This window comes from Chelmon rostratus, chromosome 14 (genome assembly GCF_017976325.1).
Source record: "Chelmon rostratus isolate fCheRos1 chromosome 14, fCheRos1.pri, whole genome shotgun sequence".
Classification (NCBI taxonomy): Eukaryota; Metazoa; Chordata; class Actinopteri; order Chaetodontiformes; family Chaetodontidae; genus Chelmon; species Chelmon rostratus.
This window is the reverse complement of record NC_055671.1, coordinates 12,014,220-12,150,366: the sequence shown is the minus strand read 5'-3', so window position 1 is coordinate 12,150,366 and position 136,147 is coordinate 12,014,220. Positions and strand designations below refer to the sequence as shown.

Below are 136,147 nucleotides of genomic sequence, written 5' to 3'. Positions count from 1 at the left end.
CAACAAAGGAGGGAAGAGAACACGTCGAAAATCACTCTGGCACTCTCTCAACGTCCCTCCCCTCATCCATCCTCTCATCCACGGCCTGCACACCCCCCTCTCTGTATACCCTCTGCCCTCCCCTGTCTCCCTTTTTTTTGCCTCTCTATCAAATGTTCACTTCTTTTGTCTCGTCCACTCTTCCTTGTTCCATCGCACTCTATCTTTCTGCGTGACACGCTCTGCCCTCGTCCGTTCTCTCCGGCCGCCATTATCGAAACCACCCATCTCCTCATCTTTCCCTCAATTCCCCTCGCTCATAGTCAGGAAGAAAATCACAACCTACACGCACACACAGTGACACTGTGCGTGCAAATACTCTTACCCCTCCCAAAACCTTCTTCCATGCACACGCTCATCCTCCCACCACCACCACCGCCACCACCTTCTACTCTCTCCATACCCCAACCCCCCCACCCTAATCCTAATCACACCACCACCACCGTCATCAGCTCTTATCTCACTCCACCAAATCTGCTGTGACTCAAAACAATTTCCTCTCATTTGCGATTTTACTGCCCGCCCCCACCTCCTACACCTCCATCAACCCACCTACCCCCTCCGATAAACCCTCTCCATCTCCTCAATACCCCATCGCTACCCATCAGGCGCAAACCCCACCCAAACGCACATGCACACGAACACAAACACGTATACAAATGCACTCACGTACACACACTCTGACCGGTCGCCATTAAGAATGACGGCTCATCGTGTGTAAGCGGTGACTTGCCACTGTCATCCAGTGGAGCCCGAGAAGAACTGCAGTGTGACGTCACGGCGGACGCCGGCCCCGCTGGTTGGTGGAACATATTTACGTGTGTGTGTGATTCTGTGCGTGTGGTTGGGATGGGGGAGCCGGAGGAATACAATTTGGTGAGTGGGTGGACCCGATGGGCCTTGCTGCTTCACTGAACCAGGAAAATGAATGAGAGCCTACACTAGGTGTCACCCCCTTCCTCTACCGTTGGTCTCCGCTAATTTCCCTTTCTTTTTTCTGTTCTTCTCTTCAGCTGTCGACCCCCAAGGCAAAGAAAACAGTTGAAATTGCAAAAATGAGCTGTGTTTGACAATATGTTCGACGGCATGTTGCAGGGTTGCTTGGCTCTGTTTAGTGATTGAATCAGCTGAGGGAGAAACAAATGTTTATAACGTTTGACTAAATGATTAGAAATCCATTAAAAGTTCAGTGATGTGCCAGAAATTTTGAGCGGTTGAATTTTAGCAAGAGCAAAACAGCACCACCCGATGGGAGGTCCTCATAGCAGCAACCAGAGAGAGGAACACCTCAAAGAGAGGTGTTACTATGGGAGGAAGAATATGAAAGACACCATGAGGTGACAGGATACAGGTGTGCGTATGTGTGACAGACTCAGTGATGTGTCTGTGTGCGAAACATCACGTCGGTTCTTCCTGTATCGCTGCAGTCACGAAACCAGCAAAAGAGTTTCTTAGATTTCACCAGATTTTTTTTATTTTTTTTAATATGTATTTTGTACTGGTGTGAACTGATGTGGCTTTTAGTGGTCATTTAAGTAAAGTCTAAAACCAAGACAATTCGGAAACAGCTGTTTTTCAGACACATCATAATGCTGAGTTCATAATGAGATACAAAAATCAAAGCTATTACATTTAAAGTAGCATTCACATGATTGCATTAACATATTAAATCAACTGTTTCAACTCAACTCAATATGTTATTCAATATCTGTATAGAAGTAGGTGTCTATGGAAGACCATTTGTGTGTTGTGATCATCAAGTCTTAGGATTTTTGTCTATTGAAGGTACAGAAATTATTCCCAGCCCTCTTGCCTGTTGGAGCTGTGCTGTACAGTTGTGTTTTCTGAAAAATCCCGTTTCAGTATCGAAGATTTAGCTCCAAAAAATGGTGCAGAGAAGTAAATGGACAGTCCACAATAGCCGAATCGCCCCCCGCTGCTCCCAGTGTTGAGTCAAGCTGTGGATCCTGGCCGAAAAGCATCAAGCTCTGGGTACCTGTGCACTACAAGAATGACATTGTTAAGCTCCTAAAACTGGCAGGACTGTGTGTAGATGCAACAGCTGACAAGAGTCTAAAACAACTCTTTGAGAGCAGCGAGAGTGAATCAAAGCAGTACATTGGCAGGCCGGGCAGCTAAACCATGAGCTGAAACTTGCTGTAAAGCTCCATCAAGCTGATTCAGGTACATCATTGATACATTCATTTGATACATTATTAATACCAAAACACCAATTATAGCCGCTTTGAAGCTGCTCCAATCAATATTTTTATAATATCAAATGGTCAGATAACTATGTGTGATGTAAATGTGGTCGCTCATTATCATAAACATAAAGAGTTTCTGCAGTTCCATTCAGTGTTTTAGCGTCTTTCAGCTTTTTTCCTTTGTTCATAGAACACTTCCAAGACTCGGCAGTACACATTGTATAAGCAAATTCACAGACACATTCACAGTATGACGAAACTAAAATAGCTGCATATGCAGGAAATGCTGGATATGCAGACAAAAAAGAGAAAGAAATCCACAGGTACCATAGCAGGCTAAGCTCTATGACCAGTGACAGTATCATTTTAATCCCTCATTACACTAGTGGGAGATTCTTGCAAGAGACTGTCATAACTCAAAGCTCAATGATGCACAAAATGAACTTTTCCTACTTTGTTCTGTCCAATAAAATTGTCTGCCACCTCCCGTCAGTGCTCTGTCAGGTGTGTGGTTATACAGCGTGAGCCCTGTACAGTGTGTTCAATTATATGCATTTGCATTCACACTTTGACCAAATGCATCTAATTACTTTGGAACTGTGGTGAAACAGTGCAGACCTGTGACGCTCCAGAGCAACCAGCGTCACTCTGGCAGCGTAAGTTTCCTGGAGGAGTGCACCACTTGTTGGTGGGTCAAGGGTGGAGAGATCTGACTAGCAATGTCCCAGCATAATGTGAATGCACACTCTCACAGACAGAGAGCAAGGTGGGCAGACATTGCCTCGGTTATTGATTATTACACAGGTAATTGGTTATTGATTACTCCCAGCCCTCTTGTCTGTGTCTGAAAGGAATTGTACTGTACGAACATCACTCAGTTTGGGATTGAGTTCTGCTCTCTGCCAAATCTCATTTCAGTATGGAAGATTTAGCTCCAAAAAACGCTTGTAGAGGAATAAATGGACAGTCCAAAACAGACGAATCGCCTCCTGCTGCTCACGGTGTTGAGTCATGCTGCGGATCCTGCCTGAAAAGCATCAAGCTCTGGATACCTGTGCACTACAAGAATGAAACAGTTCAGTTTTTAAAACTGGCAGGACCTGTGGTAAGATTGTGTTTGGATGAACAGCTGACAAAAGTCTAATGGCATGTTGTAAACGTTACTAATTCTGCAACAATATTCAGAATGACAGAGTATATATTTGTAAAACCAGTCATAAATTAGTAGTTGTTGTAATTGTAGTCATATGAACTTATTATTCTGCCTACCTGCCCAAGAACTACAGGTAGAAAATAGCAGTTTACTAAACCTCAGTACACTACATCTGTCCTTCTTTTGTGTAAGGTTAATGTTTTTGTGCATTGTCATTCAAATGAGAATACAGCAAAGTTAATAAAAATGAGTATTTGTGAGCTTTTCATCTCAAGATACTTTAATTGCTACTACTGTGGTAAAGCAGTAATTCTATTCAATTCATTGAAATTCAGTCCTTCATTAGTCGGTTAATAAAAGAATTTACGCGCTCTCACTGACCAAAATAAATGCATTAAAGGCGTTATACTAGTTCAAGTATCAGGCTAATACCGAGTGATGTGCTGGGTGTCAGTCCTAGTAAAGTGGGTACTCAGTTAGCACGTGAGGATGTTGTAGAGGAAATTCCAAGTTATAAACATAAATCTAAACTATAAATAAGCTTCAATTATGTCTAAATTAAAAGTAGCTCCTTAACCCCTTGAAATCTGTGAAGTATTCAAATTCATAGACTTGCATTATCATATCAAATGTTAGATCAAAGATAATATTACAATATTTTCAATATACCATAGAAATAAGGTGCAATTGCAAGTGTCTCCTTAACAGAAAATTTTGTAGGAGGAAAAATAGTTTAGCTATTCGGAGAACCCAACATGCTTCCACTTTTCACTGACTCCTATTCATTGCACAAACCCAGAACTTGATAGACGAGGGCATTTAGTTTCCCTTTGTGCAAACCTTTTGATGCCAAAGGCTGTCAAAAACCTACACCAATCACTGGAACTATTTTCTGTAGAAGAAAAGAGAGGTAGTTAAGATGTTTAGAAATACAAAGGAGCTGCAGCAAAACCAAAGTGTAACACATGTCAGCTGCCAGAGCAAATAAGAACTTTCAGTTACCTTCAGGCCTTTTAAAACAATGTCTTTTTTATGTATAATAATTCAATCAGCGGCTGTATGCATGCCTGTGGAGTTAAATATTTCATTCACGATTGGAGAAGTTCATTTACGCTTTTATATATAAAAGGAGGCCTTTTGTTTTTCAGTTCATTTCACAGCTGATGAGCTTCCTGATCGGCTTCGTCAGCATGGTGTTCTGCGGTCACCTGGGGAAGACGGAGCTGGCAGGGGTGGCGTTGGCGATAGCGGTGCGTTTTGTTTTTGTTTTTATTGACATTCTGCTCTCAAGGGTCACCGCTCATCCTCTGTCACGGCGCTGCTGTTGAATGTCACTATTTCTTTTATTCAGACATATACTTTATCTGTTCAAGCGTGTTTGTCCCTTCTTTCTGGACTCATTGTATTTCATTTCGATATAGGTAATAAATGTCACAGGAATTTCCATTGGCTATGGTTTGTCATCAGCATGTGATACTCTCATATCTCAGGTATTCGGTTCATCTTATTCATTCATATTACTGTATATTTTTTTATATTACATTTATATAACCAGTCACGGCTGTGTTCATAGAGGTTAGATTAGATCAGATCTGTTTTTCTGTGTCAGTTTTGCCCTTTGCCTTGCACACAAGCAAGTATTATTTTATTTTCCCGTTTTTCTGATCCCTTCCTTGCAGACTTATGGGAGTGGTAACCTAAAGTATGTAGGAGTGATTCTGCAAAGGGGAGTTCTGATTCTGCTCTTAGCCTGTTTCCCCTGCTGGGCCATTCTCATTAACACTCAACCCATTCTTCTGGCTGTCAGGCAGAGCCCAGAGGTGGCCAGGTGAATCATTTCCACTTCAAACGTGACGTCGTATGACATTGAATGCTACATATACACTTATCACTCGTGAAATCTACTCATTCAGTCAGATTTTTGCATATAATTACAATTTTCCCTTTTTTGTGTCTGCCATAAAGACTCTCCCAGCTGTATGTGAAGATCTTTATGCCCGCTCTGCCAGTGAGTTCAGCTTCCTCCACAGTTTTACAAAATGTTACTTGTATCTCCATCCATATAGGCTGTATTGAATGGTTGTTGTGCTGCACTATTGATCTAATTAACCCCATTCATCGACTCATGTTGGATTCTGCAGGCTGCCTTCATGTACCAGCTGCAGGGGAGATATCTTCAGAATCAGGTGCATTTAATAACCGCAAGACTGCTGGTGTGAAACAAAATAATGACTGAAAGTTTGTCTGTAATGAGATCATTTTGTGGGCGTGTGAGAGAGAAGCATGTACTGTGAGAAAGTAACAAACAGCAGGAGCATTGATGGGTTGAAATGGCGAGGATTTTTTATTTTAAAACAGCTTGTTCTGGCTCACAGGGCATCATGTGGCCTCAGGTGATATCTGGAGCCATGGGGAATGTTTTAAATGCAATAATCAACTACATCTTACTCAGCCTTCTGGACCTGGGGGTCGCGTGAGTACACCCACTTTGCCCATAACAGTGTATTCTTCAGTTTCATCTTTAATATTGTAAACTAATCAACAGTCAGGATTTATTTTCTAAGAGTGGCTGGAAATGACTTTATGCTTTGTCTTTTTGTGTTGCTTTTTAATCCTCTTGACACCAATAAAGTGGATCTGCAGCTGCCAATGCCATCTCCCAGTATTCCTTGGCTGTGTTCTTGTTTATGTACATCTGCTACAGGGGACTGCACAAACCTACATGGGATGGTAAGTCTAGGGTATTAAGCCTCTGTATGAATAGCTTGTCTTTTGACCATTTGACTTCCGATGATTTCTTGGAAGATTTCTGAAAAGGACTTTGTACTTTGGTGCTAATAATCAGGAAAATATAAACTTACAAAAAGACTCTAAATTAATCTGTGTTTTGCTTATAATTAGCACCAAAATATATTGTTCTTTTAAGATAACATGCTAAAGTAAGATGGTAAACATATTAAAGACTGCTACACATCAGCTGGAGTGTTAGCATTCTGATATTAGCCTTTAGCTCAGAGCACCACCGTCATTCGCAGAGCTGCTAGCATCTGTCGACTCTTGTTTAATCTCTCATGTAATGTTAACATCACATTTAACATTACCGGGCATTAGTACATTTCACTGAATCCATACCTGTTATCTCCTACTTTAGGCTGGTCAGGAGACTGCCTGCAGGAGTGGGGTCCTTTCATCAAACTGGCCATACCCAGCATGCTGATGCATTGTCTGGAGTGGTGGCTGTATGAGATCGGGGGGTTCCTGGCAGGCATCATCAGCGAGGTCGAGCTGGGAGCTAACTCTATAGTTTACGAACTGGCTGTCATTGCCTACGTGGTAATTTCCTTACATTGCTCGTTAATTAGTCAGGATGTAGATGAAGGAATAGAACACATGCACTCTAATGTAATATTTGTGTGAGTTTCTGAATAATTAGAGATGACAGGACCCAAGATGCTTGGTTTATTACTATCAGTCTATGAAGCAGTTGTTTTCAGTCACCTCCTCCTGTCCCACAGTTTCCAATGGGTTTCTCTGTCGCTGCCAGTGTGCGGGTTGGAAATGCTCTTGGTGCTGGGGACACAGAGCAAGCCAAGCTGTCCAGCAAGGTCTCTCTTGTCTTTGCAGGTATCTCCACCACAGCGGAAGCAATGTGCTGCCGTGTCTAGCTACATTGCAGGGGAGAACTCTGATCTACAGACCAAACATTTAAATATTCTGTTCTCTCTGTCACTCTTTAATTTAAATCACATGCTAAGCCACGTTTTGCCTTTATATATTGACTACCAATGTCTAACAATGTGCCATGTGTCTTATGTCCAATCTAGCTGGTTTCTCATGTGTCATTGGGGCCTGTCTTGGTGTGACGAAGGATGTGATTGGTTACATTTTCACCACGGAAACGTGAGTACAGATTTTGACACAAAACCTGCCTTCATTGGTTTGTGTTTTCTTACCTCGGGAACAGTAGCTAACAAACAGACCATCGTACAGAAAGCTCATATAAAGTCAGGGTAATTCATCATGTATTAACCTCAGAGGCCACTGACCCTTGACAGCAAAGTAAGCTTGGAGTTTTGCAAGGTCACAGAGACATGATAGATGCATTTATCTGTCACCTTCATATCTGCATTTCCTTTCAGTGAAATTGTTGAAAGGGTGGCTGATGTCATGGAGATGTACAGTTTCATCCATATTGCTGATGCCTTTGCGGTGAGACCCTTTACCATTCCAGCCACTTCATCTCTCCTGCTGAGCAAAATAAACGGACTTGTTGCACAGATTTTAAATTTCTCTTTGTTTTACCTCCACAGGCAGTGACAGCAGGTATTGTGAGGGGGGCAGGGAAGCAAATGATTGGTGCCGTGTGTAACTTGGTGGGTTTCTACTTCATTGGGTTCCCCATTGGATTGTCTTTGATGTTCCCTGTCAAAATGGGCATTTTCGGTGAGGACAGATGAAATATTTATATAGCATGTGGCAATCTAATCATATTTCAAACTAATACATGGGCCTATTTAATCTCTTTTGCAGGGCTGTGGTTAGGATTTTTAATTTGCATTACGACACAGTCCATATTTTTTTCACTTTTCCTGTACAAACTAAACTGGAGGAAAGCCACTGAAGAGGTGAGCACCTGTACTGGTGATATCCTGTGCCACAGAAGGAATTTACCACTGCTATTGTACATAAAAACTATGATCAACATCCGTGCAAATCCCACAATGCAGGTAGCATGTGATTTAGCTTTTGTTTTAAAAATCTCTGAACAGGCGCTGGTGAGAGCAGGAGTCAGCCTCGATGAAAGGAACAAGATCCTTGGGATAGAAAACAAAGGTAAAAGGGTTATTATTTTACAGCAATATAATGCATGGACTTCGTCCACCATCGCACAACTAACATTAACCCTGTGTCAAAACCATCCCTCACAGCCCCAGACTCCGATGAGAAACAGGTCCACGTAGAGACCATTCAATCCAGCTCTTTGAGTCCAGTGGAGGGTAAGCTTGAAGTGCTCGACGCAGGTCAGCAGGCTTCGGTTGCCATACCTCTGTCAGTCAAGCAACTGGTGGTGCGACGTGGCCTCACTGTGCTTCTCATGTTCGTCATCCTCGCTGCTGGAGTCCTCATCAATGAGCTGCTCACCAGACTGCTCAAATTAGACAAGTGACCATTATTAGGCCACATGTACAGCACAAAGCCCTCTAAGTTGGCCTTCGAGAGTAAAGATGCATCGTCATATACGGCTGTAAAGCATGTCATGTAGAGAAGAGAAAATATATTAACATGCAATCAACAGACAGCTAAAGTTAGCAGAAAATCTACCACACACAATTCTGTCTGCACACACAATTTTGGGTGTTAACAGTTAAAGTGACTAAGATGACTGAAAAGGCTATTTGTTGTGCACGGATGATGGGAAAATAGCTGCATTAGAATAAGTGTTAATTATTTAACAAATAAAGATATTCTTCAATTGTAAGAAGTGGAATTTTTTGCACAGTTTTGAAAGCTTAATTGTTGGACATGAAAGTGTAAAGATCTACACTGAGTATTAATCTAATTCACCCTCTTTATTATTGCATGTTTAAAGGGTCGTTTTTAAAGCTACAATCTTCAAGGAGGCATTATTATTATTATAGGATTCTGTGTCATTTTTTTTAGTCACTTTTTGGAAAAATCTGGTAAAACTGAGTGAATGAGGCATCTGATGAAAAGAATAACTGAAAAAATATTGTACAGGCATGTCTATAGAAACACGAGAGATGAAATATCTGTTCTCATTATGAAACACATTTAGAAATAGCCTGATTAAATGCTATATTTAGGCTGCAGCACATCTGTGGATGTGTGCTTTCAGCATCAAAGACAGAAAAGATGCTCTTTTTCTGTGGTTTATTTTTCTGTCCTTTGATCTGTGTTGCCAAATTTGATGATAATGAAAGGTCTGTATGCTCACACTGCAACATGCTGGCTGGATGAAGACATGTCAAACTGAGCAAATCAACCACCTGTTCACACTGTGCAGGAGCAGATAACTAGCCAGCTCAGTTTTCACAGCTATAGCCTGCTCATAAATGGAGAATGCACCCTGGTTAACAGCAAGCAATTGATCACCTATGATTTTCTGAAATATGTACATGCATGGTGTTTCGCTACAGACGCAATGGCTCAGTTTGGAAAATACCCTCATTCGCCTATTTTAGTTAGATGAGAAAGTCGATACCACTCGTGCCTGTTAAATATAAGGCTTTAACCTGGAACCAGTTAGCATGTCTTACGACAAACACTGGAACAGAGGGAAACCGCAAGCCTGGATCTGTCCAAAGGTCACAAAATCCACCTACCAGCAGCTCAAGAGATCACTAATTAACAAGTTTTGTTTCATTTATTTAACCCATCCTGGTAGACAGGTTTTAGAAATGTTAGATCTGAGTGTGGTATCAAGCTAGTCATTTTAATTCCACACCATGACGCAAATGAGCATATTTGTCCAAATGTGGGACTATGTCTGTTCCCTTTAATGCTTGTATGAAAATAATAATACTGTGTAGGGCTGCTTGATATGAGAGCATATCACTGGTGGTGTTAAGAAGGCAATGGACAGCAGCACAAATAATACAAATTAGGAAGATATGGCAGATCAAGTCTTCACCTTTTTGCAAGTAGACACTTCGATTAAAATGATATATTCAAAACACATTTAATCTCGTTTAGCCTCAAATTACATAATCTTTTGGCGATTACTAATGTAATGATTATTAGTCTAATCACATTTGAATTCAGACCACAGGCTCTCCTAAAGGGGCCTTTTTCTTCCAAGGTACAAACTAACCACTGCATATTCTTATAATTCAGAAAGTGATAACTTCAAAAGAGCCTTCACCTTTGAAGTATCCATGAAGGTCTCCACACTGGCCAGTGTCCCCAAAAGCCACTGCACTCTCCGAACTGACATCAGCACTGGCTCGCAACAGATTGATGTCTGCAACAGTCGCTTAAAATCTTGCATATTAATTTAGCATTATTCAACATGTAAATCAGGCTTGATTCATACATGGTTACATCGGCGTCGGAACTTCGGTCTTGCTCATCAGCGGAGACATTGCAACAGGCTCCTCACAGAGACTGTAATCTTGGCCCGATCACCTCCAGAGACTGCAATCAGTAACATGCTGTGGCGTCATTAACAAGTGACTGTGTAAAGATCTGCTGTCAGTATCGTTAGACTAGAACTTGTGACACAGTAGCTTCAGGAATCTCACATTAACTTCTTGGCTCTATCACCATGCAGTGCCATGACGTACCTGCAATTCAGTGAAATAATGGCTTCCGGTAATAATATTGCATATTACTTTAATGAACCACAGTCCAAAACTAATGGCTACTGCAAGTACAGAAATGCTAACATGTGAGGGCCCTGCTGCCTGAGGGATTATAATGTGTAATGCACTGCTCTCATCAGTGCAGTTATCAGCATATTGAAGCCTGTGCAACATTCGTCTTAATCCATCATCCAGAAATAATGCTTTAAGTGGGTCTTAATCTTCGGTGGCAACTTTGTGTGAAATACCCACCACATATCACTACTCTTGGTATGAACTGTAAATGTAACATAACAGAAATCAATCATTGCCTCTTCTCCCGGATGATTGCCTTTGACCAATCGCTGAAGTTCAAAGTATGACATAATTTATTGTAGACTGGCAGTAACGTTGCTGTTTACTATCAAGTGCAATACTGAATGACAGAAGTCGTGTGTGTCCATAAAAAACAGTGGCTGAATCATTGTTTCATCATGAATCAGCTATTAAATGAAGCAAGTTTATAACTAAACGTTAGCTTGAGTCCGAGAAGCAGCAACAGTAACATCATGAGTAACCTTAACCTTTCCTAACTTATTGTACCACACAATGTTCAACAAATCCAAATACCATTTCTCAAAGTGTCTACACTTAACATCGAAGAAATACAAGGCTTAGTTTATAGCATGAAGACTGCAAAATAGAATGAACTCTTTTGGCTCTAAATTTAAACAAAACAATGGTCGCTTCTGTAGTCCCCTCACCATGTGTTTCTCAGAATCTCAGAATATGATGGTATTTAAAGGTGCTTCTTATGTTTGTGCAGTTTTATTTGTTATTTTCCACTGATGAAGTGAAAAGCTTATTTGATAAGACAACATGCAAGCAGGACCAACCAGTATGTTGGCTGCCAGATGCTGCGACATCAACAGCACGGCCTACGATCAAAATCGCTGGTTTAATTTTTTCAGTTAGGAGTCCTTCCCTTGAACTGCATATTTCCAAGAAGAACTTAAAAAACAGAGTTCAGACTACAGATCACTGTTATATATCTTAACTTTGGGGGACCACCATGCATGAGCTGTAATTAGTTCCATTGTCATGCACTTTAAAAGTTGTTTTTATTCATTAGGGTGCTATCATATTATAATATTGGCCATAGATATACAGTAAAAAATAACTCCTGAAGAATACCAGAGCAGAGTGACAGTGATACATGAAGCCGGTGCAGTAATGTATAGCCTGCATACATGTAAATTTTACATCAGATATTTACAGTCAATCTTAAAGTTAAAACACGAGAAAATTTAAGGTCAGCAAGGAAGAAAACATACGTCACAGTGCAATATGGAAATCATGACCAGAATAGGTGCAAAAATCAAAAGCTATCTGTGGAAGAACATCTGTTCTTCGATACCCATGTGGTCTCCATGTGAGGGATTTATAGTGTGTCTTGTAGTCTAATCTTTGGAACAAGACCTTCGGTCATCCTGCCACTCTCATTTGAAGTTGCCTCCAGCTTTTTGTGGATTTGCTCAGCAGTGCAGCACTGAGACGCCTTTTTCTCTACAAATGACAGAGCTTGTAGCCCATTTCAGGATGTGGTTTTACAAAGTGACAACCCAAGTCTATGAGTAGACTATGAAACTTCAGACAGGAATTCTTTGCTCTCTACAAAGGAGCTCTAGATTCTCAGCTGTGCTCAGTCATGAGATGTCTACATTCAGAGGTCAGACATAGCTCAGAGGTTTGTGGTCAGGTCCAGAAGAGCCAGTGGTGTAGGAGTGGAACCATTTGTCAAGTTCAGGGTTAAGTTGGCCCAACTCTGGGCAGTGGGTTCTGGTATCGGGAACCCAATGTGAAAAGCGACACCGATTGCCAAAGTGAGAACTGAAAGCAAGGCGCTGAGGCCCCGACGCAAAGTGAGCTGAGTGACAGAAAGCAGGGCTTGAGGTTTGGTGTTTGAAGTGTTTTTGCTCTGCTCAGCATCCCCCTCCATCCCTCCTGCATTTGTGTTGTTGCCCTGGGCCTCATGGTGCACTTTCAGCTCCTGGTCCTGGGTGTTGACCGGACGGTAGCCATCTGCTTTAGGGGCCTCTTCACCGCCCGCCTGCGCCTTCAGAGTGCAAAGATGCTGCTGTTAATCAATATGTGAGTAACTCAAATAATGAGCACGAACAAAGACGTGAGCGCACCCTGCTTAACTACACACCACACACTGTATGCTATATATATGCTTACTGTATTAGTGCAGTCAGAGGTGTCAAACGCCATCGCTTCAGTCAGCACTGTACTAGCACGACGCTTTGGTATCGCCGCCATTTTCTTTCCAGCCCTCAGTTGAGCCTGAAAACACATTAGAGTGAGGTGCATGAGATGTAACAGGTATGTTATTATTCACGTGGAAAACATACACCTAGCCTCCGCTTTTCTTTGGAAGAGTTCAACTAATATTTTTGTTAATGAGCTGAGAGAGATAACAAAAACAACGATGCCAAAACTCAGCGTGAGGACCCGCAGTTTTCCCTTTCTCCTATTGTGTCTTTGTGTTTCCCTCTGTCTCCTGTCTGTCTCTCCTCTGTCTGTCATGTACGTCATTGTGTAACTGCAGGATGTGGCTGACAGGTTTGGTCCGGCATCCCCCTCTCCTGGGCACACCTGCTCACAATCAAACAATCAAGACTCACCTGCAACCACGGTATATAAGCACCGGTGCTTCCAGCCAGTATATGTCAATCATCACCATGTCCATGTGTTAACGACTGAGACCTCTGAGTATTTTTAATTGTTTTTCCTGTCTGCTTCCCTGCCTTCCTGATTCTTGACCGTCGCCTGCTTCAGTTCATGCCCTTTCTGTCTGCACCTTGTGAGTTCACTGGATTTATAAATACTCTTCTGTCCCATTCATTCTCAGTCATCGCTCCAGTTTTTCTGTGACTCATCTGAATTCGTCTGTTGCACATTCTTTGAAGCATTTATTAAAACCATTGACTTTTTGTCCAAATCGTGCCTCCCTTGTCTTAGTTTTAGCATTTGGGTCCGTCTGTGTTGAGACTGCCTCTTGATGGAGCTCCATTACAAAACGTTCAAATACTGTGTATGGCTTAAAGAACAAGAACAAGCTTACCCTACCTTAAGTGTGACTTTCTTCCAGTTGAGTTTGAAGATTAGAATAAGAAAGAAGACTGTCTGAAGGGAAGTGCATGTTAAGAGACCCAGCCAGAAGCCTAACAAGAGGGACACAAAAACACGCGTTAACTGCTTAACTACGAAATATGTACTATGCATTCACTTCATACAGTACATGTCACTTCATACTATATAACTATATAAGATGTAGATGTACATCAGCACACTAGTGTGTTCACATTGGCAATGAAAACATGCTGATGTTTAGCAGGTAATATTCATGTCCATCATATTAACTTAGTGTGTTAACATGCTGACATGTTGACCATCGACATTGCCTAGAGAGAGATATTACCCACTCAGGTACACTGAACTGCAAACAATTTGCACATCTATATGTTAAATCAGAGCCACCCTGATATCATTATTACAATCTGAACTACTTTGAAAGGCCTTTATTCAACACCCAATGGATTAAATCCACCATGAAAACAGTCAGGTCAAACTCAAACAAGGTCAGTGTGTGTGTGTGTGGCAGCATGCATGCACATTTATCACTTCACGCACACTTTGAGTGGACGGCAAAGATCCACTCTGGCAGGGGGTAAATGGCAGGCTGCAGGGAAGGAAATTAAGGAATGTCGGGTGCAGCTGGGCCGAGTGGGTTTGTGGGTTTAACAAATTAACCTGGATTTAAATATAGACACACTACCTTATTTCTGACATCTGCTGCCATTCTTCAAAGGTGCTGTTGTATACATATTGGGCTTTAGAAGATGCACACGATGGTGATTGTAGACTAAAATGTTTTTCATAAGAGTTCATTAAAATCACATTGATTTAAAAAGGATCCAACAATACAAGAATTGTCTGTATTTCAAACAACAGGGTTTTTTTTGTTTGTTTGTTTTTTTTATATTTTCAGACCGGTACCAAGGTTGTAACACTGATGTAAGCTAACGGGAATAACATACAGTTTTTTCTTAATGTTTGTAGAAAGATACAGAGGTAGATTGGGCTGAGAGCATTACCTAATATTCTGAGCTTGGCAGCAAACATCAGAGATATTCCCACTGGCAGAGCGATGCAGTAGTAAGACACCAGGTTGGATAAGGCAGCAACTTTCTGCATCCCAGATCCTACAAGAATCCCTGTGCAGACACACTAAAGCACACGCACACAGGTTGAAACAAAAACAAAAGGGAAAAAAAAAGACACTGATTCTACAAAACAAGAAAACAGCTCAGCATACTAGTCAACACAAGATTTATGCACATGTAAAGCAAAGCAGAACATTTGTTCTGTTTTGTAATAACATACCAGAAGTGCATCGAAGAATTGAATAAATGTGTAGACTGTGAGGTTCTTTGAGACGATCGCCACAATATTGCTGCAGACAGAGAAATATCATCAAAAATAGAGTTGCCTTTACGTGGTACAGGAGTGAATGTGTGGTGGTCCGAAACTCACTCATCAGAGGTAAATATGTAGCCAGCGTAGGACTTGCAGCTAGCGATGGTAATACCCTGCACCACAGAAAGCAGTCCTATGGCAAAGATATTATGTAAGGGATAATACCTGACAAGTTACATGTTCCATGATGAACCTATAGGGGCACTCGGCCAAGGTAATAGTCAACTCTTCTATGATATACAAGTTCCTTTCTACAACTTTGTTTGAGAAAAAAAGCTTTGACACAATTGTAGTGATGTTAGAATTGTTCCGGTTCTCCATTGAAACCACTGTCCCAGAGTACTGCAGAACGACTGCTCTCTGTATGAAAGTTGCTAATCGCTAGTACCTGTGATTGTGGATCGTGATTTGGAATGTGGCGTCATCATACTTCTACAACTGGTACACTAATACCATCTACTGGATTTTAAGATGTATGGTATTGTCTCGCAATGGGCATTTGACCTCGTGATTCGGATCCACTTCAAAATTTCTTTGTTTCTAACATTGCCCACACTCCACCCTTCCACCAACTTTCATGAAAATCAGACCAGTTTTTCCACAATCCTGCTGACAAACTAGCACATCTTCCAACCTAAACAACTGAATAGGTGTTTACAAGTGCATACAGTTTTGTCTTCATTCAGTACCTGAAAGAGCCAAGGCCACTTTGCAAGTGACTATGGCCCTGGTGGTGTTCCCAGCCCCCAGAGCATTCCCAACACGCACACATGTCGCTGCATGGATGCCTAGAGGAAACTGCAAGTACTCCACATTACTCTTTGGTGTTCGTTACAATCGGTTACACAGCTGACTTAAAGGTCCAGGATGGAGGCTCTATTGACAGCGATGTAATATAATATTCATAGTTATGCATTCATTAATGTATAATGACCTGAAAATAAGAATAGTTTTGATTTCATAACCTTAGAATGAGCTCTTTATATCTACAGAGAGAGTGGGTCCATTTTTCATGGCCACTGTAGGGGAAGGTAAGGCTGTTGCAATCTGCAACCCCACTGCTAGATGCCACTAAATCCTACACACTGGACCTTTAGAGGAAGAGTTTGGGAAATATGCTTGTTCAATTTCTTTCTAAGAGTGTGATGAAAAGATCTATATCACTATCATGTATGTGTGAGAAATAGAGCACTGGCACCAGGAGGCAGCTAGCTTAGCTTAGCAGAAGGACGCAGGGGAAACAGCCTGGGACCCTCCAAAGTTCAAAAGTAAACCTAGCAGCACCTCTAATGTTGATTAGTTACATCATTTGTTAGGTAATGCTCTCAGCTTTTTGGCATGTTTATGTAACAGTTTATCTGTCCACCAAGCTCTTGTGTGCAGAGTTTCTCCAGCCATAGACACGGTGATGAAAGGTGATGCTGTGCACAGTAATGCTATGCTTAATTAACTGTACCCTGGATCTAGGTCCTGAATTAACATGCTGACATGAGAGTGATATCAATCTCCTCAGCTAAAATGAATAAGCACATTCACTTTAGATGACTAAAATGCTGAATTATTGTTAAATAATATCATTACATAAATGTTAATTTGAACACATTGGTTGATCCATACCATGTACGTTATGGCTCCTATTTCCACCATCACATGCTGGGCAGCAAGATCCAACTCGCCAAGTACACCTGATATGATAGAGGTCAGATTCAGACATATACAAAGACTTTCACACCATGCCTGAAAACTACACCAAGGAACTTTGCACAAATGACCAATCACAGTCAGCAAACTGCACACAGCATGCTGCTGATCCACTGATCTCACAGGTCGAATGTGTGAGAGAAGGAACAAAAATTTGTCCATTGACTTGCACTGGTAATACTCAACAAATGCTCGGAGGAAATAAGTATGTTTTGTATTTCGATTATAAATTAAATGTATGTTTAAATAGCAACTCTGTGTGTGTATGTGTGTGTGGCAAACAACACTGACCAGCAAGAAAACCTCCAATCTCCCAGAGCCACCACTCAAAGCAGGTCATGAGAGTACTGGGAATAGCCAGCTTCATGAAGGCGCCCCACTCCTGCAGACAGTCAGTGGACCAGCCTGCAGGAAGTTTCACACGTGAGGGTTAGGTTAGGGTTATACTCAGTGTGGCCTGTAGGGGACGACAGCTCTCAAACATGCTGATTTGGTCATTTGGTATTTGACATTCACTTTTTTGTTTTTTGTGGACAGCTCACCTCCCCATGTCCTCTGATGGAGCTTCTTCCATCTGATGTATCCATACAACAGCAGGCAGATGGCAATCTGAGAGAAGCTGTTTGCAATTGCTGATCCACTGCAGACACATGACAGAACATCTTTTTATATTGCAGGGATGTCTAGCGACATTCTATAGTGCCTCCATCCGTCTCCTACAAAGATGGGGCAGGACTACACACTGAGGGGTCACTGTGGTTTGAGTACGCTTGATGTCCAAGGGTTTGATAATAAGGAGCAAGCAGGAGTCCATGCTTGATATGGGAGGGGAAGGACAGACCTGACCCGACTACAGAGGCCTGATTGGTTAAGTCGACTGCCTGTTGAACCAAGTGTTTATCCAGCTGGACCAGGATCAACTGCTCTTTCTTCTTTCTTTGCCCTACACTCCCTCTCTCTCTAAATAAAGTACAAAAATAATAAACATCCGTGTACTGCTGACTCTGTTTTAACAAAAAACATGTTATTCTTCTTAGATACATTAAAATGCATAATACGTTTTCTGATCTCCTGACATCTTCTTTCCAAACTCCTGGGAGTGTATCAGTTTCTCTGCTTTAAATACCAGAGAATTAACTAGTAGTGGACATGACACTGCATCAAGCAACACAAAGTCCAAAGTAGAGAGGAAAGGAGAGACAGACACACTTACATGACACCCAGCTGGAGGCTGATGATTAAGACATAGTTCACTATCAGGTTGAGAACGTTCGCTGCTGCAGCCGTGTACAGCTGAGGCAGAATGATCGCCTGACAGACAAAAGCAAAAAACACAATCTCTTTTTTGTTTACCACCAGAGTGCCTCTATGTCCTAAGTATGTTTTTGGGGAACCAAACACTAAAATTCAGTGCAGTAGTTTCCTCTTACACACTTACCTGGTTTTGTAGATATGCAACTTGCAGCTGGTGCAGGAACATGGCCTGTAGCAGGGAGAGGCAAAGTGAATTTTTTTTAACTTAAAAAACTCAAACTGGATTATCTCAGCGAAAATTAAGGTGGTAGTTGGAGTAAGCACAACATTATGGACAGAGATGAACTGCTCCTGGTCTTCCTGTCGAATCATCCTAGTTTGATTGGTAATTATCCAGACTGTAGGCATTCATTGTTTTCTAGATGTGTCCACTTGTCTAGAAACACCTGCTACTCTTTTTATGTCCAGTACCTAAACATGCTTTCCTTATTTACTTTTATGCACTAGAAAGGCTAACATTTAATTTCATGGCATGGATAGCACTGCTGGAAAAAATAATTAAAGCAAACACGTCAACAAAGAATTTGATTTTGTTGTTTTAAATGCATTTCCCGTTGGCTACCTCACATCCTTCAAGCATCATCATAAAGTTTTTGAATTTGGGTCATTATGAGAGCTTAAGCAAAACTTAATCATCTTAATTCACAGTGATCAGGTTAGCCTGTGGAGTGCAAATAAACACACTGCATAGCTTGATGACGAGGCCACAGAGTACTATCTTTGCATTTAGCTGTCCATCACTGGAACACACATCCAATCATTTGATAAGCTAAAAGACTCAATCAGCTCATCATCAGAGTTGATTGAGTCAGTTGTTTTTCACAGCAAACTTGTCTCCTTGCCTCATTGCTTCCTATCCTTGGGCAGAGCCTGTAGTATTTCCTAGTGTGTTCATTCTGTAAATTTTGCACAGTGCAACATATATGGACATTTTAGTTCCCTGGGAGACTGCACTGTATTTTTTCAGACAGGGGAGCATTTAAGATCAGCACTCACTGGAACAGCTGGCAGAAAGGCCATCACGTAGAGGTGAGCAATTCTGAAGGAGAGGCAAAGAGAGTAATAATCACTTAATAGAGCAAACACAGACAATAATTCACTTCCTGCTCAGATATGCCCCTATATATATATGTATATGCAGTATCAAAATTCTGTCTGTTCACATTAAATTTCTGCTTTGTTACTTTAGTTCCTCAAAATAAAATGGCAGAAATCTAACAATATTCTATTTATACCTGGAATCATATATCCAGACAGTGAGTGTGTATCTCTATACACACTCACTGAGAATAACACAATAGATTATACAGATATCAGTAATGCTGCTGATAACCATGTCAATAAAGATAAGGAATTAGGTCAGGTTGAACAACCTAATAATAGTTTCAATGGAGCATCAGCATTTTGTACACACAGATACACAAATGCAGAACACACGCACACAGAAAGGGAACGTATTAATGTATCCACTTCATAAACTGTGAATTTACCTCGCCACCTCGTCCTCTTGGTGCAAGAGCTGCAGTAAGTTGTAAGAGTTGATGAGAAGACCCCAACAGGGCAGACAAAACAGCAGCAAGATCAATGAACTCCTTTGGACAATTACACCCACACGTTTCATGTTCTTACCGCCGAACGTCTGCAAAACATAAATAAGACCAAAGGGAACTGAATCTGATGACACAGTTTCTTAATTAAAACCTCTCTGTATACAATAATAACAATGAGGCACAGATAATGTGGGTTGTTCACCTGAGAAATGAGCGTATCACAAGCCAGAGTAAGGCCGTAGCCTGTTGCAGTGGTGGTCACATTAATGGTCTGAGAGGTGGAGAATCCAATAGAAGAAAAGAACAGAAAACAGAAAAGAACAAAAACTCCATGTTATACTTAAGTTTTAAAATGTTCCCGTTCAAATGTCTTTTAGTCATTGTCCCTTTTTGTTTATGAACGGTAAGTAGGAGCTACATTAATGTGATCTCTGGACATGCAGTTTTCCTACACCTCAGCTGTTAATATGAATGTGGTTCCATAGTTCCTGGAAACTATTTGGTATAAAAGGACTTTAAACAACTGATTCCAAGAGCAGCCAAGCAGACACTGTGTGGTCACACATATCAAAGCTGTAGGCCAGGTGCAGCAAGGGTGGAAAAGCCTATGGTCGCATGATAGGCAGTCTTCATGGAGCAGAGATGAGCCTGATGTGTCTCAAGCAGAGTCTACAGATACCATATCCTGACTCAAAGTGCATGATGTGTGGCTATCTAGTGCCAGAGGAGGTATTCAGATCCTTTACATAAGTAAGCCTACTACTTACTCAAGTACTAATATCACACTGTAAAAATACTCAGGTACAAGTAAAAGCCTTGCAATGAAAATGTCACTTAGGATTATGTATTTTAAATTAGTCATGTATTGATGTAGGCATAGAATGTTACTGTAGAAATTGGTTGAGGTGGACCTAATTTTTAACTATTTTGTATAGGACTGCAAGTAATTATTTTTATTATGAATAAATCTTGGTTCATTTGGTTGGTAATATCTTCTGAAAATCCTGAGAAATGCTGTCACAATTACCCAGAACCCAACGTGACACCATGTTTTGTCCAAATAAAACTCCAAACCTCAAAATGATTACTGAGAAATTTAGATAATTAAATTAATCCAAAGGAAAACCAGCCACAGTGTAAAGCTGAGACCAAGGCATCTTTGGTTCAGGGAAATGACAAAACAACAACAACAACTTATTCACTCCAGTTTCACTGTGTCCTACTTCAGGACACCTCACACTCATCCTGGATCTCAACCCAAACAATGCATGGAGGGTGTCCAGATCTTTATTCAGGTCTGCTCAGTCAGAACTAGAGGGTAAAGCCATTTCTTCGGAAGCGTACAGTAAAGCTCTGCCAAGTCCTCGATATTAATGTAATGTGAAAGGGTTGGTACACCCAGTCCCAGAATCAACACCCCAGTCTGCACCTTGTTGCAAAATTTAATCAATTTCAGCTCATTGTTTGGGTTTGCAGGCCCTTCTAGTTCAGTGCCAACTGTTCTCACAAGACCTCACATGTCCACGTTGCTTCGTTTGCAGGATGTGTAAGTCGCTTGCTGTCTGTTGACAAGTTAGTCAAGATGAGATAGTATGGGTTATGCATTGACAGCAAGTTTTACCACCTCCTCTCCACTACTGGGTGATGAAGCAACGCAACAGGTGGCTGCCATGAGATACTGGGAGAAATACAAATAGGTGAGAAATGAAAGGAAAAACACATTGTAGATGCTTTCAAACAGATGCATTGCTTGAGACGCTTAACATCCTATCATGCTCGGTGACATGTACATACGGGAATGCTGAGCATGCCCAGTTCATCTCAGTTTTGGATCAAGAAGCCGAGAAGAAGCAGCTTTACCCAATGATGAGACATTTCAATCCTCATGGGGATTGTCTCTTCCACGATGACAGTATCTGTCACTCAATGGCGTATTGAGTATGAACAAGACCTCTGAATTGCCACCCGCACCTGTTCAGCAATTCAAATCTCATAGGTCTAGTGTTGTGGTCACTGATGACTGTTTTTGCCTGTTAGAGAAACTGTTGACCAAATTCAGTAGTTAGGAGCATGGGGCATCGTGTTCCTATCCAATCAGCCATGACAGCTGCAGCCAAATCCACAAAACATCAAGTCACAGGATAAAAACCGGGACCTCCTCTCCAGTCTTCTTCAGACTGTTGTTCTCACTAGCCTGGTAACATGTCTCAGCCACATAGCTCTGTCTGTGCTTTGTTCTTGCTCTAGTTCTTAGCCTAGCCTGTTTCCGAGTTACTAAGTGTGTTCTCCTTGTGTCTCAGGATCATCTCCTTGTGTATCAACCTACTAAGTCTGTCCAGCTCCAGTCCACCACCTGAAAACCTGCAGATGCACATCACCTGCCAGCCTCCCTCCTGGACCTGCACGTATCGTCTCCCAGTGATCAGTACACCCTTTTGTGACAATAAATCCCTTTATTTAAATTATCAGTATCTGTGTCCTGCCATTTCCTCGGCCCTTACCACAGCGCAAGAGCTCTTTTTATGTTTGTGACCTGGTGGGTGCTGGTGTGCTATAATATCAGAGTATGGTGAGTTCCTTTTTAAAGCTGCACAAAATGGGCATCAGGCTCAACATCACTCACCAGTCACTGACGACTTGCACTGTGTAATACAGATACCAACACATTAAGCTGGACCACCATCTCAACTAATTATAGTGGATGTCCACACGCACACATGTATTATACAGTTGCTATTGATTGATATTGAAATTGTAAGTAGCGGTGAAAATTACAGTCATAGTAATAACAGTAGCAGCAGCAGTAGAAGTAGTTCAGTATGCTAGACAGAGTAATGCTCATAGGTGTAGTGCTTTAGTTGCAGCAGGTAAAATCAACTAATATGTGAAGGAGTAAAGACAGTACCGCTGAGGCCAGCGCGTATCCAGCCAGTTCTGCATTGCCTATGTGACCACAGAATATGGTGGTAACGAACGGCAGGAGGAAGTTCAGAAGCCGAGACAGCAGCTGTAGAGACAAAGAGAAAGAGTTGACTAATTTTCAAGCTGCCCATCAATGATCCTTTGAAACTGATGCAGCAAATTATCGCTATGAGCTGGGTTCAGACAGCTTATCTGTACTCAGCAAAGTAGTTACAAGGTGGAGAGCAGTGTTGTGAAATCACCAAGCACACGCGGGTTTGCACCAGCATGTAGAATAGGCACCCTTTTATTTCAGCTTGTGCACGCTGTATATGTTTTTCAGAACTGCTAACTGAGTGCACATTCAACAGTAACCATGAAACAAAAGAGTACAGTAACCAAATGTATTGTAGTTGTGGCACTTTATGAATAGCATACCAATCCCCCCCTCACCCGTCTCTCCCCAACACTTCAACTTTCCCCTACTCACCAACGGGCCTGTTAGCTTTAAGACTTGGTAGAGCTCCTCTCTGTAGGCCAGTGGTAGGCAACGTCTTATGCACGCACATCGAAACAGTTTGGAGCTGACCGCGACCGCCTCCTCATCTCCCTCGACACCTGCCGTCTTGGCAACAGACACCCCAGCAACGGGCCCTGCACCCGCCGACGGCCGTGCAGGTTCCGGGGAACCCAGCCTCTCCATTCAAACACAGAAAAAGAAGATAGAAGGGAGAGAGGAGGGAGAAAAGCTAAGGGAAAAGAGAGGGAGGGAGTGGGGAAAGAGAGAGCAAGGGTAAGAGGGGCAGCCTCGGTTCAGGAATACCAACACATGCACTTCTTCAAAGTTATTGATTAAATAATGTGGTTCGGAGGAGGAGCAGATGAGAGTATGAATAAAAGAGAGAGGAAAAGAAATCAGGGGGAGTGGAAAAGAACAAAAGACTTCTTGAGGACACAAGGGTCAACACAGGGCTGGTGAATGTTTCTTGATGGGGAGGTAGGGAATACGCAGTGTTTGCACTGTATATATTGAGTGAGTGGGTGCTTTGTGATTCTGTTTCATTACCATATTTTGGTGTGTGTGTGTATGTGTGGTCTTGCAGGGCTCAGTAGTAATCTGATGAGGAATGCCTGTTTGCAAAGTGAACACAAAGAGCTCTGATGGCATAAACTCTTAATTACTTCCAGGGCAGCCATGCTGTTTGTGTTTATGCACGTGCACATGCATTAGCCGCTGATCTTATCTGCCTCTGAGTGAACTTCGACCGCTGACTTTATCCTGTGGGTTGTCCTCCTGTTATCGTCACGTAACAAAACACAGTCACGTGCACACAAACCCGCAAGCTTCTGATTCTTTCCTGGCAGAGCTCTGGAACTTTTATTTAATCACCAGCACCTTCAGGTATCTTCAGCTGATTTAATCACTGATATTGTCTTATTCACTTTATCTTCTCATTAAAAGACACAGTGTCAGGAAGTGCACAGATGATATCACTTGTAGTAACAGCATGTTCAACAACAAATTCACCTGGATGTAATTTCTGTGGCCATAACCGGATCTCAAGCTTTACTGTACGAGAGTTCACAAGCACCGCTATCAGTTTATACATTCCAGCAGAAGAGGCTGCAGGTGTAAAGAAAGAAGAGATCCCTGTATGTGTCTGTCTTGTATATCGGGTACTAGCTAGTCAATTGTGCAATTCATATTACGAGAACATTTGTTTACATTGCAGTTGCTGCAGACCTTTGCTCTTTGATCTGAGTGTATGCTTTAGGATTTTTGTACTTATTATAAAAAGTCTGAAGAATTATGTATTAAAATTCACTTAATTCAATGCCAACACATGAGCAGAGAAGTTGGAATTGTTTATTGTACAGACTGCATGTTACAGACTGCTTGACTAAACAAAATGAGATCTTCACAGTGTATTCAAATCCATTTTATCAACTGCAAATGCAATAGTGGAGAAGTAAAAGTCATGAATGATACTAGTGGATCTATTTGATCAGAAATCACATCTCCACCTTTAACAAACACATAATAGTCCAATATTATGGTTAGTAATGCTATTAAGATGGGGGGAAACTGTCATCAATCAGAAAAGACATCATACAACTTGAAATGAAAATGAGTTACAGCTGTTTAAGTGCACAAACAACACATACACCAGATAACGCATAGCTTCTAATCTAAGAAAGAATGTAGAAATATATTTCACAGGCCTCCTTCGTGTTTGAAACTCATTTGTAGGTTTGAAACTCATTTGTAGGCTTCATCTTTCAGCTGGTCAATGCCTCACTCTGGTGGGTGGTGTGACAGTAACAGCATCAGACTGGACCATTGCCCACACCACACCAAGACTTTGACTTATCATCACTTTTTTTGCTGTTGAAACGGTGTGATTTATTTGGATTAGTTGTTGTCCTCGAATGCATCACCACACTACACTAATACCGTCTCACAAATGCAGTGAGCAGCAACTACAGATGAAGGCTGTCTGAAACTATTTAACCTATAAAAAGTTTAGGTATAATAAAACCTTAATTTTATGCCTTTTAGGCAACCAACAACTGTCACAGACTTAACATAAAACCTAAAATTTCATTTAGCACTCTATGTATGAAAAATCTGAACTGCACAGGAAAAAACATACCATCCAACAAAACTGTGTTGTTTCTTCATCAGCTTTCTCATCCATTTGAACCAACAAACTTAGTTCAATTAATCAATCTAATTCCTTCAATTGTGTGATATAAAGATATCGTTGTCTTAACCACATGAAATCATGTGAATTCCGCGAGAGGCTACAGAGACTCGTAAATTGGGCTCGTTAGCTTTGTGCAGTTGTTTAGCTGGTGATGTTTTTTTTTCCATTCTCATTTAAGTTTTAGTTAAGGCCCCTTTTAGGCTTATGTGATGTAACACGTCAGTTACTAAGATGCTTGATCAGCTAAATTCATTTTTCAGTCCTAGGAAACAGGAAGAAATTGGGTAGGCTAGATTAGCTTCAGCTAAGGATAGCTCACATGCTAGCTTTAACTATAACCGATATCTTTATAATAAAACTGTATCAAATGACAATATGAAAACGACATGACACTGTATTGCCCATAAGCCTAATTCCTGGTTGCTAGTGCTGGCTATAGTAAATACAAGTCTGGCCTGCAAACCACATGTATGAGATTTACTTTTTCAAGATCTTTGGTGCGTACTTTAACTTCACCGTTGACTAGCTTACTACAGCTAGCTCAACTAGCTAACTTACTGTGTGCTGCAGTGCTGTTTCTATGGTGAAAAAAATCAAGACGCTAACTTATCAGCACAATGATGCAGGTTATTGTTATTAATATTTGCATTCTTCACAAACAATCACTGAACAGGATATTTTTGCTAAATTGTTTTGGGAACTAGTTAATAAAAGTGAATTCAAACATATTTTCCACCCTATGTAATATACAACATAAATTTTATTGATAAACAAATTTTAATAATTAACTTGTTTACCAAATTTCTCCAGCTAGGGACTGATGAAGTTGATCCTATCTTGTTACACAATAATAAGATAAGTAATAAGTCATGGAAAACTGAGCTCTGTAATACTGAAACTGGCCAAATGAGTCTCCTCTGTGTTTTGGGTGAGGAGAAATTGTATCAGCACACACAGACAACTTCTGTTATGATATCAAATTCTAAACACATCGTGGTTTCTGTGTGCAGCTGGAGATGTAAATAGCGCCTGGCCTGTGTCAGTGAGTAAGACGATGTCATGTAGTTGTGTCAAACGCTGGCAGAAAAACTGTTCCTATGCAACGATGGCTGTTCCATGCTGCAAAGGGTGCTGTTGCCAGGGACTAAATGCAGCAGGATACAGTACGCCGCAACAATTGAGAACAGTGACAGATGCATTGACTCAGAAAATGACTAGAAAGCAAAAACTGTGCTCACTTCAGCAAATTTAATCAAAATAGTTGCTATGCCAACTACTATGCATACCAACGTTAGTTGCAACACTGGACATTTATCTTCAAAGTAGGTTATGCGTATAGAATGGCGATGCTGTTCTCTAGTTCTGGCCAAGTGCAAGATTATTTTGTGTTCAACTGCTGTTAATTCTGTGTTTTATCTGCTGATGGGTAATGTCAATCTGTAGTTAATAACCAAGAGATCGGTGTCAGACCCAATATTAAAGTGAAGTAAGAGTTTTACAACCAGGGATTTTCTTTCTTTAATGATCAAAATACGCAATTTTTCATAAAAAACGAGACAATGATTTGCACAAATAATATGCACAATAGTAAATTAGTAGGAACAGTGTAATATTTCATCCCCCAGGTTTAACTCATCTTAGTTTACTATGCTATATACCTTCAATTAAAGGGTGGTGCAGAAAGCAAATCTTTTGCTTTGGCAGCGATTTACAACTTCTGCCCTGTGTATATTTCCAGTAGCAAGTTGACGAGGTTCTGCACCCAGGTTATGATCCTAGATGGTCCTAGATATAATTTTTGGATCACAGCCTTTTATAATATTTCATGTCTGTAAAACTCCCTTTGCCCCTTGGTGAAAACAAGTGCAGGACTGAGCCTTTGCCACAAAAAGAGGAGGATGTGAAAGAAATTCCCCTTACCTTATTTGTTAATAGATATTAAAGAGGTCCACACTTGCTTTCAGGGTAATCCCAGAACAAATCCATTCCGATAGAACGTGCATAATGCAGTCTCAGCATCTTTCTGCTACAAAGCTTGTATTTTTATATTATTGTTCTTATGATACTATGTAAAACACACTTGGCAAAGGCTGGGACAATGAGTTAATGATGGACTGGTGCTGGAACGCCATCCAGTGCCAATTGCAAACTAGATAGTTAGAGTTAAAAGAGAGTGAATATTTGACTGACATATACCAGGTGGCCATAAACACGACTCCAAATGAATGGTCACGTAACTGCAAGATGTGTGAATAAGTAACTGTTTACTAGGTGATGACATGTCAATGCTGTTTGCAAGAAGATCTTTTTGTAAAGGCCTACAATGCAATAAAAAAATGTAAAAATCTGAAATGTAAGTGAATGTATGTAAGTAAAAGTATAAAGTAGCATGAAATGCAAGAATTTTGAGGAGTACTTCAAAATTGTACTGTTCTTGAGTAAATGTGTTCAGGTAAGTTCCACCACTGGTAACAGTAAACAGTGTGTCAGAATAGAGATGGACATGGCTCACTGTTGTTATAGTAAAAGTACACTGGATATTTCTACTGGATATCAGCTTATGACAAAGATGCATACTATTTCATTTTGAATTTTATTTCTGCTTACTGTCAATGGTATGACATTAACAGGAAGAAAGGGAAGTGCGCTCAAGGAAATAGTCCTCCAAACCTCACTGCCACATCCATGACTTTTTTCCAGGAACATCAAAATGCCTTGAACACATTTCTCTTCTCACATAAGGACATTAGGAGATATTATATACAAAGAAAATAGGCGACAATTTATTTATTTATTTATATATATTTTTTTATTACTTTTGTGATTGTTGGCTTCCACAGCGACTTGCTTCACCAACAAATGTATAGGCCTATGTTGTCAAATACATTAGCAAATAGCATTATATATGCGTTATAGACTTAAAAGACCTTTAACTATTAAAAGGAAAAATGAAAAGAACCTATAAAATCGGTATTTTATTCCTCGCATCCACACCCAAGACGTTTTAGTGCCATTGTAATGACTATTGCCAATAAAAAGTTTCCTTGTGTTTGCACATTACGAGTATGCAACAATAAAAAAGAAAAAATGAGAGGTGGGAGGACTGAAAGGGTGTTGATAGGAACAGGCAAGTAGAATGATGGGAAACCGATTTAGAAACAGTGAGGGGAGTTACAAAAGTGTCCTCATCAGCATGTGAAGCATATAAGAACTCCTGAACTACAGTCCTCCACATTCTCATATTCGCACAGCGAACATCGCACAGAAAACACAGACAAAGAAATAACCAGGTAAGTACCGACACGTTTAACGACTGTATGAGCAATCATACATTTGATTAAATGTATTTTTTAGTGGATTTCATGAGTATAGTTTTTTATGGATGTTAGCTGGTTTATATTCCGGATATTCTATGTACATTTACTGAATGAGTAGAACTGTACCACATAATATTTAAAAGTATGTAAATTATTAGAAGTCTCTTCTGAGATTACATGTTTTACAAAAAATGTCTTTCACACAACATTTTCTTGATTTTGAACTTTTTTGATTGTATCCATTATCATCAACAAAATTTGCAAGCATTCTGCAACCTCATGCACTGATTTAGCTGCTTGTTCATCGTGGCTAACACACACACACAGAGCGCGTATTCTTCATACAGCAAAGGAATTATAGCCTGTAGGTTGTTTGTGTCTTTGATCTCTAAGCCTGTTAAATTTGATTGTTTCAGGCCAATGAGGGCACAGGAGACACTTTGATGGCCTAAAAGAGAGGAGAGAAATTGGACATTTTTACTGAGGGGAAAAACACGTCATTTCATTAACGTGTTAAGTGTTATTGTTTGTGTCACAGATGATTGGTCGCCGAATACGGTTGAGGAAAACAACTAAGAATATTAGGCAAGGCCAGCTTGTTTGTATAGCACCTTTTCAACAAGGCAATTCAAAGGTCTTTATACGAAACACAAGGCAATATAAAAATGCGTATAAATGGGATTTAATTAAAGTAAACAAATTTCAGAGTGTGTTGCTGCAACTTTTCGGTTGAAAAGTGCTGAAGTTTTGGTGACATTAGATTCAATGAGAATTTAAGATAAACAATGTATGAACGCTCTATCCGGTGATCTTTCTGTTACCTTCAGGTTGAGCCCGAGAAGAGTAAAATGAAGTTGATGCTCAGTCCTCTTTTCCATTTGCTTCTGTACTGTGCAACTCAGGCATTAGGTAAGTGTGTCACCAGGAATTTAAGTGACTCTTCTACTACTACTCAGCTACCTCTTTCAGTTACTTTATTCCAATAATAGAGTTTTGTCTCACCACTTTTGTGCAATCTAAGCTTGCACTGCTTCACTCAGCCATCCCTTAAAGTTTCAACTCCCTGCCCCCCTTTCCTTTCCTTAGGAGTCAACATCCTGTTAGGCGCAGACATCAGCATCGATGGTGTTATAGAGACAGAGCTGGAAAAGACCGTGTCTCTGGTTTGTAAGTCTCACAGCAGCTACGACCCTCAGGCTGATGAAGAGTTGGTCTGGTTGAGGAATGGTGCCGTCGTCAGTCTGAAGGAGGAAAATAAGTTGGGTCACAGCAGCGTGTGTGTCACACCCGTCATCGATGAAGACAATGGTGCCACTTTCACCTGCCACCTGAGGAAAAACGCCACCATTAGCGCCTCAGTCACCCTGAATGTCACATGTGAGAAATTCAAATGTTGTAAATATCGGAATAATGTTAATGATAATGGTAGCTAATAACCAATTTATAGTTTTTAGATTTACTGATTTTTTATCCGCACTGGGGATGGTAATGTCGGTTGGTCTGTCGGTACATCACTTTGGTCCCAATTGAAATATCTCAAAGCTTTTTAATTCACTGCCATGAAGTTTAAAACAAACATTCATGGTCCCCAGAGGCTGAATCCTCCTGACTTTGGTGATCCTGTGACCATTCCTCTGGTGCCTCCATCAGATTTAGTTTTTGAGTGAAATATCTTGATAATTGCTAGACGGATTGTCAGAAATTCTGTAAAAACATTCATGTTCAACTCAGGATTGCTTTAAATCACTTTGCTGAGCGCTAGCTAGCGACACCATGGGGTCAAGATTTCACTTTGTCCAATACTGGTCTACGAACAAATATCTGCAAAACTAATTCCATCAGCCTCGGCTTCACTTTGTGTTTCATCCTAGCATGCTTGCTAAAATGCTTTACGAAGATGATGAAGGAGGTAAACCTTACCTATTAGAGATCAGCATGTTTGTGAGGCTGTGCTTGGGTGCAGCAGTGCTTTGAGCTAAATGCTAACGTCAGGTAATGTGCTGTTTAACGGTTCTATTTACCCTGTTTTCCATCTCAGCATGGAGAAAAAGTGATCAGAATACATCATCTGTACAAAACTTCTTAATAATCCATCAGATAGCTGTTGAGATTTTCAGTCTGGACCAAAGTGATGGACCAACCAACAGGCAGACATTGTCAACCACAGACATGCCGTTAACGTGACAAGAAATGTTGACTTGATCAGCATACAATTGAGAGTTTAAAGCTAACTGTATTTTAAGTAATCTTTAAATTAAATCTATGCAGCTATTAGACAAAAATTGTTTGTTTCAATTTTGTGTCAACAAACTCAGCAGCCTCAATAAGTCCTGTGTGATGTCCCCCTTCAGATCCTCCACAGCTCTCTGGGTCAGAGGAGGTTTCAGTAGAAGAAGAGGCAGAGCTACTCCTGCAGTGTGATATCAGAGCCAATCCACCAGTCTCATCTGTGTCATGGAGACTAAATGGAAAAGAAGTGGATCTATTAGCAGCAGGCATCAAGGTGACCACTGACGGCTTTGCAACCAAGCTATCTGCAAACCGTGCGACTAAAAGCTTGCATGAAGGCACATATCAGTGTTCAGTGAACTCTCCCAAGTACGGAGAACACACCAAGCTCTTCCATGTCACATTAACAGGTCAGTTCAAACATTTTTCTGAAGCCACATCTCAGTGTTGAAAGTAAAATGATGAATCAGTCAGTAATATGATGTGAGAAACTCTTCTTTCTCCACATCTGCAGCAAAGACCATAAAGTTCCCACTGTATCCCATGATAACGGGGATTGTGGTGTTGTGCCTTACTGGGATTCTCGCCATTGCTTCACGGTGGAAGAAAATCATAAAGGTAACACACAAAACACATGTTCAGACAGCACGAGGGCTGACCCTGACTCACTGCAAACTGAACCTCCTAATGTATTATTTCTCTTTTGACAGTGTTGCAAGTAGGTTGTGTGCCAAATAACCGTCCCTCTCTACTTCACCAACGGAGAGAAGCCACGAAGACATCACCATGCTGTTTAGTGTGCCCGAGACGGCCATTACCAATTAACGTAGCCTAGTTTTTAATTTAATTCTATTTGATATTTTCTGAAATGGTTTAACGTTCTGGAAAATTTGAGTTCAAAGACCAATACACTCTCACATCATGAAGCTACAGTACAGCCAGCAGCTGGTTAGCTTAGCTTAGCACAAAGCCTAAGCCTGGCTCTGTACTATACAGACATATAAGCATATTTCCCAAATTGTCCTTTAAAATCTGACAAAATGTAGCATCCTATCCACTTTATTAGCAGTTGATTCTGGCAGGAGGATTTGTGAAGTTTACACAATGACCTTGAGATCATCCTGAAACTTGTTACTTTATAATGTGATGTACTCTGACCCTGTGATGCAAATGTTGGTTTTAAGACTCCACTCCCTTTTTCCTTGTTCCTCAGGAATATGTTTCCAATAAACATGCTTTTGTTTTCTCCCCACCGTGGTCTACAGTTTCCACTTTTGCACTGAACTTTAACTCCTGACTCAACAATACAATAAAGCCTTGTTAAAATCATGTTATACATTTACCCTTAATGAGACGAAAGCGCTAGAATGTGAAGGTCAAGGTCTAGATCTGTGTGTCCTTACCAATAAAAAACACTTAACAGGATCACATAAAACAGTGCAGTACCAAATGACGATGGTAGCACGTTTGACAACAATGTGAGATTGTGGCAGCAAAGTGGTTATCAAATATACAGCATGAAGACAAGCTTACTGTCTGGGTGAAGGCTTTTATTTTGAAAGAAGCTGCTTGGTTATGCTTGCAGTTCTGAATATTTTGTCAAGAATTTACTTATTTGGTCCCTTTTTGTGTCAGGCCATGCAGTCAACTGTACAACTGTGTCCAAAAGTTAGTAAATATTCATTATTTAAGGTCGAATTGCTCCATTTTGGGAAATTTTCAAAGATCAGTATCTACTACAAAACAGTGCTGCAGTGCTTTTTAAACAGTGCTGAAAAGACATGAGAACCACTCTCAACAACAAAGTATCATATGTGCTGATTACATGCCAAAAGGAGAATGTAAGTGTTATACAAAAGCTCTGGTTTGTGTGTAATTAGGGTCACACTATTAGCAAAAAGAAGACAAATCAATATTTAGCAGCCCATTGTGTCTCATTGAAATTGTTTTTTGCAAGAGAAGAGAACAACTACATTAAAAGCGAAAGGAAAGTGGGAACACAGTTTGTTCCTAGTTAATGCCTTTGTTAAATCACCACAGAGTAAAACAAGACAAAGCTATTTGGAATGGTGCTTAAAATAGTTCACATTCAGGGTTGTAGTGCCACCTGCTGGTCACTTTACCTTAAACCCCTTCCAATTCATGATAACATTTTAGCATACATGTCTGAATAAAGACACACAATGAAATATTAGCATTATGTATCTGTATTCCTTAACTATGTAAATGCAGTGGGCCAAATATTAGAAACAACTCTCAATATACAAGCTAATTGAACCTATCTCACAGCGAGTCAATAAAAACATTACAAAGATAAGCTTTATTACTAGACTGTTGTATTGGATTGCATTAGATTGCTGAATGAACTGTAAGGAGAGATATTTCAGAAAGGTCAAGACATTGTGATGATGATAAGATAACAATGTGCAGAGGTTTTTATCTGTTTTATTATAGAAATGTATGCAATGAATCTGCAAACAAAGAGGAATCTCATTTATACTAACTGTCCAAAGAGTAGAGATCAGAGAGGAAGTTGACATGACAGCACAATTAAGCATTTACATTGTTAAGAGTCTGACACCATAATGTTAAGATCAACTACAATTAATTTTAATTAATTTTACTTACAGTATTGAGACAAAGTTGTACAAAGACAAGAAGGCTAAACAAGAGAAGAAGAAACAGGGATACATAGAAACTAAGACAGGCCAAACCCTTGGAAATGACCATAGTCTTTTTTCCTTTCTTTTCTTTTCTTTTTGAGGATCTAAAGCTTGACTTCAAAATAAGAAGATTAAAAAATTTAAAAAAACATGGCTTTGGTAATATTTTTTTCTAATGGATATACATTTTCTGTAATTTAATCTTTCACACAGCCTGTTCAATCTCTGTTCTGTCCAAACAAATTGTCACACAAAGAACTATACAATCAGAAAATAAATTAATATTCATGAATGAATGAATTCAGAAGTGTTATATATATATATATATATTTTGATGAATGTGTTTAAAATATACCTCTGGTTTAATTAGGGTCAAGTACCAAACTAATTTCCGATCTTTTAAACCTTTTTTTTCACCTTTCGAGCACATTTCAACGTCTCATGATGACCAGCACGCACAGACGTAACGTTCTACGTCACGGAGGGGGCTTTGCGTGCGGGGCGTGGTGATGTGTGTCTGCGTGCAGTCTGCGGTCCACCGCCAAATTCAAACAGTGAAAGAAAGAAAACACAGCAACAAGCAGCTGAGACAGTGAAGACAGACCATTCTCACAGCTGGTATTTTAAGGTAAGCTGGCGGAGCGATAGACGGTTCTATAGATGGTGTTCATTTTTCTTTTTCAATGTATTTAATGTAGACTTCAGTTCGCTTAAACTGGTGTTCTAACGTTAGCTAACGTTTTTACTGCAGATAAGCTAACGGTGCCTTCGCGAGCAGCCCTCTTTTTGTTGTTTGTGAACGATAATCACAGGCCTTTTGAGGACGTTTTATTGTTAGGAGTGTGAAACTGTGACTTCATTATCGATCCCATTTGACGCGTAAGTGATAAATCACTTCTATTTGCCGAGTTTTTTGGACGGAGACATAACGTTACTTAAGTTAGTTTGAAGTTAAACAGGGCAGAGCAGCCTGCAAAGCAAGAAATGCAGCTCAAACAATGGCCACGGAACTTTGACTAACACGATTAACTGCTGCCTGATTGAACGGGCTGTTACGGTTCATATTCACCCTCATTACCCGTCCTTTGTTCATACACATCTCTCACATTCTTTGTCAGTAACAGATTATTGTGAAGTAATGCTTAAAATTCCTATGATACCCCAGGATTGTGAAGAATAAGATTTGTTTGTCTTTGTCTTACTATCTGGAAACTCCTCCCTCATTAACTTCTACATGTCCTAATGTGACATTATTACCATGTGTTTTATTTTGAAAGTTAGCATGAGCAATCGTTTAATTTGCTATTCTAATAATATAATCGATTCATACAATGTCAGAAAATATTTAAAAAGGTTCCATCATAATTTCTATGAGCCAAGTGTGTTTTCAAGGAGCTTGTTTTGTCAAACCAACAGTCCAGTACTCAGAGGCATTCAATTTGCAATCATGAAAAAGGACAGAAAAGTAGCGAATTCTGACAAATGTGAAGCTGAAAACAGAGGTTTTTGCTCAACAAATCACTTAAATTATTATTTTATTATCAAAATTGTTGCTGACTGGTTATCTGCTGCAACAAAGTTTGGCTGAAACCAGGAGTCATTGTCCAGCACTATTTTTATCTTCCTCAGACCTTGAAATGCCTTTGCAAAAGTAATATTAAAGATGTTTTATTATAATACATACTCTCATGTTCTGTCATCCTCTCTTGCAGGAAAGCTCAGTCGGCATGGCGTCTTCAGTGATGGATGGAGTTGGTAAAGCTGTGGTGGGAGTCTGGCGGGCACACACAGCCCTGGATGAGTCAGATGGGGCAGAGAGCTCCCCAGAAGCCCCAGACCGTTTCCGCAAGATGCGCTCCTCGTCTTCACTCAACTCTCTGCGAATGTCTTTGCGCAAGCGGCTCCCGCTGCGCTCTATCCAGACCAACTCCCTCCCAGAGAATCCGACTTGGGAAACCACGAAGGAGCAACCAAAACCCAACGCAGTCCGGAAACTTACTCGAAGTGCTCGCAACTCCATCACTGGAGTCTATCAGGTAGATGGATTGGTGTGGTTTTACTTTGGCAGGATCTGGGTGCCAAGTGATTTTGTTTGTTAAAAGGCGTTATGATCAAGTTGATTTCTTCTCATTTTTGATGCCATATAGATCAACATCAACAATACTTTTCGCTATCAGTCCAAATCCTACATGTATACCCCTTGTTAATTCAATTTATGATATAAACATGATATCAAGCCATTTTTGTGCCCTCATCATCATCATCTCCCTCTTCTCCTGTGTCCTTGTCTCCTTTACCCAGAGACTACAGAGGACAAGAGAGTTTTCACATGAGGAATGTTTGGTAGAGACCCCAGGTCGAACATGTGATGGAGAAGAAGCTGGTGCATCAACTTCTCGCACCCCAGGGCGCACACCTGGCCGAGCTGCCACGCCCAGACGCACACCCAGATCAGCAGTCACACCTGGGCGCACCCCAGGCTCAAGGGGACGAAGGACTCCTGAGGCTGGCGTGCGAGGGGTGAAGACAGGAGGCGGCAGGAGACAGTTGGTCCGCATGGCTGCATTACGAAGTCCCTTTGCCTCCCCCAACACACAGAACCAGAGACTGTGAGTCTTCTATTATACAGAGCTTCATAACCACAGCTGTGTTTATTGTGATGCAGCTGATACATCTGTGGCCTTGCTGTGGTCCTGATGTTTGTTACTGTCATTTCTGTGGTTTTCTCTGCTCTAAGTGTTTGTTTCTTTGCTGTAACAGAAAGTTTGACCGAGATTTGGAATCCGTGTCCAGTGGACTCAGGAGGCTGAAACATCTGTCCAGGGCCTTTGATGATATAATTGGCAGGGATGACAGGTAACGCATCTTCATCATGAGTTACATGTGGTTCTATCTCTATTCTTTAATTTTAATATTAGTCAGAGGTGTTGTTTGCAATTTGAGTTTTTTTGATTTTTTTTTTTTAGGTTGTATATGCATGAATGAAATGAATGTGTGCTATACTTGAATAAGAGTGTTGTGTGCATTTGGGGAAGCTATCAGTCCTTCTCCTTTGATTCATACTCTATTCGGCATAGAGGAGACCACAGTGGCGCGTTCTCAGCCTCTTCACCCTCCCACCCAAAGAATCCCAATCTGCAGCCCAGCTTGAGGGGCCCTAGACTTCGTTCCCCTCCCCCCTCAGACATTCTTCCTGGGTTGGTTTGAAACTGGGTCTGTGTTTCTGGTATTCGGATGAGGAGGGAACGAGGGGGGGAGACTATGGGTTTGGGAAGTGAAGCCAGATGAAATGACAAAAATGTGCTTGAGAGCGCTTGGAGTGTATTTGCATCACTTCCTGTGTTGACATTCAAAATGTTGAATCGTGGTCTGGCCCAGCCCATAAGGAGACACACTGTGAAAAGCAGATAGGCACACCGACAGTGACCTTGTGCATTACACGCAGCCAGCTGCTTTCCTCACCGTATGAAAAGCTCGTCCTTTGGGAATTTTAAGCATGTTTGTTTTCTTCCTACAACAGGCGGTTCAACTATTCCCTTATTGTCGAGTAAGAAAGAAGGTAAATCCAAATATCAAAACATTATGCTCCTAAAGCCAGATGAGTTGTGGAATGCTCTGAGTATAACTCATTTTGTGACATGAAAGCGCATGGCAGAGCTAACCTGGAGTCTGTATTTCGATGCATGGATTGTTGTGCATATGAAATTGTGAGAGTCACTGACCAGCTGCAGTGAAAACATTCTCTTTTATGGCTGATGAATAACTCACTTGTCCAAGCAAGCCACCCTTTTTCTCTATCAGACTCACACTTCCTTCCTCCTTCAACGCCCTTTGCCTTACATATTGATGCAGCCTTTGTCGCCTTATCAGTTCTGAAATACTTTCTTCTGTTTAGCAGGATATCTGCTGGTTGCAGAAATGTCTTAGAAATATGAAATTATGGTACCAAAATTTAATTCAGTTCATACATGGAATGTCATACTTATACACGTTGGACTGTTTTAGAAGTCTTAAAAGTCTTTTTTCTTGTTGAGAAACATTGTCGCCTTGTCATAATCAGAATGCAGCACCTTGACATTCATAGTAACAACCAAAAAAGGGAGCGTAAACATTTAATCAGCAACATTTTTTTGGATTCACCTATAAGGGGAGAGAAGCAAATTAATGTTTAGTTTGGTCCTATTTTCTATTCCTCATTGTCATGAATGCGGTCCTATGATGCCTACAGAAACTTTCATCACTCACTCTCCGTCTGTTCAGGCTGCCTGCAGTAATTTATGTTCTGTCTCTGCAGAACCAGTAGGAGGGAACACTCCGGAGGAGCAGTGATGAGAAGGTTGGACCCCAGCGGTAAACTCAGCCGCTCAAACCTCTCGCGTCGAGCCACGCACCTCTCAAACACACTGGGAGGTTGGGCACACACAGCAGTGACTGCTGTTCGCAAACCCAACTGACCAACATGCATGTGTGTATGTAAAACACAGGACCTTTTGTAGCCATGTTTCACATTTATCATTATTGACGGATTACTGTTACATTTACATGTACTGTTGTCAATATACTGGGAGACTGTTACATGGCAGCTTGTCTTATTTTTTACCTATACTGTGTGTAATTAGCGACGTTCACGTATTTCATGTGTGTTTACACATCTCAGGTTAGCTAGTTGTGGGTAAAATATCCTCATTGTAGCTACCAAAGAGATTTCTGTATTGTGGTATATGTACCTGTCATAGCTGCTGCAACCAAATGTCTTTAGTTGCATATTCAAAATACTAATATTGTAGTTTGTATTCTCACTCTCTGCATAGAAAGTCATAGCTAGTTTCTGAAATTTACCTTAAAAGAAATGCTGCACATGACCAAAATTGTATCTGATGAAACACTAACACTAAATTCACTGACGGAGAGGAGATGCATTTTCCTCTATTTTACAAGTATGCAATAGTATTAACTAACATTTGTTATGTTTTTTTTAAAACGTCATTTGATCTAGCCAAATTATAAAATGTTTTTTCTATGAAAGGGGACTTTTTATATTCAGCTCAGGCAGGATTTGATTGGGATTTTTTTTCTTTGGGAATTTTTTCTTTCTGAAGCAGTCAGCACTTTTAATGGGCTGTGGATGATTCATGCACCAACACTGGATGCATAAATCATTTCATGATGTGATGGGGGGGAAGAAGTAAAGACTCATTACCTGATGACAACGATAATGATGTTGTAAAGCCATATCCAGCAGATTATTAGCGTGGTGACTGTCAAACAAAAAGCCTCCAATGAAGCAAAACACTCATCTCCTCTGTCTTTCCAGTGTATTGGTACCCACTTAGCTGCAGTAATGACAGAAAGGGAGACAATGTGCCTAAATGTGAAAAAAAATATCTCACTATAAAAGCTGTAAGTTTCAACAACCCAAGTGTCTTGTCTTTTTTATGATTAATATCATTGCAACATATGGTTATTGTAATTTGAGCTGTTTGTATCATGAAGTGATAACTTCCTGTTAACATGATTGCTAATGTCAGTCTTGCTTTTGTAAAATGTCTACATTGGCTCAAATTAAATGATGTGGAGGGTATTGTTCTGGTCAGTTATTGTGAGTGTGTCCATATTTCACAGAATTGTACAAATGCGAGTGAAATATGGATTTAGACAATGCATGAAATAATTTGACAGATTATATAGGCTTTCTAATTTATCTGGTTATTACCGTTTTTATAATAACCTGTCTTAGGTTTCTTGCATATGGTTTAGCTACTAAATTAAAATGCTTCTATCTTAAGACCTCAAGACTCAATAATTGCAGAGTCAATCTAACACTGACAGGGTCTGTTCTGCATAATGATTTCTGTTGCTTTTGATCTTTTTATTGCTATATTTTGAAGCTTTTTCTTTCTTCTAGTTTCTTTTAAACTTCCAATTTCAGCTGTAGCTTTAGTACATTTTAAATGCAGCGCTTTTAAGATTATTTTAACATAGTAGTTTTAGTTCTTTGACAAGTGAATAAAGGATCTGTACGTGAGTTGTACAAATGTGACATTTAAAATTACCTTTTTGTTGATACAGTAGCCATATGACCAATTAAGGCAGCATTTCACTAAGTCATGAGCCATGGTAATAGCAGGTGAAACGAGAACCGCTCAGTTTGTCCTTTCTTGTTACCCGTGTTCAGCCCCACGCCTCGCTCATATCGCTCCTCCCCTGTCTCTCCGGCTTTGTACCCAGAGCTGAACCCACGCCGCGGCTACTTTCTCCAAGTTACCGGGGCTGTTAACCATCGGAAAATGGCTCTCCATGTTCCCAAAGCTCCGGGCTTTGCCCAAATGTTGAAGGATGGCGCCAAGGTGAGGTTAAATCCGAGTGTTGGGGTAGTTTCATGACTTAGACTGTATGGTTGTCAAGTAGCGTGCTAGCTAGCATTAGCCTCTGAATTAGCACATTCATCCACAGTCATGTGGGAGAGTTCTAGAAGGCAGCCAGGCCGCTCGGAGCTGCTGGACCTGCGGATGTTATGATGGATAAAATGCTGCTTTCTGCGTCTTTTCACAGCCACTCTTGCACTTACATTTGCTGTGTGTATCTGCAGTGTGTTATCTGCAGTCATAATTGACAGCTATCACGCTGAGCTAGCGTTTAGCGTTAGCTAGCAGTCAGCTGAGGGTGTGATTGTCACCTCGGTTCAGTCTGGGTATTCAAGGATGCTCATGCTTCCTGTTTTAGATAAGCTATACTACACTCATCTTACATCTGTTGGTGATGAATTGCCGCTACCGATGCAAAGCTTTTATCTAGTTTATTGTCCACACATGTTGAGTTCAGCTCATATTCCATGGATATTGCTGATAAATCCATTAACATTCTACGACAGGATTTACTTTCCATTGGTTACAAGGCAGAATTTCACGAACTACTTGTCTGACAAGTATTATGATGAAATTGCTGAAAATTTGTTATTAAAATATGTTGTTCTCTGCTGCAGCACTATTCAGGGCTTGAGGAGGCAGTCTTTCGTAACATCAGAGCCTGCAAGGAGCTTTCTCAGACTACACGCACCGCCTATGGGCCAAATGGTAAGCACTCTCCTCTAACAGCAAGTTGTATTTGTTTGGTCTTTGACCCGTTGAAAGCTGTATTGGCAAGACAACAAACTCAGTGACTGCTAAACTACAACACTGTTGCCTTTCAGGTATGAACAAAATGGTCATCAACAACTTGGAGAAGCTGTTTGTCACCAATGATGCTGCAACAATTCTCAGAGAGCTTGAGGTGAGGAAATCTAGCTTTCTTGTGCTACATACTGCCTGTAGGAATGATTAATAGATGAGGGAAATTAACTGTGATCGTGAATGTCTTTTTGTTGTATAGGTGCAGCATCCAGCTGCCAAAATGATTGTGATGGCATCCCACATGCAAGAGCAGGAGGTTGGAGACGGTACAAATTTTGTCCTGGTGTTTGCTGGAGCTCTGCTGGAGCTGGCTGAAGAGCTGCTCAGGATGGGCCTGTCTGTGTCAGAGGTAAACAGACGTGGTCACTGATCGTGGTCACATTTTTTCGTTGGTACTCTCAGTAATGTCAAGCATTACACTACCAGAAAACACAAATGTCCCTTTATAGATATCTTCCACACATTGGCATTAGTCTGCAAAAACATGATTTTTTGCATCCTGAAGAAATGAATCACTGCATTTGCCCAATGTCCTCTTTCTTCCTTGCCACAGGTAATTGAAGGCTATGAGATAGCATGTAAAAAGGCTATGGAGATCCTGCCAGACTGCGTATGTTCCTCAGCCAAAAACCTCCATGATGTTAAAGAGGCAGCGTCTCTCATTCGTACAGCAGTCATCAGTAAACAGTATGGCAATGAAGACTTCCTCGCCAACCTCATTGCACAGGCCTGTGGTGAGTCAGCAGTCCAGACTAAAGCTGTCAGCTGTCAAAGATAATTAACTTAATGGTTGTAGTCATTTTGTGTTTCTCTGACTTTCTTCTCCTGCAGTGTCCATCTTCCCAGAGTCCGGCAATTTCAATGTTGATAACGTCAGAGTGTGCAAGATTTTGGTAAGCAGCATTATCCTTTGAATGTGTGTTGCCTCTGTGTGTGTGTTGTTTGCCTTGAAGGTAATGTTTTTTGGTGTTTTCAGGGTTGTGGCGTGACAGCGTCCTCAATGCTACATGGCATGGTGTTTAAGAAGGAGGCAGAGGGAGACATCACATCAGTTAAAGATGCCAAGATCGTGGTCTACTCCTGCCCTTTTGACTGCATGATGACAGAGACCAAGGTAAATAATACTTCAGTCTCACTTTGATGCTCTGGAGAAATCTGAGCAGCAGATCTGTTGCTGTAACATGCTCGGGTCTACTGTTGAGTTTGGGTCAGTTTCACATATGGTTTCCCCCAAACACTTTTGGTATAGTACCGTTGACACCCATTCCTAAACCCTAGTTCCATTTTTCCTTTTCCAGTACGCAGTGGGGGAAATAACAGATGAGGCTTTTCTTGGTCTTGAGAAGCTGCAGCATTTATTTACTGACACACTGTACCTTTTCCCCTGCTCCGCTCGCATTCATTGTCACTTTTCTCCCACTCGCTCTCTCTCTCGTTACCCACACACATTACGCACTGGTTTCCTGGTTTTTCTCCTCAGTATGTAGTTGTTTATTACAACAAAGAGACAAGCTTTGTTTGAGAAAAGTCTGCAGGCGGACTGCGGAAGACTGCTGAAAATAACAGGAAAGTTGAATGAAACTTCAGATGTCTATCATCATATGACTCCTCACCCAAAAAAAGAACAAAACAAACAGAATCCTCAGTTTGAATAAAGTGATTCATCAGTTTAATTAAGTTAGTCTTTTTTTATTGAATCTACTTTTTTAGTGAATATAACTGTTTCATCAACATAAATACATTAAGGCATTCAATAGTCTAATTTGTATCTGCAGCTGTGCATAAATACCGATTTTAAACAGAATGAACAGACACAAAAAAAGCTGACTGAATTTCAGGGTCCTGGTATTGTTCGTATTGGCTCACTGTCATGACTAACTGGGACATTTGAATAACACAGACATCATTAATGTCATCCTATTATGTCAAGTCAAAATGTCTACTTGGAAAAAGACCCATTGTCAGGTGTTTATAAAGTTGTGATGTTAGTACACGCTGCGCTTTGAAGGTACTGATCTTGGTGCTAACAATAGTCTTATCTGTCTTGAAGGGCACAGTGCTGATAAATAATGCACAGGAGCTCATGGACTTCAGCAAGGGAGAGGAGGATATGATGGAGGCTCAGGTGAAGGCCATCAAGGAGACTGGTGCCAATGTGGTCGTAACTGGAGGGAAAGTGGCTGACATGGCGCTGCACTATGCCAACAAATACAAGCTCATGGTGGTCAGGTAAGATCGGGATGACCTCTGATAATCCAGATACGTGTTGATTATAAAGCGATTGGAGCTAGTAGGACAGGAGAGGTGAAATCACACCGCTGTGATGTTTTGAGTCTTGTCTTTCCTGGTCATGAACTGTCACTCTTGGGCTATTATCAGATATTGTTGTCATATTCATTGTTGTGGCCACACATCCTTTGTGACATCAATATGTAGTTTTATGATTACTAAAAATTAAAATGTGCATAAATGTTGACATTACTATTAATGTAGTGGTATTACAAAGTCTTCATGATAGTATGATGACAGTGTACTTCCTAACCCCAAATCCTCCTTTTCTCCATCAGGCTTAACTCCAAGTGGGACCTGAGGAGGTTGTGCAAGACTGTGGGAGCTGTAGCACTGCCCAGGATGGTGAGTGCCATCATGTTTGGTTCACGTCAGGTATCTGAACCATAATAAAACAGACCTTTGTATCATGTATGATTCTGCTTTCTTAGACCGCTCCAACTCCAGAGGAGATGGGTCACTGTGACAACGTCTACCTGACAGAGGTCGGGGGAACTCAGGTGGTGGTCTTCAAACATGGTAAATCACTCTTTGCTCCAGTCTTATGAGTCTTCATTTTAAAATCTGATCTTAGCTCCACATGAGTTTTAGGCTTAACGTATCTTGTGGTTGGTTTCAACAGAGAGAGAAGAAGGTGCCATCTCAACGGTGGTGATCAGAGGCTCCACTGACAACCTGATGGATGACATCGAGAGGGCTGTGGATGACGGCGTCAACACCTTCAAGGTTCTGGTCAGGGTAAGTCAACACAGTGTCGCACTAATTGAAACTTTGGTAAGAAAGATAAAAAAAATTATGGTGGGTTTTTATATCCATGTGTTGAAAAGGTGAAGTTGATCATTTCATTCACATGTTTTATGCCAGGGAGTCTTAGTTTAAGATGAACCCTTTATTTATTTATTTATTTATTTTCCATTTACTGTTTGCACAACACAGCTACAATTTTTGTGTTGTTCACTGTCTCTAGGACAAACGACTGGTACCTGGAGCAGGAGCCACTGAGATTGAACTGGCCAAGCAGCTCACCTCGTATGGAGAGGTATGCAGATTTTAGAACATTAACTGAAGTGCACCAGGTTGAGACTAATGTCTCTCCTCCTTGTTGTGCCCCTTTTGTCTTTATTGCATCACTGGCTGATTAATCGTTGAAACATGACCTCCCCCCCCCCTCCTCTCTCTCTCTCTCTGTAGTCCTGCCCGGGTCTGGAGCAGTATGCCATTAAAAAGTTCGCCGAAGCCTTTGAGGCTTTGCCACGTGCGCTGGCTGAGAACTCTGGTGTGAAGGGGAGCGAGCTCATGTCTAAGCTGTACTCTGCACATCATGAGGGAAACAAAAACATGGGCTTCGACATTGAGGTGTGTACATGTACTCGAGTATACCTGTATGACATGATTATGATTTATTTTTAAGAGAAACCGAGAGAAAAGAGCAAACACCCTTTTATTCTGCAACTGAGGCATTTCAAATATAATGATGTTAAAAGTCCCTAATGACGTCTAACATGTACAATAAATTAATGCTACTTCTCAGTTTTCCTGAATGAAGGGCATGTATCTTTGGATGTGTTGAGCTACACGTTGTCTTAGTTTGGTCCTGATGACTGATTGCATGGATGTGAATGTTGTCTTTAGGCAGAGGGACCCGCCGTGAAGGACATGCTTGAAGCTGGCATTGTGGAGCCTTACCTGGTCAAACACTGGGGCATCAAAATGGCCACCAACGCTGCCATCACAGTACTGAGGGTTGACCAGGTGTGTACACAACCGCACAAATACTTACGACACAGAGATCGTCAAAAGCAGCCACAAAGAAGGAAATATTTTATGTGCAATTGCCAACTCATGCACATCTAATGTTCTTAAGGAAAGCATTAATTTATCCTCTATAAATGTTATAAAAAGACCACATTAACCATGTCTCAGTCTCTTAATACTTTCTAAACAGCTTGCCTCTGATGTTTTTTAGCAAACATGGCACAATCAGAAGCTATAATGAACATGTTTTCAGCCCCATATTATATTTAGTGTATTATTGAGTATTACGGCAGCATGCGGGCAATCTGCCAATGATTGTTGGCATTTTGCTTTGCTTTTTTGCTTTTGTTACATTTAATAATTGTATGCAGCATCACCAGGATTTTAATTGACCTCGAGGGTTTAATATTAACCGTCAAAGCTGCAGAACATGTCACGCCCTGTCTTTTTTATCTGTGGTGTGCAGCAGATACAGGTGTTGTGTCTCTACATTCAGGAGTCTTATTTGTTTCTTAAGGAAGGATCCAGCTTTCACATTTTCCTCCCTAATGTTCTTGTGAGTTTCAGCAGTTGAAGTGTTATTGAGAGGGCCTACGTGAACAAATAGTCGCCAGGTAGTTAACGTTAGCGTGTGTATATATATGTGCGATGCAGATCATCATGGCTAAGGCTGCAGGGGGACCCAAGGCTCCCAAGCAGAGAGGCCACTGGGACAAGGACGGTTGGGACGAAGAGCCTGAACATTTTGATACTCACCATTAGAGGGCGCTCGCACATGCCTTCTGTCAGTAGGTCCTGGAATGAGCGTGTGTTTTTGACTCACTCAAGTGTACTCACTCGCTCACGGGACACTGAAGTTGTGTGAAATGTTTGCTCTTTTTCTGCCTGTCACTACTAACACTGGGTGTGATACAAAACTCACTGCAGAGAAATGCTGAGTAGCTGCAGCAGATTGAGCCACTTTGCTAGGGTTTTTAATAATCTCAGGTGTGTCACTGACAGCTGACTAAACCACACAAAACAGATATGGTACAGTTTGATAGCATGCTGCATGCACTCATGAACTCTTTTTTTTGCAGTGGACGTCCTCAGGCAAGTGCACAATTTAAAAATGTTGCATGTACCATGATTTAATAAAAAGTGAACAAGTGAGATGAGCTGTGTGGCTTTAAAGTCTGAGGTGGCTTTGTTGTCTGCAGGACATTTTCCATGTAAGATGTGCTACGTTCACGATGAAGCCATTCTACTTGAACAGAAACAGTACAGGAGTCTCTAAAATCCTCAATTACAAGTATAGTCAGATTATATTATTGAGATTATTTACACCACAAGGAAAAAGCCTCAGCATTGAAACATATCCTTTGTAGCACATTTTCTCTTACAGCGTCCATATCCCCTTATGAACCTGAATTTTCGATAATCATAAACGTTTCTCCCTTGTATCTGTAGGGTTTTTAATCACCTCCTTTTCCTTTTAAATTATCATCCAATGTCTTTATTTGAGCACAAGAGGTTTAGCAAAAAAATTGCGGCCACAATTTGGTTATTTCTATGCATTTTGCTATGGAAAACATTTCAGATGAAATGTCTTAAAAAGGACAAAAAAGTCCTTAATGTCACACTCACTAAGCTGACATATTTTTCAAGCCAATTCATATTAATTTGAGTTTTGTTTTTCCATTTCAACAATGTCGAACAGGTATGTTTTCATGTTAAAGTTAATAAACTCAGCCCGGCCTCAGAGCACAGCTGCGAGGATCCCAGTGCTCTTGATTTTCAGTCAGAAATTGACTGCAGTCTTTTCTCCTTTCAGATCATCATGGCCAAACCAGCAGGTGGACCCAAAGCTCCCCAGGGCAAGAAGGACTTCGACGAGGATGACTGAATCTGATGCTGTCCAGCTGATGCTCCTTAAACCCTGAACGCTCCCAAATGGATCCACAAAACCGTTTTCTACTTGTGTATTTAAAGCTCAACAGTTTGGTTTATTTTGCGTAAATGGCCCCACATTGGTTAACAAAATGTGAAAGTTAAATGTATGGATGGCACTGTTTGCTTTTTATGTTCTTAGTCCCAAATAAAAGGCACTTGTGCTGTCACGTCATGGTTTGGATTCTGTTTCACTTTATTGTGTTTGATCATAGATTTAGGTTTTTCATCTTGATTTGAGTTTTCTAGTCGATCAATCAAGACAAAATAAGTAAAGTTAGCATTGGTGTCCGTATAGTCCAGATCTCCACATTTTCCATGTCACTTGACTTGGTCCTGTTAAATTGCAGCCTCCCCTGCAGCTAATTTCTGAGCACCATGCTGCTCTCCCTGCTTATCCTACAAACATGCATGAATGTACCTTTGATGCTGCCTTATGGGCTGGCTCTTGACATCTTGATGTTGAGGCAGCAGAAATTATGCATGCACTGATTTATTTTTAGAACGATTGAACGGATTGGTCTGCTTAAGATGTGTCACTCGGCGAGTCAGCATGCATTCTCATGCATGCGCGCATTTGTTCGCTCTCTGCAAAGGAAAAACCACGCCATGCGGTCAGCCATGCAAATGATGCAAACGATAATAGAAATTGTCACTGATTTGTAGAAGTGATGTCTGCGGCTGCAATTGCAAAGAGCAGCAGGGGGAGCTGAACTCCACCGGGTTGCAGCCTCATTGGATGACAGAGCTGTGGGCGGATTTGCGCTGACGTTGCCCATACTCGGGATTAACTTGTTTTCATGTCGCCATATCTATCACATTTTGCACCGGATAGCCCGATCAGCCGCACATTTTTGATACAAAGTGTTGGTTAGCGCTCTCTCAAACCTTTAGTGAGTCTCGTGTGTCGCGCATGAAGCTGTGGATAGGTAACCGCGGGGTGCCTGGATGAGGACCAGGTGTCGCACTGAGGTTACAGTGCTGATGTCCTGTCACACCGATGGGGGCCGACGGCAGTAAAAACAGGAAGGTGAGTTGAATGAATGACCGCAGGTGTGATGCACGTGAGGGGAGGTGGGGGCTGTTTCCATGGCGATGATTTGGCTCCCAAAATCACCAAGCTGTAACAACGACGCTGCCGGTCATGGATGGCAGCTTTTTGACGTCTTCTTTAGCAGAACTAAAGTGTGATCGAATTGCGTAGTAAATTATATATTAGTGGTTAAGTAATATTACACTTGATGTTGTGCGCAAATATTTTCTGTTGTCTTCAAAAGTGTCTGTGATTTTGACACTTTTACTCTGAAGGCGAAACAGCCTGGCTTCCGGTATTGATTTCTGAACTCTATTGGCGATCGGAAACCTTATAACACACAGTGTCCTGAAGAAATCCTAACATTGCTCAGTGTCTGGCGGATGCCGCATTGATGGCAGTCAGTTCTGCTGAGAGACCATAGCGGCGTCCCTTTAATTTGGCTCGGATGATAATGACATCCTGCATGGTTGATTGCACGCATCTTGCACCACAGAGCATCTGATCTGCTGTGCAGCCCAGGGGGAGAGGGGGGGAGAAGGGCTCCGTGACCGACTCACTGCAGATTGGATGGACATGTCATGTATTTTCTTTGCTCTTGTTCAATCACAAATGAGAGCAAGAATGATTAAGTGAAACTAACCTGTTGGCCACCGAGCCCCACTGATGCGTTTTAGACAGTTGCACAAAGTCACTAGGATGTTTTATAGCAAGACTAAGTGTGCTGAGGACTACAGGTCCACACGGCCCTGACTTCTCTAACCTCTTATTATTTTGCAAATGTGATTAACAATCATTCTGTGAGAAATCCTGTGCAGATATGTATATAAAGTTTCCTCTATGTTAGCTCTTGCAGCCACACACTACTACAAGCAAAATCTAGGATGAAATATCTTACATCAAGCCGATATATGCTTGTTTTTTTATCTGAAAGGATGCATCTTCTTACCAGGCAGTTCTTTATGTGAGGTCGTTTCACTTGTTTCAAGCTTCTTTTTTTTTTGTTTGTCTTTAAATATCTTCATATTAAGATATTCTAACTCATAGCTGGTTCAGAGTGACTTCATACTTCAAACTAGAATTTCCAGAATTATAAAGCCGTTTGATCAACACTGACCATTACAAAACAAATCTCAGTTGTTGTTGTTTTTTTTATCCAGACGAATGTACTTATTTTTAGACTTGGTGAGTGAAATTTTCCTGTTTTGTTGCATCAGATCATTTTGCATATTTTAAGTAATATTTCCCCCAATTTTCTTGTTTTTTTCTTGTTTTTGAGAGCTGACTTTTTGCAATGTAGAGAACTCTGAGAAGCAGAGGAAAATTACGAGTAATTCAGAAAGTTTATATTATACAGAGTTGCTTAAGTGGAGCGTCAGACTGTAATCTGACAGCAGAGGACCTGTGTCTGTTTGACACCTCTGTGTCTGTATATGAAGCAATGCTTAGGCAACCTTCCCTGGTTAAATAGTGAATATGTTTAAAAGCCTTCCTTTGTCCTGCTTGGCTCATACCAGCACTGTTTGCCCTTGAGTTGCTTTTAGCAGTGCACGTCTGTCTTGTTAAGTGTTGATACTTCCTCTCGCATAAATCAGCCCCAGTGTGCAGTGAACTGTCCCTGGATTAAAACTGTCTGTCAAATTAAAACCAGTAGTTGCCTAAAACATGCAGAAATGCTGGTGATGCACCATAAGAAGGTATTAACTCCACAGGGCCATAAAAACCTGTGCCATAACTGCTTCTTGGTGCATCCTTCTCCCCTGTCTCCCCTACAGAGGCCGGCTGAAGGGCAGGAGGATGAGGACTTCTCATCTGGATGGCGTGGTTTCCTCTCCAGCATGGGTCTATCTATCCCAGCAGGCCTCTGTCGCCTGGCCCCGCCCGCCCTGCGTCTGGGCCAGCATCGAATGCTCCAAGGCAAGGCCCCCGACATCCCGGAGCATGTCCTGAGGTTGGCGGGAGTCGGCCCAGACAAGCTGAGAGCGGAGTGGAGCCTGCCGGGCTTCATCGCCATGTTCCTGCCTGAATTCCCCCACAAAACTGTGCCTGGGCACGAACACTTTCAGGTGGACCTCACATCCAACATAGACACCAATAATGGTCAAGGCTTGAATGGATTGGATAATGCATTACTTGTACTATTCTGACCTTTACACCTGGCCGTTCTGATGTTTTCTTCTCTTTATCTTTGTGTCTGTATCTGTCTGTTCTTCCCTCCACCAGGTTTTGAGTTACATCGCCAAAGGTTCATTTGGACCCATCCTGAAAGTGAAGGACAAGACCAAACAGAAAACATATGCTGTCAAAGTCAGTCTTCTGCCTGAATCTCACATTTCAAATGTGTTTATTTACTTGATCAAAGTCACGAAGGAACAGTCAGTTCATTAATCCATGAAAATTATATATGCAAATATGTTAAAAGGGGAAAGACAGACAGTCTGAGATAAGTTGCTTTAAAGTAAAATAAATACAGAAAGATTAATGCCTTGAAATTGACTAAAAATTACTTTTTGATGGTCAAAATTGTGAAGTCAGGACTTGTCATTTTAACTGTAGTCTTTGAAGCTTTTACCATACACACCAATGAGATGATTATTGGAAACTGTAATCATATAATACATATTTTTGTGCAGTCAAAATACTTAGTCCTGTGTGAGATGTGCTGCCTTATTTCATCTCAGCGTTTTTGTCGTCCAACAGGTCATACCTAAATCAGAGATTCTAAGACTCGGGGTCTTGGAGCAGTCAAAAGAAGAAGTTATAGTCCAGGTGAGTATTGAGAACAGGCCTTGAAAACTGTTCTGAGTTTGTAGATTTTTAAAAAACAGGGTTAGGGTTAGGGATGTGCTGTTATGCAGTGCTGATTATTAATTGTGTCAACAGCATCGGTATTTTTATTAGCTCTCCTAAACATGCCAATTTCAAGTCTTTGGATTTCATCAACAAGACCTGAAGTAACTGATGTTGTGAGTGAATTTATGTCTCAGAAAAACTAGTTGGGCCTAGTGATGAAATAGTATGAACCTCACTTTGATCAGTGGCCAAAACTGAGAGTTTTCAGGTTGATCTTGGACCTTGATCTTGTCCGCAGCGTCAGGTTCGCCATCCGTTTGTCCATGACCTCCAGGACTGCTGGCAGACTCAGCGCCACCTCTACATTAGTGAGTCAGCCAGAGACCAGTGACCCATTCCAACCCAGATGCACTATCCAAAACCCACCTATTCTCACCTCAACACCCGTAGCCTCGTCCAGAATCTACCCACAATCCCCTACCTGACACCTAAAACATGAAAAGACATGAGAGTCCAATTAAGTCTTTTTATTCTGCTTGTTTTGCCAAGAGCCTCAAACTTCAACCCCTGCAACCCAGCAACCCCAGTCGACCATTGCCTCTGCATCCTGTATCCGCTTTGCCCCCTTTCCCTCTCCTCCAGAGCAGTTACCCTTGTTTCCAAATCAGCCACTGACTCAGAAAGTGTGACCCAGTTTGTTTGCTTCCCTGCCCCCTTGTGAAAAGCCAGCGCGTTAGCCCGGGGACCAGATGTTGAACACTGCTGCGGCTCAGCAAGAACACACATGCCACAGTCAGAAGAGACGCCCCTGCTGGCTTAAACAGTGAATCATCTCTGAATCATTAAGCCATAAATGCAGATATGGGGCTTATTTGGAGCAAATCAGGACTATATAAAGCCATCCTCCTGTATAGCAGAGGGTGGCTCCTTGAGGCCTTTATCTGCAGAACATTATTGTGGACTTCTTATCAATCTGTACCTCTGTTGCATTGCAGCTCAGTCAGTGCCTCTTGATGCCTATAGCAGCAATCAAAAAATGACCATCACCAAGTAGTGAGCCATTATTCCACACACACCTTTTTACCCCTGCACCCCAACCCACTTTTTTTATTTCAAACTTGTGTGCCTCGCAGCCTAAAAACAGGTGACTGTAAATCGCCTTTGGTTTGTGGGAAGAGTTTTACACTGTCCTCACTTCCAGACTGCACTCCTCTTTCCTAATTTCTTTCACCAGTGTGTGCTCCACATCCCCTAACCCTCACGGCCCCTCACGCCTCTCATTACATGATGGGGCCATATTTTAATGCTCTTTCTACCCCTGCAGTGTGCGACTACTGCAGCACAGGAGACCTGTACACCTACTGGCAGATGATCGGTCAGTTCACAGAGGACACTGTACGAGTGTTTGCAGCGGAGTTGGGATGTGCGCTCGGTGCGTATGCTATATGACACTTAACAGAAATGGTTCAACCTTCTTATTTATTATACAGCGTTCTCCTCAAATATCTCCGTTAGATCAAAGATGTCTGTGGGAAAGTTTCTCTCCCTGACAGTACTTAACTGACAGTAATTATAAAAATAGTTCTAATTAAAATGAGCTCTCAAAGGATCTCCTACAGCGACAAAGAAGTGCCATGGTTTTTGTTTTTTTTTTCATTTGCAAGTGATGATTTGAAACATTTCAGTTCTCTGGTTGAGGTTTGTATTTTTGTTCTTTGCTGGTTTTTCACAGGCTTTCTGCACGACTTTGGGATCATCCACCGAGATGTGAAGGTAAGAGAAGGAGGTAATTCACACGTTTGGGACCAAAATGACAGAGCATGTATTCAAAACATGTAAAACAAATATATTTAGAGACAACATCAGTCCTTACTGCCACGTTTGACCCATCCAACATGAGATTACAAGACGCCACAGATCCAGGAATATAGATATAAAACCAAATGCAAAACATCATGACATCATAACAGAATGTATGAACATCTGCATAATTTCACAATTGTACAGTGTACACCAAATGGCAGAAGAAAGAAAAGAAATGCGACAAGCCTAAAGTTTATCCTGATCAAGGGCATTTTACCTAATCTCAGGTTTTCTCCAAGGAACTGCCCTACTTACCTGTTTCACATGTGAACAGCCAACTCTGCAAACACGTTTTACACAATCTATTTCTGTTTTTATCCTACTAAACAATAAATTGTGTGGTTCCCAGTAAAAAAGTTTTGTAGATTAAATCCTGTAGAATTTAGAGTATTTTTCTACCAGTTCAGTTTCTTTATCTGTCAACACACACATTGTTAATTACTTTTTGTGTTTAACCCATTAAATTAAAAACATTATTTTGTACATTTATGTTTACATTGAAATATATCAATGCAGTTTGATTCATTGAGAATAAAGACATCCAAGGCTAAGGAAAATCTGCAATGGGATTAATTTTCTTTACATGATTAAATCAGTACATTAATGAAAATGGATGGGTGTCTAATACAGTCTTTTTGGCTGTGTTTATGTAGATGGAGAATATCCTGCTGACAGACAACGGTGAGTAAAAACTTGTCCCCAGCAGAGAGCAGCATAGCTCTCGTACAGTATGCAGGAGGCAATGAAACTTACAGAGAATAGTGTGACCCTGCACGCCTGTCAATGCACAGTAATGCAAAGAACACTGTTGGCACTGAAAGAATACAGCCTTTGCATCCAATTTTATTTGCTAATAACATCAAACTACGATGAGAATATAAAAATATTTCACACCAGTTGTAACTGCATCATTAAGAAGAATCAGTATTTAGAGACTCATGTCACATGCACATAATGACATGGAGAAAATGGTGTGTTCCAGGACACCTCCGCTTAGCTGACTTTGGTTTGTCCCGTCGCCTGGAGAGAGGAGGAAGAGCTTTTACCATTTGTGGAACCATTCAATACATGGGTGAGAAAAATGCCATCACATTGTTCCACATCCACCTCTGTTATTAATCCTGCCAGATCACTGCTCCTCAGAAGACGTACATTGTGTGCATTATTTTGATCTGTTATACTAGGAAGTGAATCAGAATGTACACATGTATAGTGCATCCTGTGCTGTGAGCATGCTCTGTCTGCTCTGCAGCCCCAGAGGTGCTGAGTGGCGGACCCTACAACCATGCAGCCGATTGGTGGTCGCTGGGAATTCTGCTTTTCTCATTGGTTACTGGGAAGGTGAGGTGTTGTTGCCAGTAGCCTCAGTGTGTCTTGCATGCTAAGCAGATCTTACTCACAGTTCTTCCTTCAGTGACGTAGCTGAGCTTGAATTTTGCAGTTAAAGAAGATTGTGTGAAATGCTTTTAGATGCTATGCTTAGATTTTATGTTTTGCCATGTAAATGTCTAAAGTATTGCCTTCTCACAGTTGAAACACTGAATTATTTCTCTTCATGTGCCTCAAACTCAGTTCCCCATGCCTCCAGAATCAGACCACTGCAGTATGCTGAGGAAAGTGAGGAGTTTCCCTTATGAAATGCCCCTCAGCTTCAGCCCCCCACTGGCCTTGCTAATAACTGAGGTAATTACTCAAAGTGTAGTCATACATTCAAATCTACACTGCATGCATCAGTATCCAGTAACTGCTCCATTCGGCTCATTTGATGCCACAACCATCACACGTGTCTCTGTCCAGCTTTTGTGCAAGACCCCCTCCCGCCGACTGAGGACCCTTGAGCGTTTCAAACGGCAAACCTTCTTCCACGGAACAACCTTTGACCTCGCCCTGTTGCAGCGCCAGCCGGTGGAGGTAATGTCTGGATGGAGACAGTTTGGTTGTTCAAGCACGAGTCAGATTGTTGGACGAAATGTTCGACACGCAGGCTAAGTGATTTTTTTCTCGTCACTGTCCAGGTGATCCTGGAGCTCAGAGAGAGACCCGACCGAGCCGCCAAAGCTCGGCGAGGCCTCACTTTGTCCCTTCAGCCTCTCAAGGGATTCGACTACGACTCGTTCCTCAGCCCTCCCGCCACACCGGACACACAGCTGGATGCCTGCACGCAGACTCACACAGCTGCCCCGCTGCCTGGCCCCGTACTCGCACTGCAGCCTACTCAGGAAAAAGGCCCACGCAGAGAAGTGTTCGTGTGACAGACTTTGAGTTGACAGTATGGTAACTAACACAATGAGGCAAAGGCCTACATGTATGGATTTCTGCACACTTGTTCACTCTTACACACAGGTGTGGTGCGCCTTGTAAAATGTCTTATTTAGTAAAAGCCAAAACAGCTGATTCCGATTTAATTGGATCAATAGTTTAGAATTAAATGATTCATTTGAATAAAGAACACCACTTCCCCACTTGTATTGGCACATTTCATGGGGTTTTTGTGATGTACTGGACACTTTTTTTGTTACTTGTTTGCCTTTCTCCAATGAGCACCTTTTCAAGCCAACTGTATTTGCTCAAAAGTTGTGCAAGAAAGATTGCACTATTGTCCATTACTTTCAATTCCCCACTATCTGGTCATGGTTGCCCCCTGTTCATGCATAATGTTCAACTGCTATCAAATTCACCCCACATGGAAAGGTCATGCTGGTTGAAGACAAAGCACTGAATTTCTTTCTTTCTTTTTACAATCAGTTATATTTAGTTCAGTTGAAATCAAACCAAGCCCCTTGGTTTGAAATGAGTGTATTTCTGAGCTTCTGCCTTCATTCTCATGTATGATTATGAAACCGTTTTGGCAGAAGTGGACGAAACTAACTCCTTGCCTCATTTTCTGAGTTGTTCTACTGCAATTTTTACTATAAAACCTGCTCTGTTCCTTAATTAATGCTGTGATATAACCTTCCCCAAACTTGACCTCTGCTTACTACATTGTGTAGCGGCAGAAACGTCTCTCCTCCTGCTCTCTTCCTGTACTATAGAATAGTCATTCATGCAAGCGTCACCACATCAGATTAAGACGTGTACAGGTCGACATTTGCTTTAGTTTGAATCATTTATAACCTGTGACTCAGGAGAGCACTTGCTGTTTTTTTTTCAGGTCAGCCTTGATTTTGACTCTGAGATGGCAGCCAGGTATACAGCTCTGAACTGGGGCTGTAAGGGTTGAATGAACAACAGCATTTTTTACCTCCAGTTAACATTTTGATAGATACTGGGCTTTTTCTATTGTCCAAGGCTGCCGTAACCCTATCAAGTAAACGCACCCTCATGCACTTACCTGTTCATCAGATTATATTATGATTTTTGTAAAGTATGCCCTGGTGTGTACCCAGAATGCCTCACACGTGTCACCCTGAGCTTGCTTTGTTTGTCACAAAAAATACTTATTTATAAATTCCTCTTTATAAAGTTTATATGAATATTTTGGATGCTACTTGATGTTGTATGTTATGTTACAATGTATTTTTGTAATTGCCATGTAGCACAGATGGAATATTAAACTCTTACTATACAACGACCTGCTGATTTGGATGTTTTATCTGTGTGAGATGTGAAATGAAGTACTAAAATATTTTTCAACCTATCAGCTATGTCACATTGTTTCTGCAGAAAAATGGTATTTTTATGTTTGATTGTGAAACTACATTTTATTTTTAGTGAAGGATCTTAAGAACTTGAGATGCAAAAAAAGAAAACCAGGGGGACAAAGATGATGCCATCTGTTCAATGTTTGCTGGTGCCCCTTACCACCACCAAAAATAAAAAGAAGACATAAAGAAAAATGGTAAAAAGAAAGTGCATCCTAAGAGTACAAATTCCGTTTCATTCAGTGTTTTTCACACTTGTCTCTCTGTCATTGAAGGATGTATGTTGTTTTCTCCACACATAGCTGGTTAAGTGTTCAGGGAAATGTTTGTGGAAGGGGCAATTTTCTGAAGCCTGCGGTAACACATTCTTTTTGAACTAGCTGCCATTTACATCAACACAAGGTATATATCACAACACAACCCTTTAGGCATATCTCCACAATACAGAGAGACAACAACACTAAAACCCAGTATTCTTGAGATTTGATGGTCCACGTAGTCCCAAAAGGGCTGAACATAATGGCAATATCAAAACATGTGGTTGACCAGTACTGAACTCTATTCCCTCCGGCAAGAGTACTGGGTCTTTTCATTTGAGTTTCTGCTCAAGAGTTATAAAAACTATTTTTTCCAACAATAATCTTGGTAGAGATACAGGCAGCGGTTCGCAGCCACACCTCTCCAGGGATTTCCATCTCTTTTCCCCAACCTGATCTAATATGAGTTGACTCATTTGTTATTAATCATAGCATGCCCTTGTACAGTCACCATCATAAAAATCTACAATTATCTCTGTATTTTTAATGGATTCTCTGGATTGGGGCCTGATTTCTCAGATAAAAAGGTCAAACCTGTGGGTAAAAACTCCTGTCATTAGCCCACAGTTTTGAGGCTGTTTAATAAGGCCTAGCACTGTAGGCTAATCAATCTTTTTTTTTAAATCGTTTTTGTTATTATTTCATTTAGCTTCAGCCTGACAAAATAAAAGCTATAAATTTAAAACTTTTCGCATCTTTCCTCGCTTTCAACAAAGATGCAGAATCATGCTGTCTTTTTCTAAGACACGATGCTCTCCGGCGCATGCGCGTTAGCTATCAGCGTCCGTCCGTCACATGACGCAGTGGCGCGAGCTCCGCCCCCGGCTCGAGGGTTTTGTAAAGGGTCACGTTGCGCTGCAGCAGTGAGACAGGAGAGTCCTTCACATCCTCAGCAGCCTGCTCACCTATTCTCTGTACGCCCAGACAGCCATCAGCAGGTAAGAATGAGCCCTGGTCTAATCAATATTACACTTCCAGACACTCTTTATATGTTACTGATAAATATTAGCTCACGTTAATGATGATGAAGATGGGATGTGGTGTTGCTATAATTGCACAAGCTAATTTTACATTCCTAGCTAGTTAGCCACGAATTAATACTAACCGTTAGTACCTGTCCCGTATTCCGTCGTGTACTTAGACATTAAAGTATCATTTTAGTATTTTTTTTCTTTATTTAAAGTTGTGTATTTCAGCTCATCCACGAAATACGCAACAGGAAGGGCGTAAAAATGGTGACCTTCAAGGATGAAAATGGACAGAGAAGAGCCTGTTGCCTGTTTAAATCGACACAAGATGCTGTTTTGTATGTTTAATTTGAGTAAATTGTGTTAGTAATCCGGTTGGCAGTAGTGCCAGTGTCTGTCGGTGTGTATCTGTTCCTGAGCACGTAGACCTCTGATGTGATGGGAGGAGGGGCAGGCAGAGGATGGGTATACTAAACCTGTAATTAATATAAAAGCCCTTATTTCTAACTGCACACATCAATGCATTTGTACCAGCAGACTTCATCTTACAAGCACACTAAAATATGGGATACATAATATGTTTAGATTAAGTTAATGTTCGCTGAAGAGCTGAAATGATTAATTTATTAATCAATTGGAAGATTAACAGAATAGTCTTTTTTAAGCAAATAAATCGCCCAAAATCCACTTGGTTCAGCTTCTCAAACGTGAATATTTTTCAGGTTTTGTAGTCTTCTGTGTTGAGTATATTTGGTTTTGGACTGTTGGTCAGACTAAACAAGCAATTTAAATATGTTGCCCTATGCTTTGAGAAGATGTGAGGGGCATTTTCACGATTTATGATGTTTTAAAGACTGTACGATTAATAGATTAAAATAGAGAAGAATCTGCTCAATGAAGAAAATAGTTGCTCTCCATAATGAGAGTGTTTGAGCACTCCAACAAACAATTATATTCAGCATTGATTGATCTTCCTGTTACTCTTCTGATTAATCGTTTGGGGTACTAAATGTCAAAAAACAAGTGAAAAATGCCCTGATCCCGAAGATATTCAGTTTACCATCCAAAAGACCATAAAACCAAGAAAATGGTCACATTTGACAGACTGGAAGCAATGACTTTTTCGTTTGAAAAATAAAAAGAGACAATTAATTGGTCACCATCACAGTTACTAATTACTTTTCTTTCAATCAACTAATTGATTGTTTCAGCTCTAGGGTATAAAATAACAGATGTAGAGGTTCACATATAAATATGCGCTGATAAATCCTAAATCCAGACCGGATGTAAATCTCATAAGCACAACACAAGAATGTAGGGTACATAACATATATTTTGATTTAGCTTAATGTTAATTGTTAATTATTTTACATCAACAGGTACACTCCTTTAACCTTAATCACCTGTTTTCCTTCTCTACTCTCTATGCACAATGACAAAACAAAATGTATCCTATTCAAGTTATTATGCAAAGTGAACATTAAAAAAATAAAGACAATGTTTTAAGAGAGAAACGTCACCTTGTGTAATCTTCGCATTTTCACCAGTGTCAACGTTTCTCTGAACTACAATGCACGCAGCCTTGACGTCTGCCATAGGCTCTTGTGTCAGAGAGCTGCATGGGAAATAGTGCTCCTGCTAGCACTGCTGGATCAAGGCCTGAGGACAGAAACAGCCTAAACACAGTGACGTGCATCGGTGCCAAGGCCGCCAGCCCATCTGGTAACAAATTGCAGTGCATCAAGCAAGCTTTTTACTTTTGACTAGTGCTGCCCTGCAGAAGCAGCCTTCTTAAAGCTCATGCAGCTTGCAATGTAGAGAAAATAGCAAGATGGGTAAACCTCAGGGTGGTCATAATGACGCAGACAAGGCCGCAACATCTAGCAACAAGAAATATATCTTGTTATCTCTTCAAACAACCCAATCCTGCTTTTCACTATCATATTAACTATCAACGTTGTAGGTGCCAGGCTGAATTTAGGTAGATACACCCCCCTCCACCAAGTCCCTGCCTACTGTCTTACTATACTACTACTATACTATAATACTGGACTGGACAATATAGTATGCAAGCTTCAAATATGCTATATAATAGTTTAATGCTTGCAGCAATGCTTCAGAAAGAGACCAGCTACAGCATGATTGCAATAGATGTAGATGTATGTTCTGGATTGAGTTTGATGTTTATGTATTTGATCTCCTAACTGCATGCTGGGTGGGTAAGTGAGCCTTTCGGCATCAGTTTTCACAGACAATGATTAATTGACTGCTGTAGCATGAAGCACACAGTATGAAGTCTGGACTAATTATGCTGTCTTTTCTAAAGTGAGGGCTTAAAGTCTATAGAAGCAGCAGTTATGTGATGGCTGAGTTGAAAGTGGGTTTTACTTTAAAAAGGGTCAAAATAAACCTCATTGAATTAGTTGTAATGTAGTGTTAAATCTGAGTGGTATAAATGTGATGATTATGGCATCTGTTCACTGCATTGACTGATGCTTCATAATAGTATTATTCAATGTACAGTACAGTTACCACCTTTTTGAGTGGTCCTGCATGACGCCACAGTAGGGAGTTGCCTGTTGCATCTTGATGTCGCAGTGCAGAAATTATGTTTGTCTTGTCGAAGCTGACCACTGTGCTACAGGCTGGAATGAAGCTCACAGAGGTACATGATGGGGAGACAGTTGAGACAACTAAATATTAATCTCAGCCCTCTCTTTATCACATATTTTGCAATTGTTTTTCTGTTTAGACTGCCTCTTTTTAATGGGAGAGATTCCAAAATAGCTTTTTCGGTTGCCTCTTTATAAATATGCTGCCTGTCATCATGAAGTGCATTAAAATAGCTGTAGTTTTCAAATAATTCAATGATGTCCTTCGTCAGAGCTTAACCTCTGCACACTGTACAGCACTGTCTGGCAGATAAGCCTTGTCAACAGTGGTAGTGTGTGATAATAGTATTAGAAGGTTGCCACTTCAAATCATGTCAAAGTGACATCTTTGGAGCAGAGTGCATTTTTGCAGATAAAAAGATGATTCTTGAAGCACACATTTCAGTGTTTCTAATGCTGAATTTCCCCTGAGCAAGCGGAAATATAGATTCCTTCCTTTATCTTATGAGTAATCGACTAAAGGAGTTGATGTTTAAAATGTGTTCAACTTGTATCACATACAAATGTTTAATTTATTTATTTGCTGCGCGATATAGCACCACTGCTTGATACCCCCAAAGCTTAATAAGCCTAATTCTGTATTGCATAAAAATGTAATAATTTCTTCTGACACTGGCGGAGGCATTGTTTATTTCAGGTGAGATGGGGGCAGCTCCGCTGTGAAGCATTGTAGGAAACCCAGGACTTAAAACCAAACCAACTCATCACTCATTCAGAAGTTTTTAGTTTCATATTCATTCAAACTTGGAATCATTATGCAATGTACCATCAGACTGCATTTGAAATGAATAAGCACTGGTGTTAGAGCACTTACTGTGTGTCAGAGGAGCTTAGTGCTGAAGTGTGAAGCCTCTTCAGTCACTTTTGGTCCGGTTCTTTTAGGCCTTTTGGCTGGACCTTAACGAGACGATCAAAGACTCCTCCGGCCGGCTTCTTCAGGCATATGAGGAAAATCAAATTTTGCGATCAGACTGGCTGAATGACAATGATCCTCCATTTTGTCACCGAAATGGAGTCGACCAGGCAGTTTCGCTGTGCAACAGTCCCAGCAGGCCTTTCAAAGCTGTTGCCAGCTTGAAGTAGCTAATTGTGATGAAGGATAGCTTCATTTTCAGAGTGTGCAGGACTTAAAAACTGTTTGTTTTTGCGTTCTCTACGAAGCAATGAAGCTTCTCTTTGTTGACCACTTGAGTAGATAAACCAATCAATCAATTAGTTGTTGAAGACAGCTTACCAGTTTCAGTAAAGGAGAAAACTCCTCACTCTCTTGATTTTCTTATTTTAGTTTGTCACATCTGTGGTGGTGCTTGGGCCTAAAGCAGGGGGTAATTATTGAGTGCTCCACAAACTGGAGCTTCATGTTCTTAAGTTCCCTATGGATGGAGACACATAAGCAGCAGATACTAAAATAGAAAGCACTAATATTAGTGTCTCCTGGGTTTAAGAATAACTGTTGTGACCGGACATTCAACAACACAGAGTCGTCTTCTGCCTTGTGTCTTTCACAATTCCCACTTCAAATAATCAGGCTGCAGTCTGGTTTAGATGCACACACCCGGCAGTCACCTGACAGTCAGTGTTGCTGCAACAATATCACCAGTAGTGACAGATGCAACCTGTCCTCTGCCTGGTAAAGGGTACAGTGTTGAGACTGCTGTCAGAGAGGTAGAGGTAGAGGATTTGAAACTGGGTGATTGTTGAATACTGGATAGAATAGTGAGTCAAGAAATAAGATGTCGTTCATTCAATCTGAGAAGCCACCAAATGACAGATTGTGTAGAAAGCAGACAGCTGCGTTGCCTAAATATGTCTTCTTAACAGTGTTTGTGCTAAATGGTGTATTGCTACCAAACCTGCTGCAGGCTGATCATATGTCAGAGGCAGGTCACATGCACACAGCAGGGCATTGTCCTTCAGGGTCCTCTTTTTATGCCTGAGGCGGTATAAAAGATGCGTGAACAGGAACATTCCCTGGGGTCATTGTTGTTTTTGTTTAAAAAAGTTTTAAAAGCTTTTTGTTTGACTGAACATTGCTTGAAATTTGGATTTCACAACAAATTGTTTTGCAATGATTTTCTCAGCAGAAAAGCAACCACACTGGATCCGTCAATGAAAATGTATTGTCGAAGCATGCAGGTGCTTCACAAAAGATAGTAGGTATTTGCTGAGCGTGAGTTTTGTCTGGATAACTGTGGAGCAAGGCCGTGTACACACAAACATACCGAAGTCCCACACATCACGCCTATACTCTTTTGCTGGCCTTTATCAAGTGTAAATACCGTCTCTTATTCAACGGCGAGGTCTGCATGCAGTTTATACTCCTGGTCTAACTATTCCCCCTCAGGGAACGCATTGTCCCCTGCAGGCCTGGCCTCTTTAATTTCACCCGTATGTAGAATTTAACTATGAGCTCTGAGCGGTGCTTGACATTTGTGTTGTTGTAACGGTACAGCGTTTTCATCTAGGGGCCTGTGCGTGTGCTCTAAAGGTTGTTATCTCATAGGTTTAAGCTGAGGATTAACACAGAGGATATAGGTTATGTCAGTGTCCTACCACAGTTGGGAATCCAGTTGTCATATGAGTTTGTTACATGAGCCAGTTGACGTTCTTCATATAAAAAAAATATTATTGATCCTAAGATGACAGTTTATACTTAGTTTAGTTCAAGTCATTTGCATTCAGTGTGGCTGAACATTTATTGTAAGCTCTCTTTACTGTGCAGCATACCCCTCTACAGTTTATGGAGCTAACCTCTGTATTTGTCATTAGAGGAGTATCTTCCACCCATCAAACAGATTCATCTACAGCTGGTCCAGTATTGTGACACATGCATGGGTACTTGTTGAACAAAGCTATAGCCAGTGACGTTCTATGGGAGCAGCTTGACAACTGGTGCAGTCAACCAGAAAGGGAAGGCACAGCTTGTTCCCTAGCATTAGTGGGAGTGATGCATTTTAGTGATGTGTGAAATGGAATAAATGGGAATTGGCAGATTCCATGCATGTTCATCTGTACATGTCAGTGAGCACAGTGGGAGGTTTCAAGGCCACTAGACGGGGGTGTTAAAAATGTGGAAACGAGCCTTGTATTAGTCAAGGCAGAGAAATAAAAGGAACGTATACGTGCAATGCACAAAGAGTGATATAATGACATTAGGGGAAAACAGGACAAGTGTTGCTGAGGAGAGAGAAACGAGCCGTGCTGCATTCAGTCCTGCAGCTATAATGAGGACTGGCAGCACAGTATATAGGAGCTCTGTTGCATAATTGCTCTCTCTCTCTGTCTTCAGTGCTTCCGATGGGTTGGGGTGGGGAGGGCTTACGTAACTGCTTCTGCTTATTCACGGCAGAGTGCAGAAGGGAATAGGGGACAAAATAATCTGGCTTGAAGCGTGTGTGTGCATGTTAGCATGTCCTTCCTTTGAGTTAACACAGTCATATTCAATCCCAGATGGTGTGAATGTCAGTGATAAAGCTTTGTTTGCGTTCTAGATGACAGTCACACAATGGCCTATTTTACTGAACAAATACAGCTATTTCTATGTTTTTTTTCTCTCAGGAAACAAGAAGCATATCTTCTGTACACGGTCACTGATTTTATCACATCTCTCACACACAAGCTGGCTCCTTGGATTGGGCTTTAAGTGCCATGTTGGAGGAGTTTTGTCACTTTCAGCCATCCTCATGCCCTTCCTGAGAGGAGCTTAGTGCTGCAGCGAGGTAGCCATGTTGCAGACAATAGAGAGACAAAAAAATGGGGCCAGTGATGGGCAGTCGTCCAGGTCGCCATACCGTGAAACAATGTGACCTCTCCATGGCGCTCTCTCTCGCTCTCTCTCTCTCTCTCTCTCTCTCTCTCTCTCTCTCTCAGCCACCATGACTCACCAGTACCCCGCACTGACTCCTGAGCAGAAGAAGGAGCTGCAGGAAATCGCTGAGAGGATAGTAGCTCCAGGAAAAGGCATCCTCGCAGCCGATGAGTCCACCGGTATGCATGTGTCACATCATTAATATATTTCCTGTGAAGTTCTACATACATGTTACAGAAACAATACATGTAGATATAGATAGATAGATGGATAGATGGCTAGATAGTAATGTGTTTCACAAATATTGGGACAGATCAAGCTGTCCCAAGCGTATATACACAATGATCAATTCAGTATCATAAAATCATCAGTACTCAGTTGTCTGCCATTTGGATGTTTTTAAAAACTGGTGCATCCTTCCAACCCTTATCATCACTTTACACCGAAGCTTCTATACTTTAGTCACTGTTTAGTTAAGTCAGATTGATTAGTCGCATCATTTAGGTTTATATTACCCTCATTATCCATTTTGATTGTTTGACACAATGATTCAAGACATCTCTGTTTACACCCTTGATTCCAAAAACGTTGGGATGCTGTGTAAAACATAAAAAATAAAAATAAAACAATGTAATAATTTGCTAATCCTTGTTGACATATAGTCAACTGAAACCAGTACAAACACAATATATTTGATATTTTACCTCAACAACTTAATTGATTTTTGTAAATATATGCTTATTCTGATTTAATGCCAGCAACACATGACATTCCACAGGTAAACAGGTTAATTGGTAACAGCTAATAACTGATGTTCAGCTGCATGTCATGCACTCATGCATTAGATTACTTGTTTAGCTCTGTCTTAATTTGAGTCATGCATGAATAGCTATTTGCGTGTGTGTGTGTGCCATCTACAGGCAGCATGGCAAAACGTTTGAACCCCATTGGGGTTGAGAACACAGAGGAGAACAGGCGTCGCTACCGCCAGCTGCTCTTCACAGCCGACCAGCGGATTGATAGCTGTATCGGGGGAGTCATCTTCTTCCATGAAACCCTCTACCAGAACACAGATGATGGCACTTGCTTCGCCAAGCTCATCAAAGACCGCGGCATTGTTGTCGGCATCAAGGTATACAATGCTCAGTGTTGCAGTTAACCTCTCAGTCATATTTCAGCCTCTCTAGTTGGGACGTAGTTTCATCTGGCCTTAAAGTCAGTTTAAATGAGTTTCTTCATTGAATAAAAAGGCAGATTTTTCCTTTATTTCTACATTTACAACCAATCCCCTCACTTATATTAACCATTACCTGGTTTCAGCTATAGCTGTTTTAATACATGGCTCGTCATGCTCAGCCTCAGTCTCCTAAACTCGAGTCTGGCTCTGAGTGTCTCAACAGACACAATGTTGATATTATACTACAGCTAAGTAGTTCAGTTTATCAGACAAAACAGTCATAATTTGCTTGGCTTGTAAAACTTGACAGGCTCCTGCACTGTATATGGAAACACAGAGTTGTTGTCAGCATGTTTAGATACACACAGACCCACCCATAACAGCAGATCAGGTTGAAAGGAGAAACTGGGTGAAAGAGCTCTCAGGGCAAATGTTCTGGAAAGTTGTGTTTCGTTTAGATTTAATGGGATTTTTTAATCAGACGCTCAAAATAATATGGAAAATATGTCACTTTATATTAGCAAAATGTGTGCACTTAATAATTTGAAGGATGTTAAAAAAGTGCAATATTGCATATGCAACATTTCTTTTAAACAATTTGTGTTTCCGTCTTAACAGGTGGACAAAGGTGTTGTGCCCCTCGCTGGAACAAATGGAGAGACCACCACTCAGGGTAAGAGGCATGAAGAACACACTCTCAAAACCTCACAAACATTACAAAACCCCTGCTGTGTTTAAGGTGGATTCTTGTGTGTATGTGATGGAGTGTAGGTCTGGACGGGCTGTCTGAGCGCTGTGCACAGTACAAGAAGGACGGCGCAGACTTCGCCAAGTGGCGCTGTGTGCTGAAGATCAGTGACACCACGCCATCTGAGCTGGCCATCTTTGAGAATGCTAATGTTCTGGCACGATATGCTAGCATCTGCCAGCAGGTTGGTGTTAAATTACTGAGGATGAGGAGTTGATATTAAAGATCCTCAGTTTTTGATCAAATTGACAAGAAGAGATAAGAAGACACTACTGGGCGTTATAACAAACTCATGTACCTATAATAACGAGAGTTTGCTTCGAACTTATACCATATAATGTCTCCTAGAATGGTATTGTTCCTATTGTGGAGCCTGAGATTCTTCCTGACGGAGAGCATGACCTGAAGCGTTGCCAGTACGTCACTGAGAAGGTGAATTTACAGAGCAATATATATATAAAGTGCATAACTAAAACTGCTGTTTACATCCTGTAAAGTGTATATTTTACTACATATTAGTGACGCTCACAGTCTTTTGACGCACATACACGTCTGTCTGCTGCTGCTAGGTCCTAGCTGCAGTGTACAAGGCTCTGTCAGACCACCATGTCTACCTGGAAGGCACTCTGCTGAAGCCCAACATGGTCACAGCTGGACACTCCTGCCCTAACAAGTACAGCAGCGAGGAAATCGCCATGGCGACCGTCACTGCCCTGCGCCGCACTGTGCCTCCTGCCGTCACAGGTCACATTTGAAAAACAAAACTTAATTGTGCAGGATCCTTATGATACCTGTATACTGTACCAAATATATATTATGTAAACTATTATGCATTATATAATTCCACATAATTTCTTATAGAATTGTCCTAAAAATTTCGTAATTTCATACTGTGTTTAAGCAAAATGGAGACTTTTATCTAGGATTTAGTTTGTTGCATTAAGTTGAAGTTGAAATTCTTTTTCAAAAGGATTTCCTAGAAACGACTTCTTCATTTCAACCCAAGTATATTATTATTTATCATTAATTTATTGCTGCAAACGGTTCTGTTTAAGTGAATCGTATGCTTGCTTATAGACAAATTCCCCATGTTTGTGTGTTAAGCTGACCCGTTGTGCTCTGACTCTAGGGTATGTTAGCATTTAATTGGAATTAATGAATCAGAAGTATAACAAAGAAAGCCAGATAATTCATTCCATTCATGGAGTTGAAATGCTTAAATGTTCTATGAAAGCAGGTTTGAGCAGATAGATAACATGCCTATGTGCTTTCTTCTGTTTCAGGAGTGACATTCTTGTCAGGTGGCCAGTCCGAAGAAGAGGCCAGCATGAACCTTAATGCCATTAACACCTGTACGCTCGCCAAGCCCTGGGCCCTGACTTTCTCCTACGGCCGCGCCCTGCAGGCCTCCGCCCTCAACGCATGGAAAGGAGAGCTGAGCAACGAGAAGGCCGCCACCGAGGAGTTCATCAAACGTGCCGAGGTCAGATACATCCTCGAAGAGTAAAAAGAAACTGAAACTCCCCTTGTGAAGTCTTGTTAATTCAGCTTTTTTATGTCTCTTCTTCAGGCAAACGGTCTGGCTGCACTCGGCAAGTACGAGTCTTCTGCAACTGGTGGCGCTGCTGCAAAGTCCCTCTATGTGGCTAACCACGCCTACTAAACATCAAACTATCACATTCAGCTGTGGTCTAATTGTAGTCTTATATCTGCTCTGCTATTCCCGATCACTCCTCCATCATTCACAGGCCTGCGCTGTCTACTGTACTTTAGAGTTGTCAGAGTTATTAAAATTAGATATATATATATTTAAAGACATAATGTGAAACTACAATACTAAAGGGAACAGGCTTGTTTTTTCTATTCAATCAAACAAATCAAACCCAGAGACAATTTATGACTAAAATGGAAAACTATTTTATGTGTGTAACAGGTATTAGGCTCAGAGTCACTGTGCACTTGTTACCCAGTGCTTTCACCCGTTCTTCCCCACATTGTAAATCTTGAGTCGCTCTCAAGCAGGCCAGATCCACTCCGAAGCAGGCCAGATCAGCATGTGTGTGTCGGTGTTTCGCTTCTGTCAGAACGCAGCGTTGGCTCATCATTAAAATGCTCCTCCTACTCCCTGACAGCGGGACCAACCAATTATTAGTGGCATCAGCACGTCCGTCAAGGGACCAGATGACAAGACTTTTCAGGTTGAGTTGATCTTTTGAGCGACTGCCTAAACATGTGGAGTGCTGGTTGTACTTTAGACAGCTTCAGCAGAGGTCAGTAGACCACTCTGTAATAAACCACAACACACCAGGATTCATCCTAACCTTTCTGTTCACACGCTTCTAATCACCACTAATCAGAGAAACATCTTGTGTGTCTATTCTCAGTATAACATTAGCTTTAAATTACATACAGTAATTAATGTATTCAGTTGTGTGAAGGTGTCGATATTATGTGATGCTTGTGTGTCATTCCCCCTCCTGATTCCCCCAGCACGCCCCACAGGAACAGGAGATGGTTTCTATGAACTACTCTTAATGTGGACCAATACGTGGGGTTAGCGGTGGGGAAAGCAGTCACTGCTGTGTTGGAAAACTGTGATGTTTGTGATGTTAATATTGTTCTTGAAGCACTTGTTGGTCAAATAGTGGAGAAAAATAAAATAAACATTAAAAACTTGCAGAGATCTCTTTGTGTGACATTACTGCTGCTATTCTTATGGTGACAAATAATTTTTCTTTGGAGGCTTCATTCTTCACTCCTGACACTTGAACAGTCATGCAATATCCCTTTTGCATCACATTATGTTGTGTAGCAAGGTTAGCTCTTTACCCACTTCCTGTTAATCAAGCCAATTGGCCTCCAGTTAACTAAATATAGTCTTTACAACCAATATTGCAGTATATTTGCGAATACATGCCAGCTGACATGAGAACTGTAATAAATACGTATATGTCAAGGTAACCCCACCAACAAAACCTCCTGGAATGGAACCTGCCATGATCCCGCACAGATGTATTTAAAGGTCGTGATTTGGGGTAACACAAGACAGCCAAATCTTGCAGTAGTTGGCTTGAAGGTTAGACCAGAAAGTCACTAGTATGATCCTGAGATCATCTTTATCATTTCAGATTGACAGAGGAGGGTTTTCCTTTGGACAATGCCCTTAACTCCAAACTGCTGCAGTACAGCTGCCCAGTGTCAACAGAACCTATACTAACCTTATACTGGGCAGCTTCCAGGTGTGAATGAGCAGCTGCTTTAATAAGTGCAAAAATAAATAAATAAATAAAAAATACAGAAAAATACAGCCTTGATCTGGACAAATAAAGTTTAATTAATTAAAAAAGAAAGGATTTAATGCTTTTTGCTGCCATCCAGTGATGTTTGTGCACATCAGTAAAATTGGACTATATTGTGAATTGTACTGACAGTATTTATCTGTACACATGTAAATTTACTTGTAGCAACAAAAACATAAACAGGTGTGCATTCATATATTACAGTCCTTCAATATATCTTCACCTTTGTGAAAGCTGTTATTAGGTTTTGCTGTTGTTCTATTGGATTGCATGTATTCTAAGGTGGGTTGGGAAGGGGTACCGGAGGGTGTGCTCCAACTACTGGGGGATCACACTCCTCAGCCTCTCTTGTAAAGTCTATTCCAGGCTACTGGAGAGGAGAACAATGCAGTTTTCGTCCTGGTCATGGAACACTGGACCAGCTCTCCACCATCCACAGGGGGCTCGAGGGTTCGTGTGAGTTTGCCCAACCAGTCCACATGTGTTTCATGGACTTGGAGAAGGCATTCGACCGTGTCCCTCGTGGCATTCTGTGGGAGGTGCTTCGGGAGCTTCGGGAGTATGGAGTTAGTTATGGACAAACGTAAGAGTTTATTTGGGCTTTTTGGGTTAATTGTAAGTGTGTACTTTGCCGGCTAAGATTTAAGTAACCACATGGGGCGCTAGTTGCCAAAATTTCTCACATTGTGTTTGTGCGTTGAATATTTCCACTGGTTGGGCCGACGGATACAGTCTCTCCCCCTCACTGCGTCTCAAACTAACTCAATTCAAGGGTTAGGGGCGGGCAGATAAATGCATATTACTCTTTTCGGTTAGATTTCATCAGCTAGTTGTTATATATTAATACTATTTTTTTGTTTCTTGTGTCGGTCATGTGACGTGTGACTGAGTATGATTTCATAACAAACGCACCCCACTCAGGTCATTGACGGAAATGGCCACCACGGAAGTGGGTGAGTAAATTCATAACTGAATTCTATATATATTTCTCTCTTAAAGGCAAAAGACAACATGTATACCAGTTAAAGCAGTCTGGCAGTTAGTTGTAATATGTTTAACATGTAGTTACAACAGTTGTAGCGACCCTTGCCTGAGGCCGCTGTAATCTACATATTAACACCCTCCGAAGCTAACCGCTAACAGTTAGCTAGCCGCACCAACAGTTGCGGCAATGATGACACCGCAAGCACACCTGCTGTTTTTTTTTTTTTTGCCACCGTATGTCTCTTATTGTCATATTTATTTTTTGATTCCACAATTAACCACAACATCCGAGCTCCTGAAATCCAGTTTAGCAGAGCAAAACACCTTATTTCCTCATACAATGTATTTTTCAACCTGAAAAAACGAAACCAGGTCTTGCAGCCATTTACTATATGTCTGCCATCTAGCATCCAGCTCAGTCTTATGATGAATGAACATATTTATGGAAACATAGTGGTGTCCAGTGAAGAGCATGAATAAAATCCTCTGTCGTGGTGTAATTTGACATTGTGATCCCGATACATAAATATCACGATCTCAATTGACATATTGTGAATGTGTAAAATAACGAGGCAAGAATTGGTGTTGTTGGTTGATCTAGTGACAAATCAAGATCAACAAACAAACAAAAACCCATCAGTGCTATAAACAGTGGTGCGAATTGTTATGCAAAATTGCCCACAATGGCCTAACAAAACCAGAAATAATACATGGACTGCAATCACAGTATAAACAGCATTACAAAGTCGCTGTGTAGACTCACACAATACATCTATCTTACTTTCTCTGTGTGTCTCTCAGAGCGTAGACGTGGCCAGTTTGCTGCTCTGTCCATAGCAGCAGTGGTCATCATCGTGGGAGTCCCTCTGTGGTGGCGAACAACTGAAACGTACCGCGCCTGGTTGCCTGTCAGTCAGATACAAGAGTTGGCTAACCTGCAGGTTAGTTCATGCTTCTTGCTATCACTCCCATCTCCCCATCTTTGTGGTCCATTTTATCTTCCGAGTGTGATGGATGTGTACCTTTGTTAAATGTCCCTCTCTTTGTTTCTGTTTTTTAGCTACAGTTGAGTGCTGATGTGGAGGTTGTGTTTGCACGTGGAACTGTGACACCAGAACAGCAGAAGAAGGTCCCACTGACGCAGACACAGGATGAGGAACACACAGTAGATGGTGATTTATCAACACTGTCTGTGATCTTAGGCTTACAGAATGTGACAACTGCAAGGTAAATCTTGTCTCACATTCTTTTGTTTCCAGAGGATACAACTTTGAGGTATAGGTATGAGACAAGGTACCGCACAGCTACAATCATGGAGGAGGATGCCCTGAACCAGCCCACTGCTGCAGGTGAGATGTCTGCTCATCAAATCCAGCTTTCAGCCCCTCACACACTAACGTTTTGTTATCTCAGTGAGACCACAAGTTGTAATTTCTCTCTGTCTCTCTTGTTCTTCTTTAGTGGCAGATCTATCTCTGCACATGCTCAGTGAGAGTCCATGTGGTTCTTTGGTTGTGTATGTGATCCCAGAGTCATCTTCACTTCTGCCCAAGGTTCAAACTCCCAATGTTTTGACTCTCTTTTTCTATATTTAGCTTAAAGGATAATTGTTTTGCCACACTTAATCCTTTCCTCTTCTCTATATTCTTTGTTTTTCATGAGTGTGCATGTATTCATATGTTAGAAGGGTTCATTGAAGTGAAGTCTGGTAGCATGTCCTCTTAAATGAAATGAAATTATTGATTATGAATCAATGACCTGTACCTTCATGTTGCTCAGGATGTAGACGTGTATATCGGTCAGCGACGCACAGCCCTGCTGCGTATTGGTTCCCAGATGAGAGTGGGCAGGACATTAGAGCAATTGCTGGCTCACCTGGAGCCTCGGATCAAGCAGGTGCTGCAGGTGATGTCTTTCAGCCACACTGACATCACTGCTGCCCTCAGCGACAGAGTCCGTCTCAGCCCTGGAAACAAAGAGAGCATTGCTGACAGCATGAGAGCCTTTAAATCAAGCCCAGGTTGGTCTTTGTTTCAGCACAGCCATAACATGAACAAACTCAGTGAATTTCAGCATGTATGTCAACACTTTCTTTCTGTTCTCCGCTTGTTCTTATCTTCTCTTTAGGATATGAGATAACATTCAGTTTGTTGAACCCAGACCCAAAGTCTCACCGGCTACATTGGGACATAGAGGGTGCCGTCCAGACCTACATCCAACCTCTGCTTACAAAACTGGCCCCTTTGGCTAACTTTAGCATTGATTCTCAGGTACTGTGTGCACAAATGTGTGAATGTGCAGGACCACACCATGCTGACAAGATGCTCAGCTACTGTATGTTCATAAACATATTCTCCTTGCAGACGTTGTACTACGCCATGCTCGGTGTCAACCCGCGCTTTGACAGCAGCCGCAGTGCCTACATACTCAACTCTGACAGCCTCGCACATGTCATCAACCCTGTGGAGGCTAGACTGGGTAAAAGAGAATGCACACTGAATAGAAATATGGTGATTTGTCCTGGTGTATTTCTATGTGTATAGCTGTTTTTTTTTTTTTTCATTTGATTTCCAGGCTCAAATGCTGCATCTTCCAACCCAGTGTTGAATTTTCTTCTATATGTCCCGGATGCCCACCATTCACCCCTTCATATTCATGATCACAAGAAACAGGAAGTGGTTTCTAATGCGTTTCACTCTCCACGGTGGGGAGGAATAATGGTGAGATAATCTGTGCAATACTGGGTGACAGTAGCCTAGTCTTGTCCTAGTTTATTGTAAGTGAATATGTCATATATTCAAAGCTATGCAGTGATTGCACTCTTTACTTCTTGTGTTGGCCACTGATTTAACAAAAACTGTCATGTTTCCATAGGTCTATAATGTTAATGGTTTCTATGGACCTGAGGCTATGTTTCCTGTTGACATCAACATCAACATGGCCAAAGTCATGGGAGTCTTCCTTGCACAGCTTCGGTAAGTAGATGTCTACAGTATGTATGGGTATGGGTATTGCTTTTCCTGTAGACACAAGGTAACTTTGCTGTACCATGTCCTGTCAGACTGTTGCTGGGTGTGCAGTCGTCTACCCCTCCCCCTGGCTTCCTGGTGGCACCGTGCAGCAGTGCAGGACTAGCTGATTGGGAGCTTGACCGTCTCATGTGGAGTCGAAGTGTGGAAAATGTTGCAACTGCAACCACCACCATCACCTCACTGGCACAGCTGCTGGACCAGATAGGAAATATTGTTATCAATGATCACATTGCTCAACAGGTAAGATACAGACACACCTGCATTACTCAGTAGGTTTCTATGTTGCCTGTTTGCATAAAATGCACACTTAGAGTATGGACAACTCCACATATTTCCATGTGCTTGTGCTTGTGTAGTGTTGGACTGTTTTGTTCACTGTCACACCTAGTATACTTTCCCCCTCTTGGAAATACTACAATTAAACATTAAATCCAATCACAGACTCAAAAATAAAAAAACAATAAGCATTGATGAGAATTAAAGCAGATTTGGGGCTCTTTATTCCTTTTAGTATAGATGATTAGCTTGACATTGCAGGCCATGGTCAGCACCTGAAACCCCCAACATATTTATAATTTATAACCTATAAAATATTTACAATTTAACTGTTTCTAGAAGCTGCTACTCTAGCTTCCATGTTAATTGCATCAGACATCAAGGGGGTTGATATACAACACGCTCTCACCAAAGCTACCAAACTCCATCTGTGTCTCCAGTGAGTGAGATAGTGGACATCAAAGAAGCAAAGAGAGAAACCAGGTGTAGAACCGGGATGTTTTCACATCTAACTCTGGAAATCTTTTCACCTGACATTATGACCGGAAAGATGTAAATGTGTCAGACTTCAACAGATTTTAAAATCTGGAATTGAAGTTGTTAATTATATAATTCTGTTACGTATAATTGCCTCAGTTGTATCCAACCTGAGATTGCTCTTGTTATTACTCAGGTGTCCAGTGCCGTCACGTCTCTGCAGCTGGCTGTGGCCGAGTTGGAGGCCGGGAACCTCGGATTTGCTCTGCAGTACAGTAAAGAGGCCATCTTGGCATCAGAGAGAGCATTCTTTGACCCTTCACTCCTCCATCTCCTGTACTTTCCTGATGACCAGAAGTTTGCCATCTACATACCACTCTTCCTGCCCATGTGTGTGCCTATTCTGCTGTCATTGCTCAAAATTGTGTCTGAGGCTAGACAGAGACGCAGAGAAAAACAAGCCAAGAAGGACTAAGACACACTTAGACAAAAGATGTGTTGAAAATGTAGTCTGAACAAAAAACATGTCATGAACAGTCAGTGGCCTTGATATTTAGGTACAAAGGTAGGCATGAAGAACAACTCATTTGCAGCATTGGGGTGTGGGATACAAATCAGTCATGCATGATTTTTATTGTTTTATGTTAATTATATGATTGGAATGAATGGCTGCCGTGGCTGTCTGACACTGTATACTGGGAAGCTTGAATTGTTGTAAATGTGTAGAAGTTTTATATTTGAATTCCACTTTCTATTCTAAGTTATTAATAAATAAATAAAGTTGTAACTTCTGTTTTTGCTCTTTGGTTAGCAAGAAAATAAGAACCTGATTTTATGTCATTATGTTAATTTGGAAGGCAACATGCACGTTATGTTCGAGTTAAGCGTGAAAGGTTGTTGTTGACCTTGCAAATGATAAAGTGACAAAATAACACAAGGTCCATGTAATACCTTTTTTCTCAAGTGTTCAATTGCATCTCACTGTCTTCATCAGCAGAATAGTTTGTAATTCAGTTGTGTTTGTGTCTTGCGAGAAGAGCTAAAGCAGTTGTCAGTCAGGATTTGGAAGTATTTGAGTGTATACTACACGTCAGTCACTGACTGATCTTTAGTGTGGCATGCAAACACCACACAGAAATGATGATTTGGATGTAATACATACACAAATACTGTTGACTAAACAGTCTCAAGCTCTATTAAGCAGCTGTTTTTGAGTTTTTGATCATATCACATTACTTTCATTAGCAGATGGAATTACAGGTGTTCAAATGTTAATTTTTGTCCTCAGATGAAAATCATTTCATGTGCTCGAAAGCACCAGAACAGCTCCTAAATGGACTTTGAGGTGAGATTGTTTCATCAACTGCCGTTTCCAAGGCTAAGGATGAATGTCTCAGATCGACACATACACTGTTGGCTCTGGCTCACACTCCAGGTCAGTAGGTGGCGCTGTCCGCGCATTTAAAGCTGTTGTGAGCCAGCACATAGTTGAAGAGAACCGCGTTGTTGAAGGCGTCGAGTCGCAGCTTGCAAGTTTTAGCTCCTGTTAATTTGATTGTTGTGAAATCTAGGCTTGAGGATTTCAGGTGTAGTTAAAAAAGTTAACGTGTAATTCGCTGATACATATAGTATATCTACTTATATATTGTGAACTACGGAAGCGCCGTTAAACGTTTTATCTTTTGTTTGGTCGGAGTGGACCTGTTAGCCAGCGTGCTAACTTCCGTAACTGCTAACGTTTGCTACTTTAGTGCTGATATGTCTGGCGGAGGTATCACTCGAGGGCCAGCAGGGAGTAACGACTCTCGGATATACGTGGGAAATCTCCCCCCTGACATCCGCTCAAGGGACGTTGAAGACCTATTTTATAAATATGGAGCCATTCGTGATATTGATCTGAAAAACCGAAGAGGAGGACCACCGTTTGCCTTCGTGCAGTTCGAGGACCCGAGGTGAGCTGCAGTGCTCCGCCATGTCTCAGCGTCACGTCCCCGTTGTTGCAGCCAAACCTGTTTCAAAATGTGTACACACTGTCTTATAAATCGTCACATACACGATACAAACAGTTCCTTTCTGATGTTATTTGTTAGGTACAAGCTGCAGTAAGTCACATCTTTATGTAAGTTCAGCTGTATAACTCATTAAGAGAGACGCAGATTGATTTCCTTGGTCATTTTGGAGGCAGTAAGTTAGTTTGTGGTACTATTGGATGATATTGAGGTATATTCCATATTTAGTCTGCCCTCACTGAGGGCTTGGAGTATTCAGAGATATTTGGCACCCAAGTGCAAGTTGGGTTGCTCGGACTTAAGTTCTCTCAATGGAGGTTTGCTGCACTACCTGCAACCTGGCAGATCACTCTGTGGGTAAACCACAGGTGGCACATTTTACATTTAGAGTTGAAATCTTTAATCGATTAGTTGTTGGACAGAGAATCATTTGCAACTGTTTTGCTAATTGATTCCATGTTCTCCATTTTTAAACATTTGCTGCTTTTCTTATCTGACAGAGTAAACATAATGTCTTTGTGTTTGAACTGTTGGTCAGACAAAACGACGTGATAACATTACAGAACTTTGGGCTCTACAAAACTGCAATGGGCATTTGTCACAGCTATCAGATGTTTTATAGACAATATTGATCTGTCAATTGAGACAGCAATCGAGCTTAAGTTGCAACCCCAATAATATTAATGTGCCTTTTGTTCATGACAATCTTTCCACTAACTATTTTTCAATGGGAAATAAACAATGGTGTAACATTTCTTGATTCTTATACCAAAGACTAAGTGCTAGATGACTGAAAGCACCTTCCTCGTGCCAAGATTGTTAAAACAACTAACTACAAATTTCTTAGTTAGCTCAAGATCCTACATAGGGGTAGTCATACTGTCTTTCAGTGTGGCTTATTAGCAGTATCAGATTAACTATTTGTTTCATGGTTAAATCTGTGAATCCTAAATAAAACAGTTGAGAGGGGTTTCCCAAATGGGTCCACGTAAAAAAGAGAGGAAGGGAGCTGTTGACTACAGGAAAGTGAGCAGTGCTCAGCATTTGCACAAATACAGGCAGTTGATGGCAATGACGAGACAAATGCTTACGCTTGGGCTGGCAGCTACTTTCGTTTGCAATGTGTTTCAGTTTTAAATGTGTCAGCAGTTTTCAGTGCCAAGCTTGAAATGTCAGAGTAGCTGCAAATCCAAGCCTTTGGATGTTCTTCATGCCTAGTGCTTGTGCACATATTGAGCATATTAAATTCTTGCACTTTTCTCCCCGGTTTGATTAGTATAGGACAGTTATTGTGAGACAGCATGTTTAAACCAAAATAACAAACAATGTATGTTTGCTAACTAGTAAAGCTATGTGTGTTTTTAACTGTCGGATTTCACAGGGATTCTGAGGATGCTGTTTACGGGCGTGATGGTTATGATTATGATGGCTACCGCTTGCGTGTTGAGTTTCCCAGAAGTGGTAGAGGAGGAGGTGGCGGCGGTGGTGGTGGTGGTGGGGGAATGGGACCCCCGCGGGCAAGGCATGGTCCCCCCTCCAGACGCTCCGAGTACAGGGTTGTGGTGTCAGGTGGGTGATGTGTTCCTCCCTCTGCGGGTTGTGCTTATCTCTTTGTGTGTTTTACCTCTAAGTGTACAGATGAATGTATGAGACCAACACCACCTTTCCCTCTTAGGCCTACCTCCAAGTGGAAGCTGGCAGGACCTGAAGGATCACATGCGGGAGGCAGGTGATGTATGTTATGCTGATGTGTACCGTGATGGCACCGGAGTGGTGGAGTTTGTACGTAAAGAAGACATGACCTACGCTGTCCGTAAATTGGATAACACCAAGTTTCGCTCTCATGAGGTACGTAAAGGGTTACAGCCTCAGGCTGACTTAATAAGGAATGGCTGTGGGACTCTATGTTGGGACTGACAAGTTTTTTCAAATGAAGAAAGCAGGAGTGAAGTGGAAAATGACAGTAAGTAAAGGCCAATATTAAATTTAAATGGCTATGTAATGTTGCTTTGCATCATAATTCTGGCTCTGCCTGTCATTCATGGAGTGAAATTAATGATGGTGGCATATTAAGAATAATCTTAAATGATGGGCTCACTTATCAGAATATTTTGGCCAAACATGCATTGATATATTTTGGTCCAAATGTAGGCATTGCCAATGGTTGAACACGATTTCAAGAAACGGCAAATATAAAATACAATTTGCCTTTTCTGCCCTATATTTTACTGTAGATCAGCATGCTTTCACAATAAATCATTTTGATGTTGTTCTCACATGCCAGCTATACTGTTACTGATTCCCAGTCTGGTCATGTTATAATATCAGAGGTGTCATTTTTAAAGTTTGTATAAATGGTTAAAAAAATATGATAATTGGACAAAATGCTTGTGTGGCTCATAGAATGGACTTAAAATTGTCAGACCAAATGATATTTCAGAGTTGTCAAGCATACAAAGGGGAGACTTGGTTGACACATGAAGTGACTATCATAAACTTAAGAATGTAAAGTAAGGACAGAAATGGCTACCTTAAAGGAAGTTTTTAGGATGATTTGGTTATAGATGCATGTATACATGACCAATTAGAAATTCAAAGATGTCGGTCAAAGCACTGGTTCATGTGCTGCTTCTGCAACTGCGTCTGGAAGCACTTTAAACGTACAAGTGCAGTTTTGAGCATGAGTATGTACCCTGACAGATTTATTGTTGCTGCAGGTATTTCCTTCTTCTGTCTACTGGAGTCTTATACAGCAACTTGCACATGCTAATGGATGCTTGGTTACATGTGTGCATGTGTGTGTTTAGGGAGAGACAGCCTACATTCGCGTGAAGACGGATGGTCCTCGCAGCCCCAGCTATGGTCGTTCCCGCTCTCGTAGCCGCAGCCGCAGTCGCAGTCGCAGCCGCAGCCGGAGCCGGAGCAAGAGTGGGTCACGCAGCTACTCTCCTCGTCGCAGCAAAGGGTCTCCACGCTACTCTCCGCGGCGTTCCCGTTCTCGCTCCCGCACCTAGATTCATCTTAACTAAAGCATCGGTGTGCCTCCGAGCCAGAGAGGAAATCATCACTTCACATAAATCCTGTATACTCACCACAGATCATCTCACGTGTTACCTGTTTACACTCGCTGTGTGTGTTCACCCACTTTTTTTTTTTGGCTTTTTTTGTAGCAGTTGTCATTTTTACAGACCAGATGCGTCTGGTCTATGTACATGACCCTATTTTATTTTACTCATTTGTCCTTTTTCCCCTCTCATCAGCATTGGTTTTCTGCTAACCATCCTGACTCCTTCTCTATTCTTTCCTTCTGCTGATTGTCCTTGTATGCTTTATGTTTTGTTTTGTTTTGTTTGGAAAGATTTTCCTTTTTTTAGGCATATACTACTGTCCTTTGACCTTCTTGTGTGTCTCTCTGTAGAGTTCAGAGGAACAGGATAGGATGGGAAGAGAGGAAACAGTTCATATTAAGATAAACAGGAGGAGGAGTCAAATATGGCACCAATGGTATGATGGCTGTGCCTTGTCAACTGTGAAATCTGCATTATAAGGCTGTTCAGTTTTTTTTACATATAGTACCAATGTACACCTGCTCAGTCAATGTTTTTTCTTTGTTTTTATTATTTTCTACATTGTAGATTAGTACTGAGGCATCAAAACTATAAAAGAACACATGAAATTACATAGTAAGCTAAAAATAAAAGTCTTTAAAGTAGCCACCTGATTTTTCAGTTTTCCACACTGTTGGCATTCTCTCAACAAGCTTCATGATATCACCTGCAAATGTTTTCCAACAGTCTTGAAGGAGTTCCAATATGTACAGAGCACTTGTTGGCTGTATTTCTTCACTTGTGGTCCATCTCGTCCCAAACCAACTCAATAGGGCTAATGTCAGTAATTGTTGAGGCCAGGTCATCTGATGCGGCACTCCATCTACTCTCCTTCTCGGTGACATAGCCCTCACATAGACTTGAGGTGTGCTTAGGGTCATTGTCCTGTTGAAAAACAAATAATGGTCCCACAAGGCACATGGGCTGGCATGTTGCTGCAGAATGCAATGGCTACTCACATGACACATGCAGTAAGCATCCGTTCACCTTCTCCGTGTCTCATAAAGACACAGCAGTTGGAACCAAAACATCTCAAATTTGGACTCATCAGACCAAAGTACAGACTTCCACTGGTCTAATGTCCATTCTTTGTGTTTCTTGGCCCAAGCAATTCTCCTTGCTGGTCTGGCTCAGTAGTGGTTTCTTTGCAGCAATTTGACCATAAAAGCCATTTTCAAGCAGTCTCCTCTGAACAGCTGATGTGGAGATGTGTCTGCTACTTGAACTCTGAAGCATTCATGAAGCCTCTAATCTGAGGTGCAGTTAACTGGTGATTTCTGAGGCTGGTAGCTGTAATGAACTTCTTCTCTGCAGTAGAGGTCACTCTTGGTCTTCCTCTCCTGGGACGGTCCTCATGAGGAATGATTGACCTTCATGCCTTAAAATAATGATGGACTCTCCTTTTTCTTTACTTAGCGGAGCCCACTGTTGATTACTGCAGTAGTGAAATAGGGCATGTTTACTTTTTACCAACACTACTTCAGCAGTGCACAACTGATGGGCTCAAACACATTTAACAGTGCAAAACTTTCCACTACTAAACTTTTGACAAGGCACGTGTGTTGACTGAGAATTATTCCAGGTGAATTCTTATGAATGCCAACAGTGTGCAAAGCTGTCATAAAGGCAAACTGTGGCCATTTTGAAGAATCTAACAAGACACTTGAGCTTCTTTTTGTTACTACATAATTCTACATGTGTTCTGTCATAGTTCTGATGTCCTCAGCGCTAACGTACAATGTAGAAAATGATGAAAAAAATCATTGAATGAGAATGTGTGTCCAACTTTTAAATGGTACTGTACACTTGACAATGGAGTGCCATTGTTGAATGTTTTCAGTTTTAACAAGTTCCGTTTACCACTTTGTATATGGGGACCCAAAGCTTGTGTGTGTGCTTTTTTTTTTTTCTTTTCTTTTGCTTTGGCTCAGGGTTTAGTATCCAAAGTAAACCTTAAGTAAATCATTAATCATTTTTTTGGGATTGATACATTTTGTCCCTTGTTTTTTTTTTTTTTCCCAAGGTAAACTTCCTTGTAGAGTCCTTCGTTTAATGACATTTTTAGTGTCTAGTTTTTTAGGATTGATTATATTTTTGTTTCTTTAATATTTTTATGAAGGTGTGATTCTAACTTGCCTCCTTCTCTTTGGTTCTGCTGGTATTCTGAAGGTCTGGACTGGGCTCATTGTCTCCCCATTCCGGAGCTGGATCAGGATTCAGGATCAGATTAGGATTAGGCTTCAGGATGGATACATGGAGCAGGAGTGTGGGAACGTTTTTACCGGGAGAGGATCCCTGTCCACAAAACCACATCAAACCGGAAATGTAGTGAAATTTCAAACCTAAATTGGCTCTCAAATAATCCAAATATTTTTTTTTCCATTTTGTGTGGGACCTCAGAGACACAATTTGTGACGGCACTGACAAGCCATTATTTTTTCAGATTTTTGTTTTTTTAAGTTATAAAAAGAAGAGCAAAGCTGGGCTCAAAACCAGGAAGAGGGCTGGGAGGTGCAGGATGGATCTACACGCGTAAGGAGAGTGGTAAATAGTGGGCAACCATTACCAGTGAAAGCGGGGAGGACTGGGAGGCAATAAGGGCATGTGACCTTAATGTGGTTTGTATCTTTTTCTTAGGTCAGTCTTTTCCCAAGGAAGATGATTTCTGATTTTTTTATTTTAAGTATACTATCAACTATCTTAAAGCTTTATTCTCTTTTAATAAAACTGTCAATAACATAAATTCAGTGTTTGTGTTTTTCTTTCCTTGTATTTCTAATACCACAGAGGGTTGGGCACCAAACATGCAACACCTGTACATATGCAATATATGTTTTGTATATAATACCAGTTGTTTGTGGAGGGCTAATAATGGTTTTGGTTTGCTGGGTTTAACTTCTCTACCTGTATAAAGTTCAGTTTAAGTGAGCAGCTTTTTGCTATCCTTCCAAGTGTCAGTACCTGTATAGGTATAGTCTCAGTTAAAACAAACAAAAAACTCTTTACTACTTAACAGGTTGTTTGCCTGCTTTAAAATGTGCTTTGACCTTGCCAGACCCTTGTTGACTTTATAACAATGTGTCATACTTTATAAACTAAATGTTTTGTAAGTGGAATACGAATTAATGAAGCATGAGCATTAAGTTGTTAGTACTTATTTACAATCCACCTGTGCACATTAACACATATTTACTAATATTTGTTTGCTTCTGTAAACAAAGTAAGGGTAATTACATAGATATATATAAATAGCACGAATTTTCTCTTTTTTCTTTTTTTATGACCGTTTCTGCCAAATCTTAAATAAACTTGACAAAATGACAGATATCCTAATAAGTATTTGGCGGCAACGTACTACGTTACTGCCGAAATACGTTTCAAGCAACGTGATGACGTTGCAGTCTATGCTGTATGTTATTGGTCAATGTACGTGTTCCACCGGGCGGTCAAAAGAGTGGTGGAAGGTCTCAGTCCCCGTTCATGGTCATGTAAACATACGTGTAGTTAGTAAGCTAGCTGACTGAGTACAACCACATATTTACCTTTACAGGTTTTGGTTGAAGCTCAAACTATTGCTTTGCTGATTCGTTACGCTCCTTCGGCGGTGACATTACAGTCAAGCGTGTTGACACCTTTGTTTTGGGCTGACATGTCTGGCGGAGGAGTCATTCGAGGACCAGCAGGGAGTAACGACTGTCGGATATACGTGGGAAATCTCCCGCCTGACATCCGCACCAAAGACGTTGAGGACGTGTTTTATAAATACGGAGTGATTCGGGATATCGATCTGAAAAACCGAAGAGGCGGACCACCGTTTGCCTTCGTGGAATTCGAGGACCCGAGGTGAGCTGCAGAGCCACGTTTTAACCTCATCTCCCTTATTTCAGTTAAAAGTGAAGCTGTTTTGAGCAGATAAGACAGTTAACATTGGTGTTGATGACCGTTGGATCATCTTTTTAAACAGCTGACAGCACCCTAAACAAAGTGAGGTCTTTTTTATGTTACTGCCTATATACAATACTTGGATCACCATAGGAAAACATTTCTGCTAAAAATCAACTACTGTAATTCTATATGTCGGAAACTAAGTCAAGATTTTTGGTATCATAGAGTTGGGGACCATTGCAAGACAGTGCAATAAGGCGTTGGGATTTCAGTTCACACAGTTTATTATGAGGGAGCAAAAGCACAAAGGGAAATGGTTTAGGTATTGTCACTATATAAAAACTTCTGGGTGATCACTGTTTGGTATGTATTAATAATATAAAAAATAGGCTGGTGGTTTAATCGAGGTCCATATTTATGGAGTGTGATAAAACATCTTACAGTAACCAACAAACTACTACTAACTTCAACATACTCCTTTATGATAATATCCTACTGTGGTTTCAGCTGTTCAGTCTTTCTCTGCTTATCCTCCAGGCGCGTCTAAATTGATCATAGCGCCGCCTGCTGTTGTGGAGGGCGTATTTCTCAGGTTATTTGTGGGACTGTCCGACATTCACAGCGGAAAGATGATGCTTAAAGTAACGCGATGTTGTATTCTTTTGTCAGACATGCTACATTTGTCTCTGAAGAATGATGCGTTAGACATATGTTATGTATTTGATATATTTTGAATTTGCAAAACAGAAAGCATTTGTTTTTTGAATGGTGTTTTGTACTTGTAAACCACACTGTGTTTGTTAGGGAACGATAGGGCCTTTGTAAAACACGTTTTGTTTGTTTGTTAAGGTATGGGAAGAAATAAGCCCCATATTATGCCACATAAATTAAAGTTTAACATCATAGTACAAAAATAAAAAACATGTAATTCATATATGAGTCATTTAATCCATCATATTACTATGGGTTACTGTTGTTGCTTGCTTTATGCCTTGTTCACACTTAATTTTTGGTCTTAATTAAACAGAGTGATGTATTTTTTGTCAATGTGTCAGTAAGGACTTCAGGAAGACTAGCGACCACACTGTGGTTGCTAGTGCGGCTCCTATAAAGAATAAGGAATGTAGGGGAAAGTGAGTGAGTGTCACTGTCACCCTGCAGGGATGCAGAAGATGCTGTTCATGGACGTGATGGTTACGACTACGATGGCTACCGTCTGCGTGTTGAGTTCCCTCGAAGCGGACGTGGAGGTGGTAGGGGAGGTGGTGGTGGAGCTTTAGGAGCCCCAAGAGGAAGGTATGGTCCCCCTTCACGACGCTCCGAGTACAGGGTTATTGTCTCAGGTAGGTCAACCCTAGCAGATTGTCTTGTTACCTTGAATGCAGTAAATGTCGAGTTTCTAATCACCTTCCTTTCTCCTTTCAGGTCTTCCCCCCAGTGGAAGCTGGCAGGACCTGAAGGATCACATGCGGGAGGCAGGTGATGTATGTTATGCTGATGTGTACCATGATGGCACCGGAGTGGTGGAGTTTGTGCGCAAAGAAGACATGACCTACGCTGTCCGCAAGCTGGATAACACTAAGTTTCGCTCTCATGAGGTAGGTTAGGGTTGCAAGAAGGAATATCTCTGGGACTAGACTTTGGAATTTAAGCTTTTTGTTAAAGGTAAGTCCTGAAGTGAAAAAGCAAGTCAGATGGACAAAATGAGCGTGAAAACAACTGGACAGTAAGTAAAAGTCCAATTTCAGGTTTCAGACCATAACACATTGCCAGATATACATGCATTTTTCATTATACTGTGTCAACCTGTCACACCTGAGTGCTTATTTCGTCAGTCATGTATCGTCTTTATGTGGAGCTAATTTATAAGAGCTGAAACATTTTTTCATGTTGTTTGCAACCATAATCACTGTGGGCAAACAGATCTTTTCCCATTCCTCCCCATTTGTTTGTGTGTTCAGGGAGAGACGGTCTACATTCGTGTGAAGATGGACGGCCCTCGCAGCCCCAGCTATGGTCGTTCCCGCTCTCGTAGCCACAGTCGAAGCCGGAGCAACAGCGGGTCACGCAGCTGCTCCCCACATCGCAGCAGAGGTTCTCCACGCTACTCTCCGCAGCGTTCCCGCTCACGCTCTCGCACTTAGACACACCTGACCTCGATTAAACCACCAGCCTACTCGTCTCAACAATGGATCTCGGACTGGGGAAGACAAACTTCGCAGCAAAAATCCTGTAAAATCTCCATGGACCATTTGCTCTGTTGATTGTTTGCTGTTTCTCTTGTTGTGTTTTCCTGTTTCCCCAGTTTTCTGTTTTGATTTTACTTTACATTTCGACAGACTCTTGTTTGACCAGACAAGGCTGGTTGAAACACGGTGGTCTGTGGATGTTGCCCTCTCTCTTATATTTCTATTCTCCCTTCCCTTTTCTTCAGTGTTCCCTTTTCACCCCAAAATGATCGATATCCCTTTTCTGCTAACCTTGTTTCCTTCTATTGCGTACTTTTCCTCTTCTGATTCCAGGCTGTATTTAAGGAAATGGTACCTTTTTTGGAGGAATTCATTTTTGTGTCTTTCTGCTGTAGTTATTTTGGGGGTGTTATAATTATACATTTTTTTCTCAGTCCTGCATTTACTATTGTACTTTGACCTTCTCGTGTGTCTCTCTGTAGAGTTCAGAGGAGCAGGATAGGATGGAAACAGAGGAAAAGGAAACACAGTTCATATTAGGATAAAGAGGAGGAGGAGGAGTCAAATATGGCACCAATGGTATGATGGCTGAGGCCTCTCACAACTCTGAAGTTTGCATAAAATAAGGCTTTTGTCTTCTTTTTCTTTGCACTCTGAATATACGCTTGAAAATAGCTGAGTAGTGTTACCCAATGTTTGTGGTTGTATTACAGGTATTGTTTTATTTTGCTGTAGTTGCTGTACTTGTGCATGCTCCCATTATATTGTAAGTACCAGCAAGGTTACTTGCCTTCTGTCTGTAGCCCTCAAAGCGCAGTGGTTCTTTTTCTAAAGATAATAAAATGCTCTGTTGGGTCGGGCCAGTAACAGTTAACTGTATATAGTCTTCATCCTCTACACTATCTTATGTTTGGAGATGATTGGTGTTTCTGCTTTTGCTCATCTCTTGGTAAACAAAGTAATCGTTAGTTTTATGGGATTGATTCAAATTTTATTCATTAAGTATTTTTTGAAGGTGTGATTCTAACTTGCCTCCTTCTCTTTGGTTCTGCTGGTATTCTGAAGGTTTGGACTGGGCTCATTGTCTCCTCATTCCGGAGCTGGATCAGGATTCAGGATCAGATCAGGATTAGGATTAGGCTTCGGGATGGATACATGGAGCAGGAGCATTTTACTGGGAGAGGATCCCGACCCCCCGGCCCTGTCCACATAACCCCGTCAAACCGGAAACATTGTAGTGAAATTTTGAAACTAAATTGGCCAAGTCAAAACAAAGTGTTTCTTTTTGTGTGGGACCTCATAGACACAATCACTGATGGCATCCTGCTGAGTGATTGCTTTTCAGATTTTCTTTCTTAAGAAGAGCAAAGCTCGGATCAAAACCAGGAGGAGGGCTGGGAGGTGCAGGATGGATCCACGCACGTAAGGAGAGTGGAAAATAGTGGGAAACCTTTAACAGCGGAGGGGGGAGGAAAGAGGGGCAGTAATCTTAACATGTTTTTTTTCTTAGATGACTCTTTAGCTGCAGAAGTTTTGACTTTGCTAAATTTAATCTCCAGTATCTTGAAGCTTTGTTCTCTTCAATAAAAGTTCAATCTACTCTATACTTTCATATTATCGTTTGTCTTTTTTTAGTACCTGTTTTATTGTAGCAAATTCATACATTAGACTGTTTATCTAAAAGGTTCCAGTGAGATGAAGTGAATATAATACAGTATTACAGACAAGCTTAACAGTGCAAACAGCTTTAGACTTATGTTATCTGACTACACTTTTCTTGTTCCATACCATGCCTCAGTTCAGAGTTTGGGTTTGTTAATTTCATACCAATGTAGCCCAAATAAGATTGAAATGTGTCAACTGCTTGCTCTAAAACAAATACCCCTTTAAACAGTTCAGTGGGTGTCAGTTTCTGTTGAGTGACACATACTAACAGGAAGGATGACCCCACTTCTGCAGGGGCAGTGTTTCTGCTTTTATTGTGACCAAACATTACTAAACAACACTCAGTGGCCCAGCTTCAATCCTCATTTGGCCCCAAATAAATAAAGTCTTTCCGGTGTGCCTGCAGAAGGAGATCCAAACAGTAAAAATAATACTGTTGATGTGTCAGGAGGAAATGTTTTCATGTGTCTCCCCCCGCATAGACAAGCACTCCTTGCATTTTCAGTCAAGATCATCCAACACAAGTGTCAGCACTCTTAATCCTCACGCTGCTGTCTTCACTGAAATGTACAGAGTCTGTAAATTGTCTCCTACCTCACTGAAAAGTAAAATAAAGAGGTTTTCACATTTGTTTGCGTTGCATACCGGACTATGATTGGTTTGCTCTTCGTGATCATTAAATCCTGCTTGTACATAAATGTGAGATTCAAGGTGAGCACGGAGAAACTTTCAGCCCTCTAGACCTTCAGCGCTGAAGGGGGCTTTAAAATAAGTGAAAATTGCATGAAATCTAACTCTGGATCTTGAATTGTGCATGTTCTCAGAGGTGGGTTTTTATTTATTTCCAGAGGTGTTCAGACACATAAACTAGTCTTACCTAGTTTCTGTGGTTTCTCTAAGTGCCCCCCTGTATGACACTTGCAGGCGGGTAAGAACCGGGTGTCCATTACGTCATCATGCTGCATTACAGAAAGACATTTACGACATTTTTGCCTTGAAAATCCAGCTGAAAGATCTGACCTGCTGTTCCTTTTGGTGTCTTCACAATTGGCATGGGATCAATAAGTTTAACAATACATATTCACCTAGTGCCTCACTTCCCCTGCCCTGATTGGGTGTAATCTGGATCGTAATGCGTCGCAAGCTCTCTTTAAGTTATGCAGATCGATAACCATCGATCGACCCGATCACCTGAATCGATTAGGCCCCCAGTCTGAGGGGAGGGAGTGTTGGAAACGGTGCATTCTGGGTGGAAATAAGATGCAGGCACTGTCCGCAAGTGAAAAACGCCGTCACTAGGGTGGAGGCCTCACTCCAGCCAATCAGATAGCGGCTGTGGTGGGGAGGGCGGGGCAGAGACGCACGTTTTCCATCCATAAATGAAGGAAAAACTGTCCAGCTGCACAAAACGAACGCGCCTGAGCTTTGTAACTTCGCAGAGAGACGGTAAGAGTTCATTGCATGTATGATGGTGTTTCATCGTTAGTGTTTACTGCTGATATGGCCTGCACGCTGTCAGCAGGTGAGAGGGAACAGCGAGGCTGCTGTTTGCCTGCATGCTAACCTCGCCAGAGCTCCTTGTATTTGTCCTGAGAGGCTGCATGAATGCTCTCTTCCACTTTCTCCTGACTTGTTGTTGCGATCTGTCAACTTGAGTTGAATTGTAGGAGTAACTCGTTGTTGAATGTGTGCAGAAATGCGCAAGTGTTGCCTCACTAGAAGCAGTAAAGCAAAGTTATGAGCTGCACAGTGCTGGTGCATCTTTTGCAGTAATGCTGCTTATGCATGTCATGCCAGCACCTTCTTAGACTGTGGCACTTGCAGATTTATTGTCTCACAAACCCACATTACTGGGTTGTCTGTATAACTGCACTCAGTATGATCCAGAACAACTGTGTGTCAGTGTGCAGAGTTCTCCAGATGTCTTCATGAAACCTCCTGACCACTCAGTTGGATTGGAGAGGGTGCCCACCTGCATTAAGATCTCATTTGTAAATCTGGTAAAGCATAATTTCTAAATGCAAGTAAGTAGAGTCATAACTGCTGCCAATGACTGTTTGTTTCTATAAGCAAGTGGTGGCAGCAGTGTTGTAGACATGGACTGATGAGGCTCACACAGGGCCCAGTTGAACTAGTGAGATGTAGAAAATGTCTCTTGAATATTCTCTCTCTCTCGCTCGCAGTCAAACGCCAACATGTCTGACAAGAAGGCAGTGATAAAGAATGCGGACATGTCTGATGAAATGCAGCAGGACGCAGTGGACTGTGCCATGCAGGCTATGGAAAAGTACAACATCGAGAAGGATATCGCTGCTTACGTCAAAAAGGTACGTTAGATCAATATTGAATTAGCAGGAATGTGTAACGTTGATTGAAATCTGCTGTTAATAGGCTTTTTATCTGTGATGTGCTCATTATTGTGTCCCCTGCAGGAGTTTGACAAGAAGTACAACCCCACATGGCATTGCATTGTTGGCAGGAACTTTGGCAGCTATGTGACGCACGAGACGAAGCATTTCATCTACTTCTACCTGGGCCAGGTGGCCATTCTGCTGTTCAAGTCAGGCTGAGATCCACACATGGCCTCCTAAAACTCCTTTTAATTCAGCCCTTAACACTTTGCGCCACACTGTACATTTACTGCCACCTTTCTGCCGACATGCTTTCATCCTGGTTTCCTGCTCGCTTCAGTCTGTTATTGTTTGCCACCTACAGCGCCACCACCATCGGTGGGTGGCACTTTAGTCGTGCCTGGATCGGCGATGTGCCGTTCATAGAGAATGCCAGTGTAAAAACTACACCCCCAACCCCCCCATGCCAGCTCTCAGTCAGCATTTGCACATCTGACAGACTCACCATGGCTCATAATTTCTGGATATTGTTTTTGCTGTGCGTTGATGCACAGATCTTGTACATTGTTTCATATGGGTATGTTGTATAATAACTTATTTTTCATGGGATTAAAATGAGCAACGGACAGTTTTTGTTGAAATGCCTTTTAATTTTAATGTTGACTGAGATTAAATATAAAAAAAATACCAGGACTGTTGCTTTCACTTAATAAAGAATATCACCTTCTGAGAGAGTGAAGGTTTTGTACATGCTTGAACATTCCTGTTTGCACTTCAGTTGTGAGTATTTACAGTGTTCCTGTTGTATAATCTCTAGAATGTAATTTAGCGTGCTGTTTGGTATTGTGATATTTTCAACATGCTCAGCACAAAACAACTTTTCAGACAGTAAATCGGTTCAAAATGTGCGTACAGTGTGTGTGTGTGTGTGGCTGCTTCTCTTGCATGTACCAGAAACAAAGGTCCTGACATATCGTTGGCCTTGGCAGTATATTGTCTCTCTATTCTCATCAGAATATTGTGAAACATGATGCACATGTTGGTTCCTTAAGGCAATGCCCAAGTCAGATTTTCTACAGAATACCAGTATAACAAAATATGAGAAAATTGAGGCTTTAACACTGGGAGGAGGCTTTTGAAGTTAATTGTGGAATTGTTACATTGACCAGCATTACAGGGATCATGGTGTGGGAACATCCAGCAGAGGGAGGTATAATTTGAAGGTTGCTCGAATGTATATGCTACCATACTGTACTATGAAAGCAGAGAGTAACTTTCAAAAAGCTCAAGTTGAGGGGAAAAAATTGGTTTAAATTTTCAAGCTGACTGTGTAAACTGTAACAGATGAATAGGACCTAATTCTTTTATGTGATGTCCTTTTGGATGTTTTATTTTACTAGAAAGAAATAGTTTACATAAACCATAAGTTTGAGGGAATATGAAACAAAATAGTCCCTTTTTGATCCCACAAAGGGGAAATATGGGTGTTTCAGCAGCACAAGGACAGAAATAGGTACACAGAAACAAAGAACCTTAAAAACAAATACTTTAAAACAAAAACTATAGAAGAATGATCAAACTCAGACTTGTATTACAGGCAATAGTAGTACTGGATCCACAACTAGTGTTGAACTAACAGTGCAATTCCCGATATGATCGAGGGGAAAACACAGTATTCACCAAAAACATTTGCTCTTTCAGTGTTCCGCCCCATCTTGGGAAGGATGTAGTGCTCTGTAGGCTAGAGTTGTTCTTCTACCTTTATACTCACAGCAGAAATCTGTGGTGTTACTGAGGTATTTCTTCCAAACAACGTTTTCTTTACATCCTGCCACAAATTCTGATCTGGTTTTTAATGACTTAATCTGTCATTTGCCTGTTTTTAGTCTGAAATTGGATCTCGGGCCAGTGCTAAAGTCCCTCTTTGCCCCTGAAACAGACATATAGTGTTCTTTGAGTTTATTCAACTGTGACAACGTCAAGTGAAAACTGTAAAGTCGGCACTTAAAAAATTATTCAATTGACCGTGCTGGCATTATGTTTGACCAACTTACTGTCTTGATTTTCAAAGCAAAAGCAGAAATCGATGGAGTTAACAGGGTATTTTTATTAAAAGCAAATAAGTGTTTTCCTTTTTTAGCTTACATTTTTTAAAAACTTCAATCTCTCATCTTTATTTCGGGATTCAGGCCTGCAATTTATGAGTATTGTGTCACTTTATCTGTCATCCTATCTGGCCTGCCTTTACCCTGTTTACTCACGACTGTGCTGCCATCCACCCCACCAACACAGTCGTGAAGTTTGCAGATGACACTACAGTAGTGGGTCTCATCTCAGGTAACAATGAGACCCACCACAGAGAGGAGATACACCAGCTCACCCAGTGGTGTTCAGCCAACAACCTGGTGCTGAACACAGGGAAGACCAAGGAGGTCATTGTGGACTTCAGGAGGTCCAGAAAGACGGATCGAGCCCCCCTCCTCATGGACGGAGAAGTGGTGGAGCGTGTGGACAACATCATGGTCCTGGGCCTCCACATCACATCTGATCTCTCCTGGTCCATGAACACCTCCCGCCTGGTGAAGAAGGCACAACAAAGGCTCTTCTTCCTCAGGAAACTGTAACGGGCTGGATTCTCCTCTCGGTTGCTTGTCAACTTCTACGGGGCCACAATTGAAAGCATCATCTGCCTTAGTGTGACAGTGTGGTATGGCACCTGCACGGCACAGGAGAGGAAACAACTGGCACGGGTGGTTAAAACTGCACAGGGTATCGTGGGCTGCCCCCTTCCTGACTTAGACTCTATATATGATGGCCGGGTCAGGAAGAGGGCAAGATCTATCACCATCAGGAAAGCGATACAGGAACATCCACACCACCACCAACAGACTGAGGGACAGCTTCTTCCCCAGAGCTGTCAAAGCTATCACCCCCAGCAGCCCCTCACTGGAGTGTTAAACTGTGAGAACTCTGAGCTGCTGTACACTGCACTTTTACACCTTCACCTCCACCTTCACCTGCACCTTCTGTGTACTTAACATTTAAGCACACACACGCTTACCTAATTGTCAGCTGAATCTCAGTATATGCACTTTAGTATATTTTGTTGGCATATTCTATTGTTTTAGTATATGTTTTATTGTCTTAGTATATTTTATTTCTGGTATATTTTCTTTTTTTATTGCATTTACGCATATTTTTTACTGCATGTTAGTTTATTTTATTCCCTTATCTTTACTTTATTTTGTTCTTCTTGAAATACATACAAAATAATCTAATATTACATAAATACTGCATTAAAAAGTTCAGTGAAATGTAATTAATTTAAACCTCTCTTGCTTCATTAAATGTCATTTATGGTAGTTTGTTCTTCTGTTGCTGAGAGAGACTGGATAATGGTGGGGATCAATAGGAGTCCCCGGTTAAGCCTGCAGGGGCAGTAATGAGCCTGACATTAGGGTGTCGAGCTTAAATGAAGCGCGAGAACTGCCAAAGAAGTAAAATACTTCCGGTTTCAAAAATATGGCGGCTCAGACCGGCTTGTCGGCAACGGGCCTTGTCAACTGTAGTGATGTTTCACGCCCGGTGGCTCTGTCCGCGGAGGCCGCCCCGTTCACTCCGCTCGGGACGGACAGCTGGCGGCTCGGCTCATCGTCTGACGCCGAGAAACAGTTTTCTCGCTGCGCGGCACGGCTCAGAGCCCTGCGAGCAAGCTCGGACCAGCTCAGAGAGGAGCTCAACCTGCTGTTTGACCAGATCCTGTCCGAAAACTACAACAAAACCTTCGAGCCCAGCATCAGCATCCGACCAGAGGTACCAAATACTCGTTTTGGTCTTGACGTGACGTCTGTTTTTAACGTTACGTGCGACACTGAAAAGGGCTCTGATATGTCGTGGTTTGCTGCCAGAGTTGACATGAAGAAACGACCCAAATCAAATCAAGTTTTATTGTCACAAAGACAGTCATACATAGTACAACGTGTGATGAAATCCAGAACAAGTCCAACCAGTAGATAAAACAAATCTGCATCTGACAATTAAATATAAAAGAGGTGAACGGTTGAACAATGAACTATATGGTCAATTAAGATTTCGTCATAAGATGACATTAGTGTGTCAGAAATGAATGGCAAGTGGCTGTATCATAGGTGTGTGTGTGTGTGTGTGTGTGTGTGTGTGTGTGTGTGTGTTTTGAATTCACTGGTTCAGGTACCGAATGGCCTGAGGTATGAAACTCTTCCTCATCCTCTCTGTCTTAGCCTTCAGGAAGTGGTAGCACCTCCCTGACCAGGTAGAGAAAAGAGTCTGTTTTTGGGGGTGATCAAGGTCTTTTCTGCTCCTCTCGGCCCTCGTCCTGCACCTCCTGGTATAAATGTATGGTAGGGCTGAGAGTTGACACCTGATGGCGTGTTCTGCGGACCACACCAGCCTCTGTAGGGCTGGGCAGACCCTCTTGGTTCTGTTACAGACCAGGGGGTGATGCTGCCTGTCTGGATGCTCCCTATGGTGCAGGTTAAGAGGTTTTTAGTACTTGGAGGGGCAGCCTGATGTGTGGGTGTCTAGAGAGAGGAGATGGGAGAAGTTGAAGACTGCTGATGTAGTAACAATAACAGTGTTTGAGCGGGTGGCCTAAAAAAATAGATATGTAGATATTAAGAACTACATTTTTTCCATATTTTCCATATTGTTTATCTCATCATAGTTGTTTATCTTTCAAAGACCATGCATTATTTGCTTCAGTTGTAGCTTGTGAAGTTGATCTTTCTGACTAAAATATTTGTTTTTTGAAAGAGAGGAGCATCATCAACCTACACTGCAAAAAAATGAGCAGCCGCCTTTCAATTTGTTGACAATCCTGCAGCCCAACCAGTAACCTGGCAGTTATAGAGCAGTGTCCAACCAACCATTCAGCAACACCCCAGCAAAAACAAATGGTTTTCACTCTGGCAGCAAACACACCTACATTTTCTTTAAAAAAAAAGTTTGCCTATCCTGTTTGCGTCCTCACTTAATTCAATCAGCATGCATGATATCTAGGATTGTTTTGTTTTTTTGCCGTGACGGACGTTCTTGGTTGTGCTGCTGAGCCTCTTATTTTCCATTTCAGGATGTGTGCAGTCTGCTGAAACACGCCAGCTCACTTGTGCCGCTGAGTCAAGAACATTTAGTCATCAAGCTCTGCCAGCTAGTACATCACCTGCTCAATCAGCTAAAGGTAACAACTAGCCTTTAGTAACGGTAGAGCTTGTATTACACATTTGCTGCAAACTGACTGTGACTGTGTATGTAAATGCGCTAAGCTTTCTGAATCAAGGGGGCAACATTTTTCTTATTGTCTGTTCTCACTGTTATTTAAGGTAATAATGGACGGGCAGACATTGGATGTATTGGTGAACTACACCACCAGTGCACTGAAAGAGTGCAGTACGTGGACACACTCAGATGTCCTCCTGGCACTGTCCACAATAGTGTATGGCAATGGACCTCAGTGCCACCAGGTGGATATTTGCGCAAGCTTTTTGAACATGTATTGTGGTATCTGATAACTGCTCAAAATTCACATTAAGATTTTTACTATTCATAGCACCTCAGTGACTTGCTGGGGGAAGACGGAGTCCTACTGCTTTATAGTTCTCCATCTCAGTCGAATATGGAGCTACGCCGTGTTGCTCTCACCTGTATGGCCAACATCTGTCTCAGGTAGGTTTTATCGTATGATATATGAGTATGTTCAAATCAGTCATATCTGGCTCTCAAATGCTTATGTTTTAATATTTTCCCTCTTTTAATGCAGTACTACTACTACTAGTACTACTTCCAGCTTCAAGAATTATTTCCAGAATCCGTTCATTCAGGATATGTGTTTGCATTCTAGGTCCCAAAGTGCAGGGTTTCACTGGATGTTTTTCAGACAAAGGTGTAAAAGGCTAAAGAACGTGTGTGGTGCACACAGTTTGGGTGCACAATTTCGCTTTTGCCTCTCCATTTGAGGGCAGACAAAGAAAAGGGACAGAAAAGGATTAAAGGGCACAGAGCCTGATGGAAACAGTGAAGATGATGATAGAGGAAAAGAGCTTTTCACAAAACATAAATAAAACAAATTGTAATCATTTGCTAATCCTTTTTGATATATACTCAATTGAAAACAGTACAAAGGGTTGCACAAAGGCCTTTGGGTTAGATAGGCAACGGGAAACTGAAACTGGCATCTGTATGTTTTTTTTTTTTATTGCTAAATGCTTCTTCTTGGTGCTTAAAGTGGTTATAATTGATATTTTCCTTGCACAGAAATGTAGCAAAAATGTGAAAACAATGTAACAGTGTGAAAGAGTTGCTTGATAGACCCACAGAGAAATGACACACGAATCCTGGACTCCTCTTAGCTTTATGGAGATTTGTTGTGAGTTTCAGCTTGTTGTTTAGATGTCCTTCTCACAATTATACCATTTTGGTTTACTATCAGCCCTCCCATAGTGTGGTTGTCAACCACAACAGGCTGCTGTTTTCAGTGAAAAAGCTCTAAATGTTCACTGTACACCGCCTGCCCTGCACCAAACAACAGACAGACACAGTTAGCGACTAGCTGGTGAACATAGTGGAGCATTTAGCAGCTAAAAGAGCCACACATTTCCCTCAGGAGTTGGTGAAGATGGAGCAAAATGAGAGTGAATATTGGACTTATATTCATCATGTGGTGAGACGCACAACTCCATATCAATGCTAATGCAACTGTTTTTTAACATGTTCAGCATATCAGGCTAAAAGGTGACTATATATCAGTGTTGTGTTCACAAGTTGAAGTGTAAATTCCTGGTTGTAATTGTTTCTGTGGTCGGACGGCTTTTTTCTCTGCAGGATTCCTGGTCAGCCACCTTTGGATGATCAATGCAGGAGTGTATCTTTCAACATCTTCCTGAAAACGCTGCAGTCACCCAAACCTCCCAACACCGATGAGCTCTTCTACTGCATGGTATGAATAACCGGTGTGTTGTAATGAAGATTTGAATGGGGGGAAACTACATTTAATCAAAGTTGACCCATGTCTGCCCTTGTGTCCTCTGTGCAGGTGATCCAGGCAGCACTGAAGGGGCTTCAGTGTTGTCTCTCAGGTGGGAAGTGGAAATTTGGTGAAGGGGAGGAGCTTGGGTCTATACTGGCCTCACTTAAGGTACAAAATTGTAACATATTTGCAGATTTTTCTCTTGCTTCGTTATTTTACTTGTCTTTTATCTTGCAGAAAGTTTACATTGTACATTCTTTCTGCAGAGGCTCATGTTTCAGGGAACTCCAGGTGTGAGTGTCGAGTGGCCGGCTGTGCTTTACCCAGCACCTCTTCCTCAGTACGAGGGTCTCTTTGCACCAAAACCTGCTGAACCACCAAAACCCTCTGAACCACCAAAGGATGCTGTGCCCGGCAAAACTTCAGGGGTAAGACAAGTCTGCATTGCTTCTAGTACCAGTTTAAAATCAGAGATGAAACACAACTTTTCAGTTGAAATGTACTGTATCTCCCCTCAGAATAAAAAGAGAAAATCCAGAGGGAAGGGGAAGAAGACGAGCAGAGGAGATGATGGGGAGGAAGATGATAGAGAGGCAGTGCCTGCACTTCAGAGAGGAGGAGGAAGAGAGGGTGGCAGAGATGAGGCAGAGTCTAAACCCTCTGTGCTGTCTCTCTACCCCTCCTGGAAAAGAAACAGTTCTGACTCAGAGTTTTCCGACCCAGAAGGCAACGCACAGAGCAAATTAAGGTACAGAAAAATCAGTTTTTGTTGGTACAAGCAGGCATGTTGCAGTTTTTTTTTCTATGCATACAAGCCTAAGGTGTCTTGAAAAAGCACTCATGCATTACATTTGGTCCCAATTTCTCTTTCAGGCTTTACCATGCTCGTGTGCGTCAGGGAGCGCTACACTGTCTGCTGGCGGTGGTGAAAGGTGTAGAGAAAAGGACTCTGTACGGGTACTGGTCCTCCTTCATCCCTGACTCTCCTACCGGGGGACCACCGCCTCTCACTCTGCTCACAATTATACTAAAGGACCCCTCACCAAAGGTACCACATACCCTTGCTTGTGTTAGAATTCATCCTCATGTATGGCTGTAGCATCTGTCTCTTTTCTCTCCCTCCAGGTGCGTGCATGTGCGCTTCAGGTGTTGTCGGCCATGCTGGATGGCTCCCGTCAGTTCCTGGCTGTGGCTGAAGATACGGCCTCCCCTCGAACATCTTACACCCCTTTCTCCTTCTCGCTGGCCACTGTCGTCAGAGAGCTGCATCGCACTCTCAGTCTGGCTCTGCTGGCTGAGACCTCCCCTCAGACACTCACACAGGTCATAAAGGTACAATAACATGCACTTGATCACCACAGTTTTGACCTCTATAAACCCACCATGTTGAGCTATGTGCACTGCCCATGTAAAAGTCTATTTTGACAATGTGCACACATGAAGTTGTGGAGAAATATCTGGTAGCATTTAAATTGAACCAAAGTCGAACTGAAACAGCTCATGAAAGCATGCAGGCTCTCCCATGTCACATTTTTACCAAGTAAACACAAAAGACTAAACTAGAGTTTACAGCCATACTAGCAGCCATCAGAGATTCAACTGTTTAATAGATGAAACATTTTATAACTTTATTCTTGAATTTTAGATCCTTCCCATATACAGCAAAGTTCAGGCTGTGGCCAAAATCACAATGATTTGTCATCTGCTGTAATGAATAACCACAGTTTTGGAAAATTTGACTTTCTGGAGTTGCTAAATGAAAGTTGGGAAGTCACCAAAGTCCTGAGAATGAATCACTTGGATACCATGAACATCTGTGTCAAGTTTGGTGGCAAGTCATTTAATAATTATTAAAATACAACTCCAATTCTGATTTGATGCTGGCATCAAATTAATGTTGTTGGTTAGGTAAAACATTAAATATGTTGTGTTTTTACTGTTTTCAATGGGGTATAAGTACGTTTTTTTTCAGTGTCTAATAGATGAACGGGCTAAAAGAGACCACTCAAATTTGGATTATTAAAGAAATTAGCATAAAAAAAAGGTTGTGCTGAGATGGTGCTCAGCTCAGGAATCAATGTTTATTTGTCCAACCAGCTTATCTCCACCTTTCCTGTCTGTTAGTGTCTGGCCTACCTGGTGGCGAATGCTCCCTACCACCGCCTCAGACCAGGTTTGCTCAGCCCGCTCTGGAAGCAGATGCGTCCCTATGTGCGCCACAGAGGTCTGTATTATGTAGATGCACTGCACAAGAAAGTAAGAGAGCAGATCAATAAAACAGGCTTCTTTTTAATACACCTGCTCTCTGTCTTTAGATGCGAATGTTCGAGTGTCAGTCCTCACACTTTATGGCGCTCTGGTGACGACCCAGGCTCCTCTCCCTGAGGTGCAGCTCCTCCTCCGACAGCCGGAGGGCAGCAGCAGCAGCAGTGCTGGCTCATTCACGCCACAAGACTCGGCTCTCAGCTGGAGACAAAGAGACGGGGTGTCTTCACCCTCTCACACGCCAGCCACACCCTCCCAGCGGAGCTCGTGCACACACTCCCCCCACGTTCCCCGCACACCGGTGGAGGAGGACGCCTCCTCGCCCTGGCTGCTGCAGCTGTGTGTGTCGCTGGTGACTCAGCCCAGAGAGGACCAATCAGACAGTGAGGGGGCGGGGTCAGGAGGAGGTGCTGCTTTAGAGCCCTCCCCTGTCCGACTGGAAGCTCTACAGGTGAGAGAGAATGGTTGAGAAAGACAAAAGCAACATTTCTGAGGGTGTTTTTATTTATTTATTTATTTATTTAATGTGTCCCATGTGTTTCAGGTCATGTCCCACCTCGTTCGGGGCTACTTCTGTCTGGTCCAGTCATGTCTGTGTGAGATTGGGCAGGTGAGCGCTCGCTGCCTTAGGGAGACAGACCCCTCCATACAGCTGCATGGAGCGAAGGTAACAACTTCTAGCCTCTCTTACTGCATTTGTTAATGACTTCTCTGCTCCAGTGTTCAAGCTTTAGCAATGCAGATGGTGCAAATTTTGAATCAGTGCTGCATTATGCATTATGCAAGATCTGTGCACTGATATCTGTGTCACTTCCTTTTATTTAGTTACTGGAGGAGCTGGGGACAGGAACAATCCAGCAGTACAGAGCAGAGAACAACGTGCCGGAGAGTTCGAGGGTCCCCATGAGCCAAGTAAGTACAAATGTCTTTATACTGTGTATACAGTACTGTATCCAGGCAGACCAGGTTTAAGTTGTTAAGATTGTTTTTTATTTCCTATTGCTGTTTGTTTCCTTTTATTATGCTAGTTGTTCAAAGGCAGTGGTGAAGCAGACTGGGGACTTGAACCTAATTTTATTTGTATGTTTATTTTTCTCCTCCCCTGGACCTGGTCTGGGTTGATAATTTTTTGTTTTTAAATTGTGGATTGCTGATGGTGTGTGCGAATTTAGTGTTGTTTTTCAGTTGTTTGTATCAGGGTGGTTGTTTCGTCTCGTTTCTTTTGATTTAAGATTTATGGTTTTGATACTTTTCCCTGTAACCTGCACATCAGTGGCCTCTGCCCAGGGTCCAGATGAAATTACTCTTTAGCTATATCTGGTACAATACATGTATTGTGCATTGTCCTTCTAAATTAACAACAAATAAATAGAATAACTAAATAATCTTATTATATGCCAGACATTGGTTGTTTTATTTATTTTTTCATTTATTTTTTCTCATTTACTCAACTGCCCATGTGACAAATTCTCCAAAAATTCTCGCATATAGGTGGTGCTGTTTTGGTCAGAAGTGTTGAGCGGTCCCCTTAATGGAGCGCTGCAGAATGAACAGCATCCCACACTGCAGACGTGCGCCTGCGACACGCTCTCCTCCATCCTGCCGCAGGCCTTCGCTCAGCTGCCTGTGAGTTCCCCTTCGATTGGTCTGTTTCTACACAACTAATACAAACCCTCACGGAGCTGTATGTGTGACATGCAGTGTTGCTTCTCAGGACAAGACCCAGCTGATGTGCATCACCGTGCTGCTGGGCCTGACCTACAGTGAAAACTATATGGTGAAGACCGCAGCCGTCAGGGCTTTAGGAATCTACATACTGTTCCCTTGTCTTAGAGAGGTAGGGACGTTGACCATTGAGCAACATGTTTCTGACCCACATGGACCTCTGATCCACTTCAGGTTGTGGTTTTTATTCTCTCCCTCTTTTCAGGATGTGATGTTCGTGGCAGACACAGCAAACACCATCCTCGCTGCCCTGGATGATCGATCTCCAAACGTCCGTGCCAAGGCCGCCTGGTCCCTGGGCAACCTCACAGAAACACTTACTGTTAATATGTAAGAAAACATGGAAATAAATGCTTTAGATATTTTCATGTTTATCTTGCAAAATAAAAGACTAAAAGGCTAACTTTCACCATGTTATGAGCAAAGAAAGGGTTTTTAGAATAAGGATATATTTTTTAGCTAATTGATTTGTATGAAACCAGTATAATATAATATAGTTTTCAGGGTATATGGATTTTATTTCATTTCTGTTTATCTTGTCTCTTTATCAGGGAGAGTGTAGGTGTGGACTTCCAAGAGGAGTTATCAGACATGCTGCTGCTCAGGATGTTACAGGCAGCCACCAAAGCATCGGGGGACAAAGACAGGGTGAGAGCATTCACACTTTCACACCAAAGATCAAGACACAAACATTCAGATGTTGTCAACTCTTGCCACGTATGGTTCTGCTATGAAGCAGTTTCAAAATGGATCTGTTTGAATGAAGAGTATCTTCTCTTTTTGATTGGCTCTCACCTCTCTGAACTCCCTCACCTCCACCGCCTCCAGGTGAAGTCTAGCGCGGTGCGGGCACTCGGGAATCTGCTTCATTTCCTGCGCCAGAGTCAGCTGACCCGGTCTGCCTTCCAGCGCCCTCTGGAAGACGCAGTCCGTGCTTTGGTTAAAACGGTCCAATCAGAAGCCACCATGAAGGTCCGATGGAATGCCTGTTATGGATTGGGAAATGCTTTCAGAAACCCCGCCCTGCCGCTCGGTACGTGCTTACTCTCAGGCCATCACGTTGCCCGTTATGAATTGGTCAGCCTGGCTCTATGACCATGTTTCCAACAACACACACACACATCCCAATTTTCAACAACTGTGGCTGCATTATCAAACAAGCTGATTGGTTGATTCTATTTCCTGTCAAGAGTTTTTAGTTTTATGTTAATATTGCTTCCAAACTTATCTTTCTCCCTCTCAGAATCAGCCCTGTGGTCTTGTGACGCGTTCTCCTCCCTCTGCCATGTTGTCACTTCCTGCAAGAACTTCAAGGTGCGGATCAAGTCTGCTGCAGCCCTGGCAGTTCCCAGCCGCCGCAGCTGCTACGGGGACACGAAGCAGTTCCTCTGTGTGTGGCGCTCCCTGGCCACAGCGCTAGAGAACAGCGAGGACACGAACGACTTCTTAGAGTACCGTTACAGTGCCAGCCTGCGACACACGCTCTCACAGGCCCTCCTACACCTGCTCAGTGTCAGCCAGTTGCAGGACATGCCCGCCCTCGGGGCATCGCTGGCCAGGGAGGAGGGGAGTGTTATCAAAGAGCATTTGATCAAATATGTCAGAGCGCAGGAAGGAGGAGGAGACGGGGAACAGAGAGAGAAAGATGCAGTTGGGGACAGTGTCACCCCTCAGCAGAGAGTTGGAGGTCTGCAGCAGACCCTGATCAGACTGAGGGGGCTGAAGGCTGAAGGGGAGGGACGAGGAGAGGAGGAGAGAGGGAAGGAGGTGGTGGTACATTTCCTGGAGGATTTGCTGAAGACCTGTGAAGAGCTGTAAAGCTGAGCGCTGAGTTTCCGAATTCTGTCTGAGATCACAAAGATCTCAGTTTGAATGCATCGGAGGAGAAACGTCTAACCACAAACCAACTGATGACTGAAGGCCAAGATTATGCAATAAGGCACCATAAGACCCTCTAGCTTTTGTTTTCTTATGTACATTTCAAGACATTATGAAGTTCAGTGCCTTATATACTTTTATCTGCAACCCTGATTCCAAAAAAGGTTTTCAGTTGAGTATATGTCAGAAAAGATTAGCAAACTATAGCATTTGTTTTATTATGTTTAACACGTCTCAACTTTTTTGTAGTCAGGGTTGTATCCTCTTGCACTCTTTTGTGAATCAAAGGTGCAGGTAGCGACAAAGTGGCAAATTCAGCGTTTATCTCCTCATGGTCTGCCAGCTGTCTGTTCTGTGTGCGCACTGAAAAAGAATCTGGTGTTCATACACAGCCCTGAAGGGGAAAACAAACACAACACTATTGCAGCCAATCATGTTTTCTATATACTGATTTTTGTGTGGCCTGCCACAATATCAACATTGACTGCCACATGTTGCTTGGTGCGACCATAGTGGACTTGCAGTTATTTTACACAATCTGAATCAATGGAGCATTGTATGTATACTATAATTTGTCTGACACATCATGAAGCAGTGGAGCTGTAGCTCTATATATTGTTGAGTTATTTATTGTTTTACATGTGTGGAATGCTTTTTAAACATCAGTTTGCCATGAGTTATTTACAGTGGCTTCAGAAAGTATTCAGACCCCTTCGTGTTTTGCACACTATTGTGTTCTAGGTCCGTCGTGGTGAAGAAGGAGCTGAGCGAAAGGCAAAGCTCTCGATTTAACAGTTAATTTATGTTCCTACCCTCACCTATGGTCATGAACTTTGGGTCATGACCGAAAGAATGAGATCTCGGATACAAGCGGCTGAAATGAGTTTCCTCTGCAGGGTGGCGGGGCGCTCCCTTAGAGATGTGGTGAGGAGCTCTGTGACTCGAGAGGAGCTCAGAGTAGAGCCACTGCTCCTCCACGTCGAGAGGAGCCAGCTGAGGTGGCTCGGGCATCTTTATCAGATGCCTCCTGGACGCCTTCCTGGGAGGGTGTTCCGAGCATGCCCCGCCAGGAAGAGGCCCCGGGGAAGACCCAGGACACGCTGGAGGGACTATGTCGCTCGGCTGGCCTCAGGTTCCCCCCGGAAGAGCTGGAGGAAGTGTCTGGGAAGAGGGAAGTCTGGGCATCCCTGCTTAGACTGCTGCCCCCGCGACCCGGCCCCGGATAAGCGGAAGAAAATGGATGGATGGATGCATGGATGAAATTGCTATTTTTCCTCATCAATCTACATTCAGTAACCCACAATCACAAAGTTTTTTGCTAATTTACTTCAATCCCTCTTTTACATAAGTATTCAGACCTTTAATTCAATACTTTGTAGAAGTTACGTCACCATTGCAGCCTCAGGTCTTCTTGGGTACGTTTCTACAAGCTTTGCACACCAGGTTTTGGGAAGGTTATCCCATTCTTCTTGACGGATCCTCTCAAGCGTCATCAGATTGGAGCATCTGTGAACTGCCATCTTCAGGTCTCTCCACAGGCGTTCTATGTGGTTTAAGTCTGGGCTTTGGCTGAGCCACTCAAGGACAGTCACAGGCTTGTCCTGAAGCCTCTCCAGACTTGTCTTTTTGCTTTGGGTCATTGTCATGGTGACAGATGAGCCATCGCCCCAGTCTGAGTTTGTGCACTCTGGAGCAGGTTTTCTTCAAGGACGTCTCTGTATGTGGCTGCATTCATCCTTCCCTCAATCAGTCTGAAGTGCTGCAGAAAAGGGTCTGAATACTTATGTAAGTGAGAGATTTCAGTAAACATGTTTCCACTTTGTCGTTATGGGTGATTGAGTGTAGATTAATGGGCAAAATGGTAATTTTATTCATTTGAAATTAAATCTACTGCACAAAGTGAAAATTGTGAAGAAGTCTGAATACTCTCTAAAGCCACTGCATATTGATATTTGAAAAATATTTTTAGTACTGTCAAACTGATTCCAATAATATTACTAAATCATAATTCATATTATGAAGTACTCTACATTGTCTGTGTGAACACAACAATGATGATGGTGACTGGACTGACAGTCTGGACATATGAGCTGTACATTAGATGTTCAAAACAAATACTGTGATTTGCTAAAGGCTGGTTTAGGGTTACTGAACACAGCAGTGTACATACAACAGGTGTTGATGTCAAAGAAGTCTTTTATCTCTCTCTGCCTTGTCTCTCAACACACTTGTTTTCCTGAAGTTGACCTTAGATTTAACATATCTGGAAGTAACAACTCTGAGGTCTTAAAGTAATAGAAAGAGTCACGGTTGCTTTGATGAAAAACTACTGATTTCGAAAAAGAAAACACCAGTAAAATGGCTACTTTAAGAAGGTTAAATCATTAGTATGTTAATCTCTAAGGATAACTTTGATATTTTAGATGCATCTACATATCAATGTAGCAGTAGGTCACAAGGACCCTGCAGAGAACAGATGCTAGAGACCAATCAGGAGTCCTCTTCTTTTTCCTTCCCTGTGTTTTTAATCAAATAAATGACATGCGTATGACCCACACTGGTTGTTGCGGCATCTTTATTGAAGCCCTTGTGTTTCCCCTGAAAGGCTACATCAAGGTGCACTAGGCAGTATAATTATGTCAAGATTACCAAGTGGGCAACAGTCTAGGAGCCCCAATCATCCAAACAGTTGGTAAAGTGAATGCCTGCCCAACACATATGTGATTTTATCAGTAGTGTTCAATGTTAGTTTACAGTCTTTATTGTTGTAACAAGGAAACGAAGGAGACTGATGATCAAGTCTTACTGTATTCACACAAATGTTTCACCTTTGTCAGTTTTACCAAAATAAACAATTGCAGGGATGAATTCTTATTCAGCTTTCATTATAAAGCAGATATGAAGATGTCGCCTGTAATGATTATTAATACATCTTTTCGGTTGCATTTACACTTCATCCATCGTGGATTTACTAATAATGATGCAGCACTTGCAAAAGCTACACGTTACACTCAGGGTGTTAAACGCAGCCAGCAGGGGGCACTAGCGTTCAGAGCGGAGGGGAAGAGCTGCCGGTGGATGATCCGGATGTTGATTAGTGATGTCTGGATCCGGACAAACCACGCTGCTGTAGGAATGGATGCCTTCGAGTTGTTTCGGAAACTCGGGACAGGAGCTAAATTTGACCTGAAGAGGTTTGGTCAAGACGCCGCTCGGTTTAAGGTAATGTGTAAAAATGTATCTGATCATGCATTGGATTAAAATGGCGTTTGATAACGGCAGCGCGTGCCACAGTCTAATATATTTTGGCTAACCACGATTTGTGCTAGCTTGAAATGTACTGTTTTTGGATTTTCTTTAACATTTAAGGGAAGTTGGGCGCCTCAGTATCTTACTTCTTAAGATGAGTGGTGGGACAATATGTCAGAAAAGTTTATTACAAACAGATCGTGACATTCCTCCTGTCTCATTTTACAGGCTGTCAGGTCTCCACAAGTGGACGCGTCCTCAGATCCTGTCTCTGCGATCGATTTCTTTGGCACAGGACCAACCAATGGAGCCCAGAGCAGCTCCAAAGTGCTGGAGGAGGATGATGATGGAGACGAGTATGACATGGGAAGTGAATGTGGGGGTTCTGGTGCAGGAGGAAAACGGAAGCTAAAGGATGTGGGGAAAGGCGTGAAGAGAAAAAAGAAAAAGACAAAAAGCAGCCAGGTGGAGGTGGAAGGTAAAGGATGTGACTGTTTCCTGCATTAACAGCTGACAGTAGTCATTTACAGATATTGGTCTATCCATGGCCAGTGTAATACATGTTATAAAAACAGTTCAAGGATGTAATTAGTGTGAAGACATCACCTTCGTGTCTCTGTCTGTGTCTGTGTATCGACAACAGAAAACATGTTGATGACATCTGTATTGTGTGATTTGGACAGTTCTGTATCTCTGAAAAAAATTAGACCATTAGTCAATTAATAGTTTATTAAATTTATTGAGCAAAAATCCCTGAAAGTTTGTGGATACAGCTTCTAAAATGTGAGGATTTGCTGCTTTTCCTTTGTTTATATCACTGTGAATTGAATACTACTCGGGTATGAGACTTACTAAAACAAGTATTGTGGATGTCGCCTTGGGCCCGGGGAGCTTGAGATAGGTACTTTTAAAAAGATATTATTTTATAGACTTAATGATTGACTAAAAAATAATTGATAGATTAATCATTAATTAAAGTGATTATTAGTTGCAGCCCTCCATGTCAGACACTCACTCCTGTTTGCTGTCTTCTGTCTGACTGAAGCTGGTCGCGGACCACTAAAAGACACGGAGGGAAATGGCATCACCTGGACCTCCTCGCTGGACAGAAAGATCCAAAACCTGCCAAGTGACAGGAAGGAGAAATCCTCGTTGAAGAGGCTGAAGCATCTTCATCAGGAAAAGGTACTCACAGAGACGCAACTCACTGCACAAAAAGCAAAGAGATTTTATGCGATTATGATGAATGTAAAATTCATATTTGCTGCTGTAATGTACAGTTAAGGCTCCACTGATTTTATTCGATGTTAGGTGAATCGTATTCGCTCTCAACACCGGATAAACGTGCATGGCTGTGATGTGCCCGACCCCGTGTGCACGTTTGAAGAGCTGCAGTCCGAGTATCGTCTCAACCCGCGTGTCCTCCAGAACCTCAAAGACGCAGGGCTGAACTCCCCGACGCCAGTGCAGATGCAGGCGATACCGCTCATGATGCACGTGAGTGCAGATGCATGCATTCAGTGATTGGTAATGGTGTACAGACGGCGGTTTTGTGAAGATTTCCATGTGTCTGGTTTCTCAATCAGGGTCGAGAGGTGCTGGCCTGCGCTCCCACAGGATCAGGAAAGACTTTGGCTTTCTGCCTCCCGCTGCTCGCTCACCTGCAGCAGCCAGCCAACCTGGGATTCAGAGCTGTGATCATCTCCCCGACCAGAGAGCTGGCCAGCCAGGTACACCACACACACACACACACACACACACACACACACACACACACACACATTTGGATGTATTTTGAGGACATTTCTTTTGGTTTTGTTGTGTTTAGACCTACAGAGAGCTGCTCCGCCTGTCAGAGGGAGTGGGATTTAGAGTTCACATCATAGACAAAGCCTCTCTGGCAGCCAAGAAATATGGACCACAGTCAAACAAAAAATATGGTAAGAAATGAGAAAATGTTTTCATGTGAATTTTTTTTATCTCGCTTTTTACCTTCCGCGTTTCTCTGTGCAGATATACTCGTCAGTACTCCAAACAGAATCATCTTCCTTCTCAAGCAGGATCCTCCAGCTCTCGACCTCAGCAGGTAACACTGAATCTCGTCCTCTAAATTTTGTTTTCTTCAAGGTGCCTGATGGAGGTTTCTTGTGAAGACTCAAGAGTTTACATCCACATTCACCCACCAAAACTCTGTGTTGAATGCTTTTCCTTCTTCACAAAACATCTGCAAAGCTACATTATTTACGTCCATGTTAACTAGCTTTGTCATCTTCTTCTTCACTGCCTTTCCTGACACATTTCTGCATATCTTGACACAATAGCATCACCTGTGGATCAGTGGAACAGTGGGAAACCATTAGCATGAATGTGTATAGCATCATCCACCATAGTTACCACCATAGCTTGGTAACTGTCCCTCAGTTTGTTGGAAGCTCTGTTTTTGATCTAGAGAGGACACATTGAAAGCCTGGAATGGCAAAGTGATTCTCCTACACTATATAAAAAATATCTATTCCTGTTTTTTATTTGTCACTTTGTATTTGTAAACTCTTTTGTCCCTGTCAGGACCTGTAGAAGACCTGAATGAAGCCCAAAGATGGCTGACTAACCTATTAATCGTGCTTTGTGGTCCAGGCCCCTCTCTGTCCTCTTGTTACTTCTCCCTTTCTCCTCTCTCAGCTATCAAATAAAAGCAAAAGTGACTCAAAAGTGAGTCAAAAAATTCTCCCTACATATTGGGAGATTGACTGCTGTCTTTTGTTGGTGTTCAGTGTGGAGTGGCTGGTTGTCGATGAGTCCGATAAGCTGTTCGAGGGCGGTAAGACGGGCTTCAGGGAGCAGCTCGCCACAGTTTTTCTGGCCTGTTCTGGCTCAAGGGTGCGCAGGGCTTTCTTCAGCGCCACCTGCACGTCAGATGTGGAACAGTGGTGCCGTCTGAACCTTGACAACCTGGTGTCTGTCAACATTGGCCACAGGTAATAATCTATGTGTAGAAGTCCTCACTCCGGTGGATTTATGTTGTGCCATGTTCGCATTAGAAACATAAACTTATCATCTTCTCAGAAATACAGCAGTTGAGACGGTGGAACAGGAACTGCTGTTTGTTGGGACGGAGAACGGCAAACTGGTGGCCATGAGGGACATCGTCAAAAAAGTAAGGGCACTTCAGTGGGGCTACTTTTCAAGTTTGTAAAGAATTCATTGTATGTTAATAGTAAATTTTTTTCAGTCACAGTAATAAACAGCTTTGCAGCTAAACTGTCAATATTATAGGGGAAGTGTAAGAAAACAACGGATGAATACAGGCCCTGTTTCTTTATGTCATTTTTAGGGTTTCCTGCCTCCCATGCTGGTGTTTGTACAGTCTATAGAGCGAGCGCGGGAGCTTTTCCATGAGCTGGTGTATGAAGGCATCAATGTAGACGTGATCCACGCAGAGCGCACACAGCAGCAGGTCCACACAAACACTTAATACGCTGTTATTATGGGTCCGTTCTGAAGTGAAGCCTTGTATTCATCCTTCTCCTCCGGGGCTTGTCTGTTTCAGAGGGACAACGTAGTCAACAGCTTTCGCTCGGGTAAGATTTGGGTATTGATCTGCACGGCTCTGCTCGCCAGAGGAATCGACTTCAAAGGAGTCAACCTCGTGCTGAACTACGACTTCCCCACCAGCGCTGTGGAGTACATCCATCGAATTGGTTAGTTTTTATGTATAATCAGTCATTTTACAACAAGATCTTCCTTGAACCGATGAGGCAATGGACAAAAACAAATCAGTGATTAACGAATAGTCATCATTTCCAGTGTAAAAAGACCAAACATTTGCTGGTCACAACTTCACAAACCAGAATATTTGCTTTTGTTCATTTTACATCATGAATCAATACCTTTTGGTTTGGTTTTTGACAAAGTGTGTGGTTTGCCTGATTCTGGCAGCCTGTATTGGACAAATGTCATTATATTTGGGCCTGTGGTGTCTCAAAGGTTTCTCGACTCTGCTTTTCGTTCCCTGATATCATCCTGTTTGCCGTTCTCAGGTCGGACTGGTAGAGCTGGACATCAGGGAAAGGCCATCACGTTCTTCACGGAAAATGACAAACCACTGCTGCGCAGGTAAACACGTACACGGGCCAAATGTGACGCTACTGCTCTGAAAAAACTAATGGTAGGCTGTGTCTGGACTCCATTTACAACTGGTATTAAAACATGTTAATCACGTTAATGTAAGATGGAAATGCATCGTAATCAGAACGTGGTTGGCTCTGCCTGACCACATCTGGAGGTAGTCTGGCTTGCTTTGTGTTTGGATCTTAGGGAGGTGCGAAGGCACAATGTACAATGTGCTGGCATTCGTACACAACGAAACACTGATGCAGATATTTGTTTTTAGCTAACATAAAATATGGGTTGTTATTTAGAATGAAATTAAAATTTAGAGAGTGAGCAAGTGAGAAGGCTGAAAGAGACGCACCTCTAATTACTGTTTATGCATATATTCTGTGCCACTTTAAATTACACAGGAGCAGGTTTTGCTCTGTAGGACAGACATCCGATCACAATAATAATAATGCTGAAAAATACCAGGTGTAAAGGAAAAGGCGAGAACGGATTGTTTATCATCAGGATGACGTATTCAGATACTGGTCTCACTTTAATACTGGGTTTAATGCACAGATTTTGTGCTTGTTTTTTTTCCTGTAAGATGTTTTACAATTTACACTTTTTTCTCTGAATATGTTCCCCAGCATCGCCAACGTCATAAAACAAGCTGGCTGTCCAGTACCTGACTACATGGTTGGCTTCAAGAAGATACACAGGTAAAGGAGATGTATGCAGATAATGAAGCTCCATATTTTTGCTCTTTGATCAGTTTCAGTTTTTGACGAGAAGGTTGAATAAGTCCACTTGTGTTTGTCTTGTGTTTAGCAAAGTGAGGCGTTCACTTGAGAAGAAACCTCCCAAAAGAAGCACCATTTGCACAACTCCTCGCTTCTTGATGAAGAAGAAGGGAAAAGCACCAAGTAAAGGACACAAAGGAGAGCAGCAGAAAGCAGGGGGAAAGCAGAAAGGAGAAAAGAAGACACAAGGACAGGGGCCGAAGAAAGGAAACAAAACACAGAAAGAAGGAGGAACACAAAAACACAAGAAGACATCTCAGAAGACAGGATCAAACTCCTCTGCAGTCAAGTTAAAGTAAGGAGTGTCTGTGTGTGTGAGAGATATCCCCATGATGGGATGTACATACATCCATTAAAAAGAACCTCTCACAAATCATCTGCTGTCATGTCAGTATAGACATTGGGGGTAAAAGATGTGGCACAAGTTTAGGATGTTGATTAAAAAAAACTAAATTACATATATTTTTTTTCAACTCTCTTCACTAGGAAAAAGGGGAAGAAAAATAAGCCAGAGGAGGAATAGAGGAGAGTGATCCGAGCAAACTGATGGATGATGATGGATGTGGATTTTTTTCCTATCTGATTTACTACTAATTCTCACGATTTTGCTTTGTATTGTCAGAATATAAAATAAACTGTTTTATATGTATTTGTGTTATTTTGCTTTTTTCTGTTACATTTGCTCACCTGCAACTTATGACAGTGATAGAATATTTTTTTAACAAAGTTTCTTTAGAAAAATGGTTGGTTTCATAAAAGGTTGTATAAATAATTATGTTGAACCTAACAAGCTAGACCCGACAGTAAGAAATAATTTCAAGCTATTTTAATATAAATAAAACTATAATTGAAGGCAAGATTCTCCTTTTAACTGATATCTCCAGCACAAGGAAGATTAATATTCATATTTTCTCTTACTTAAAAGGGACAATGTTATGACTAATTCAGGTGTGGAGGGAAAGTAAAATATTCATGAACGTTTTAGCTCACAGGGGGCATTATATTATATACCATTATAATATAACCATATAATTATGTTTAAAGATCATGATAGTTCACTCTGCTAGAGGCTAAAAATCTTTGAGGCAGTCTGAATTGAAATAAGCTCACTGGTAGGAGGTTAGCTAACTTTGCCGAGATATATTTTCATGAAAGAAGAAAACGAACAAACCGCCCCCAGATAATATATTGTGTGCATAAACAGTACCTATATCTAACAAAGAATTCTAAGTTTTTACAGCTTTCTAGTTTTAACATAACTACATGTGGTGTTACACTCAGATTGTGTTACATCCACATTCACACAAGCAATTTCCAACAACAAAAAGTTCCTATTTGAGTCTTATCTTTCTATATGGAAATTAACACTGATAAGGACCCATCTCCGCTGGGTGGATTAAAAAAAAAAAAAAAAAACTTGCTTACCTATCGCGATACTTCTGTCGTGAGATCTCGCCCATGCATTATACTGCAGGAAACCCCGTTCGGTCTTCCTTTCTCAACATGGCACCGAAGGTGAAGAAGGAAGGTTTGTCAATCTAATACTTTTGTACGAATTATTCGTACAGTTTACAAAAATAGCACCTCTGAGGTTCAGTAGATGTTCCCAAAATGTAAAGATAGACTGACAGTTGTTTATATAACCTCATTGTACTGATACGAACTGACTAAATATATAGATCACGGAGACTGTCCCCGGCATTTATGCTGGAACGTGATGCCAAGCTAATATTAGCATGTTAGCTATGATCATCAGTGCTAACATGCTAATTGACCAAAACGCTGTCTATTTACAGCGAGTATTCTGCCCTGGTGTCTTCCTACACAGTCTAATATGGACGCGGCAAATCAACGTTAAATCTTAGTTGCCATAGTTGTGATGAAATGTGTTTGTCGAGTGGCTGTTGTGTGATAAAGCTAGCACTTGCTGTAATCCAGCGGTGTTGGAAACGTCTCATTAGCTGACTTCCACGTGAAAGTTAGTAAGCGAAGTTGCTGTTGTATTACAAGAAAACTAAATATAATTGCGAAAACTTTTGTTAGTTGTAGAAAACATTGGTTGTGTAACGATAAAAACGGGATGTGTTTGACGTCTTCGTGTAGCTGTGTGTCAGTGTGTAAGCGTACGTTTTCGCGTGTCAAGTGGCGAGGCAACGAGTGTAGTGCGACCATATGTACAGAAGACCGCGTGTGTGTATTAATATATATTGCCTACCAGTGATTGATTCATATAAAAACCGTCTTTTGTTCTGGAAAATGTCCTACAGGGATGCAGTTACGTTTTGTTTGTGATCTATGTCATCTGTGGCTTCCTACAGAAGTGAATATTGTTTGTCACTCCAAATGGAGCTTTCACAGATGACTTCGACAATAAAATCGCAAGCTTTGGTCAGATGTAAGCACAGTGTAAGGACTTGTTTTGGCGGATTCAATTGTACTTAACAATGCTGTTTTCTATATTTTTAAGAGTTCTATACTTTATTAAGTATCACCATTAAGAGGAGGAGCATGAACAACTACCCAACAGTATAACAAATGGTATTTCTCTGTTTTAGCTGTCCCTGCCAAGACTGAGGCCAAGTCAAAGGCTCTGAAGGCCAAAAAGGCTGTGCTCAAGGGCGTACACAGCCAGAGGAAGAAGAAAATTAGGACTTCTCCCACCTTCCGTCGCCCTAAAACCCTTCGTCTCCGCAGGCAGCCCAAGTATCCTCGCAAGAGTGCTCCTCGCAGGAACAAGTGAGTTACAGTGCTGGCATGCTGCGGCAGCCTGCAAGCGTAAACCTGGTGCACATGATGGTAAAAGCGATCAAAGTATGAAAAAGCATGAGTCCATCTTTATAAACTACTGATGCACCAAAACAGTTTTTAAATGTTTGTTGTGAAGAACATTTAGCAAATGCATAGATCTGGGGAGGCGTGGGTGCTTTTGCCTAATTTTTTTTTTCTTCTATAGGTTGGACCACTATGCCATCATCAAGTTCCCCTTGACAACAGAGTCCGCCATGAAGAAGATTGAGGACAACAACACACTTGTGTTCATCGTGGACGTCAAGGCAAACAAACACCAGATCAAACACGCTGTCAAGAAGCTGTATGACATCGACGTCGCCAAAGTCAACACTCTCATCAGGTAGAAATCTTAACCCAGACTGAGCTGAGTGCCGGGTTCATCTTTTCCTGTTGGAAAAAGGATTGCTGGGGTGACGAGTGCACTATTTTGTTGACACCATTTAATGGGATGTTCTTGATTGAAGCCAAAACAGTGATCAGTTGCATGTTGGCTCACTGTAACGTGTAGTCGCGTCAGTGTTTGTTCTTAGTGTTTGTCCTTGATTGCAGGACAATTGCATGTGTTGTTACGACCATTTTAACAGTCTCCCGTTGTAAATGTAAAGTTCAGCATGAATTTTCTTTGCCGCCCTCCTGTCACTGATTGCGTCTGTTTTGTTCTTACCTGTGTGCAGGCCTGATGGTGAGAAGAAGGCGTATGTTCGTCTTGCACCAGATTATGACGCGTTAGATGTTGCAAACAAGGTGAGTCTTAAGTCATTTAAACAGGGTAAAGGGTTTTTTTTTTGAGTTTTGAAAGCTAGTTCAGTTTGATACAATGGTTGTATTCTCTGAGAAGTTATCTGTGCAAGTGATGTAAACTTTTATTTGATCTGAATGTTTGTGATGCATTCAAAGGAACCACTGATGCCAGATAGTGCAGGCCAAATGTATTAGCTCTGTTAATAAACATTGTCTAATTCATGTCCTTCTCCTCTTCACAGATTGGCATCATCTAAAATTTGGCAGAAGAGACTTGTGGAAAAAATAAAATATTTGTACAAACTACAACTGATCTAGTGTCCGTGTGTGTTTGTGAGTTGTGTTCACACTTGGATACAGTCAGTAAATAATGTTTTAAATGCTCTTACCATTGCTGTCTGAGTTATTTAGGTGTACAGTTGTACAGTACAGTACAGTTTTTTCAGGTCACGTCAAGACTTGTCGGCTGTGTAAATTCGTTTTTGTGAACAAAGTGATGTCACAGTAGTGTCTGAAAGCAGCCTTTTCTCCTCACACAGCTGCTAAATTATTGTGATTAGGATAGAAGATGTGGAGCATGTGTTAGTACCAAGTTTATTTACATTGTTCCTACATTCGCCAAATAAGTGCAGACCCCTTAACTGACAGTTATCAATGTTGCCAATGCAGGATTGTTATCACCAGATGTCACTAACGGCATTTTGATTTGTTTAAATTTATAAAGGCTTTGAATTTTATAAAGAACAGATTATATCCCATGTTTTATAGTGGTAAGTCTGGGCTGCCCTGGTGAAAAATGTCTGTTCGTGTCAATAGCTAAGCAAGTAAAGGCTGACCTTATTTCCAGAGGGCACATATGACACATGGCATGACACATTCTTGAATATTTTATGCAAAGTTAGTTTATTCCTTACTTTTACAGTTTCAAAACAAAAGTTTGGATACTCTGCATGGTCATTGCTCAGAAACACCCCCTTTGGCCCGTATCACAGCTTGTAAAGGCTTTTTGTAGCCAGTTAAGAGTCCTTCAGTTATCTTCAGGGGATTTTCACCCATTCTTCCTGCAAAAGGCTTCTCGAACTGTGACATTCTTCAGCCATCTTGCATGCACTGCTCTTTTGAGGTCTGTCCACAGATTTTCCATGATGTTTAGTTTGGGGTACACTGAGGGTTATGCCAAAACCTTCAGCTTGTGCTTCTATGCACAAAGCTAATCACAATAACAAATTTTCACCAGGGGTCCAGTTTGAAAGAGTATCGTATTTTGTTTTTCATAGAAAATTAGAACATGCCTTTTTAAATTTACAGTTTATTACTTAGTAAAGTGATTTAAGTATTATTAGAATTTTGAGAGTAAACCTTTAGCTTTTCCCAGATAGTTTCTCAAGATATACAAGAATCTGACAAAGACTAACAAGCCAGAAGTGCAGTAAAAATAGGTTGGTAAAGTTCACTAAGCTTGTTTTTTGAGACAAATTATGTAATTTGGGATTAATCACCACCTCAGGTCACAATTAGTCACTCTAGCTGCTTCTGTTATACTTTACATTGCTGTCACACTAAAGGCTTCATGAACATCTCCTTTATAGCTCTGATAGAAAAAAAGATTCAACCTGAATCAAACCGATATTTACTTCAGGGCTGCTGTTAGACACTTTCAAAAAAGTCGTGTTACTATAATACAATCTTATGCATTTTAGAAACAATCATTTACTGAAGTTGTGTTGACAGTTCAGATTAATGTAATGAATCACTGAGCACAGTTCACTGCATTGAACATTGATTATTTTGTGTTTTTTTTCATACACTATCCATATTGTGATATTAAGTGATAACATGAAAAACATCCATTAAATAGGATGACACCAATAGCATGTGTGTGAAAATCTGAAATTAAACTGAAGGCCATACTGTAGTTTTACAACTTTATCAGATAAGTTTATGTGTGCTTTATCTGGTTATCTAGATAAATGATGTAGAAACTTGACATCTTTAATGTCTCTTTCAATTAACAAAGGGGTAAATCGACAGATTTGGGGGAAAAAGAAGATGCACAACGATCCTGCTCTTTCCAATAAATATAGATTTATGTCATATTGCTTACATTCAGTCACATTGTTGTGACACATGTGAGTGACGGAACGCGTCTCACAGCCTCCTTGGTTATGAGAGGAAGGTTCGAACTGTGCCTTTAACCAGGCCTCTGCAAATTGGGCACTTTCGCAGGGAAGGCGCACACTCTTTGCACACCACCAGGTGTCCACATGGGATAAAGACGATGTTGACTTCTTTATCCATACACACCTTGCAGGTACGCTCCTCCTGCAAGCGCCGCAGCTGCTCCTCCATGGGGAGGTCTGCAAAAAGAAATGAAATAATGTTAATTTCTCCATTTAAAATCCAACATGTCAAATCTACATTCCTGCACTGTTACATTCAAGAATTTCACATCATGAGGCACTTTTTAAAAGAGTGCTTCATAGTTAAGCACAAAACATTAAGTGGGCAGGACAGTAAGGACCTGAGGCTCAGGTGTGTCTTATACCTGAAAGATCTTGGCTTGGTGATGCAGCTTCATTTGATTGGGCTGAAAATGTGAAAGACAACATGTAGTTAGCACAGGATTTAATGTACAGTGGAAATAACTCTTCAGAGCTACCTAATGCTGACGTCTTTTTCTGGTCTATGGTATGTTCTTTAGCTGATGAGTGCAGTCAGAAAGCCTTTGGTGTTAGTGGGAAAGACATACCCATGAGATCTCTCAGCAGGTGGACATCGTTCTTCTGGATCCAGTTGCGGAAGACCTCGGCTGCAGCGTTTCCCTTGGTGAGGACGAGCTCTATCAGCCTGGCAGTTTGCTGCTGTGCGGATGTCTGAGCCTTGAGACCGCTGTACTCCTCTGTAGCTGCAGGATGACGGGGAAGAAGAGTTACTCACAATCGAGAGGTTTCAGAACTCTCTGTGCTAAAACTGCATGGTAAAATCAGCACCTCAGTTACTCCGTAAAATATTATTACAAAAGAAAACTTTTGACGTGACTTTATCTAATTTAACAACACCCAAATCCAATTATCCAGGAAATCCACATTTAGTTTCCTCACTGTAGTGAAAAATTTATGACAAGCGCTCTCATTTGATAAAACTTACCAAGCACCAAGTAGAATTGTTTTGTTCACTTTATGTCTACACGTGTAGTTTTCAGTTTTGATAAGAAATGGTTCAGCCTGACAGATGATGAAAAACTAAACCCCAGAGGGCCTTCACAGCCGAATGGTTGCAACCTTTTTTGACATATCATAACCCCCCTCCCCTGTTTCCTGCCTGCCTCTTCACCTGTCACTATCAGGTAAAGGCAAAAAATGACAGAAAACAAAATAATCAAAGACAAAAGAAAATATAATTCCTGCACCATAAAGTCAAAGCTGTCACAACAGTGATTCAAATCTAAAACTTACACAACACATTTTGCTCTCTTAAATGTTCCAGCACTGGCTCGACACTCTTCAGACGCTGGATCAATGCTGCCTGGTGCCTCTTCACAAAGGTGAAACCATCTGAAACAAAACAGATCTATCAGAGCTGGAGAGTATTTCTTCACTGAAAGTAGCACAAAGAACGCCACTGAAGTCTTTTGTCAAGGAAAAGTATGTTTTGAAGTATTTTTTGAAAGTGCCTGCCCTGTTCCAAACAGTTTCCATCTATGACTTTCCAGATGGTTCTGTGTAACAAACTAATTCCAACTAACATTGGAATTCATGATTATAATACATTGCAGAGACATCCACATTTTCACTGTCAGCTGTACCTGATGCCATCGCCTCTGCCAGCATCTCTCGCTCCTCTTCCCTCTTCTGGTCCTCGGCACTCAGCAGGTCTGAAACCAGCTCCTGGACTGTTCTGTAGTTCTCTCCACTGGTCAGGATCTTGCTCTGGACTGTTTGCTTGACTAGACTGCGCTCAAAGCCCATCTCTAACGCAGACTTAATCACAGGGGTGTTCATCATGACAGCGTCCTCAGACCGCTCCTCTCCTGGACCGAGATGAACCACTGTGAGGCAGAGACAGCAGAAACGTCAGGCCGGGTGATATGACTTCAATTACAATTTTCATTTAGACCAGGACACAAGATTTAATACACAGAGGAAGTCACACAAGAGTTTAGCTGACCTTTGTTATGATGTTAAACAATAGAAGCTCAAATACAGTTTGTTATATACAGGCACTTTGTTATCTTCTGCCTTTGCTCTTTCCAAACAGCTGTCTTGTGTTACTGCATGGTGCTGTTTAGCTATTTTTCGTACCTTCTCATAAGCATGTTGTATACAGCGTACAACTCCACTTGTCAAACTCTTAAAAATGAACTTGATTTTACATCGTTTCAAACTCACCAGGTGGATCCACAAACTCTCTGGAGCTGCTGTCTCCATTTGTTAAGAGCTTTTGAGGGTGAAAACAGAAAAACAAGCATTTTCAAGTTTTTCAGTTGGCTTGTTCTGTGCCAAAAATATCAGATTTTATACCTCTCTCTACTAACCTGCTCGAACAGGCGAGGGAAACGAGCCTGGATCTGGTGGACAAACTCTTGTCCCTTCTCCTGGAGCAAATATTCACACCTGCAGTTAACCAGAGATACAGGAATAGAAACGTTCAAATAAACCGTACCCTACACATATGAACAGACAGTCAGTGACAGCGTCTTGCGCTACAATACAAAGTGCTGTAGACAAGCAGCTGCGCTTACCGTGGAAACCATTTAGCATGTTCCACCCAAGGATCGTCTCCGGACTCCCAGCAGCGCAGGCCTCCGTCACAGCAGAAACATTTGACATCATCGTTACGACCTTGGAGGCAAACAAAGAGCTCTCAGTGTCATGGCTGGTTTTAGGGGACTTTAGGGAAAGGAAAAAAAAAACCAAACATGCTGATTCTGATAGAGATGACTGTTTGAAACCAATTCATGTTTGTTTCTCATCTCATCTCTTTTCCTTGAAACCTTCAGCAGTGAAACGATTAAATGTGAAGGCAATATTTAGCATTAACATGACATCATGGGGTCATGCTTAGAACCGGGTGTCCCTAAACTTTCCAACTCAGATGAAAACTGGACAAACACTTGTCTGCAGTGGGCATCCCCAACACATGGGGAAATACTCTAACTGGTATCAAAACTATTGCAAGGAAGGGATTACTTCATTCCAGCCTTTCATCTGAATTATGAATACATTCTGTGTAAGACTTTCAGGACCTTTTCAATGAAAGCTTCAAGATTTCAATTTTTAGGATTTTGTTTTAGAAGAATAAAAATAATGACCCTCAATCCTCTACATGTATTTGCTAGAGCTTAGCTCCCTAATTACAGTCTCCATAGAAAGCTGACAAAATCTAAACGCTCAAACATTGCACAATGTGTGATTTTTCCGCAGTGACTGGACAGGTAGTTTTTGATTTTATACATTTTCTCCTTAAGTCTCCTAAAACGTGCATAAATTGACTTTTCTGAGCGACATTTGCTTTTCATTTGGAGTTTGGCCATCTAATGAATGTAAGTCCAAGATTCACTCTCCGTCGAGCTGCTAAAAGCTTCTCCTGGTCATCATTTTGCTGTCATTGAATACATGCATCTCTTTAACACTGTCCTTACCTACATAGTAGAAGCCAGCTTTAGCCAGCTGGTCGGGTCGGACAGGGATACGAGACGGCCAGTTGACGAAGGTGAGCAGCCTCTCTTCACTCTGCTGCATAGCAGGGTTGGACACATTACTGAGGGCTGAGGCTCCTGCAGACAGCTGAGAAGTTAGTCCTCCAGACGCAGCTCCTGCCAGCGATACGTTGTCAGCTCTGTCCCCTCGCACAAAACGACAGTTTGGATAATGCCTCTGGTGTTCGGATACGGCTCTGTCACCTGGCTCCCAGTTACTCAACTGTAAAATGTGAACAAAAAATTAACAACCCGATACACACTTAACCTGAATGGTGATGCTTGTGGTTGAAAGGAGGATGTACTGAAGCATGCTGTCCACTTCTGTCATCCAAATATTTATAATAAACCCTCTTTGTGTATTCCGATCAAAACCTGTTGTCCTGTTGTGATGATACACACCTGTCCTCCACAGCTGAAGCAGGCCACTCGGTCACCCTGGCCCAGGTAGTAGAAGCCAGCCTTAGCGAGTTCAGCAGGAGTTATGATGGAGAGTGTCCAGGGATGGAAGGAGTCCAGGCGGTCCTGCTCTCTGCGCATGCTGGGGTTGTGGCATGTTGGTCTCTGGTGGGACATGTCCTCTACACCACGAGAGCTAAGCGGGCTGGAGGGTGGTGGAGCAGAGAAGCCCATGTTTAGGTAACCGATTGGCTCATCACCTTGACTGGCTGTTGGGTTAGGAGCAGCTGGGCCTGGACCAGAAAGCTGGAAGCAAAATATTAAGATTTTAAACATGTAAAAATGTGCTCTCTAATATGTTAAAAACAGATTCTGTCCTCAAAAACAAAACTACTTGATAAACTGATCTTCAGTTATGATTTTCCAAGATACAGGGGTGACTTTCTCCTACAAAGTGCATCTCCCTTTTCTTTTGTTTTTCTGAAACTTCCTTTGATCTTACTGGTATGGCTGGGGCAATGCGAAGTGGGGAGAAGGCCGAGTGTGAGGAGGAGAGCAGGTTGGCTGTAGATGGGAGGCTCTGGATGAAGGAGCAGGATGGAGAGAGCTGTCTGTGTTTCTCCGTTGGACAGTCTCCAGCCTGCCAGCCCTCTGCTGTCACGTTACACCTGAAACACTGTACACGGTCTCCCACACCAGTGTAGAACCACCCTGCCCTCGCCAGACTTCGCTCTGTGACTCCCGAAGTTGGGAATCGAGCAAAGGTAGAGATGCGGTAGAGCTCTGGGGATGAAAATGACCTTATATTGTCACATTTCCTTGCGATTAGGACATATTAGAAAGTATATTTTTAAAATCTCATAAAGGGAAAGAACAAAATAGATTGGTACCTGAAGAATTATCATATTGTAGGTCCGGTGGAGGCCCGTTGCGACACAACCCCATCAGAAACTGGTTGTTCTTGAGTTGAATTAGAGTGTCCATTTATAGATTTAAGTAGAGCAATCTAAAGGCAAAAGAGATGTCCTTCAAAGGGAGAGGGGTTTGCGAAAACCCAAGGTCTCACTCTCTCACACAGTCACACACTGAGACAGATAATAGTAAAACAGATCAGGAGCAGAGAGGTTGTGGGAGTGGAGGCTGAAGTCAAACCACATGACAGAAACAGTGGAAATGACAGTGAAGTACTAAGAATGAAACTTAAAAGCTCAGAAGCAAAACTACCAGTAACCACCACCATCATCACACAGCATTGGACACAAACTGCATGAGTTGCCAAGGAGTTCATCTCTCATCTATTTCCTTCCAACATCTTATACAGCCTACACTTTACTAGATAGAGATAAAATAGATCTAGGTGTACAGAGTGTTACCTCTGACCATTTAACTGCTGAAACAGAAATATGCCTTTTTTCGGGTACAGTTCCAGTGGCTGTGCATCCAGCAAAACATACCCTGTGTCGTTACAAAAAACAAGGATGAACTACTTCAAAACAGCGTAATTAAAATGCATCCTCAAATCAATAAGCTGAATATTGCACCGTGGTCAGATCACCCAGGATCAGTATACACTTTATTATCTTGTATATTTAGCACACACATGTCTAACATATTTAGTAACACTTCAAAATTAAACATATGGTATGTGATTATGTGTAGGAACATTAAAAATTAAAGAAATGTCTCAAGCACGCACACACACACACACAGACCAAGGGATACGTGCTCTCAAACCCCTCCCCCCATCTCGGACATCCCTTTTGTAGGTGTCTAAGCTTCCATAATTGAATAATAAAAAGCCAATAAGAAAATTTTAATCCTCCTTTGGTAAGGATAATGGACGTCCCTCTTAAGTTTAATGATAGTAGGACCTATAGAAGGAAAAACAAGACAAACAAAAAAGAGAAAACAAACATTGAATTGATGCTTTTAACCTCTTTAAGCCATGTTTCAAACCCATGTGTTCAAATGCAAGATACTGTATGTAAAAATGAAAATGAAATATTGGCGAGGAAGATACATCCACTGTTCAATAATCACAAAGGGGGCAGGCTTCAACAAACATTTTACCTTGATAATTAATCTGGCAATTATTCATTCAACTGATCATTTTAAATGACTGAGTACTGCATTCACACAAAGCTGGAGAGGTCACGGGAGACAGATTTTAAATATGAATGGTCAAAATCACAGCGACAAAGGCTGAGATATCCAGATCACTGGATCCTACATCTCCCATAACGCAACCAAGCATCAGTTTGACTATCTGTGCCAGATAGGAGGCTATCTGTACTATTTTTTAGTCTCCAAGCACAAGCCGAGTTAACCCCAACAACAACATCAGGGTTATTTTCTCAGACTTCGTTAAGCTTTACAGGTGTAGTAGGTTAGCTCTACAGGTTTAGCAGTGCTCCTCCTGACAATAAACATACATTTATGTGGAAAATCATCGGAGTGTCCCTTTAACAAAGCTGCCAATTAAACTTCTGTTGAGCTACCAATCAGTTGCTCAGCAAACTTAATCATTTTGGAAGTAAAAGGGGTGAGGATGCTTTTCCGGTTAAAAAATTTTTGGTACTTTCCTCATCACACCCACAGTTGGTGTCAATGACAGACTGTTCACCAGCCACTTCCTGTTTTAGCTCTAGCGTAGTTACGTTGAGAATTACTTCTGCTTTAGCTAACGTTAGCTATTTCGTTTAAAATTTAGGAGGAAATTTGATTAATTTGAAATAGGTTCTGGCAATCAATAATTAATTAAACCATACAGGTAGCAAGCAGTTTCCGAAAGACATGTCGTTCAACGCCCAACACAAACCAGTTTGACAAGATCAACGGACGTTAGCTCGCTAACGCTAACGTCTGCTAACGCTCAAAACAGTCAAACTTCACTCTGTCCATGAAGCTGTGTCGCAGAATGGTGAAAGAAACGTAAAACGGTCTAATTCGAGTGACATAAACATACGAGACAATACCGAGCCACCGGAACACCATTTTCTCACACTCACCGTTTCGCAATTCAGTCGGTACGGAAAGTCCCAGGATCCTGGAAGCTTCTCGTCACAGACGCTGCCGCCTCTTGCTGCTTCCGGTTACAGAGAGGCGAAAATGAAACAGAAAAATGTAGGAATAGGTTAGAAACCCCTCAGGTGAGCCCCTCAGGTAAACTCAGCCTCTGCAGGCAGCGTCTCAGTGCTAAACAGTGTTTAGATGAATTACACCATGCATTCATATTCCAGAACCAGTCGTTTGTGAATCAGATACTTTTTTGTTACATCATCTACTGGAAAAGTAGAATATTAAATACCTGCAAACGCACTGAGAAAGCTATTTGCAAATGAATACGTTAGATACTGTGAATAGAAAAGACCAAAACTGATCACCAACCTTATTTTGTACCTGTCAGACCCATATTTGTAATAATCTGCACATTATATTCAAAGATGTTTTGGCTTGTCTGATCGCCAAATCAACTCTTTATGACAAAATTTCATATTGCTCAAAATAAATAAGGATCTCTATTTGTTGTGTCAAGTTACATTAAACAATTCATTACTTATTTGTGTGTTTAGTGGATATATGAAGGTCTAAACAGATTCATGCAAATATCAATATAACATACCTACATATCTTTAAACCTTCTTTGTATTTGAAGGACCATGTTAAATCAAAATTAAAAGAAGAGATATTTTTGATATATTACAGAGCTAACACAGACACTGACATTTTCTTAACATTTGCAACAACAAGCAGTCAAGAGGCAAAAACAGTATCTTATCTGAGATAATTTTCTACATCACATTATATTAAGTTAAAATAATGATACAAGGACTTTTCTGAAAAGTTGAGACTTACATGGAGGCCTCGTTGAAGTCCGACGGTTAAGACACTGAGTCATTCAAACACAGTATTTCAGTGAGTTATTCTAGTATGTGGTATTTCCCATGACAGCCATGTTCTAACCACTCCCCCATACACAGCAATGTTAAAAGCCTATCAAATGCATTTCATTGACCTTTTGCTTTTCTCATACCACATGATTCATTGATGACTGATTGCTTTAAGCCGGCACTTCTTCTGTGTAAAGTACCTGTAATTCTTTCAAAACTTTTGTGTGTTGTCAGAGCTGTGTCCCCTCAAGGGTGAAGTCCTGGTAAATTTTCATCACTGAGTGCTTAAAAACAGAGCTTGTGGATTCTGATTAATTAAGAGCAATTTTATTGTTACAGAGGGATCCACATCTCCTGGATGTTCATGCAGCGTAAAAGTTTATGTGATACAATGTATGTATGCAAATATGCTGTGACTGTGTGATGATTATGCTGATTTTAAGATATGTACTAAATCCAGGACTGAGCGGATAATCAGTAATAATAACAGCACAGTACCTTTTCTAATAAAGTTCATCAACATAAAAAGTATTTACACATCCAAAAAAATGTGCTTTATATTAGAGATTCAAAGTTTTGATGACTCTATGCATGGGTGCAGGCTTTATATCACTGTTAATATGCCTGGATTTGATAAACTTACTATGTGAAAATAACACATATCTGGACTCAGCTAAGTGCCACTCCCTGCGACACTCAACTGACACCACTGGAGAGATACAGAGATACAAAAACAATAGCAACCTGTCATCTAGTAGTCTCACAACTACACCACAGACAAGCCACAGAAGACACATAAACTAGAAACTACCACTAGCAGGTGTATTTAAAAGTTTATTAAACAGAAACTCCTTTAAAATGATTACAGTGAGAGTAAGAAGAAATATATTTATATAAAGCACATGCATAAAAAGGTACAAAACAAGTCTGATTGCCTCCAAACTCTCTGTAAATAGGATAATAAACATCATTATAAGTAACATACATTGTAAGTGTCATGCATGCTAAGATAAATAATAGGCTAGGTAGTGTGTTGCATTATGTGTATGAACAGTAAGTCGCTCCAGGCCCATGATACTCTCATTTAGAAAAAAAGATTAGGTGACTTGGATCTGTATGTTGGGATGCTGTGAATTAAGTCTTTACCTATTTCTATGTGCTGTATATATATATATATAAAAAAGGGAAGCCGGCTGAAGAAATGCTCTCACCAATAATTAACAGCTTCAAATTCAGATAAAGTATGAACACACTGCAGAAACAACCCAGCAGATAAAAAACAGATTATATACTTATTATATAGTTTAACTAAACACGGAGAATTACAGCTCCCCTTATTGACGATTGCCTTCTGTATTAGAGCACCAGACAGCACTTGCAGTTAGAACAAAATACACCAAGAACACAGCATCTGCAATTAGTATGTTTGTAGTATGCAGCTCTTTAAGAGTGGAAAGCTGGAGCCACTCACAGAGGAAACGAAAACTCTACAGAGTAGATGCAAACTAATATCTGATGGCACTGACCAGGATTATTTTTAAAGGATTACTCCGGTGATGTTCCATGTTTTAGTCTGTTTACAACAAATCACACACATTTTACATCACTGCCAAGCATTTTGCATACCATGCTGCTTTGCGTTGAATGTGTTTTTTTCTATTCATATGTCCATACGTGTACAAAATCTATTAGCAGGATCTTGAAACTTCCCTCTGTTGTGCAATTCATAACCACATACTGACTTCGAATGAATCATTTATGAATATTTAGAGATGGAAGGGATTTGAGTTAACTGTGTTTTGAATTATGTTAGAAAAATAGAGAATTTTTGGTGCCTTGTTCTGAAAAATGGATATTCAAGGTTCTTACACATCAAAGATGTGTATGCTAGAGACAATTCTGAAAAAGTGACTGCAATATTATAATGTATTTATGGCCATTAATGTTTCTCTTGATCACAATAATGTGATTTTATAAATGTAGTATCTATTATGATTAATCAGTCACATGGAAACAGGAAACAGCCTCAGATGCCAGGCTGATGAGGCATCATAGCTGAAAACTTCTGGTGAATAGAACACAGCGTACTGGAGAAACGCTGTGCACCATGTTTGTATTTTGATGGACTTGCATTGTAGCTCACACTGGTCTACAGCTAGCATCAAGTGTTACATTATCATTGTGTGGCAATGCAGTTTAGAATAGTTAAGTTAGTTTAGTTTCTGCAAACCAATCTGCACTTAAATTGCATTACCGCGTCACATTAATGCAAGACTGTTCACAGTGAGTGATAATGCAACTCAAGCAAGTTTTGGGAGCCTGCTCATCGATTTTGGAAATTAATGGAAAAACATGGTGGTAAGTGGTAAGAAAAGTGCATCTGAAAAGCTAAAAATCTGCATGCATTCAAAAATGGGCAGCAAAAGTGTCGATGATTTGTAGGGCTAAAACTTGAAACCCTGGCTGAGACTGCTGCTGGTTGTATGTGTTTCTGTTGGGAAAGAAACTATGATGCCACTGAAAGAGCAGCTGTGGAAAGAGGAATTGTTAGGAATGTATCAAACCAAGAGCAGAAAGAGTGAGAAAAAGGAATAAACCAGTTAAATCTCAAAGTCGATGGCTGATTAATTGAACTCTTTTCATTTATGTTTCAGAGCTGCCCAGAGCTGTGCTAGCACTGATGGCAACCATTTCTCAAACTAGGGGTGGACAGAATAATATTACAACTGTACAATATAATGCAATCCAATAATTCAAATCTCCAATAAATACTACATTTGTGAAGCTTGTATTCAATGCTGGAGTGGACAAAATGACTGAACACTTTACAACAAAATGCAAACCAATACAACAACAAAACCTGAATATTAGTAACTTCAAAAAATGTGATTTTATAGCGATGCTGCTGTGAGGTTTCCCGTGGGCTAATGTAAAAAAACTGACACACTTCTATAAAATAGATCTTAAAACTCGAGCAAAAAGAGCACACAGCAAAGGCCGTCTAACTAAATCGATCAGCTCATGGTGACAGTTTCCTGGGGGAAACCTTGCATTGCGTTGGATTGCATTATACTGAACATCTCTAAATGAGGAGGCTTTTGACAGGCTTTGATTTGTTAGAAACGTGGTCTTCACTTTGACCAAAGATAAATAGATAAAGCTTCTCCCTCCTGAACTGAAATTTCAAAAAACCTCAAACGTATTACAATCTGGTCTTTGAGCAGCCCCGTAGTCCATCCAGGTTTTGAAACTGTTTTTTTTTTTTTTTGGCTTGTGAGTATTTTAACTGACTGTTTCCGAAGTTAAATGGGACTCTTGTTAGTGTTCTTCATCCTCCACTGGTTCGCCACAAGGGTGCATCGTAGCCCCCCGATGCCTCTACATAGCAGTGTTCATATGAGCTTTGCTGAGTCTTTTTCTGAGCAGAGTTTTGGTTTTAGGGAACGACTGTAGTGATAATAACGTAAATCCTTGGATTCATCTCTTTCCCTCAGTTTTTAACAACATGTTTTGGACGGCTGTGAGCGTTAAAATCACAAATTACAGGCTGCTTAGAGGTAGTCGCACTACATGTTGCTCCCACAAGCTATACGAAGTAAAGTAGATATATTTTCTGTTACTGTTAAATATCTTTAGAGCAACTTTTATGTCATTCTAACATGTCTTTTTCGATCTAACTTCTACATGCAAACTTCACTGACTTGACACTGTGTTTTTAAATGCTTTCTGCAAACAGGATTACCCAAGTGGGGATAATAACATAAATCTGCATTCTAAAATTAGCTGTGACGCATTTTACTGAGACGTGGGGAGCGTCATCTAAAGCCGATGACTAAAAAGGAAGGAGTGTCTCTAAAATATGGATGCTCCGTCATGCATCTGTGTGAAACCAGGCGAATACCAGGAGAATACCAGCATCTTACCACCTCTGTGAGAGCCAGGCTTTTTGTCATTCCTCAGGCTGCGAGTAGTGTTAGGTATCCATCACACAACAGTAGCGTATTCTCTCTGTAATGTTGTTTTGTACCACTTTTCAAGCCAAAAATTCTCCAGAATTCTCAGTCATGTAATGAAGATTTGGTGGCGAACCCTGTTTGGGGCGGTGGCTGGGTGTGTCTATAGCCAGGTGAGCAGGCTGTCTCTGTCCATGTGCGACCCAGAGAGAACGGTCTCCATGTCCATCAGAAGGTCCGAACTGAGACCCTCGGGGATGCAGGGCATGAGCTCCTCGCCCTCAGACATCGGCAGCACAGGCATCGACTCCGGTAAGGTCATCGAGGAGGTCTCGCCAGAGTCGCCTGAAGAAGTAATAAAAGAGGAGAAAAATGACCGAACTGTGTGAAAGGTTCTGGGAGACATTAGGGAATTTGGATCTTTAATATAGCTGCACCTGGATCAGTATGTGTGAAGGGTTTTTCCACCTGCAGGATGTGTTTATAATTCATGCTTTCCATCTCCCACTTCTATGCAAAAATAAATTAACACAAAGAAATATGGAGGAGAGCTGCTGAATTCACAAAAAATAAATAAACTAAATATGTGCACAAATACAGAATAAATAAATGCATAAATAGGAAACATCGAGGAATCATCTGGATTCTACTTGAGGAACGTGGTGCAGTCTGAAGTAGCTGCCAGGCGAAGCATTTTCCTGTGTCCTTTATGCCACTGAGTGCATGTATTTGTGCACATAACTAGCATTTTACATTTCATCACTTTTCTGCATTCAACAGCTCCCCTCTTTTTGTCTTGGTATTGTTGCTGGCCCGTTAGGGAAGGAAAATAAGCGTCATAAGAAGTTATTTGTTTCTCTATGAGTTATTCCGGTAATGACTGGAAAGCTGGTACAAAGTCAGAGTTCACAACCAGTTTCTAAAGAAAACCATAGTTCTTAGTTTTTTTAAGTTATTGCAACATCAATATCAGCAACAAATTTATGACATATCTACTTTTTTTTTTTGATCAACAGATGTCACATCTGGATGCTGTGTTCATCATTACTTTGGTTTAGATACAAATAAACATATTTATAATGGAGTTTGGAGGGACGCTTTTCAAAAAGCTGCTTTGCCACTGTGGAAACTCTGTGGCTACTTTTCTGAATATGTTGTGTGCATGTGTTCGTTTCTGCACATCTGTGTGTGTGTGTGTGTGTGTGTGTGTGTATTACCAGTGTCCATGTGATCTGCAGAGCTCAACATGTGGTCGGATGTGCGGGGTAAGCTGCTGACGCTCAGACCGCTGTCGGTGCTCTCATTGCGAGAGTGAGCGCTGCACAAGAACACACATTAACCAGAAAATGATGGGTAACATTCAGAATGATTATCCTTTCAGTTAATACTCAAGAAAATTAGCTTTCAACTGATCATTCCTACACTGTGTTACTGCTTTTACTTCAGTAAAGGTTAAAAAGGAGATCTGCAGCACGTGACGGTAATATTAAACATGAACTCACCCATTAAGTGTGGGTTCATGGTTTGATGCTCTGATCCTGACATCCAGAGACGGGAGTGTCTGTGTGTTCCTGTCATGGTCCATCCCACCGTGCATCTGGCTCCTCGCTCCTGCCTCCTATCACACACACACACACACCTGCTTATATAACACTGTGTGAAACTCAAATTCTGTTTAACTGGTTTCATTACTGTTGACTCTGATCTGAATATGCAGCATAACATAACTAGATAACACAAGAAATAATGCAGGCTCATCCAAGTCCAGTCTTTTTTCGACCTCTGACCTGTGGTGTGATTTGCTGAGGGAGGCCTTGCTGTTTGCATCTGAGCCTTTCCTTTTCCTGCCTTTGCTGCAGTGCCAGGCCAAGGATGCCAGGGTTCATCTTCTGGGCTGCAACAGAAGATTCATAAGAAAAGAACTTTTTGACCATTAGGCAAGCATTTCCATGGAGGTCAAACATTTCAGCAATGACAAAAATGAGGAAAACGTGTCAAAAACTTTGCGATCTTTCTTATTTTCGTTGCCAAACAGCAACTTGTGATGGTGGACATTGGAACAAAATGTTTCTCATTGACAAACAAGAATTGTCAATTCAGGAGACACAAATTTGATAGTGTGCTACCTAGACGCGGGTCGACCCATGCGGTGGTCTTATTTATGTGATCGATGTAGTACACCTCTCCATCTGCAGTCACAGCCTGCTCCCAGCCTTCAGGCAGTGGACCTGAACAGCAGTGAAAGTACACAGTGAGAAGGCAAATGGTGGATGGAGTGCATGGAGAGTAAAAAGTAGAATCTGGCCCACGTCCTTTAATGTCTGTGTAGCTTCTAGTTTGCAGAGATTTTATGAATAGAACTGATGGTTAGTGGGTGAATCCCTAGATGAGCTGAATGCAGTGGGTGGGAGATTGTAAAGATGAGGTAAGTATGCAATACTGTCATTACTCATGTTGCTCTTTGTGACGAAAAAAAATCAGGATTCAAAATGTTTTATTTTTAAAGGGTCTGTTCAGCCAAATTACAAATTTACAGAAACACATCTGGATAATCCACAGGACACAATATGGAAAGTTTTCATTGGGACAATTTCTTGACTAGAAAGTTGTTCCCATGAAAACTGTTCACAGCGCGGTCTGTGGATTATCTAGAGGAACCGGGAAGTTGTTTCTGGAAACCACTTAGGGGAAGTAAACATAGCACTGACCTACCTCACAAAGATGCTGTTAGCAGACAGTTGCTTACTTCCACCTTCAGGAGACATGGATTCACATTATCATTCATTTGGAGTTTTGGCCACTTGTGAACGTAAGCCCAATATTCACTCTCGTTTAGGTCTGTTTATGGTCTCCACCGACTCCTGAGGGAAACATCTCCGCTAAGTTCATCAGCTCATCACTAGCTGTGTCTGTCTGCCATGTGCAGTGAGTTTCTAGAGCTTTTTAGCTGGAAACAGCCGCCTGTGGAAACTGAGGTTGATCAGAGCGATGAGAGAAAACCAAAACAGTGAAGTTGTAGACTTTTCAATGCAAGTGATGGGAAACAATTCTGTGCAACATTGTATTCAAAGGTTTACCTTAAAGGTAATACAAGGCTTCGCTCAGCCACTTTATTTGAGTAATTTGGATATATTCGATTTTTATGTTAAGATTTCCTGTTTGTGCATCACTGGAGAGTGTTTCCTTGTTGAACTGCAGTGGAGGGAAAGAAACAAGAGGGAATTTTGGACTAAAAAGAACTGTAACTTTGAAAAATATCCTCCTGATTAATCTAATTTGGACGACGCCTCACGTTAGCTCCAGATAAACTTTTACTTACACTTTTGCATAGAATGACTAGGTTTTGTCCCTCATCACTTACTTTGGAAACTCAGTAGTAAGGGAACTATTGAAGTCCAGTATGAACAGGAGGAATGAACACAGCAGGCAAAAACTGTTTTATTGTTCAGATGTTCTCTTGCTTTAACCCTGTAAAACCCAAATACCCCCAAAGTTTGCAGGTTGTGTGAGTTCATGGCCTGATGGCTGGACCTATAAACACATTTACCATCCAATAGCATTGCAGGGTTAAACAATAGGACCCACTGACTATACTAAATGGTCTTTTTAAATTTTTTTTTTCTTCAAATAGCTGAAACTGCAACAGTGGGCCTTACAGGGTTAAGATGGACTGAAGAAATATAGTGAACTTATCCTTTAAGACGTTGATCATGTGACTGCATCATTGCATGCCTCTGTTCATGTCCAGCCTGGGACCTCTGTTGCATGTAATCCCCTGTGTTTCTGTCTCCTCACACTTCTGGTCAGCTCTCAAAAAATGTTTATTTTGCAATTTGGGTGAACCGACCCTTTAAAACTTGGACATGAGTGGAATTTAGTCAAAGACAACAACAGTGTGACATGCAGTAATACTTGCATCCAAAATAAGAAAAACGTGTGAATGAACTGCTTGAATTGCTTTCACCACTGGTTTTCTGAGAATGAAGAGTTCTCTCGAGAGCCCCCTCCCTCCTTTGATAGCATAGATTTCCTTGGCTTTAATCTAAGAATATAATTCCCACCAAAGTCACCAGAACTGTGGATGCAGAGACCAAAAGGGAATCCCACAGATATCACGCCCAGCAAAGACCTGACCCGCTGCCCATGGAGTTGAACTACGGAAAGCAGGTCTGTGCTCTTGACAAGAAACTGGATTGGGACAGGGTTTAGTGTGGGGGAGTGAGAGTGATACCTGTCTCTGGATTGATGTTTTGTGGTTGCGTAGTGGGTGCTGGGTTGCTGAGGGAGTGGGCGTGGACCGGAGGGCCAGAGATAGGATGCTGCTGAGCTGCAGCCGACTGTAGCTGCGAGAGTCGGGGGTCGTGCCAAGTGGTTGTCTTATCCAGGTGACTGCAAACACACAACAAGTCTAAACGTATCTGTATCTGTTACACCACTTCAACCTGATGGATAAGAAGAGCGAGGCACGTTTTGCCTCGGACCTGCTTTACCTGTACTACCAGATGTGCACGCACATCCACACTCACACAAACAAACGTGACTGCTTGTGCTGCAGCGGCCTCTGACAGGAGTGTGAGCTGTCAGGCCATGTGCTCCCATGAATGAAACTGGCAGAAACCAAACTGGTTGCAAAACTAGTTGGAACATTTTCTGTTTGCATGCAACTGATTATTTCAAGTCCTGGTTTTATTTGCACGGCTGTATGTCTCTCTTCGCTGTTACTTTTTATTCTTTCTCCAGCAAAATATTCCAGAGGATGTACCTTCTGCTACTTTCTGCCTTTACTACTAAACGCCATAAAAAAATCTACCAAAATTACATCTGGCGCTAATAAAATAGGTGTAGTGAGTGGTTGATTAATTGATTTGAAGATCTAGATAAGACTTGTCAAAAATAATTTTTGAAGCAAAAAATGCAGAAAATTTGCTGGTTCCAGCTTCTAAAATGTGAGGATTTGCTGTTTTACTCTGTTTTATATGATTGTTAATTGAACCTTTGTTGATTTCTGGACAATCAGTCAGATAAAACAAGGAAGACATCACCTTGAACTCTAGCAAATTGTGCGGCGTATTTTCCGACATTTCATTGACTACAATAATGGAATGAGTGCCAACGTTGAAATGTAGACATTGCAACAAGCCGGGCCTTCCTGGACAGAAACCCATGAAGTAACCTGCAGTGTGACAGATCGGACACATTGATAAGCAGAAGTCAAACCTTACTTGAGGAAGTAACGTTGGCCAGTAGGTGTTTTGGCCATTTCCCAACCGTGCGGGAGTGGCACGTCGTCAGGTATTATCGGCGCCGCTGCTACATCTGCTGCTTGAGTGGAGAGGGAGTTGACTGGGAGGGAGGCCGGGGAGGAATGGGCGCGGACGTGATGAGGAGTGAGGGAGCCGCACACACCTCCATCCGAACTGGCCTGACGAGAAACGAGCAGGGTTAACGACTGCCGTGATGAGCAACCAAGAAACATAAACCAGCAGGAAGGAAAGGTTTGGATGGGAACCAGAGAGAACAACACAAAGGCGTAGAAGGAAGAACAGCGAAACTGGTGGCTTCACTTTACAAGATGTTACTGAGGAGTTTTCACTGCTGGTGCTTTAATGTTGTTAGCAAGACTATGTGAAAGTCACTTGGTGTTGACTGAGTTTAACAAATTTCAGGAATTACAACGTTTGAGGCACATCTACGAATCAAAGAGACAGACTCAAGATGTGTTTGCTGGTCATGAAATAAATAAATAACATTTAAGTGACCCGAAAGGCAACTTACTGCTGAAAATTACTGCTTTCTATTTCAGCAAATGCATGATAAACTACTCTCACTGTGTCTTAAACAGTGTGTCTATACTTTAACTGCATCTAGTGAAATCCAATTTTCTGCTAATTCAAGATTATAATCTCCAAATAGTGGGTTTCTTGGGGGAAACTCTTACTCAATTGGGTTGAAGGCATACAGGACCTGGAAACCCCTTGAAATACCAGAACTGTGCAGTAAAAGCCATTTTGGTGAATCTGAAAATATTCAGTATTTCATGGGACTGACGAACAAGAGTTGATTCAACTAAGTGCCCACTTTTAAAGGCTTTAATGAGTGACAGCAAATATCCCACAATGTCTCTCGGTCAGAGTCGGTTAAAGCCTGCTATTGGCCGCTCCTCCTCTTCATCATCATCTTCAAGATTTTTCCATCAACGAGTTATTGATTAATCAGGAAAAGTCAGAATGATCAGTGATGAAAAGGATAAGTATTACTTTCAGCACTGATTATTTTTATACTTTATATCTCTACTGTTTTGTTGCTACTGTTTCCATCAGTTTTCTGATTATTAACTAACCAATGGATTTCCAGATTGTTTCACTGGACTGAAGTTTCTCATGTATGAGAGAAACATCTTCCCAGTGCAGCAGGTAGTGCTGAATTACTTTGCAGATCATTTCTATTATTCTGGAGTGCTGCAGGGCTACTGAAGTAAATCTACGTGATGTTAGTCTGTCTGCTCTGCAAACCGGCAGCGGTCATCAGTACTTGTCTGGAGTGGCCACGGGAATCCGGTTGCCTGAAGAAGGAGTCCGGCAGCTTCCTCATCCTCATGGGCAGAGAGGCCGGCTGTCGGGCCGCCTTGCTGGGGTTCATCACCGCGCTGAAGAGGGCCTCCAGCTCCGTCTGCGAGTCCCCGCGGACGTGCACGATTTGCTGGCCGGCCGGAGGCGCGCCGCGGTGCGCGTCCATGTCGCCAAAGTTAGGTGTCGCAACAAATCTGTCGAAAAAGTTCAATCAGACAAACAAACAGCAGAATAAACGCCGGGCCCGTTCAGACTGGACGCATCTGAGCGCTGCACTTACGATCGGATTTGTTTACACTTATTGCCCCCCCCCCAACACACACACACACACACACCCCATTTGAACTTTTGTGTCCTTGTGTGTCTCTTTCAAGCTGTAACATCTCGGAAGTTAATCGTCTGAGGACAGAAAAGCCACCTTCGGCTAAAGAAGTCGAAGGAGAGCGATTTAAAGCGCGGATCGCTGGCAGAAATCAATCTGAGCGGCGGACAACACGTTACATGCCTCCCACATACCTTCAAGCAGCCAGACCGTTTCCCCCCTCTCTCTCTCTCCCCCTCTCTCCCTCTCCCTCTGTATTCCTGCAGGGAGAAAAAAAAAAGAAACTGGAGAAATCACAGCCGGGAAAAACACGCACTCCGACGCCGATTTCCGATGCAGACTTTCAACTAAAAGCCTCCTCAAGTGGGGGGGAGAAAAACGCACACATGTGAAAGCAGTTGGAGAAAAGTGATTTCGGCGAGACCTCCAAACTTTTTTCACATCCAGTGCTCAGTCCAGATTCATGTGATAGTGCTGAGGGGCGGGGTTGCAGGGTTTAAAGCTGCCGCAGTTGCAGGGGGAAATATTTCACTCCAAGCACAGACATAAACCATCTACACAAGACTACAAAGCAAGTTGTCTGGTCATGTTTTACTGACGTGCTCCCAAACGCATCAAGCACGGGTCTGAGGCGGACATGAGCCACATTGCAGTGAGGTGATAATCTTTGCTTTAATTCTGCTCTGATGTTTTCAGATGTTGTGGGTTTCTCCTGGTGGAGGAAAAGAGGCAGGCGGCCAAGTGCAGACAGAGGTGACAACATTAAACCACAGAGGAGACACTTGAGAGGAGAAATTAGTCTTTTTTTTTCTCTGATGCTGGGTCTGGTTTGGGTTTTTTTTAGGGGTGGGGGGTGGGTGGGGGATTGGGAAGTCGCACTGAGAAAACATCCGCCCCTGATGAGGCCAACCCCAGCCGGAGCCTGTTTGTCCATGCAGGCGTAGCCGCAGTGTGCTGCCCTCTAGTGGAAGACATGCACGCCACCAGCTGGAGCTCAGCTGGCCGACAGATTGAATTCAAGAAAAATGTCTGGTGTCATTGTCCACTGTTCATTCAATGAGTCATTCAATTATTTGGTCATTAACGGATATTTAATCAGATAATAGAAATACAATATTTTACAAATGGATATATTTCATTTAATCGATAAAGATCTTAACTTAGAAAGGAATTGTAGATAACTAAGAAGTTCATTAACTTAAGTATTTGGTGGAATTTGTCATTTAAATGTAACTATACAAGTATAAATTAGGACTTTAACAAACAGCAGTATCAATATATAATACAGTATATGCAAAATGTTCATTTGTGTGAACATTTTGTGTATTGTTTTGCTTACTTTGCATATTTCACAGTTATATCTGTTCTTACTATCTTTACCTTGTAGGTCTATTGTCAGCATTTGGTTATTTTTATACTTTATATCTCTACTGTTTTGTTGTTACTGTTTGCATCTGGTGTTGCTACTTACTGTGTGCATTGACATCAAATTTAATCTAATTTCGTCTAATTTAATATGTTGCCAGACAGTGTTGAAGAAGAGGATTTAAGCAAGGTTAAGCTGCTTAAAGTGAAATATAAGGGGAAAAGTGGATGTTAAAGGGCTAAAATTAGGGATTACTTTGATGATGTTTACTGGTTGAATCTACATTTTTTCTTTCATTTACCAACTGCTATGATTTCTATGCCTCTACTGGGTCTTGTGTGTG

The 136,147-nt window shown here is 41.5% G+C and overlaps 16 protein-coding genes across 33 annotated transcripts; 13 read left to right on the top strand and 3 right to left on the bottom strand.

Annotated features, from left to right (window-relative positions):
• Positions 1-3,165: 3,165 nt before the first annotated feature.
• On the top strand, positions 3,166-8,566 carry slc47a2.1 (solute carrier family 47 member 2, tandem duplicate 1). The gene is made up of 16 exons (XM_041952654.1): positions 3,166-3,351; positions 4,548-4,649; positions 4,821-4,889; positions 5,079-5,227; positions 5,365-5,407; positions 5,541-5,585; positions 5,775-5,872; positions 6,032-6,129; positions 6,551-6,732; positions 6,915-7,023; positions 7,224-7,299; positions 7,539-7,608; positions 7,710-7,842; positions 7,930-8,024; positions 8,169-8,232; positions 8,328-8,566. Exons 1-16 carry the CDS (start codon positions 3,166-3,168, stop codon positions 8,564-8,566), a joined length of 1,758 nt encoding a protein of 585 aa, XP_041808588.1.
• A 3,875-nt stretch (positions 8,567-12,441) lies between these two features.
• slc47a1 (solute carrier family 47 member 1) lies at positions 12,442-23,411 on the bottom strand. The gene is made up of 17 exons (XM_041952751.1): positions 23,199-23,411; positions 22,713-22,814; positions 20,010-20,078; positions 19,748-19,896; positions 19,254-19,296; positions 18,382-18,426; positions 18,157-18,254; positions 17,486-17,583; positions 17,235-17,348; positions 16,860-16,927; positions 15,932-16,040; positions 15,300-15,375; positions 15,150-15,219; positions 14,861-14,993; positions 13,833-13,927; positions 12,942-13,046; positions 12,442-12,816 (listed from the first exon to the last, which is right to left on the bottom strand). Exons 1-17 carry the CDS (start codon positions 23,409-23,411, stop codon positions 12,442-12,444), a joined length of 1,962 nt encoding a protein of 653 aa, XP_041808685.1.
• A 6,170-nt stretch (positions 23,412-29,581) lies between these two features.
• On the top strand, positions 29,582-31,684 carry tmigd1 (transmembrane and immunoglobulin domain containing 1). Its single transcript, XM_041952750.1, has 5 exons — positions 29,582-29,642; positions 29,820-30,110; positions 31,085-31,372; positions 31,477-31,580; positions 31,673-31,684. Exons 1-5 carry the CDS (start codon positions 29,582-29,584, stop codon positions 31,682-31,684), a joined length of 756 nt encoding a protein of 251 aa, XP_041808684.1.
• Positions 31,685-34,159: 2,475 nt separating this feature from the next.
• On the top strand, positions 34,160-39,114 carry LOC121617692. The gene is made up of 5 exons (XM_041952893.1): positions 34,160-34,253; positions 35,338-35,661; positions 35,927-36,234; positions 36,386-36,481; positions 37,920-39,114. The coding sequence occupies exons 2-5, from the start codon at positions 35,353-35,355 to the stop codon at positions 38,077-38,079; spliced, it is 873 nt and encodes a 290-aa protein (XP_041808827.1). The 5' UTR covers positions 34,160-34,253; positions 35,338-35,352; the 3' UTR covers positions 38,080-39,114.
• Positions 39,115-39,834: 720 nt separating this feature from the next.
• cct8 (chaperonin containing TCP1, subunit 8 (theta)) lies at positions 39,835-46,942 on the top strand. Of its 2 annotated transcripts, XM_041952230.1 has the most exons (16): positions 39,835-39,972; positions 40,608-40,698; positions 40,815-40,894; positions 40,994-41,143; positions 41,348-41,528; positions 41,626-41,687; positions 41,771-41,908; positions 42,845-43,023; positions 43,362-43,428; positions 43,515-43,602; positions 43,706-43,821; positions 44,051-44,122; positions 44,275-44,439; positions 44,716-44,835; positions 45,493-45,622; positions 46,652-46,942. In XM_041952230.1, the coding sequence occupies exons 1-15, from the start codon at positions 39,913-39,915 to the stop codon at positions 45,598-45,600; spliced, it is 1,677 nt and encodes a 558-aa protein (XP_041808164.1). In that variant the 5' UTR covers positions 39,835-39,912; the 3' UTR covers positions 45,601-45,622; positions 46,652-46,942. The 2 variants fall into 2 exon arrangements, with proteins under 2 accessions (XP_041808164.1, XP_041808165.1); XM_041952231.1 differs by lacking the exon at positions 45,493-45,622.
• Positions 46,943-47,609: 667 nt separating this feature from the next.
• rskrb (ribosomal protein S6 kinase related b) lies at positions 47,610-55,978 on the top strand. Its single transcript, XM_041952653.1, has 13 exons — positions 47,610-47,797; positions 49,576-49,866; positions 50,024-50,107; positions 50,501-50,569; positions 50,892-50,961; positions 51,918-52,025; positions 52,326-52,366; positions 53,110-53,137; positions 53,439-53,528; positions 53,709-53,797; positions 54,029-54,139; positions 54,254-54,367; positions 54,472-55,978. Exons 1-13 carry the CDS (start codon positions 47,768-47,770, stop codon positions 54,706-54,708), a joined length of 1,362 nt encoding a protein of 453 aa, XP_041808587.1. The 5' UTR covers positions 47,610-47,767; the 3' UTR covers positions 54,709-55,978.
• A 1,263-nt stretch (positions 55,979-57,241) lies between these two features.
• On the top strand, positions 57,242-68,464 carry aldocb (aldolase C, fructose-bisphosphate, b). Of its 2 annotated transcripts, none has more exons than XM_041951870.1 (9): positions 57,242-57,352; positions 63,925-64,041; positions 64,783-64,994; positions 65,658-65,712; positions 65,811-65,971; positions 66,136-66,219; positions 66,357-66,531; positions 67,071-67,270; positions 67,358-68,464. In XM_041951870.1, the coding sequence occupies exons 2-9, from the start codon at positions 63,930-63,932 to the stop codon at positions 67,448-67,450; spliced, it is 1,092 nt and encodes a 363-aa protein (XP_041807804.1). In that variant the 5' UTR covers positions 57,242-57,352; positions 63,925-63,929; the 3' UTR covers positions 67,451-68,464. The 2 variants fall into 2 exon arrangements, with proteins under 2 accessions (XP_041807804.1, XP_041807803.1); XM_041951869.1 differs by lacking the exon at positions 57,242-57,352 and adding an exon at positions 58,955-59,104.
• Positions 68,465-69,885: 1,421 nt separating this feature from the next.
• On the top strand, positions 69,886-74,642 carry pigs (phosphatidylinositol glycan anchor biosynthesis, class S). The gene is made up of 12 exons (XM_041952631.1): positions 69,886-70,039; positions 70,872-71,011; positions 71,131-71,242; positions 71,330-71,419; positions 71,532-71,623; positions 71,850-72,090; positions 72,198-72,340; positions 72,434-72,548; positions 72,645-72,790; positions 72,945-73,045; positions 73,132-73,342; positions 74,052-74,642. Exons 1-12 carry the CDS (start codon positions 70,021-70,023, stop codon positions 74,328-74,330), a joined length of 1,689 nt encoding a protein of 562 aa, XP_041808565.1. The 5' UTR covers positions 69,886-70,020; the 3' UTR covers positions 74,331-74,642.
• A 717-nt stretch (positions 74,643-75,359) lies between these two features.
• LOC121617376 (serine/arginine-rich splicing factor 1) lies at positions 75,360-81,708 on the top strand. Of its 4 annotated transcripts, XR_006007401.1 has the most exons (6): positions 75,360-75,807; positions 77,246-77,433; positions 77,540-77,712; positions 78,672-78,946; positions 79,283-79,368; positions 81,141-81,708. XR_006007401.1 is itself a non-coding variant. In XM_041952542.1 (4 exons), exons 1-4 carry the CDS (start codon positions 75,614-75,616, stop codon positions 78,876-78,878), a joined length of 762 nt encoding a protein of 253 aa, XP_041808476.1. In that variant the 5' UTR covers positions 75,360-75,613; the 3' UTR covers positions 78,879-81,708. The 4 variants fall into 4 exon arrangements, 1 of the variants encoding a protein (XP_041808476.1); XR_006007400.1 differs by having other exon boundaries at positions 79,283-81,708; XR_006007399.1 differs by having other exon boundaries at positions 78,672-79,368.
• A 715-nt stretch (positions 81,709-82,423) lies between these two features.
• LOC121617072 (serine/arginine-rich splicing factor 1B) lies at positions 82,424-86,657 on the top strand. Of its 9 annotated transcripts, none has more exons than XR_006007382.1 (6): positions 82,424-82,814; positions 84,018-84,199; positions 84,282-84,454; positions 84,818-85,088; positions 85,528-85,624; positions 86,111-86,657. XR_006007382.1 is itself a non-coding variant. In XM_041952084.1 (4 exons), exons 1-4 carry the CDS (start codon positions 82,621-82,623, stop codon positions 84,998-85,000), a joined length of 732 nt encoding a protein of 243 aa, XP_041808018.1. In that variant the 5' UTR covers positions 82,424-82,620; the 3' UTR covers positions 85,001-86,657. The 9 variants fall into 9 exon arrangements, 1 of the variants encoding a protein (XP_041808018.1); XR_006007380.1 differs by having other exon boundaries at positions 85,781-86,657; XR_006007381.1 differs by adding an exon at positions 85,781-85,811 and having other exon boundaries at positions 84,818-85,624.
• A 1,412-nt stretch (positions 86,658-88,069) lies between these two features.
• On the top strand, positions 88,070-89,791 carry dynll2b (dynein, light chain, LC8-type 2b). Of its 2 annotated transcripts, none has more exons than XM_041952275.1 (3): positions 88,070-88,156; positions 88,894-89,037; positions 89,143-89,791. In XM_041952275.1, exons 2-3 carry the CDS (start codon positions 88,906-88,908, stop codon positions 89,278-89,280), a joined length of 270 nt encoding a protein of 89 aa, XP_041808209.1. In that variant the 5' UTR covers positions 88,070-88,156; positions 88,894-88,905; the 3' UTR covers positions 89,281-89,791. The 2 variants fall into 2 exon arrangements, with proteins under 2 accessions (XP_041808209.1, XP_041808208.1); XM_041952274.1 differs by lacking the exon at positions 88,070-88,156 and adding an exon at positions 88,614-88,710.
• A 2,792-nt stretch (positions 89,792-92,583) lies between these two features.
• Positions 92,584-102,981, top strand: heatr6 (HEAT repeat containing 6). The gene is made up of 20 exons (XM_041952461.1): positions 92,584-92,874; positions 94,169-94,276; positions 94,419-94,559; positions 94,646-94,761; positions 95,917-96,031; positions 96,128-96,229; positions 96,328-96,489; positions 96,580-96,809; positions 96,935-97,109; positions 97,187-97,393; positions 98,186-98,285; positions 98,377-98,777; positions 98,871-98,993; positions 99,152-99,238; positions 99,818-99,952; positions 100,041-100,163; positions 100,257-100,381; positions 100,603-100,699; positions 100,880-101,084; positions 101,295-102,981. Exons 1-20 carry the CDS (start codon positions 92,584-92,586, stop codon positions 101,867-101,869), a joined length of 3,618 nt encoding a protein of 1,205 aa, XP_041808395.1. The 3' UTR covers positions 101,870-102,981.
• A 2,031-nt stretch (positions 102,982-105,012) lies between these two features.
• ddx52 (DEAD (Asp-Glu-Ala-Asp) box polypeptide 52) lies at positions 105,013-110,609 on the top strand. Its single transcript, XM_041952554.1, has 15 exons — positions 105,013-105,151; positions 105,407-105,656; positions 106,224-106,363; positions 106,490-106,675; positions 106,765-106,908; positions 107,007-107,118; positions 107,192-107,264; positions 107,950-108,153; positions 108,242-108,332; positions 108,510-108,632; positions 108,726-108,876; positions 109,216-109,291; positions 109,924-109,995; positions 110,105-110,371; positions 110,563-110,609. Exons 1-15 carry the CDS (start codon positions 105,017-105,019, stop codon positions 110,597-110,599), a joined length of 2,061 nt encoding a protein of 686 aa, XP_041808488.1. The 5' UTR covers positions 105,013-105,016; the 3' UTR covers positions 110,600-110,609.
• Positions 110,610-111,534: 925 nt separating this feature from the next.
• rpl23a (ribosomal protein L23a) lies at positions 111,535-113,916 on the top strand. The gene is made up of 5 exons (XM_041951951.1): positions 111,535-111,604; positions 112,632-112,812; positions 113,030-113,206; positions 113,541-113,610; positions 113,850-113,916. Exons 1-5 carry the CDS (start codon positions 111,535-111,537, stop codon positions 113,862-113,864), a joined length of 513 nt encoding a protein of 170 aa, XP_041807885.1. The 3' UTR covers positions 113,865-113,916.
• A 575-nt stretch (positions 113,917-114,491) lies between these two features.
• birc2 (baculoviral IAP repeat containing 2) lies at positions 114,492-123,580 on the bottom strand. 2 transcript variants are annotated; one of them, XM_041951950.1, is made up of 14 exons: positions 123,560-123,580; positions 122,713-122,786; positions 120,595-121,575; positions 120,207-120,487; positions 119,708-120,010; positions 119,249-119,528; positions 118,349-118,448; positions 118,142-118,220; positions 117,996-118,044; positions 117,413-117,655; positions 117,063-117,161; positions 116,357-116,512; positions 116,153-116,194; positions 114,492-115,964 (listed from the first exon to the last, which is right to left on the bottom strand). In XM_041951950.1, the coding sequence occupies exons 3-14, from the start codon at positions 120,686-120,688 to the stop codon at positions 115,771-115,773; spliced, it is 1,920 nt and encodes a 639-aa protein (XP_041807884.1). In that variant the 5' UTR covers positions 120,689-121,575; positions 122,713-122,786; positions 123,560-123,580; the 3' UTR covers positions 114,492-115,770. The 2 variants fall into 2 exon arrangements, with proteins under 2 accessions (XP_041807884.1, XP_041807883.1); XM_041951949.1 differs by having other exon boundaries at positions 122,713-122,789; positions 123,560-123,576.
• Positions 123,581-124,402: 822 nt separating this feature from the next.
• LOC121617135 (transcriptional coactivator YAP1-like) lies at positions 124,403-134,885 on the bottom strand. 3 transcript variants are annotated; one of them, XM_041952190.1, is made up of 9 exons: positions 134,633-134,885; positions 134,079-134,310; positions 132,770-132,969; positions 131,779-131,936; positions 129,674-129,775; positions 129,335-129,441; positions 129,050-129,165; positions 128,765-128,865; positions 124,403-127,892 (listed from the first exon to the last, which is right to left on the bottom strand). In XM_041952190.1, the coding sequence occupies exons 2-9, from the start codon at positions 134,280-134,282 to the stop codon at positions 127,711-127,713; spliced, it is 1,170 nt and encodes a 389-aa protein (XP_041808124.1). In that variant the 5' UTR covers positions 134,283-134,310; positions 134,633-134,885; the 3' UTR covers positions 124,403-127,710. The 3 variants fall into 3 exon arrangements, with proteins under 3 accessions (XP_041808124.1, XP_041808123.1, XP_041808125.1); XM_041952189.1 differs by lacking the exon at positions 134,633-134,885 and adding an exon at positions 134,452-134,621; XM_041952191.1 differs by lacking the exons at positions 129,674-129,775; positions 134,633-134,885 and adding an exon at positions 134,452-134,621.
• Between the last annotated feature and the right edge of the window lie 1,262 nt (positions 134,886-136,147).

Coding starts and splice junctions, on each gene's coding strand:
- LOC121617072 (XM_041952084.1), top strand. CDS start 82,621: ATGTCTGGCGGAGGAGTCATTCGAGGACCAGCAGGGAGTAACGACTGT. Junction 84,200..84,281: donor GTACAGGGTTATTGTCTCAG/GTAGGTCAACCC, acceptor TTCTCCTTTCAG/GTCTTCCCCCCAGTGGAAGC. Junction 84,455..84,817: donor CTAAGTTTCGCTCTCATGAG/GTAGGTTAGGGT, acceptor TTGTGTGTTCAG/GGAGAGACGGTCTACATTCG.
- aldocb (XM_041951869.1), top strand. CDS start 59,002: ATGGGAAATAGTGCTCCTGCTAGCACTGCTGGATCAAGGCCTGAGGAC. Junction 64,042..64,782: donor CGCAGCCGATGAGTCCACCG/GTATGCATGTGT, acceptor TGCCATCTACAG/GCAGCATGGCAAAACGTTTG. Junction 65,713..65,810: donor TGGAGAGACCACCACTCAGG/GTAAGAGGCATG, acceptor GATGGAGTGTAG/GTCTGGACGGGCTGTCTGAG.
- birc2 (XM_041951950.1), bottom strand. CDS start 120,688: ATGGACACTCTAATTCAACTCAAGAACAACCAGTTTCTGATGGGGTTG. Junction 118,449..119,248: donor AGCTGGCTTCTACTATGTAG/GTAAGGACAGTG, acceptor TTTGCCTCCAAG/GTCGTAACGATGATGTCAAA. Junction 117,162..117,412: donor GGCAGAGGCGATGGCATCAG/GTACAGCTGACA, acceptor GTTTTGTTTCAG/ATGGTTTCACCTTTGTGAAG.
- ddx52 (XM_041952554.1), top strand. CDS start 105,017: ATGTTGATTAGTGATGTCTGGATCCGGACAAACCACGCTGCTGTAGGA. Junction 106,364..106,489: donor AGCATCTTCATCAGGAAAAG/GTACTCACAGAG, acceptor ATTCGATGTTAG/GTGAATCGTATTCGCTCTCA. Junction 108,333..108,509: donor TGAGGGACATCGTCAAAAAA/GTAAGGGCACTT, acceptor TGTCATTTTTAG/GGTTTCCTGCCTCCCATGCT.
- LOC121617376 (XM_041952542.1), top strand. CDS start 75,614: ATGTCTGGCGGAGGTATCACTCGAGGGCCAGCAGGGAGTAACGACTCT. Junction 77,434..77,539: donor GTACAGGGTTGTGGTGTCAG/GTGGGTGATGTG, acceptor TTTCCCTCTTAG/GCCTACCTCCAAGTGGAAGC. Junction 77,713..78,671: donor CCAAGTTTCGCTCTCATGAG/GTACGTAAAGGG, acceptor GTGTGTGTTTAG/GGAGAGACAGCCTACATTCG.
- slc47a2.1 (XM_041952654.1), top strand. CDS start 3,166: ATGGAAGATTTAGCTCCAAAAAACGCTTGTAGAGGAATAAATGGACAG. Junction 5,586..5,774: donor GGAGATATCTTCAGAATCAG/GTGCATTTAATA, acceptor TCTGGCTCACAG/GGCATCATGTGGCCTCAGGT. Junction 5,873..6,031: donor CTTCTGGACCTGGGGGTCGC/GTGAGTACACCC, acceptor ACACCAATAAAG/TGGATCTGCAGCTGCCAATG.
- cct8 (XM_041952230.1), top strand. CDS start 39,913: ATGGCTCTCCATGTTCCCAAAGCTCCGGGCTTTGCCCAAATGTTGAAG. Junction 41,909..42,844: donor GCATGATGACAGAGACCAAG/GTAAATAATACT, acceptor TCTGTCTTGAAG/GGCACAGTGCTGATAAATAA. Junction 44,836..45,492: donor CAGTACTGAGGGTTGACCAG/GTGTGTACACAA, acceptor TGTGCGATGCAG/ATCATCATGGCTAAGGCTGC.
- dynll2b (XM_041952274.1), top strand. CDS start 88,639: ATGAAACCTCCTGACCACTCAGTTGGATTGGAGAGGGTGCCCACCTGC. Junction 88,711..88,893: donor AGATCTCATTTGTAAATCTG/GTAAAGCATAAT, acceptor TCTCGCTCGCAG/TCAAACGCCAACATGTCTGA. Junction 89,038..89,142: donor TCGCTGCTTACGTCAAAAAG/GTACGTTAGATC, acceptor TGTCCCCTGCAG/GAGTTTGACAAGAAGTACAA.
- tmigd1 (XM_041952750.1), top strand. CDS start 29,582: ATGAAGTTGATGCTCAGTCCTCTTTTCCATTTGCTTCTGTACTGTGCA. Junction 29,643..29,819: donor CTGTGCAACTCAGGCATTAG/GTAAGTGTGTCA, acceptor TCCTTTCCTTAG/GAGTCAACATCCTGTTAGGC. Junction 31,373..31,476: donor CTTCCATGTCACATTAACAG/GTCAGTTCAAAC, acceptor CCACATCTGCAG/CAAAGACCATAAAGTTCCCA.
- LOC121617135 (XM_041952189.1), bottom strand. Junction 132,970..134,078: donor CCCGTGGCCACTCCAGACAA/GTACTGATGACC, acceptor GTTTCTCGTCAG/GCCAGTTCGGATGGAGGTGT. Junction 129,166..129,334: donor CTCAGCAAATCACACCACAG/GTCAGAGGTCGA, acceptor TGTGTGTGATAG/GAGGCAGGAGCGAGGAGCCA.
- LOC121617692 (XM_041952893.1), top strand. CDS start 35,353: ATGGCGTCTTCAGTGATGGATGGAGTTGGTAAAGCTGTGGTGGGAGTC. Junction 35,662..35,926: donor CCATCACTGGAGTCTATCAG/GTAGATGGATTG, acceptor TCCTTTACCCAG/AGACTACAGAGGACAAGAGA. Junction 36,235..36,385: donor AACACACAGAACCAGAGACT/GTGAGTCTTCTA, acceptor TTGCTGTAACAG/AAAGTTTGACCGAGATTTGG.
- rpl23a (XM_041951951.1), top strand. CDS start 111,535: ATGCATTATACTGCAGGAAACCCCGTTCGGTCTTCCTTTCTCAACATG. Junction 112,813..113,029: donor AGTGCTCCTCGCAGGAACAA/GTGAGTTACAGT, acceptor TTTCTTCTATAG/GTTGGACCACTATGCCATCA. Junction 113,207..113,540: donor AAAGTCAACACTCTCATCAG/GTAGAAATCTTA, acceptor ACCTGTGTGCAG/GCCTGATGGTGAGAAGAAGG.
- heatr6 (XM_041952461.1), top strand. CDS start 92,584: ATGGCGGCTCAGACCGGCTTGTCGGCAACGGGCCTTGTCAACTGTAGT. Junction 92,875..94,168: donor GCATCAGCATCCGACCAGAG/GTACCAAATACT, acceptor TTTCCATTTCAG/GATGTGTGCAGTCTGCTGAA. Junction 100,382..100,602: donor GAAACACTTACTGTTAATAT/GTAAGAAAACAT, acceptor TCTCTTTATCAG/GGAGAGTGTAGGTGTGGACT.
- slc47a1 (XM_041952751.1), bottom strand. CDS start 23,411: ATGGAGAGGCTGGGTTCCCCGGAACCTGCACGGCCGTCGGCGGGTGCA. Junction 18,255..18,381: donor TTGCATATCTACAAAACCAG/GTAAGTGTGTAA, acceptor TTTGTCTGTCAG/GCGATCATTCTGCCTCAGCT. Junction 16,041..16,859: donor TAGGAGCCATAACGTACATG/GTATGGATCAAC, acceptor GAGTACTTGCAG/TTTCCTCTAGGCATCCATGC.
- pigs (XM_041952631.1), top strand. Junction 72,341..72,433: donor ACTTTAGCATTGATTCTCAG/GTACTGTGTGCA, acceptor TTCTCCTTGCAG/ACGTTGTACTACGCCATGCT. Junction 72,791..72,944: donor CACGGTGGGGAGGAATAATG/GTGAGATAATCT, acceptor ATGTTTCCATAG/GTCTATAATGTTAATGGTTT.
- rskrb (XM_041952653.1), top strand. CDS start 47,768: ATGGGGGCCGACGGCAGTAAAAACAGGAAG. Junction 52,367..53,109: donor TCATCCACCGAGATGTGAAG/GTAAGAGAAGGA, acceptor GTGTTTATGTAG/ATGGAGAATATCCTGCTGAC. Junction 53,529..53,708: donor TGGAACCATTCAATACATGG/GTGAGAAAAATG, acceptor TCTGCTCTGCAG/CCCCAGAGGTGCTGAGTGGC.